The sequence below is a fragment of the Dermacentor variabilis genome, chromosome 7, assembly GCF_050947875.1.
Source record: "Dermacentor variabilis isolate Ectoservices chromosome 7, ASM5094787v1, whole genome shotgun sequence".
NCBI lineage: Eukaryota > Metazoa > Arthropoda > Arachnida > Ixodida > Ixodidae > Dermacentor > Dermacentor variabilis.
In genome coordinates, this window is record NC_134574.1 from 63,594,467 (window position 1) to 63,719,367 (window position 124,901).

The 124,901-nt window shown below is 45.1% G+C and overlaps 1 protein-coding gene across 4 annotated transcripts; it reads left to right on the forward strand.

Moving 5' to 3' along the window:
• The first annotated feature begins 11,318 nt into the window (after positions 1-11,318).
• On the forward strand, positions 11,319-94,360 carry LOC142587481 (thrombin inhibitor hemalin-like). 4 transcript variants are annotated; one of them, XM_075698527.1, is made up of 5 exons: positions 11,319-11,576; positions 13,126-13,183; positions 14,642-14,830; positions 60,090-60,152; positions 61,773-62,249. In XM_075698527.1, the coding sequence occupies exons 1-5, from the start codon at positions 11,469-11,471 to the stop codon at positions 61,982-61,984; spliced, it is 630 nt and encodes a 209-aa protein (XP_075554642.1). In that variant the 5' UTR covers positions 11,319-11,468; the 3' UTR covers positions 61,985-62,249. The 4 variants fall into 4 exon arrangements, with proteins under 4 accessions (XP_075554642.1, XP_075554645.1, XP_075554643.1 ...); XM_075698530.1 differs by lacking the exons at positions 11,319-11,576; positions 13,126-13,183; positions 14,642-14,830; positions 60,090-60,152; positions 61,773-62,249 and adding exons at positions 56,382-56,512; positions 90,198-90,386; positions 92,246-92,308; positions 93,879-94,360; XM_075698528.1 differs by lacking the exons at positions 11,319-11,576; positions 13,126-13,183; positions 14,642-14,830 and adding exons at positions 56,410-56,512; positions 57,958-58,146.
• Positions 94,361-124,901: the final 30,541 nt, after the last annotated feature.

The window sequence follows — 124,901 nt, forward strand, 5'->3', positions numbered from 1 at the left end:
CGGTTGTTGCTGCATTTAAAATGTTAGCTTAAAACAATATCCGATCGTCACATCCGAGCATTGTCTTCGAGCTTCGCATATGATTTACCAAAAATGCCATTTTGCGTCTTTCAATCAATTTTTATTACCTGAACATTGGAAGAATAAAGTGTGCAACTCGCATAGCTTTCACCTTCTGAGTTGTCCGCACTTTTTCTTTTTCGTGCTATGCCATTTTTGTCAGCTTAGTCGCCTCACCTTGCCCTGTTTCGTTATTTTTTAGCATAAAAACAAACGCAAATAAAATGTCAAATATCCAAGGATCACGACGCACTGGAAGCGCACTCTTCAAAAGAAATGCGTCCTCTGCGCATGGCACGAAGACGCGTTTTAACGCAATAGCGTTTAGGGCGCTGTATTCCAAGAAATCCGGTGTCGGCATCGGACGTCGTTTGGCGAGACATCATCCCAAACCACAACAGAGGCCCTCCACATGGCGCAGAAGGGGTTACGGAACGAACTGAATCCCTCAAAAGTAAAATGCCACAAAAATATCATGAATTACGACCTAGACGACACCCACATGTAGGATAGCGTCCGATTGTATTTTGAATACACCAGAAAACATAACTATGTTGTGCTGAAATTATGCGCTGAAACCCCTATTACAGCGTTTTTACCATCTACAGAGCGGTGCGGCGGCTCGGCTCCATCTAGATGGCACTCGCAACCGCGCATGCGCAAGAAAGCTGCGGTTGCCGCGAAGCGTGAGAAGCAGTCGGGGATCTTTGAATGCTATCGCGTTCCACTCCTAAAGATTAGGTAAAGCGTCCTTGAAATATTTTTTTAAGAAAGCCTTCATCTACGATATAGTCATACATCGTCGCATCACATCTGCTCGCTAGAACTCGTATCTTGAAACGCTGGAAGCGCTTACCATTGTCAACATTAAACGAAGACGTGGAAACTATTCTCCAAATATTTCTCGACAGGGCGCGTGATTAACGATATTGAGGGTGTGGAAACATTGAAAATTTCATTATAACGAATCAAGTCGTCTCTATGCGGAACCCTGATATTTTTACAAGAAAGGTTGTTATACCGTGGTCCACCATCAACTTCCTCTAAAGGATGTGACGTCTGTGGGAACAGGCAACATTTAGCGAAGTACTGAATCAAGACACTATCGAGTGCCGACACTGAGCACTTCGATAGTCCTGCCATAGAGAAAGACGGCGCAGCGGAGGCCTCAACGCGGTGCGGCCCGGTTACACATTTTCCGCACATGGTTTATCTTTTCCTTCTGTGACGCCTCGTCGCCTACGGAGTGTATCTTCAACGTGCATCGGCAGTGCTTACACGCCGGCTGCTGCTTGGCTTGCGACGGCTCGAATTAATAAATGTGCAGCGCTAAGCTGCGCAAAAAGGCAACGAAGTTGACGGACGAATCTCGCCATGATGCGGCGAGAGACGACGTCGTCGTGAAGCAGAACGCCTTCGCGCATACGAATCGCACACTGCGAACTCTGCCGCTCGCATTCCTCAAGCTCAACGCGTCGCAGCTCAACTGGCAGGCCAATAAACAACGCAGTGGGATCAAAGTGCTTGGACCTTCGCTGAAGGGACTCGGCAACAGGACGCCGCACGCTAAGCGGGCGAAAATCGCGGCAGCCGAGCCGCCAATTGTGCGGCTCTTAGTGCAGCAGACCGTGAGCAGCGGACTTCTCAGTTTTTATTTGATTCAGTCTCGAGACCGACTAATCCGCCACCACTAGAGATCGACTATTACAATGCGAGGGTTAGAAGAAAGTTTAAAGATTCATTTTCGTTCGTTAAGACGTAACGCGACATCTGCTATGCAGTGTTTCACAACAACCATCCATGCACGCATTACGCGAAAATGCTGCATCCGTGTCAAAATATGGAAGGACAGATAAAGGTAGCACGCTCAGCTAAAGCAACAGGCCAAGCATCAATGAAACGAACAATGATGTGACAGCGCTTCTATTAGGGTTACACGAGGCTGCCAAGTCTCGTTCAGAAATCAAGAAGTCCCAATTTATTCTAACAGCGTGAAACTAAATCTGGATATAATAAAATGAAAGAATGAAGAACGGCGAAGACTTTCAGCTGGTTTACTAAAAGAAACAATTTTCTATGATTAACTATTTAATGGTTTTTCTAATGATTTATACTTAGATTTAGGTGCACGTTAAAGAACCCCAAGTGCTCGAAATTTCCGGAGTCCTCCACTACGGCGTCCCTCATAATCAGAAAGTGGTTTTGGCACGTAAAACCTCAATTTAAATCTTTTTTAACTGCCTTTATCCAAACGGGAGGAGTGCATATCATGTTACTTCCACTCATGATGCTAATTGCGATTTACACATGAGGTTAAGTTGATAAATGCGAACTGCTTCTTGATGACGTACAAAGAAGCTTGAAACATAGCACTGCAAAAACATCTTCCTTATCGGCGCCTTCCGGTCATCCAGCTGGAGAGCGGATGTTGCATCGCCGTTCCCAACGGCCTTATCGTAGTGAATGCTACCAATGTCGTCCTCAACATGCCAGATAAAACAAATGAACAGCGGAGGTTTCAGTCAACTCTGTCATCTCAATCCGGAGTGCCTTTATGTGAAGACTATGACTTGATTGTGCGCCTTCAGCAGCGGAGTCGGCCTCATGGGAGGAATGTGGCGCCTTGTGCGCTGTGCCGCTGGCTTAAAGACGTTCTGTTCGGATTTATAACAGTACATGTTAGTGTCTCTATGGGCGTTTTCAAGGAATAAAGCCAGCATTTCAGTAACCTTATCTGACTTCTCATTGACCATTCCTTGTGCTATACGGGGAACTTTTGGTACTAGTTATGTATTTCCTTAGAATGACACTACAATACAATAATCTGTTCTATCTTATTTAGAGGCAAGACAGTACATTTAATAGACCTACGTGCAGTTAAGCACAATTTTCACAACATTTTGTCACATCTCCTGAATGAAAGTATTTACGTCCTCGGGCCTCTGTGACTCGAGGCAGCCGCTCTCAAGTACGGTGCAGTAAAACGTCCTTCCTATTCCAATAAACAATATTTCTAATATAGTAAAGGAGTGGTTGCCTTTTACACTCAGTGAAACTTCATCTAACAAATGAAATGTGTGTGCTTTTGTGAGGGAAATTTCAGTAAAGGGTAGGTAGTGTAAGCTGCACTTAAAGGTAAAAAGAATTTTCCAAGAATTCTGTTCGTCGATTCTGTTTCCTTTTACGGCGAATAATTGTTTGCCTTGTGGAGACGAGCGACCACGTAGACCGGTAAAGTCTCGGGCTCTCGCGGGAGAGCAAAAACGGACACTCGATCTCTTAGCGTAGCATTCTTTTCATAATATTTCGGAACGCTACCACGTGCCGGACCATGCCAGCCGCTCGTGCCTCGGGCAGACGCGAACGTCTACGTAACTCTCAAGCAACGCCAATGATGCTGCCACTACAGCGTCATTACAGGCACTTTGTGGGAGGCCGGTATATCCAATCGCAGCACACATCGAGCCCGTGTAAAGCAGGGAATGCATCAACCACACCGCAATCGAACATCTTCTTTCAAGCACAGAAGCTTTACCTACAGGGCAAGAACCGCATGCATAAATAATCCTGTCTTGCAAAAGCCCCATTCAGACGTCTGGCGCGGGATTCACGTGCCTGTTTTGGGCTCAATTTGCTCGTGACAGCTCGCGCTTTGACGCAGCTTGCACTGCACCCGCTTTCGCTATCAGCCCACATTCCCCAGGAGTATCGTCGTAGCATTTACGCTTTGCAGAAACGTTAGGACGCTGTACCATATTCAAAATTGGCCAAGTTTGAAAATGTGCAATCATTTCTTTGGCGGAATGGAAATTCCACCGCTATTTTAATACACACGGCATGACATAGCAATAGGTAAATAGGTAAGCACGGTTGCATATGATGTAGCGTCTGAAGAGGTAATCATCCGTATATCACTTACGCTAGTCTAGAAACTCTGTAGAACCCAACAATCGGCTCGTCATCAGCCCGCGCCGTACTGAACGGAGAAGCATTCGCGTAACGCTTTGCCTAAACCCTAACGATGATGCGTAGCCAAATATCGCGAAAGTGCTTCGCATAACGTCGACTCCCACTTTGTGTGGGATCTGCTTCTTCTTTAATGCATCAGCATTGTCGCGTTTCTTCACTCGAAAACGTTTCCGTCGGGTTGGCCGTGCGCCTATCTGGAGCGCGTGACATAATGCGCTCCCTAGGTATGCATGTGACCCTATGGAGGTACATATGTGTATGCCCTATGACTACTGAGATTTATAAATGTTTTTACATATCGCGAGCCCTGAAGAGATATTAGGAGTAATTGGGGCGACAACCGACTAGTTGCAATGCATACGATGCAAATAATACTACTAAATAAGACTCCTACGGACTCATTAAAGGCACGGAAACCTCATGGAGACTGATTAGGCTGAAATTGTTTAATCGGAATGACAATTATTTCGTGGTATTAAGAATACTGAAACCAATTGAAGTATAGCTTAGGGAAAATATTAAGCATCATCAAGAGTAATGAAGGTTGAAATAATTACCTTTTTTATCATTTTTAAGGTTACCTAAACTGTTTTATGCCTCATTTCGATTGATTTCGATCCAGTCGATTACGAGTCATGAGGATTGTTTACGGGATATATACCATGCTTAAACTTAATTACTTTAATTACTTCAGTTAATAAATATCTATCATCATTTTGCTTTAACACTCCGATTCTTTAGATTATTCGCATGCAAAAAAAGAAAGAAACCGAGAAAAGGTCGTCATAATAGGACCACACGTGTTCGGATAAGGCAAAGACGTATGTATGCAAGATAAGCAACTAGGAAGAATGCTTATGCACAATCTGACAAATCGCCCTAAGGTGTTTTTGCAGTAATTGGTTTCTAACTATTTGTCACTGTCAGTGCTTAATCGCGACTTTATATGTGGTACGCCTTAAATGCTCGAACAATTCAACGATCATAGAAGAATAAGGCATGGCATCGTCTTTTGCTTTTTATTTTTGCTCTTTACCTCGTGCCCTTTTAATCAATTATGTAGAGCCTTCTTCAACAGCAAGCATCACAACTACTCGGAAAACTCAAAGGCGGTGCATAAGTTGTCTACATTTGCTAAAAACGCGTCTTATTTTGAGAATAAAGAAAAGACGCAGTAATAATGCCCTTGCACGACATATGTTTCATAATGTAAATGATTAGTGGTCCAACATCACCTTTAAATTTCTCAATTTTAATTTTGTCGATTGTCGATACTGGTGAGTGTTCAAGTGAAAACTGGTTACACGTTAGGAGACAATTCATAAAGAAAATGAAGTTCACTCTCTCAGACCTATCCTCCTTCTCGCGACAACTGCATGCTTTTCTTCGCGCACAGATGCATACTTTACCTGCTTCGAAGTAAAAGACCAGTGACATGTTCGCCAAAATATTAAGAGCAAGGACAACACACCACATCTCCCGCACCGGGTAGACAAAGCTGACATCTGATGCTAGCCCGACCAGCTTTTGTATAATGAGGTTAACTTTTTCAAAGCTTTATTGTGCACATAAACTAGTAAAGTTTGTGTTTGTACGTTCCGGATAGCTGACAGCTCCAGCTGTAAATAAAGTCTTTCACTGGCTGTGCTTCCTGCTACAGTGCAGCTTGACTGCGCTTTGTTGTGCCAGTCACACCAAGCCATGGACCTATGTGAGACCTGTCCTGCTTATCCTTATTTACCAACTTAAATCTCAGTTGACCTTTGAGTGCATCCCCATTGTAATATCTTTCTGCCAAATGTGTGCCTACACTTTAAACCCCGCCGTCGTTTTGGAGTTAGCAGAACACGTCGCCAGAGCCGATACGGGTTACTTTCACCTGCAAGGAACACCAGCACCGCAACACTCTCACTGAGCACGCCTGGAAGCTGAGCAAGATTCCAGCAATTCTTTGCTCTGAAATGCAGACGCGCAATCCCGGACGCAAGTAACAATAAACAAAGCAATACAAAAAGCGATTACAGTCAAAGATATCCCCATAGCATAAGCAGGAATACGAAAGTTTATTTATGCATGCGCTCTGAGAAAAGTCCCACCAAGCCGAGCCGACCCAATGTTACCCAGGCCTTAAAAATAATGTTTCGCCAATGAACGCCCATGTACCCTTTTCACGGTTTGGCCGCGCCTTCGTTAGAGCTCACGTAGACATATTTTGCGTTTTCACTTTTTCCGCCACTTTGGTGACTTTGAGTTGATAGCATGCGCTTTCATTGTCATTTTCGTTTCCTCTTGTGTCCCTGCTGCCTCGTCCTAGGGTGAGGGATAAACTTCCTGCCGCGTCTGCCGCATTTCCAAGGAAGTGAAACGCAGGAACACTAGTGTGCCGTGCAATGAGTGCACGGTAAAGAACCCCAGGTTGCCCAAATAATACAAGCCACCCAACTATGGCTTACCTCACAAGCAGGTCGTCGTTTTGGCCCGTAAAACTCCAGAATTCTTTTGTCCTTGTATCTGTGCTTGCCATTTAGTAACATTCTCAATGACAATAGCTCACATATTGCACCTAGTCAGCAAGCATGCCCAGGTTGCATGGTTACCGTATGCCCTATATGTAAGTATACCCTCATTATATAGCGCTTTCTTTTCATTTTCTCAGCACTAACAACGAAGCTGCGGAAGTTTATTCCTGCGAAGAGGCTACGAAACTCTCGCTGTGTGCTGCTTCTTTACGTGTAGTTGTGACGAGTGGAGACGAGTGTGCTGAGGGAAATCTTGGACGAAGAGGAAATGTGCATGATTATTCGCGGCGTCCACGCACTGAGGAAAGTGCGCGCTGCGGTTGGGAAATGCACGTGTCCGCAGAACATGGTCCGGGCGACGAGGGCCTGCTGGGACGTGCTCAAGTGGCGATACACACGACTGCCGCTCCGCCTTGGGGCCTGGAGCACACACCCGCCCAGCACACACCCGAGCTGCTACCAGTTCATTCAGTCACCCGTCAGTTAATTTCCTTTCCCTTTATCCTCTGATAGCTTAGACACTAGCTAAACGGGGAAGGTGTTTAGCGTCCGAAGTCGGCGTCCCTCGATGATTCGAGCGCACGGTGGCGGCGCGAACGAACAGCCGTTGTACGGTAAGGAGACGCTTTATTCCAACGCCGAGGCGTCTGTCCGAGTCCAAGCCAGAAGTTCCGCTCCCTCTCACACAACGAATACATGACTTTAGACCCTCAGCTGCACAAAAGAGTCACAAACCAGCCAGCCACACAAGTGCATTCAGCCCATTGCAGCCAATAGCACCGCAACCTTCATGCCGCACGCGGAATAGGTGGAAAGAGTGTCACACTTTACAACATGCCGTGGGATTGATTGGCTCAAAGATACGCGTCATCTCCCTCCCCCTACATTAGGCTCTCAGTATCCGCCTAGATGTCCTTCCTCCCCTTTACTCCTGCAAGTGGCCGCCACACAAACTGCGAAAATGTTTCCACGAAACCATGGCTTATTCACGAAATGTCAGCGGGACAGTGGGCTGCCCAGCCAGTACTAAGGAAACTCGGTTCCCCACGCAGCTGTGGGCTGGTTCACCTGAAGTCCATAATCGGGACCCGACAGCCGTTGCACACAAACGCATCCATGGGCGTAGCCGGTTAACTGCTCCTAAAGATGCCGCCGTTTTCACAAGTCATTTTCAGAAGGCGCACTCGGACGCCAAATGCTGAAACTCATAGCGGATGGGTGGTGTATCTTCGTCCAATTTCCGATTTCTAGAAGATTACGATCGAGACGGTCGACGGGACATGTAGGAAGCGCATTGGCATTGGCGGTGGCAGTGACTTCAAACATCCGCTTCCTTTTATCTTCACGCCCGTCTCCGCGAACGCTCCCCTGCACCTCGGACTGCCTTCCCTTTTGTTCCGAACGAGGGAGCAGATCAGGCGCCTCTTCTACGGCGCAACCACTAATGCGATTTCTTTCCACGCGTGGGTGGCTCTCGCGCTCTATGGCATGGCTCTCTTACTTTTTGAGATATTAAAATTGAAAGACCCGTTTTCATTTGCGGCTGCATGAGTTCGCAACATCTAAGGCGCCTTCGTTAATCATTATTTGCTGGATAAAAAGATTATCTCTCTCCTGCAAGATAACCTCAAGGTCCAGATCAATTCTCTTTGCCGAACAAAATGGGCGCTATACATAGCGGCATTATGCCCCTAGATGACCATTCCTCCATCAGCCGTTGACGTTAAGAAAAAAAGAATGGAGCTGTGCACGCAATGTATGTTGTAGGAAACATGAACGGTGGAGAATTAGACTTACGCCATGTCTGCCAAGGGAAAGAAATTGCTGACGAGGACGGCAGAAAATTACTTGGGGTGATGAAATTTGCGAATTTGCAGACGCAAGTTGCCATCGGCAAGCGCCAGGACTAACTGGAGATCGCCGGTAGAGGTCTCCGTCCAGCAACGGACATAAATATAGGCTGATGATAACGTTGTCGATAATGTTGATGTTGATGATGACAGGTCACCATGGACGCTACTCGTTCGAAGGGAGACTCTGGTCTTTAAATTTCGCATATAGTCATTTCTGGAAGCAACATATTGCCCTATTAATTATGTAAATTTGTCCAAAACCTATGACGTTTTTTTCTTCATATATACGAATTAGGCTAATAACTACAATTGCGCAAGATTACGTAAAAATTCTGGGGTAAGGTGAACTGATCTTGCGTTCGCTTGTATTCTCGATGTGTCTAACAAAAAGTAAGGCAGCGAGCTTTGTTAACAGTATTGAAGCGATACAAAAAACGCCTTTATAGGTGCGTATAACCCGTCGGATATTTCCCTGTGCCATCATGTTACCTGTAATGGAGGTGATATATTAGAAAGCTTATATTTGCACAATCTTAACTCGGTAAAACAATGACCATAGAGAGAGAGAGAGAGATCAGTGACTCTTGGAATCATTTATTGAATCACTGGCAACAGCAATTATGAGCACCCTATCGTAAAACACGTGGCAATTGTAGAATTCCCCCACAATTCCTCAAGGAACAGTGATACAGATGTCAAATCACAAAAATATATGCTGGAAGCCCTTCCGCAAGTCTAAAAGACTCCCATGCCATCTTGAGAAGCGTGCGCTTTACAAGAAGGATACCCCTACATATGTCTTGAACACTGAAGCAATACATCTGCCATCTACAATTGGTGCATCTCATGCATTTAAAAACGCTACACATGTGACATGGGCTCAGTTGCCGCGCTCTGCGCGAAGTGGTCTTTTCTGAGTGCCATTTTTTGACAACCCGTGTCAGTGAATACGTGCCACTAAATCGCCGCATGTGCTACGTGAGCAGAATCGGACATTGTATGCAGGAGAACAGCCCCGTTTAAAACATTCGGTATTTACAGTACCCCGTGAAAACAGTGTCTGCTGCTTTGCACAATGCGGCGGTAATGTAAGGGTTACATTGCTTGGAGCGAGAACTCAAGAGTGTATGTCTTATAACTACAAAATAATATCTGTACGTCACGCTGTGCTATGCGTTAAGAAAAGCATGGTGATCGAATGAACGAGCACCATACATCCATTTTAACAGCGAACCTGTTTAGGGCTCGCAATTCTAGTTGAGCGTGGTTGTCAGTCTGTCACGCCAGGAAAAGGTTCCACCTTGGGCCGACAGATGGCACCACCACCACAATATGCGTCCGCAAAGAGGTTCGCTGCTTAAAACGAAGCTTAGCGCCCACCAGGTGGTGGAAGAGAAGAAGGGGAAAGTAAAGAGGTATACGAGAGCGTAACGTGGTATAAGAGAGAAAACCTAAGGGAACGCGTTCCCATGGGACGGCGTTTCGTGCCATGGACACCGAAATTTTACGAGCGCCTGGTGCACGCGCCCCCGTTCAACTCCAGCCCACACCCACTCCGGAAGCAACGGACGTCAGCGCGGTCACCTGTGAGCGCCAGCGCCGTCCAAGAGTGAATAATCCCTTGCTTCGCGCTAAGGGAACAGCAGCGAAACACCAGCGGAGACAAGCGAACCCCAAGAATGAGAAGCAGCGAAGGCGCAACGCCAGCGCAGAGCGGAGCTGCGGTTCTCCTGTGTTTCACTAAGAAACACGAACCGCAGATTCTAGCTCGACGCAACGATATGGATGATAAATGAAAAGATCAGAGTTACAAACACTATCAATAAATTGACAGGATAAACACACCTCCCTAATAATTACTCAATAAGAGGATACATTGTCCCAACAAAAGAGATGATCACACGAAAAGAAGAGATAATCACAAGATCAGAACAGAAAAATAACACAGATAACCCGAAGAAAAGAACAGACACACAAAAGAAAATCAGAAGTCAAACACAGGAGAACTCCATATATGCTGTTTCCTGACATTTCACAAGCGTGTACCTGGCATTAATTTTCTTTCACGCCGTATCTTTAGGTTCCCCAAAAAGGCGCTCTTCTCTGCAAGAGGGCAGGCCACACACATTAAACTAGAAGAATACGATTCCTTTCTTGAGCGTTGGTTTTGTTTCAGTTTGCAGAGTTTGATATCGTGGTAAATAAATATCACAAAGGTATGCGGTAGTGTTTTGGCAGGCAAGGGGCAGTGATAATCAGTCGCGCTGCTCGACTACCTTTTGCGCACCTCACATAAATAAGATACAGCTTTCGTATTTGTGAGAATTGAGTGGACGAAAGTAAAAGAAATGGTAAATAAATGGATGAATGTAGAACAATTCAATGTGCTTTTTCGCATAGATATCTGCTGGATAGAATGGAGGTTTAAAGACTTCAATGTTCCTCAGTGACAGAAGCACAAGATGTTGATCATCGCGCCAAACCAACTCGGAAACAAGAGCTACGCACGCTCTGTTCTCTTAACTATCATAGGGCAAACCAACAAATATGCAACAACGAGTTCCATCACAACGAATACGAAATCACTTCACGAAAATAGCGCAATCCCTTCACAGGGAACACGCGTACATCTACTTCCGTATTCTGGTGAAGATTTTATTGCCTCATTCGTGTCGGCGTTGGTTTTGCCATGCGAAACAAACTGAAGCTGCAAGAAAATCAAAAGTGCTTGTCAGGCTGCGAAACCACCAAGCTAGCCGAATCGGTTCATCATGGGCGCCCTTTAAATCGGGGTTTCATATGCACAAAGAAGCAGACGCAGCGCAAGGCACTAGCCAATCACAGGCGTCGCACTCTTCTGAGGAGCGAAAGGGTGCGATCGCGTCTTCGCTTGCCAAGCACGCACCGTACCGCGCGAGTTTAGGCCAGGCTTTCAGATGGGCAGGCCGCGTTTAGTTTGCTCCGCCGAAGAGAACGCTGTCTTGAAGGAACGGCACCAGGAGGTGGCCGAGCGTCCGCCCGAAGAATACGCAGCGTTTGATGAACCCCGCCGGGAACTCGTTCGAGAATGGTCTCGTCGTCGACGTGCCAACCTCGTCGTGAGGCGGCGCGAAGCGAAGGCGATACAACAACGAAGAGCGGCGCATACGGAGCTTCGCTTGCACCACTCTTCACAGTAATGGAAGCGCACATTTTTTTTTCCAGAACGGTATATAATGTTTAGTTCGCACCGAACAGCAAGATTGCCTCGAGACCCACTGCTCGAAAGGCTGCACAGGGAGCTGACACCTCATTAGTATATTTCTTTAACGTTGCAATTTAAACCGTAACTCCATCAGAAAATGCATTTAGCTTGACAGAACTGTTGGCCCAAAATTGAGTAGTTTCTATCCTCTCCCTATGCTGCATATCCTCCCAGTATGTAATGTTTTCAGCTTTCTTATGCTGCTTGTGAAAACAAAACTGGTTGTTAAAAGAATGCCTTCTTCCCCTAAACATATCTTGTATCGCTGCGACGAGAGGGCAAACAGCATCAGTGGTCACTGTGTTGTAAATTCTGACAAAATAGAGGTAGGAAATAACGAACTACAGCGGATACATTATGGAAAGCACAAAGCAATAGGACTGCAGAAAATTGATTACAATAAGGGTAAATAAATGCCTTATAATTTATTAGCACGCTACATTCTAAGGGCCCACAACAGACGCAGCAGAAACACAAAATGTAAACATTGTGGTCGTACCAACCACCGCTCCGTTCGCCTGCGACATATCATTGTTCATTCCATGTGGGTAACGGCGAATAGGTTGTTGGTGGTAAAACCGCTGATAACCGCGCCCTGACTGTTTTAGGCACTGTAGGATTCTATGGTCCATTGTTGCCGGTTGTTGTTCAACAATCAAGCCAATCAAAGCACTCCACACAGCGAAGTTTAGTCTTTAAGCATCGGAGGCCGCATTAGTTCCCTGCTCGAGCAGAATCGTACCGGTTCCTCTTCAAAAGACGGGAATGGTCGAAATGGCGCGGGATATTGACTGTGCACAACACGAGAGCCCCGCACATCTCTACGATTTCCTGGCGCCAACGTGTTCACGGTCCAGCTCTACGGGCGAATTATGTTACTTTTGCAGTGCACTTCTTCAGGACACCCAACCGAAAACTAAGCACAAAGCAAGATATCTGAAAACGCATAACAAGGCTACCCGTCTTCTCACTGAATTCTTGCATCATGTGCATAGGAGAGAGCATGGTACTCGCAATATTTTATTTGGCTTTAAAATTTCAGGTCTGAAATGCTGTCCTGCAGCGGATTGTTATCGTCGTTATTGATCTATTATTCTCCCTTTCCATCCCCCTTTGGTGGTAAGTGATGCAGCAGAACACGAGTCTTCAATTAGTCACATTTCACGATTGCTACTGTCTTTAGGCGGATGCAATATCGAACGGAAGCTGAACACCCCCCTCCCCCATTTGTGGGTCAAAGGGAGGCGTCAAGGTTTTAATATTTTCCTGTAGTTCTCTTTGTATCACAGATATAGCCGTAAGAGTGGGAAGGTGAGTGGATTTCGTAACGGGTTCGATGCGTATATTGCGACGAGATTGCGCTTTCTCCGAACAGCTCAATCAGCATAGATACACCTCGCCGGAAACGTTGCGTGTACACTATTGTTCTAGAGCGTTTATAAAGGCGATAAATTAACTGGGGTCGTCATTGCTGTTCTAGAAGGACCTGAACAAGATGAAGCTCTACATCTTCCTGGCTCTCGTCGGCACCGCGTTTGGTGAGTAGTAGCTGCAGAAAGTCGCAATTATTTTATTTCATTCGCTAACACCAAGGCCCTTTCTGTGCCCATGCTTGATTGCACAAGAAAATCAGTACGTCAATTCTACCAGAAAATTAAATACAAGCAAAACTGCAAGCAATTTTGAACGCCGGCCATTCATAAGGATTTTGTTTTGTTTACACAACCAGGACGCCTTACAATGGACTCTGGGACAACATTGAACGAGGGTTATAGCTGCTCCTAATTTCAAACATTGGCTAGTACTATGCGAAGTGGAACTCAAATAAACATCTTCCGTCAGAGTAACCTGCGTGGAATTCTTGTTCTTCCTGCGGAAACCTGCATATGGGATATGATTCTGTATGTCCTAGCACATCGATGCCGATTTATCGCGCTATTTGTCATCAATATCGTTCGAAAAGTGAAGCTTTAAAATTTATCATAGAGAAAGTATTGTTCAAGGTCGAGTGGTACTTGCATTACGATGCAAAGTTGCATTTAGGAGCACCCGCTTTTTTCTGATTTTTGTTTTTTTAATAAGAGTTTAGCAATAAGTTGTTATGAAGTAAAAAGTTGGCTGACCAGAATATGTATATATCTCTATAAATGTAAACTTTAGAACAAGAGATACGTGAGATCACTAAGAAATTTAGTAACTCTATGATTTCTTAAATGCACAACGAAATTTACGTGAAACATTAAACCATACACCTGGATTCTATACTTTACCGGCATTACGACCTACCACCGTGAACTTTAATAAGAATCATTCCACAGTTCTTGTTCCTACGTGTTTTGCACGTTCTTTACAAATTCTAGAGAGAAATAGAGAGAGCGATAGAGAAATATATTCACAGAAAGGCAGAGAGGTTGTGCTGAACTGTAGCTTGCTTAGGCCTGTTACTCTATAGAGTGAGTAAGGGACAGTGAGGAAAAGGGGTGATGAATGATGAAGATGCTGGTGAAAACAATGTGCGTACATAGAAGTTCCCAACATTGTAGAATTCCTAAAGCAGCTAGGCTAGCCCAGTGGCTTGTAGAAATGCTGCAGTGACACTTGTAATCAAGGCTGTATAAATTCTGTCTATACAGTATACTACTTTGAACAATACGATAAAATCAATGTAATAAAGGTCATTCCTAGTAAATTCAAAGCATCATCTTCTAGGATTCAAACAAAGAAAGGAGGCTATAAGATGTCGCAGAAATTTAGAATCTGCCTTGACCTGTCGAATGATATGCCAGAAAGAAAACCTTGCTTGAGTAACAAATTTTAGGTTGTTTCATAATTCTACAAATCGGAAATATTGACAAAGATTTTCACTATTGCATACGACACAAAATTTTCGAGGGCGAGGCACTAAGTACGAGCCAAGTTTAATGGAAATACTATAAGCGGAATATCACCTTCTCGCAATTGTCCTAAATCTCCCATAAATTCTGTCCGTCCAATAGCGGCGAGGAACTTCGACAGGGAATGCCGCCAGGCACCGGACAGCGGATTCTGCAGGGCACAGCAGCTGATGTGGTGGTTCAATGTTGAAAGCGGAAGGTGTGAGCGGTTCTACTACGGTGGCTGCGGCGGTAACGAGAACAAGTACGAGACCAAGGAGCAATGCCAGGAAAACTGTTCGGCTGAAAAACGTGAGTAGCTGAAGCACCTACGTTGCGAGTAGTGGGTATTAGAAAAGTCAAGTAAGACGAATTGCATTCGAGGTTGGATAATCCGCACACACGTATATAAATATATATGCGTGTGTGGTTGCTCGCGTATGTACCGTGTAACTAATATGAATTCACTCTACCTACATACGCAACGATGTTTAGACAACAATCATGGTACCGAATAAACTATGTGCTCCCGGTTGTAATGCTCCAGGTTATTTCAGCTTCGGTTATTTAGGATAAATTCCCGTACGGAAGGAAGCAATTGCCATCAATAGAATCTGAAACCCACAAGGTGCGCAGAATACGTGCGGTGCTGAAGTCATGGAAGACGCACGACGAAGAGGGTCAACAATTCCTCCAAGAAAACGTATGGCCTGTGCAAATAATCTTGGCTGGCGCATAGCAAGGCTATTGCAGTTTCTGAAGAGCATGTAGCTTACAGAAAGCACCATGCGCACTGCTGACACAACAGAAGGAAACTGTCCCGAAAAGCCTGTAATGGTACATCAAGGCATCATGGCTACCAGGCATCGCGCCACTGATATGCAATCTGAATAAAGCATCAAGAGGCGCAGTAGAAAATAGGAATCACGTGAAGCCAAATTTGTCGTTTATTTTGCTGACCTGCATTCGTGTCACTGTTTTTCCTGTATATATAGCTCAGCTAAATAAACGACAAACTTGGGTTCACGTGCTTCCTATTTTCAACTGCGCCTCTTGAGTCTAAAATAAAATCCAACTCTGTGCGGGGAAGTCACACGCAGGAACACACAGACACACACACAGACACAAGTGTGTGTGTGTGTGTGTGTGTGTGTGGCTTCCGCGCACAGATATGGATTTTATGCCATTTCCCTTATCAATGCGGATACTGCAGACAATGGTGAGATCGAGGCAAAAAGGGCACAGTTATACAAAGGCCAAATGACAGCAGCAAAATAATAGCATCACATAGTAGGAATATATATATATATATATATATATATATATATATATATATATACATAGCAATGCAGTAATATCACCGCGAAGAACACACTATAGCAATCTGGAAAGATTGTAAAAAGAAACATTGGTCAGATACGTTGGGGTAGGTTAAATACGGTTAATGAATTCCAGTCATTTATTGTGCTTGGAAAAAAGGAACATTTGTAGACATTGGTCCGTGCAACAGCGGTGATAATAAATATGTGCGATAGAATCGTGTTTTTCTTGCTGACGTTGGAGAAAGGTACGGTGAAGTGTAGAGTCTGATTTGATGGTTACGAAGTAATGAAAATGTAACCGAGAGTTTCGCGCTCTCACCTTAGGTTGATCAATTGCATGGACTACATAAAGGATATGCATCAGTTTCATGACGAACCACAATGTCTGTCCAGATTATTAATAAAAACTACCACTGCAACATTGCCGTAGCTTTCAGATCAAACGTAACGATTGCACATTTGAAGCCCAGGAGCAGTAACGTCATAGTAACGTGAGAGACATCCTAACACTAGCTCAACATTCCAGATATATTGATCGCAACACGAATCCACAAAGATCTTCAGGGATGCGCTGTGTTCCTTTCTTATAAGCAGAGACGCATTCACTACTTCTCAGCGTCTGACTTTTAACGAAATCATGAGCCCTCAGTTTAACAATTGGAAGTATACGTAGCTTTCTTTTTATCCACCACCCACAAGTTCCACCTTTTCTGGGACGCTGTCGGACCGCGCAATTTGTGAGAACGTAGGTTGCAACTACAGAACATCCACCATTGACATACCAGTGGTTTGTGTGAAATGCGGTGAGACTGATTTATATGCAATCTTGGTACTTCATTGTTTGTTTCAACATGACTACTCAATCACCTTCAGCTTTCTGAATGTGGCTAAAGATATAAATACAAGAGAATTAGAAAAGCGCCCTCAAGTGAATTTGGCCGGTAATTGAGATCTCCTCAAGTTTTCCAGGTATGCTTACAGACCACAATAAAAATGATCGATTGCGTTATTTTTTTCATTTTCAGCGATCCTCAGACCATACCCACAATATGCGCCCTTATCGGGAATGACGGAGGACTTCGTTTCTGGTAAGCATTGATATGTGATTTTCGAGCTGTGACGGAATACGTCTGCTGTCAAGAGCAGGTTAAGTCGGGTATCAAATTACAATCCACGAACGAATCCGCAGTCGGCAGAGCGTCTCAATTCTTACAGCGTTGTAGGTCTCACCAAGTACTATCAGTATTTATCACAGTGGGTTTCAAATCAAACGCTTTCTCGTAGCTTTCATTGATTACGGGAAAACATTTGATTCTGTCGAAACCTCAGCAGTCATCGAGGCATTACGGAATCAGGGTGTCGACAAGCCGTATGTAAAAATACTGAAACATATCTATAGCGCCTCCGCAGCCACCGTAGTCCTCCATAAAGAAAGCAACAAAATCCCAATAAGAAAGGCGTCAGGCAGGGAGATACGATCTCTACAATGCTATTCACAGCGTTTTTACCGGAGGTACTCAGAGACCTGGATTGAGAGGAATTGGGGATAAAAGTTAATGGAGAATACCTTACTAACTTGCGATTCGCTGGTGATATTGCCTTGCTTAATAATTCAGGGGACCAGTTGCAATGCATGCTCACTGACCTGGAGAGGCAAAGCAGAAGAGTGGGTCTAAAGATTAATGTGCAGAAACTAAAGTAATGTTTACCAATCTCGGAAGCGAACAGCGCTTTACAATAGGTAGCGAGGCACTGGAAGTGGTATTGACTTAGGGCAGGTAGTGCCGGCGGATCCGGATCATGTGACGAAAATAATAAGAAGGATAAGAGTGGGCTGGGCTGCGCTTGGCAGGCATTCTCAGATCGTGAACAGCAGGTTGACATTATCCCTCAAGAGAAAAGTGTACAATAGCTGTGTCTTACCAGTACTCAGCTACGGGGCAGAAGCCTGGAGGCTTACGAAAAGGGTTGTACTTAAATTGAGGACGACGCAACGAGCTATGGAAAGAAGAATGATGGGTGTAACGTTAAGGGATAAGAAAAGAGCATATTGGGTGAGGGAACAAACTCGACCTAATGACATCTCAGTGACATGAGGTGAGCACGTATTGGTCGCCTTTGTGTACCTTGGATGGGAAAGCGTGGCAGTTTTCTATGACGAATATAACTAAAGTGACAGGCTGGTGTTCGGCTATATGACTGCAACATTGCAGCTATATTACTGAGCGATTCATTTATGGAAATATACTATCGGCCCTTGGCAACAGAAGCACACGAATACATTTCTCTACTGATGCAAATCAGGTTGGCTCAATTTTCGGAAAATATATTGTACATTCTCTCCAAAGAAATGAAAGGAAACGATAAATAACACAAATACCACGCAGAGGGCATGACTGCGAACTAACCAGCTTTCCTGTGCATTTATTAAGCACATCTGTGCTACGACTTTTTAAGCTTTTCGCCACGCTAGCACCAAGTTTTTCTATTTTCTTGCGTTTCGCTAAACGCATTGCGCTAGATGTTTTAATAATAATCTCTGAAGACTATAGCTAGATCTGTCGATCATTACGCAGAGGTGCGGCATGTAATGGAGAAGGCCTTGTCGAATGATGGTAATCTGTGGCTGATTTCAACATACTTTTTCTTTCCTGCAGCGTCCGTTGCATCCGTTTGTCACTTGCCACCGCATTCGGGACCTTGCCAAGCATCCATCCCCCGTTTCTACTACGATTCCAACGCTAAAACCTGCCGCCCCTTTGTGTACGGTGGCTGCCACGGCAACGGCAACAACTTTGAGTCTCACCGAGACTGCATGTTCTTGTGCGCATCTCCAGTGCCCCTACAGCCCGAGCCACGCATGACATAAGCAAAGCGCTCGCTATGAGTCGGTGCCGCTAGAGGCGGCGCGCTGAGAAGACATTGCTGGCTGAGAGGCATTCCCGAAAAGCGGCAACCACGAAGCGACAAATAATGTATTGAGATGCCGCAAAAACAATAATTCTGGGAATCTGCAAAGTAACTTTTCTAGAAACCAAGCAACTGGTACTGGAGAAGTGATTTTTACATAACTCGCAGATGAGTCATATTTCTTGCAGTGCTCTTGGAAAAATAAAACGCTTTTTTTGTAAATCTACCCAACATATTTATTCGCAGGAAAAATAATCAGTAAGTAGTAGTTTAATCTGCTACTAGGCTTGCAAGAAGTAGAGAGTAAACAGTGAGCGAAAGGCTGACAGCTTGTGGCTGTTTTCTATTGTACTGATAAGTAACGCTAGAGGATTCCTGAGGCTGTGGAATTGTTAAGGACTGAATATCAATTTTCGGCCACTTTCAGCGACCTTCACAAAGCTATCTGGAAGGCGCCGCGTCTTCCATCATTTACTACAATGTGGCTTTCATCTTCGTTAATTATCAGACTCTCGATAAGGCGCTTACTATTACAAGCATTACATCTGGGAGTTGGTTTGGCTTTAGGTATAATCAGTAGCTGCATGTATTCACCTTCACATCTGGGGTCCCATGCATGTGGCTTAGGATTATTGTTGAGTGCATTACCCAATGCAGCCTTCTTGAACTCCCAGAGTCTCACGCCATCAAAAGTTGCGTTCTGTCGATTTCGCCGGCCCGAAATTCCTTGCAGCCTTTTCATAAGTTATGGATTTTCGATTAACCCGGCATCCTTCAGGCATCCTAATGTTTCATATATAGGTAATGTGTTCATCATTGTTGCTAAACTCTGACTTGCTACTACTATTCGCCTGGCCGCATTTTCTCCCTTAGAAGTTTCGCTGCTGTTTACAATATGACTCGACCGGGACGACACAGAACACGCCATCTGCCGGGCGTAATTGTTGTCGATCTGGAAAGTGAGGACAGTAAATGACACGGCTGACGGAGTCGGTATTTATTGCTAACCTGCTCCGTATAATTATCTCTCTAAATTTTGCACAATGTCTTCTCCAAGACGACTGTTGCAGTTTCCCTGGTTCCACCACCATGCACTTTGTTATACTTTAAGCCCGCTCTGTGCGGAATCTGTTGAGCACCTGGTTAGAGCGGAAATCTTGATCAATTGCTTGCTGCTATACGCAGTAAGATAATGCTGCTGTAAGGCTGCACTCTCGCCACTTATTTATTTATTTATTTATTTATTTATTTCTTTATTTATTTATAGATGTAGCTATAGAGCCACCTAGTGGCATTCTTGTAAAGGGGTTTACTATAAAAAAAGAAATCATCATACAAGAAATAATTAAATGCGTTATGCAGCAGACATGAACAATTGAGCGGCATACGATAGATGGTACAAAATACATTGGCAGGCCAATTTCCCTTGCCATCAAGAATCATGGTGAAAGAAGTGGCACTAAGTCGAGACGTGCTGTTTTAAAGAAGGAAACACTGTGTGCGGGACGCTAACAATCCGCACCAGGAAGATGTTCCGATATAGTCGATTTTTAGGTAAAGATGCATTTAAAAACTCATATTTTCAGCACATATACTCGCATACTTTCCAAGCATGGTCTCTTCGTGATGAGATGTGGCTAGGTGACTGTATGTAGTTGTCGTTATCGATCCCCGAGTTTTCGTTTAATATGATATAGAAGAGACATACACCGAAATATTTACACCTTGATGAAAGTAATTGCCATCCCTATGCGCCGACTATTTCGGTCGATCATTTGGTGAAGTTGTAAGTGCCTACATTCCGTAAGAACACGTAGGAGTGTCTCTTCCATCCATTAATCTGTAAGTTGAGGCTGCGTTTCTTTTTCGTTTTGTTTCGTAAACCTAACGACGCTGCACTTCGACATGCTGAGCTTCATCTTCCATTTGCTGCACCACTCTAGTATTGAGTCTAGATATTTTTCCAATGGTTCGGAATCCTTCGTGCACTTAATATTTATGCAGCAATTGCCTGCGTACAACCCCATATCGCAGCACACACATGCACCAAGATCATTGATAGGAACAAAACAAAAAAGTGGCCATAAAAGGGAGCCTTGCAGCAGGCCCGATAAGACGGACACATACGATTATTATGCGCCATCAAGGATGGCGCGTTATTTTTGGCATGAAAGATAGGCTTGTAACAACCCTATTGTCCCCGAGTGCACTCAGATGGGTTACAATGCGAGAAAAGTCACAAAAATACTTAAGGATCGCGGAACCTTTTCAATAATCTGAAGTCCTCGACCAAACGTACACCACAAAATGTAGTGTGTTACTATGGTTCATAGAAAACCACAATCAAGAATTTCCTTGTGCAGAAGAATGTTCTGACAGCTCTAAATATGCTTCGCCCTACCTACAGGAAAGAACGTTCGTGAAGTCTACAGGTAAGGCCAGCGTTTCCTGTGACATGGTTTGAACTTAAAGTAGCTAACACTGCTTCAGGCTTACATTTCCAAATTACAAAAATAATATTCAGTGGAAAACTAAGTGCAAGTCTAAAGAATTGTAAACAGAAAGTCAGTTGCCTTCCATACTAAAGTGGGGAAGGCCACAATTTACTGTATATAGTACATGAATTCAAGATAAAGTGATTGAATCAGTGAAAATAACTTTTCCGGAGCCCAAACTTCTAGGACAATATGTAAGGCACGAAAGAGAACAAGACACAGCGCCTCAGCGCTGTGTATTGTCTCTTCCCGTGACTAAGCTATTGTCCCACTAGTTCGTGCTCCTAATCGGGCGTGCTTCCACGTCAACTCGTCCATTTTAGCTTTTCACCTGTTAAAATGCTTAAATGCTTTTCACCTGTTAAAAGTCATAAATGGTGGTATGCATTTCTTTTGACAATGTAGAAACTAATTTGGCTTTGCGCTGAAGTATTTGCGTTGCAATAATATCGGTGACCGCGCGCGTCGAGCTCGCGATACGTAATCGCTGCGGCCTGCGTTAGCCAGAGCGAATAAAATGCTCTGCTTGCAGTGTGATTCAAGCATTTCACAGAAAGCATTTCGCGTTGTTAAAAAAATATAAAGGGGTCGCTGCGATACCTGAACGCAGCGCTTTAGCAATTCCTTGCAGAGATGAGTTGATATTCCGTAATATTTGTGTTACCACGAAACAGCAAGGAGGTTGCCCAAGATCGTTCTGCAGTAGCAAGGGAAATCTCAAGGGCTGATATGAAGACGCAGGATACAATTGATCTTAGGCGTAAAATATCATTACTGAGATTGTGACTCGCCGTTAAGCATCTATTCTTAGTTGTTTCTGAGGCGGCCATTAATTATGTGGATGTGCCGCTACGGAGAAATAATTTTGCCTCGGGAGTCAATTTTCGCGCTTTCGTACGTTTTGTATCTGCCGCTAAATAAAAGCGGGAAGGAAGTATTGCAAGGTGATCATGTGTAACGTTCCAGTCATTAGACGCAGACAGCTCACAGTTGCTTGCGACTAGTATAAAGCGCTCGTTAGCGTGGTGTTGTTAGCTTGACGCCGGGTAGCAGCCATCATTTTCACTAAAAAGAAAACAACGCAATATGGTTGGCTTCTAATATTATATAAATTTCTTCGCACTGTTCTCATGAATGTGAGGGTACGTGGATTGTGCACACGCACCATTCTCATGCATCGGTGCAATCATGCAAGTCATTCTTGTGACTAAATGCAGGTATTGCAGTTAGCGCGGGAAAAAAAAAAGACGCGCGTGACGCCACAGAGATATGCTGCCAGTGAGGTGTCACTATAGTGCGGTAGCTTGTTTTACTAACTACCTTGAAATTGGCAGATAACCGAAAAACAAGTGATAAGTATTTGTCTATGAGTTCCAATGATGAAGTAGAGTCACAATTACTAGCTGCTTTAACTTCACTGTACATGAATACACGTATTTAATAATCAGTGCAGTAATAGAACAAAGTTGAATTCCGCAACATTAGCCCCACTCATCAACGCTGACTCATCTAGGCAGAACGCACTTGGAGGCCGAGCTGGTTCCACAGGCCCAGCCGTTCTCGTTCCTCTTAGGGTTAGGCCAACTATCCCGATTCTCATAGTCTTCCCTGTGTTGGTTACTGCAATCTCAACAAAACTTCCAGCAATGGTGCGCGACCTAGTCAATGCGGTGGCACAGCTGGCATCGTGAAAGGCAGATGTCGGCGCGGGAATTTCTCTTTGACCCCGGCGCTGGAGGATGGCATGCGCAATGCCATCCGGATTTCGTTGGTCCAATAACGAGGATATGGAGTTCGCGATCGCGTTTATGTTCCTCTCGTCGTTGGTGGCCTCTGGCACGCATTTACAGTCTGCCTGAGTGCAGATATGGAAACACGTCGTAGGCGACTGCATTGCTGCAACAGCCGGTGCCACTCCAACGGGAGGTGTCGTGACATTTGGGGACCACGGCTGCCGGCCACCACAGAAATATGTGCTGATCGCTTCTGGCATGAGTAAAAAAAGTAGCCTGATTAATAGGCTGCCAAATTTAAAGTAATGCAGAAGTGTTCCGTGCCCGGTATAAGCGAGACCTTACAACGCGCGTTGCGTAAATATGACGTTGAACTGGTTCACATTCCTGTGCTCAAATTGAGGCACTTACTCGTTAGTGGGAAGGACAAGCTACCGAAGGAACCCTTTCCTGGCGTTCTCTAACAGATCTCCTGTGCAGATTGCGATTGCGCCTACATGGAGAAGATTTTAGCAGCCGCTGCGCCAACATCAAAACGATGTGTATAAGAAATGAGTGGCTGGAAATGCTTTGGGAGCGCTAGCAGCAACGTCTACCCACAATATTGGCTGGATGAAATCTAGTCTAATCGGCAAAGAAAGAAATTGCAAATCCCGTCTCTACCTGGAATCTCTCGAGATACAATTTACAATACACACGCTCAAAGTAAACGAAGGAACCCTCCCCACTCCCCCCCCCCCCGTCTTATGCACGGTGCTTGCGCCACATGCTAAAACGTATGTAAGTAGGCGTTTCAACCATTTACGCTCAAGTGTGGCGAAGGCCTTCTTACGGAAGCCGAAATGTCTCCTCTTTTAAATAAGTTTTACTTGGTCCGGTGTACGTCTTTCATCGTTATTTCTCATCCCAACCAGATAGTATTCCGTGGTAGACCCGTGGTGTAGCAATAGTTGCAGACAAGCCTGTAGGTTCTGAACATGTAGCCCTTCATCCGGCGCTTGGGTCAGTGTCAGTGTGGGCGATTCTTTTCAATAATTTAGTGACTGTATGTTCTATATACATACACTTAACTATCATCTAAGATAATACACTTTTATAATCACGATGATCAGCTTCCCTAACCGTACGTGGGTGATTTTAACGCTGATAACACGTTGTGGAGAAACTCGCGATGTGACACGAGAAGTCGACTTATAGAAAACCTTCTTAAGAACTTTGGTGCGTGCCTTTCAAAACGAAGGAAGCAAAGTATAACAATCTTTGTCATACCTCATATTCATCAATTTACCTGTCGATTAAGTGTGCCTCTCTATTCCCTGATTTTGTGTAGCTTGTAATTAAAAATTCATTTGGAACTAATCACTTCCCCTGTAACTATAAACACAGTAGTACAACTTGACTCCCGTCCGAATGTTCCTCGCTGGAAACTAGCCGAGGCTAAATGGCAACGTTTTATGGAAACCACCTTCTTATCACGAGATTATCACGTATTCTAATAAAGAACAGTGTGGTTGTGTGTGAAATGAACATCGGATGAGAAAATAAATCGTTATTCCAAGCCAAAGTGTACTGCACCTAGAGAACAGCAAAGACAGTAATTAAAAATCGAAGGAAATGGAAAAAAAGAGCTAGCGAAAAATTGGAGGACGCTTAAGCTTCGCCTTCAAGAGTGGAACGCAACAGCGTTCCCGTCGACCCGCCAAGGGGTGTAAGAGAATGGGCTACGGCGCAGCGACTACGCGGCCCGCATCGGACGCGGTGAGCGTCGAGCAACGCAGCGTTCTGCGCGACAACGAAATGTGCGCCTGACCAAGCGACGCACGCCTGAGCCTTAGAAACAGCTCGTTTCTAAGGCAACACCGCGTTCACTAGAGGCGCTTTTGTACCGCTTTAATAATAATAATAATATTTGGGGTTTTACGTGCCAAAACCACTTTCTGATTATGAGGCACGCCGTAGTGGAGGACTCCGGAAATTTTGACCACCTGGGGTTCTTTAACGTGCACCTAAATCTAAGCACACGGGTGTTTTCGCATTTCGCCCCCGTCGAAATGTGGCCGCCGTGGCCGGGATTCGATCCCGCGACCTCGTGCTCAGCAGCCCAACACCATAGCCACTGAGCAACCACGGCGGGTTTTGTACCGCTTTGAAGCATCGAACTCGTGGCTCAGTGATTGCCAAACATAAGCTTTCTAGATAGATGGCAAACAAAAGCGGGCTGAGAGGACACCCCTGGCGCACGGAACGCTCTATCTTAATGGGGGCCCCCAGTGTCTTGTTAATTATCAGCCGTGTTGAGCAGTTCCGGTACGCCAGAGCTACCCCATCAGCGATGAATGATCCTACATTCACGTACTCAAGAACTAATAACAAAATTTCATGTGGGACAAAATCAAAGGCTTTTTCTAAATCTATCTGCAGGATGGCAACGGCATATTGAAAATCGTCACAGCATTCCAAGACGCCTCTCGTCGTGTGTACATTTGTCGCAATAGTGCGTCCCTTTATACCACAAGTCTGGTGTGGTCCTACAAGATCCTTAATTATTGACTGTAATGGGCTTGCAAGAACTTTCATTAAAACTTTGTAATCCGTGTTGGTCAATGAAATGGGTCTGTATGCTGTGACTAGCCTCAGCATTGCTTTTTGGTTCGTCTTAGGAATAAGGACGGTATGGGCTTCAGAGAAAGACGGTGGTAATCTGTTGGTAGTAAAAACTTCGTCAAACAACGCTTTCAACAAAGGCACCAACTCGTTCTTGAACGCTTTATAAAAGGCCGCGCCTAGGCCATCCGGGCCTGGCGACTTATTAGGGCTCAGGTTATCTATAGCACTTTCTACTTCAGCATGCGTAATGGGTGCTTCTATAAGTGAGTTCGTTTCCGCTGATAGTTGAGGCATACGGGAAAGATAGTTTGCTCTGTATGCCTCGATATCGACTGGCTGGTATGCAAAGAGCCGCTCGTAATGCCGGTGAAAAGCACCTGCGATGCTCTCCCGGTCATTCAGTTCTTGGCCATTCTCTTCAATCACTTCTATTTCGTTTCGCCGCGCATGCGTCTTCTCGATACCTAGCGCCCGTTTCGTGGGCGTTTCACCCACGGCCCATGATTGTGCTCTGGCTCGAACGAGCGCCCCGCGATAGCGGTTCTCCTCGAATTGTTCCAGCTGTTGTTTTATCCTAAGTAGGTCTTCTTTAAAAAGACCTGGCGCTTTGCTTTCCAGCGCAGTTAGTTTCCGCAATGTTTCCTTCAGCCCGTTCTCTCTCATTTTTTCGCGGTATTTCAAGACGCTGCTTCTTTCGATTTCCTTTACTTTAAAACTTTGTTTCAGTAATTCCCAATCAACACCTATCTGCTTATTACCGTCCAGTTTAACCTCGTTTATTTCTTCTGACACAAAACGGATAAAGTGCTCGTCGCGTAGTAGCGTTGCGTTAAATTTCCACAGATCCCAGTTAAAACTATTACATCTTTTTTTTTACCCACATTGCATTTTACTAAGCAATGGGCCGAGAAAGAGATGGGTAGTACAGTGTAAGTGTTACATGCAGGTATGATTTGAAGGGACACGTAAATCCTGTCTAGCCGAGCATGGCTAGAGCCCTGAAAATGCGTGTACTGCACCTCGCGTTCCCCTTCTAGACATTCGGCAACGTCGGCAATATCATGCTCGTCTATCAGTTCTTTTAACAATACGGTGCTCTTGTCGTTCGGTCTCTTTTTTGTCGCTCTATCCCTCCCACTCAATACGCAATTAAAATCCCCTAGCAAAACCAGTTGTTTCGTGACATTGAGATGCTTCTTAATCTCCGAAAAGAATAAGGTTCGGTCTTTATCCGCGTTTGGTGCATAAATACAAATGACCCGCCAGTCACGCTCGCCCAACGAAAAATCGCACCACACAATCCTACCCGACACACATGAGAAATAATTTTGTATCACAAGGCTTTGCAATTTTTTAACAAAAATGATGCAGCCAGCAGATGTTCCCACGGCATGGCTAACAAACACAAAATACTTAGACGTGAAACGAAGCACCATGCCTCCGGTTTCCTCCTCCCCTTCAACTTTTGTTTCTTGTACTGCCAACACGTCAATTGTAATAAGTGTCTCGGTTTTTGGCATGGTGAATGGCAGTCAACACCGGAAATGTTCGCCAACATTAGATGGATTAAAGCACCAGCTAAATACTTGGGCGTTCCGCTCGAACATTACCGGCGGAATGAGGACTATTGGCTAGAAGAGGCCAAACGACTCAAGGAAAAAACAACAGATTGGAAAGGTGCTCATCTCTCGATGTTAGCGAGAGCTACTGTATGTAACTTGTTTTTAATAAGCAAAATATGGTACGTTATGCAAGTTTTCTGTTGCTCTCGTTTAAATGTGCAAAGGTTCCACAGAGTTTTTGCTGTGTTCATTTGGGCATCAGAATGGGAGAGGTGCAGCCGCACGAACTTGTTTAGGAGAGTCAAGGACGGGGGCTTAGGCCTGTCACATCTTTTTGCGAAGCAGCTAGTAAACCGGTTTTCTTTCTTTCGAGACGTGCATGACCCCTTTCTGCGCACAATGTGCCAGTTACGACTGAGCAAGCATCTGCCGATGTACGTGGTCTGCAATTTAAGTATGCCTGGTGCTCTTCGAGGGTACCTAAGGGAAGTCGTTGACAGTGTCCGTTTTCTGTCCGTACGTTTTTCTAATGATTATCTCTTTTCGGTGTCGCGGAAGAAATTGTACAGGGATGTAGTTGACATGATTATGCCGGTTCCGATGTACAGAGCCATAAACAGTGGAGGACAGGGAAACGACGTGTTAAAGCGTGTTACGAAAATGCAGGTGCAGCCAAGCACTAAATCCTTTTTCTTTAAGTTGCATACCGGAACTTTGCCGGTACGGGCCTTTTTACAAGAGAAGGGTTTTTATTTACCATGGGGAGCAAACTGCCTTATATGTAAACAATTAGAAACAATTGACCATGTTTTTTTGCATTGGGACGTTCTTTTGGGACGTTCTTCAAAGAACACTGCAGAAAGAATTGCCTTTAAGCCCATTAGGTATTAGATTTTTGACGGTAGAAAATGAGGATGGCATGTCATTGGACTTAATTATACTAATGGGCCTCCACTGTTTATGGAGGGCTCGAATGGCCGGTTTCTTTTGTGAGCCTGACAGCCGGCCTGCACGGCTGCTCTTCCGGGAAGCTATTTCCAAGTTCATTGATGTAATTAAAGAACAAGAATGTCCTCCGGATTGGCTGGCGAGGATTGAGCCCCTCGCCACAATAAAGGAATCTTAAACTTCACATGGCCAGCCACAATGTGACTGACCGCACAATATGCATGCGCACAAAGTTGAATGTGTGTGAGTGTATATATATGTATCGCTTACCTTATTTCAAGAAATGATGCCCTTTTTGTTAGCTTGGTAAAACTTCCGGCAATAAAGAAAAAAAAACTCGTGGCTCAGTGGTAACGTCTCCGTCTCACACTCCGGAGACCCTGGTTCGATTCCCACCCAGCCCATCTTGGAAGTTGCTTTTTATTTATGAAGTGCCTGCCGTGATTTATCGCTCACGGCCAACGCCGCGGACGCCGACACGGACGCTGGCGACACCGGCTTTTCTGCGACACGAGCTCCTTAACGCTATCGCGTTAAAATTCTGACTAAAATATTGGACCAATGACACAGCACTGGAGCGACATCTCACAATGTTAGCATACACGAACTGGCAATAGAAAGGTGGTGTAAAATCTGGGTTAGGGCATGCTGTTCACCAAGATAAAGCGGGAAGGGTATCACGTGTGGGGAATAATGAAAAGCTAACAAGGGCTTGTCAAGCCAGCATGTGGTGTAAGTGCAATCACACGGAGGTGCACCAGACTTCACGGCGTAATAAGAGGCGTCTGATAAGGCGACCTCATTTACAACGGGAAGGAAAACATGATAATGGGAGTAAAAATGCAGGCGTCTCTTTCATATCACTGTTCCGTCATATCCTTTCTTCTAGTTGTTCGGAATATTCCTCTTAAGCTATGGCACCACGATTTACCTTTTCCCATTACTGATTATGAACGCTTTTCAAAGTGTACTTATTTAGATATCTAGGAGAACTTTACTCGCCTGGTCCAAAGCAAAAAATAAACAGAAAAAACGTCACAGCATCTTCGCAATATTTGCAGGTTAATACGAACGTCCATAATTACACGGTGTGCGGTTCGTCTTGTTTTGACAAAAGTACGGGGCAGGTAGACAGAAAGAGAGCTTACCAGACCTAATAGAGGTGCTATATCCCATTTAAATATGTAATTCTGTTCACATCTCATAGTAAGGGCCCAATGTTGTAATAGAGCCTTCTGCTCAACTCTATGTTATTCTTATCACTCACTGTTAACCACCGGCTCATTACATTGAACACGCTGGCGAAGCGTCGCTCTGACCACTGGTAAAACGCAATAAAACGACCAAAACAGTAAAATCAGTGTAGGAATCTCTACAAATTCGAAGCCCAGGCAAATCGCATGGCGATGGATTTTCTGTAGTAAGCGTTTTTCGCTATCTAACGGTTGTTGCTGCATTTAAAATGCTAGCTTAAAACAATATCCGATCGTTACATTCGAACAATGTCTTCGATCTTCGCATACAAGGTTTACCAAAAATGCCATTTCACGTCTTTCAGTCTATTTTTTTAACCGAAGATGGGAAGAATAAAGTATGCAAGTCGCATAGTTTTCACTTTCTGAGTTGTCCGAACTTTTTCTTTTTAGTGGTATGCCATTTTTCTCAGCTTAGTCGCCTCACCTTGCCCTGTTTCGTTATTTTGAAACATAAAAACAAACACAAACAAAATGTCAAACATCCAAGCATCATGATGCGCTAGAAGCGCACTCTTCAAAAGAAATGCGTCCACTGCGCATGGCACGAAGACGCGTTTTAATGCAATAGCGTTGAGGGTGCTGTATTTAAAGAAATCCGGTGTCGGCATCGGACGTCGTTTGGCGAGACATCATTCCGAACCACAACAGAGGCCCTCCACATGGCGCAGAGGGGTTACGGAACAAACGGAATTCCTCAAAGTAGAATGCCACAAAAATATCATGAATTACGACCTTGACGCCAACCACAGGTAGGATAGCGTCCGATTGTATTTTGAATATACCAAAACATAACTATGTTGCGCTGAAACTATGCGCTGAAACCCCTATTCCAGCGTTTCTACCATCTACAGAGCGGTGTGTCCGCTTGGCTCCTTGAAACAACGCCATCCAGATGGCGCTCGCAACCGCGCATGCGCAAGAAAGCTGCGGTTGCCGAGAAGCGTGAGAAGCAGTCGGGGATCTTTGAATGCTATTGCGTTGCACTCCTAAAGATAAAGCTAAAGCGTCCTTCAAATTTTTTTTCTTTAAAAAGCCTTCAGCTACGATGTCCACATACATCATCGCGTGACATCTGCTTGCTAGAACTTGTGTCTTGAAATGAAGATGTGGAAATAATGTCTGGAACTTGTGTCTTAAACGAAGATGTGGAAATAATTCTCCAAATATTTCTCGACAACAAGGCGCATGATTAACGATGTTAAGGGTGTGGAAACATTGAAAATTTTATAGTAACGAATCAGTTGTCTCTATGCGGAACCCTGACATTTTAACAAGAAAGCTCATGATACCGTGGTCCACTATCAACTTCCTGTAAAGGATGTGACGTCGGTGCCAACACGCAACATGTAGCGAAGTACTGAATCAAGAGACTACCGAGTGCCGACATTGAGCGTTTCGATAGTCCAGCCATAGAAAAAGACGGCGCAGCGGAGGCCTCAACGCGGTGCGGCCTGGTTTAGGCAGTGGCAGCGTTCTGCTGAGGTGACGACACATTTTCCGAACCCGCCGTGGTTGCTCAGTGGCTATGGTGTTAGGCTGTTGAGCACAAGGTCGCGGGATCGAATCCCGGCCGCGGCAGCCGCATTTCGATGGGGGAGCAATGCGAAGACACCCGTGTACTTAGATTTAGGTGCACGTTAAAGAACCCCAGGTGGTCGAAATTTCTGGAGTCCACCACTACGGCGTACCTTGTAATCAGAAAGTGGTTTTGGCACGTAAAACCCCATAATTTAACTTTTTTCAACATATTCCACACATGGTTTGTCTTTCGCTTCTGTGACGCCTCGTCGCCTACGGAGTGCAGCTTCAACGTGCATAGGCAGTGCTTACATGCCGGCTGCTGCGTCGCTTGCGAAGCCACGAATTAAGAAATGTGCAGCGCTAAGCTGCGCAAAAAGGCAACGAAGTTGACGGGCGAATCTCGCTTTGATGCGGCGAGAGACGACGTCGTCGTGAAGCAGAACGCCTTCGCGCGTACGAATCGCACACTGCGAACTGTGGCGCTCGCATTCCTCAAGCTGAATGCGTCGCAGCTCAACTGGCCGCCAAGAAACAACGGAGCGGGACCAAAGTGCTTGGACCTTCGCTGAAGGGACTCGGCAACAGGACGCCGCGCGCTAAGCGGGCGAAAATCGCGGCAGCCGAGCCGCCAATTGTGCGGCTCTTGCTGCAGCGGACCGAGAACAGCGGACTGCTCAGTTTTTATTTGATTGAGTCTCGAGACCGACTAATCGCCCACCACTAGAGATCGACTATTACAACGCTAGGGTTAGAAGAAAGCTTTAAAATTCATTTTCGTTCGTTAAGACGTAACGCGACATCTGCTATGCAGTGTTTCACAACAACCATCCATGCACCCATTACGCGAAAATGCTGCATCTGTGTCAAAATATGAAAGGACAGATAAAGGTAGCAGGCTCAGCTAAAGCAACAGGCCAAGCACCAATGAAACGAGCAATGATGTGACCGCGCTTCTCTAAGGGTTACACGAGGCTGCCAAGTCTGGTTCAGAAATCAAGAAGTCCTAATTTATTCTAACAGCGTGAAACTAAAATCTGGATACAATAAAATGAAAAAATGCAGAACGGCGAAGACTTCCAGCTGGTTTACTAAAAGAAACATTTTTGTGCGATTAACTATTTAATGGTTTTGCTAATGGGTGTTGACGTATCTCGTTGTCGTGTCGGGCTACTTGTGGGGCCCACATATTGCAAGGGGGTCCTATAGAAATTTATACACGTGGTCTCTGTGCAGCATTTGTCCAACCGCAAATTGCTTTGTCGTTGGCTATCTGTAATTGCTATGGGAGGCAGGCTACTAGCTGGCGCTGGGTATTTCCACAAAGAATACGCACTAGCGCATTTCCGGCCACCTAATGAGTCATAATATAATTTCAGTGCTTGGAAAGCGCTATTTTTCTGTAACATAAGGCCGTCCGCACGTAGTCGATGCTTTGGAACGTACTGTACATTTAAAATTGCGCATCTGGGATCTGTGCGGCCACCCTCTTTTTATTATTTGATTGCACCTACACTGTTCGGCCCTTTTTTGTGGTGTGGGCAACTGCACAGGACTTTTCACTCTCAAAATAATCCATATGCTGGGCTTGGATGCGCCTGTACCAATCGGGATACTCAAAGGGCATCTACAGTTAGCGCGATTTAGCCCTCACATCTTTTGGCGGACAATCAATCGCGGGGCTACAGCTACAATATTCACTGTTGCATAAGACGCGTTCCCGCTGTTACCATAAATAGGTCCGAACGACTAACACATAGATGCACCATGAACATAGTGCCCTAGATTTTTAGCCTACCAAAATTGGTACTTGTACTACTGAATATAGATGCCTTTATCGACCCCCCGTGGTTGCTCAGTGGCTATGGTGTTGGGCTGCTGAGCACGAGGTCGCGGGATCGAATCTCGGCCACGGCGGCCGCATTTCTATGGGGGCGAAAACACCCGTGCGCTTAGATTTAGGTGCATGTTAAAGAACCCCAAGTGGACGAAATTTCCGGAGTCCTCCACTACGGCGTGCCTCATAATCAGAAAGTAGTTTGGGCACGTAAAACTCCATAATTTAATTTTTTTAACTGTCTTTATCCAAAAAATACATATCCAAAAATACCGGAGAATACAAAAAAAACCATGTGTTGAGAAAATTGCAGAAACAGGCTTGGAGTGCGGCCTGATCCCGGTGACCAGAACCGGTAACGCACTCTCTCACCAGAGCAGGATTGGCCACCCTGGCGCAGTACTTGGCCACAACCTCCTATATGAATACAACAATCAAACCCCGGCCCTCAGTCCCCAGCAGCCGCGAAGCAACTGACCACGGCGGCGGTCAGATCTGTGACGCTGCAGAGGGTGCTAAGAATACCTGGCTCCGGACAGGCCGCCATTGGAATCTGAACCTGGCAACGTTTAACGTTAGAACGCTATCTAGTGAATCGAGTCTAGCAGTGTTATTGGAGGAATTAGAGGGTAGTAAATGGGATATAATAGGGCTCAGTGAGGTTAGGAGGACAAAAGAAGCATATACAGTGCTAAAAAGCGGGCATGTACTGTGTTACCGGGACTTAGCGGAGAGACGAGAACTAGGAGTCGGATTCCTGATTAATAAGAAAATAGCTGGTAACATACAGGAATTCTATAGCATTAACGAGAGGGTGGCAGGTCTTGTTGTGAAACTTAATAAGAGGTACAAATTGAAGGTGGTACAAGTCTATGCCCCTACATGCAGTCATGATGACCAGGAAGTCGAAAGCTTTTATGAAGACGTGGAATCGGCGATGGGTCAAGTCAAAACAAAATACACTATACTGATGGGCGACTTAAATGCCTGGGTAGGCAAGAAGCAGGCTGGAGACAAGTCAGTGGGGGAATATGGCATAGGCTCTAGAAATAGCAGAGGAGAATTATTAGTAGAGTTTGCAGAACAGAATAATATGCGGATAATGAACACCTTTTTCCGCAAGCGGGTTAGTCGAAAGTGGACGTGGAGGAGCCCGAATGGTGAGACTAGAAATGAAATAGACTTCATACTCTGCGCGAACCCTGGCATCATACAAGATGTAGACGTGCTCGGCAAGGTACGCTGCAGTGACCATAGGATGGTAAGAACTCGAATTAGCCTAGACTTGAGGAGGGAACGGAAGAAACTGGTACACAAGAAGCCAATCATGAGTTAGCGGTAAGAGGGAAACTAGAGGAATTTCGGATCAAGCTACAGAACAGGTATTCGTCTTTAACTCAGGAAGAGGACCTTAGTGTTGAAGCAATGAACGACAGTCTCATGGGCGTCATTAAGGAGTGCGCTATAGAAGTCGGTGGTAACGCCGTTAGACAGGCAACCAGTAAGCTATCGCAGGAGACGAAAGATCTGATCAAGAAACGCCAATGTATGAAAGCCTCTTACCCTGCAGCTGGAATAGAACTGGCAGAACTTTCGAAGTTAATCAACAAGCGTAAGACAGCGGACATCAGGAACTATAATATGGATAGAATTGAACAGGCTCTCAGGAACGGAGGAAGCCTAAAAACAGTGAAGAAGAAACTAGGAATAGGCAATAGTCAGATGTGTGCGTTAAGAGACAAAGCCGGCAATATCGTTACTAATATGGATGAGATAGTTCAAGTGGCTGAGGAGTTCTATAGAGATTTATACAGTACCAGTGGCACCCACGACGATAGTGGAAGAGAGAATAGCCTCGAGGAATTCGAAATCCCACAGGTAACGCCGGAAGAAGTAGAGAAAGCCTTGGGAGCTATGCAAAGGGGGAAGGCAGCTGGGGAGGATCAGGTAACAGCAGATCTGTTGAAGGATGGTGGTCAGATTGTTCTAGTGAAACTGGCCACCCTGTATACGCAATGCCTCATAACCTCGAGCGTACCGGAGTCTTGGAAGAACGCTAACATAATCCTAATCCATAAGAAAGGGGACGCCAAAGACTTGAAAAACTATAGACCGATCAGCTTACTGTCCGTTGCCTACAAAGTATTTACTAAGGTAATCGCAAATAGGATCAGGAACGCCTTAGACTTCTGTCAACCAAAGGACCAGGCAGGATTCCGTAAAGGCTACTCAACAATAGACCATATTCAAACTATCAATCAAGTGATAGGGAAATGTGCAGAATATAACCAACCCTTATATATAGCTTTTATTGATTACGAGAAAGCGTTTGATTCAGTCGAAACCTCAGCAGTCATGGAGGCATTACGGAATCAGGGTGTAGATGAGCCATATGTAAAGATACTGGAAGATATCTATAGCGGCTCCACAGCCACCGTAGTCCTCCACAAAGAAAGCAACAAAATCCCTATAAAAAAAGGCGTCAGACAGGGAGATACGATATCTCCAATGCTATTCACAGCATGTTTACAGGAGGTATTCAGAGGCCTGGAGTGGGAAGAATTGGGGATAAAAGTTGATGGAGAATACCTTAGCAACTTGCGATTCGCTGATGATCTTGCCTTGCTTAGTAACTCAGGAGACCAATTGCAATGCATGCTCACTGACCTGGAAAGGCAAAGCGGAGGGGTGGGTCTGAAAATTAATCTGCAGAAAACTAAAGTATTGTTTAAGAGTCTCGGAAGAGAACAGCAGTTTACAATAGGTAGCGAAGCACTGGAAGTGGTAAGGGAATTCATCTACTTAGGGCAGGTAGTGACCACGGATCCGGATCATGAGACTGAAATAACCAGAAGAATAAGAATGGGCAGGGGTGCGTTTGGCAGGCATTCTCAAATCATGAACAGCAGCTTGCCACTATCCCTCAAAAGGAAAGTGTATAACAGCTGTGTGTTACCAGTACTCACATATGGGGCAGAAACCTGGAGGCTTACGAAAAGGGTTCTGCTGAAATTGAGGACGACGCAACGAGCTACGGAAAGAAGAATGATGGGTGTAACGTTAAGGGATAAGAAAAGAGTAGATTGGGTGAGGCAACAAACGCGGGTAAACGACATCTTAGTTGAAATCAAGAAAAAGAAATGGGCATGGGCCGGACATGTAATGAGGAGGGAAGATAACCGATGGTCACTAAGGGTTACGGACTGGATTCCAAGGGAAGGGATGCGTAGCAGGGGGCGGCAGAAAGTTAGATGGGCGGATGACATTAAGACGTTTGCAGGGACAACATGGCCACAATTAGTACATGACCGGGGTAGTTGGAGAAGTATGGGAGAGGCCTTTGCCCTGCAGTGGGCGTAACTAGGCTGATGATGATGATGATGATGATGATGATGATGATGATGATCCAAACGGGAGGAGTGCATATCATGTTACTTCCACTCATGATGCTAATTGCGATTTACACATGAGGTTAAGTTGATAAATGCGAACTGCTTCTTGATGACGTACAAAGAAGCTTGAAACATAGCACTGCAAAAACATCTTCCTTCTCGGCGCCTTCCGGTCATCCACCTGGAGAGCGGACGTTGCATCGCCGTTCCCAACGGCCTTATCGTAGTGAATGCTATCAATGTCGTCCCCAACATGCCAGATGAAACAAATGAGCAACGGAGGTTTCAGCCAACTTTGTGATCTCAATCCGGAGTGCCTTCATGTGAAGACTATGACTTGATTGTGCGCCTTCAGCAGCGGAGTCGGCCTCCTGGGAGGAATGTGGTGCCTTGTGCGCTGTGCTGCTGGCTTAAAGACGTTCTGTTCGGATTTATAACAGTACATGTTAGTGGCTCTATGGGCGTTTTCAAGGAATACAGACAGCATTTGTGTAACCTTATCTGACTTCTCATTGACCATTCCGTGTGCTATACGGGGAACTTTTGGTACGAGTTATGGATTTCCTTAGAATGAAACTACAATACAATATTCTGTTCTATCTTATTTGGAAGCAAGACAGTACACTTAATAGACCTGCGTGCAGTTAAGCACAATTTTCACAACATTTTGTCACATCGGCTGAATGAAAGTATTTGCGCCGTCGTGCTTCTGTGATTCGAGGCAGGCGCTCCCATGTGCGGTGCAGTAAAACGTCTTTCCCATTCCAATAAACAATATTTCTAATATAGTAAAAGAATGGTTGCCTTTTACACTCATTGAAACTTCATCTAACAAATGAAATGTGTGTGCTTTTGTGAGAGAAATTTCACTAAAGGGTAGGTAGTGTAAGCTGCACTTAAATGTAAAAGGAATATTCCAAGAATCCTGTTCGTCGATTCCGTTTCCTTTTAGGGTGAATAATTGTTTCCCTTGCGGAGACAAGCGACCACGTAGACCGGTAAAGTCTCGGGCTCTCGTGGGAGAGCAAAAACGGACACTCGATCTCTTAGCGTAGCATTCTTCTAATAATATGTCGGAACGCTAGCCCGTGCCGGACCGTGCCAGCCGCTCGTGCCTCGGGCAGACGCGAGCGTCTACGTAACCCTCATGCAACGCCGATGATGCTGCCACTACAGCCTCATTCCAGGCACTTTGTGGGAGGCCGGTATATTCAATCGCGGCACACATCGAGCACCTGTAAAGCAGGGAATGCATCAACCACACCGCAATCGAACATCTGCTTTCAAGCACAGAAGCTTTGCCTACAGGGCAATAACCGGATGCGTAAATCATCCAGTCTTGCCAAAGCCACATGGAGACGTCTGGCGCGGGATTCACGTGCCTGTTTTGGACTTAATTTGCTCGTGACAGCTCACGCTTTGACGTAGCTTGCACTGCACGCGCTTTCGCGATCCGCCCACATTCCACAGGGGTCTTGTCGTAGCATTTACACTTCGCAGAAACGTTAGGACGCTGTACCATATTCATAATTGGCCAAGTTTGAAAATGTGCAATCATTTCTTTGGCGGAATGGGAATTCCATCGCTATTTTAATATACACGGCATGACATAACAATAGGTAAGTCGGTAAGCACGGTTGCATATGATGTAGCGTCTGATGAGGTAATCATCCGTCTATCACCTACGCTCGTCTAAAACCTATGTAGAACCCAACAATCGGCACGTAGACAGCTCGTGCCGAACGGAACGGAGAAGTAATCGCGTAACGCTTTGCCTAAGCCCTAACGATGATACGTAGCCAACTATCGCGAAAGTGCTTCGCATAACATCGCCTCCTACTTTGTGTAGGATCTGCTTCTTTTTCAATGCATCAGCATTGCCGCGTTTCTTCATTCAAAAACGTTTCCGTCGGGTCGGCCGTGCGCCTATTTGGAGCGCGTGACATAATGCGCTCCCTAGGTATGCATGGGGCCCTATGGAGGTACATATGTGTATGCCCTATGACCACTGAGATTTATAAATGTTTTTATATATCGCGAGCCCTGAAGAGATATTAGGAGTAATTGGGGCGACAACCGACTAGTTGCAATACATACGATGTAAATAATACTAGTAAATAACACTCCTAGGGACACATTAAGGGCACGGAAGCCTAATGGAGACTAATTGCACTGAAATTGTTTATACGGAATGACAATTATTTCATGGTATTAAGAATACCGATACCAATTGAAGTAAAGCTTAGGGAAAATATTAAGCCTTATAATGAGTAATGAAGGTTGAAATTATTACCGTTTTTATCATTTTTAAGTTACCTAAACTGTTTTATGCCTCATTTCGATTGATTTCCATCCAGTTGATTACGAGTTATGAGGATTGTTTACGGGAAATATACCATGCTTAAACCTAATTACTTTAATTAGTTTAGTTAATAAATATCTAGCATCATTTTGCTTTAACACTCCGACTCTTTAGATTATTCGCATGCCGAAAAAGAAAGAAACCGAGAAAAGGTCGTCATAAGAGGACCAGACGTGTTCGGATAAGGCAAAGACGTATGTATGCAAGATGACCAACTAGCAAGAATGCTTAAGCGCAATCTGACAAATCGCCCTAGGGTGTTTTTGCAGTAATTGTTTTCTAACAATTTGTCACTGTCACTGCATAATCGCGACTTTGTATGTTGTACGCCTTAAACGCTCGAACAATTCAACGATCATAGAAGGATAAGGCATGGCATCGTTTTTTGCTTTTTGTTTTTGCCCTTTACCTCGTGCCCTTTTAAGCAATCATGTAGAGCCTTCTTCAACAGCAAGCATCACAACTACTCGGAAAACTCAAAGATGGTGCATAAGGTGTCGACATTGGCTAAAAACGCGTTTTATATTTAGAATATGGAAAAGGCGCAGTAATAATACTCTTGCACGACATTTGTTTCGTAATGTAAATGATTAGCGGTCCAACTTCACCTTTAAATTTCTCAATTTTAATTTTTCGCGATTGTCGATACTGGTGAGTGTTCAAGTGAAAACTGGTTACACGTTAGGAGACAATTCATAAAGAGAATGAACTTCACTCTTTGAGACCTATCCTTCTTCCCGCGACAACTGCATGCTTTTCTTAGCGCACCGATGCATACTTTACCTGCTTCGAAGTAAAAGACAAGTGACACGTTCGCCAAAATATTAAGAGCAAGGACAACACACCGCATCTTCCGCACCCAGTAGACAAAGCTGAGATCTGATGCTAGCCCGACCAGCTTTTGTATAATGAGGTTAACTTTTGCAAAGCTTTATCGTGGACATTTACTAGTAAAGTTTGTGTTTGTAGGTTCCGGATAGCTGACAGCTCCAGCTTTAAATAATGTCTTTCACTGGCTGTGATTCCTGCTACAGTGCTCCTTGACTACGCTTTGTTATCCCAGTCACACCAAGCCATGGACCTATGTGAGACCTGGCCTGATTATTGTTACTTACCTACTTAAATCTCAGTTGACCTTTGAGTGCATCCCCATTGTAATATTTTTCCGCCGAATGTGTGCCTACACTTGAAACCTCGCCGTCTTTTTGGAGTTAGCAGAACGGGTCGCCAGAGCCGATATGGGTCACTTTCACCTGCTAGGAACACCAGCACCGCAACACTCTCTCTGAGCACGCCTGGAAGCTGAGCAAGCTTCCAGCAGTTCTTTGCTCTGAAATGCAGGCGCGCTATCCCGGACGCAAGTAACAATAAACATAGCAATAGAAAAAGCGACTATGGTCAAAGATATCCCAATAGCATAAACAGGAATACGAAAGTTTATTTATGCATGCGCTCTGAGAAAAGTCCCACCAAGCCGCGCCGACAGAATATTACCCAGGCCTTAAATATAATGTTTCGCCTGTGAACGCCCATGTACCCGTTTCGCGGGTTGGCCACGCCTTCGTTAAAGCATACGTAGACATATTTTGCGTTTTCTGTTTTTGCGCCGCTTTGGTGCATTTGATTTGATAGCAGACTCAAATGCACCAAAGTCATTAGAGCATTGATAGCAATGATAGCATTGTCATTTTCGTTTCCTCTTGTGTCCCTGCTGCCTTGTCCTAGGGTGAGGGATCAAATCCCTGCCGCGTCGGCCGCATTTCCAAGGAAGTGAAAGGCAGGAACACTAGTGTGCCGTGCAATGAGTGCACGTTAAAGAACCCCAGGTTGCGCAAAAAATACAAACCGCCCAACTATGGCGTACCTCAAAAATAGGTCGTCGTTTTGGCACGTAAAACTCCAGAATTCTTTTCTCCTTGTATCTGTGCTTGCCATTTAGTAACATTCCCAATGACAACAGCTCACATATTGCACCTAGTTAGCAAGCATGTCCAGGTTGCATGGTTACCGTATGCCCTACATGTAAGGATACCCTGATTATATAACGCTTTCTTTTCATTTTCTCAGCACTATCAACGAAGCTGCGGCAGTTTCTTCCTGCGAAAAGGCTACGAAACCCTCTCTGTGTGCTACTTCTTTACGTGCAGTTGTGACGAATGGAGACGGGCGTGCTGACGGAAATCGTGGACGAAGAGGAAGTGTGCATGATTGTTCGCGGCGTCCAGGCACCGTAGAGAGTGCGCACTCCGGTTGGGAAATGCACGCGTCCGCAGAACGTGCTCCGGGCGACGAGGGCCCGCTAGGACGTGCTCCAGTGGCGATCCATACGACAATCGCTCCGCCTTGGCCTGGAGCACACTCCCACCCAGCACACTCCCGAGCTGCTACCCGTTCATACAGTCACCAGTCAGTTAATTTGCTTTCCCTTTATTCTGTGGTTGCTTAGACACTAGCTAAACGGGGAAGGTGTTTAGCGTCCGAAGTCGGCGTCCCTCGATGATTTGAGCGCACGGTGGCGGCGCGAAGGAACAGCCGTTGTACGGTAAGGAGACGCTTAATTCCAACGCCGAGGCGTCTGTCCGAGTATAAGCCAGAAGCTCCGCTCCCTCTCACACAACGAATACACGACATTAGACCCTCAGCTGCACAAAAGATTCACAAACCAGCCAGCCACACATGGGCCTTCAGCCCATTGCAGCCAATAGCACAGCAACCTTCGTGCCGCACGGGGAATAGGTGGAAAGAGTGTCACACTTTACAACACGCCATGGGATTGGTTGGCTCAAAGATACGCGTCATCTCCCTCCCCCTACATTAGGCTCTCAGTATCCGCCTAGATGTCCTTCCTCCCCTTTACTCCTGCAAGTGGCTGCCACACAAACTGCGAGAATGTTTCCACGAAACCATGGCTTATTGACGAAATGTCAGCGGGACAGTGGGCTGCCCGGCCAGTATTAAGGAAACTCGGTATGGTTCACCTGAAATCCACAATCGGGACCCGACGGCCGTTGCACTCAAACGCATCCATTGGGCGTAGCCGGTTAACTGCTCCTAAAGATGCCGCCGTTTTCACAAGCCAGTTTCAGAAGGCGCACTCTGACGCCAAATACTGAAACTCATAGCGGATGGGCGGTGTATATTCGTCCAATTTCCGATTTCTAGAAGATTACGATCGAGACACTCGACGGGAAATGTAGGAAGCGCATGGGCATTGGCTGTGGCAGTGACTTCAAACATCCCCTTCCTTTTATCTTCACGCCCGTCTCCCCGAACGCTCCCCTGCACCTCGGACCGCCTTCCCTTTTGTTCCGAACAAGGGAGCAGGGGTGCTATGCAGGATGCGCCGAGTTTGGCGAAACTCGGGATCTTCACGAGCTCTGGCGACACCCCAAGATGAAAGCACAAATGGTGCCGAGACACAGTTTATCTTTCGAGAAGCCTCCAGTTTTATTGGTTTATCTAGATTCACTCTGGGTGGCTATCGTTCCTTGGGCGTTGCCTTCTGGGCGGTCGACAAACTGGGGCTCACGTGATCATACCGTCGGTGCATGGTCGTGCCTTCTTTCACTTGTTTGTCGTTCCACCGAGTGCATTACACACACAAGCGAGTTATAAAACAAATGCATTTAATACAACATTATTAGTTAGTTTAACGTGGTTTAAAAGTATTTTAAAGCTTACAAGATGTACACTTAATGTGTATTCGACTAATTTGTAATTTAGTACGCTTCGCATTATACCACGAGGGAACGCTGTGGTGGCGTCATCACATACATTCATCGGGCGAGCATGGCGGCTAAACATCGAAGAGGCCCAGTGTAAACAAACTCGTACAACGAGCTTGCAGTGCGCGACGTAGTGATCAGGCTCGACGATGACCACTATATCTTGGATAGTTCTGTTCCTCCGTGAGCAATCTTTCCGTGCACCCCGAAAGACTGCGAATAGCTTAGGCGATTTTACAGATCGCAACGCGTACTTACTGTTCACGGCACAATCCTGAACAAACAACTTATCCGGTGCTGCTTCGGTGAGTGCGCCGAGTTCCTCCACTCTGCGTGACTGCGAGCGTCACGAATATTGCATAGTGTGTGCAAAAGGAAGACAGCCGATATGGCTACGGTGCGACAAGGAGGTGGTGCCGACGATGGATCTCGCAACCAACACAGTGACGGAGGCATCGACAAACTGCAGATAAGTATATTTCTACTGTTTCATATTTAGCATAATAATAGTGCACGGATTAAGTCACTTTCGTAGTAACGAACTGAATGTCCTGCAGTTTAAAAAAGGCATTGAGAGCCAATGAGTGTACGTGCTTTTACATGTACGTGGGCCCGCGAAAATATGGAAAAGATAAAGGTAACCTTCACTAACTTAGTGATATAACAGAAGTTCATCAGTGACATTCAGCCCGCAGAATCTATGGAAGAGTATCTTTATCCAGGTGAAATATCAATAGCAGGTACTGATATAAAGCAGGAAACTTACACAAAAATTTCATGGGTTGAACAGCACATGGGAGGCATTACCGAATCGTGATCGCTACGTTACCGATATCCTTGAAAAATGTTTAGAATCGTTGCATTCTACCGGTTATGCAATATAGGACATAAACCTGGAGGTTAACAAAGAAACTTGAGAAGTCGAGGACTGTGCAGAAAGCGAAGTAACAAAAATTGTTGGAGATAGCATTATGGCAGGAAGACAGTGGCATAGTAAACCGTGGCAACTGATATGCTAGTTGAGATTAAGAAAAAAAAATGGAATCGGTGGGCAGGCCATGCACATCTTCAATCACTTGTTGCCAATTTATAACAGGTGATTGCATAAGCGTGACAGAATGGATGTCAAGGAGAGAGAACTGCAGCCGAGGATGGTAGAAAATTGCGTAATGGGACAAAAATATGATGTTTGTAGGCATAGGATGCAATCAGCTCGCATAAGACGGGATTGTAGGGAGCGCCATTGATTTTGCAGTGAACAAAAATAGGTTTGTGGTGCTGACAGTAGAGACTCGTGAAGGTTCGAGGACACGTCAGCTGTTGGCACACTAATAAACATTACAATTGGCTCTGAAAAATACAACCCGTTATGAAACATAAAGCAATGTTGTCCCGACAAATTGTTTTATTATGCCTACACTAAAGGCTTCCACAGTCAAGGGCAGTTAGTACCAATAGTGCAATGAGCATTTTTATTTGTAAATAATGGTTTATATGCGGTTGCTTCATTCCAACAATCCACTTTTTTTGCAGCAAAACATTCTGCTGCTGGAGGTACTCAAGCGCCTGGTGGCAGTAGGCGAGCGCCAGGCACATGCTCTTGAGAGTGTGGCAAGGTCCAGAGGGCTGCTCTGCAACAGTAGGATCAGTGCCCTCACTTCTTTCCAGTCGAGCTCCCAGAACACACCTTATAAAGGAGCTTTCAGTTTATTATTTTGTTTATTATTCAAGAGCATGAATAAAATTATTGCAGTAAACATTGTGCTGTGCATATTGGAACACTTGTAACATGCACTTGATGTCTCTTCAAAATGGGCAAACACATAAGACAACCTGGACCGTGTAAATGAAAAACACACTAATGCAGCAGATACGTCATTGTGCTGTTTGTTCTATGTGCAAGAATACAGTGGGTGTTGATTAGCCACAAGATGAACGGTGTGTGTATTTCACAATGAAAAGACAGGAAACGGCATGACCTTAATAATGCTATCACCTATAGACTGTGCACATGAATGCAACACTCCCCGATTTAAACGTGCCATTACGTGCATGTTCGATACCACATATTCTTTAACAATGTCATATATTTTCATGTACTAATTTTCACACAGCTTAAACGCATGCATAGCTCACTTGTGATGTATCCATTTCATAGGCCAAATAATTGTACACTTTGTCGTTTTGTGTTGTATGAAAAGCGGCATCCTCTGGTCGGATACAACTTCAGAAGATAGGAGAGGCCCCGCCCAGATGACCAAAGTGCAGCAGCCGATTGCCTCCACGTCTAAAGAAATAGTCCCTCTCCAATGGGCGGGTATTAGTGCGTCCAGCGGCACGACGTCAGTGTAGAGTGTGTGCCCATTCGTGCAGGCTTGTGTTCACCTGCCGTTGAAGTGCAGATTCCTCGGCCTCCTAAAGTTGTATCCGACAATAGAATCACGTAATGCCTTGCACTGGTTGCATAGACTTTAGCAACTTGATAGCACACAATGATCAGGAACAGAAATCTATAAAGGCACCCAAGCAAAGCTGGCTGGCCACACTTCTATTATGAGGGGCTGTAAACAGTTCTCACCAAATATTCCCATGACATCCTTGAAAAAGAGGTGGCGTTTGGCACTCCTTTAGAATCAAAAACAGATTACAGTGAATGTTGTGTGCCACGTTAAAACAAACTGAGCTTGGTTATCTGCACAGCATGTAATGAAAGCTTGTGCTTCACATAGGAAACAAAGTGCTCTGTCCAGTACAACTGTCGAGTTTGCTGTGGCACCTATTATGTCATTAGTGTCAACATACAAATTTTCAAAGGCCATTCATTTCACCATTATTTTTGTATGATGGTTCTTTCTATCAGTGCTTGTATTACATGAGCAGGTGGATTTGAAAGCAAAGCTTTGTTTGCAAACCTTGACTTCCATAATTGTGTGGCAAGGCACTGGCATGGTGTCGAATAGCTCACACTTCCTCGGTCCTGTACCAAAGAGGCCCAATGCTCTATTTGAAGTTGGATCGCACAACAATTCGACGGCACACAAAGAAGGGTAACACACACAGCAGAGCGTTCTGCTGTGTGTATTTCTCTTCTTTGTGTCCCGTCGAATTGTGGTGCAATTCAGCTACAAGCTTCTATACCGATACGAGTCTTCAACCTCACCAATGATCTAGTTATTAAGCCACAATGGCGCACATCTTTGAAATGTCCCAACACGAATTAGCTCTCCAACAAATCACCGCAAGCATAAAAGTTTGCTGCACAGGTGTATGCACGTGCCATATTCTGTACTACTAAACTCGCAGGAATCAAAGGGGCAAGCATTAACCAGCCTTACTGCTGCCGTTACCATCATCATCATGACACCAATAGAAAGACTGCTGCGTTTCAGTAAAGGGAGTGCCGGAGGGAAAGGCGTGACAGTGAGGCTTGAGGCTTACAATAAAAATAGCATTTACAAGACATGTTCAATGCCAAAACATCCTGCATATCGCTCACCCTACTTTGGCATTGCAGCAAGCTTTTACACGTTTGAGCATGTGACAGTTTGTGTAATCATTGCTCTAAAGCTGTACAAAAGGTCTATTCACTCTGCAATCTTTATTTTTATCATGGCGGGTTAAAGACCTACTTTTCATTGGCACCTGCACCCCAGTTCTCCCGATATGTGATTTTGCCTTGGTGATTCACGACATCTTCACGCACACTTAGTTCTGCAGAGCATTGGATCTGCATTGTTCTACTGCTGAAGAATTAGAGCCCTATTATGAGACTAAAATATACGATTTGTCCATACAGAATAACGCTGCCCCCCCCCCCCTAATGAAATACACTGAACCACTGGCACATGCATCGACGGTGAACAGAGCAAACAATCTGAAGTATTTTCTTCATGCAAGCCAGCACACTAAGATTCTCAATGCATTTTCATTTTGCCATAAATGCATAGGCACAACCGGCTTGGCGCGACATCCGCATCTCGCACTGCAACAAATTGTGCAATGCCTTGCTGTTTCATAGTGTGGCCGACAGATGACGCATGACCAAAATTCAGCCTTATGCATACTAAGTCACTTGTACTAAGTAATCTCATAAAAAAACCCGTTCTTTATGAGATTAGCATTCACAGGGTACTTCACACAGTTTGTGTTATCCATTTATCTATTTATACTTCATTAACCTCATTCCCCGAAAAAGTGAGCCATTTGGAAGGCACCCTGATAGACAATTAGAACAATCGGTAAAAAGTCAGCAACCAGAGAAAAAGTCAGTATCATAGGCTGCCGCATGTGTGACGTCGGAAACACAAAATTTAAGTCGGCTACAGAGAAGTGACAAATTTGGCAATATGGTGCGTCTAGACATTGCTTCAATGCTAATCACAGTAACGCTGACATTGAAGGCACCTTAATTCCTACGTACGTTGCGTCGACACACCCGACTACGTTCGTAATGTTTCCGCGAAGTAAGAAGCGTTTATTTATAAATGCCCGCTCAGCCGCAGTCCTCGGGAAAGCCAGCCACCGCTTCCGCACTGCCGCATCAATAAGCGCATCAGACATCTCTGACACAGAGGCTCACAATAGTTTGATGACGTCCAATGTAACGCTCGGCGCCCACGCTTCCCTGAAAACTCCCAGTCCCGTAGAAACGGAGGGCGCAGGGGACTTGCTCTTCAACGTTGAGCGAATGAAGCCCGCCACGAGAGTCTTCGCTTAGCTCGTCACACAGCCAGCGCACTGATGTCTTCGACAGGCCAAAATGACGCTGAAACTCCACGGCGGTCATGTACGCGAACGGGTACAGACGGTCATACTGACGCTTGCTGCCGCTGGCTGCAATAACACAGGCTGCTGCTGCCGCCGCCATGTTCCCGAGTTGAACTCGGAGGGGGTTTCGCGATGTACGAGTTTAGCACGAGTTCGCCTGTCAATCAAAGCCAGAGGTCACGCCCCGCGCGAGGCATGCAACTCTTGCTCGCGCACCCACCACGGTTGGGCCACGCCCAACTTATCTTTAGGCAACAGCGACGCGGTGCCGAGCTGAGAGGCATCAGCAATATTCACCACCGACATAAAACACGTACAACACACTGTCGTCGGTGATGTACTGCGCACTACTATCAAAAACAAAGCGTTGACTGTCGCTGGCTTCTCGGGCTGAGACGGCCCCACAGCACGGTTTCATTTCCTGCATTGTGGCGACGTAGCGCACAGTAAATAATTATCGGCACGTCACTGTAGCTGCTTGCAAGGCGTCGATGCGCCGAGGGTGACGACGATGCTGAGGAGTGCGTATCGCAGCAGTCGTTTGAGATGCTGCTCTGTCATCGGTGATGTATCGGAGCCACAACGTCGTAAACACGATCAGCGTCCGAGAATCGCTCGCTCTTCTAGACCCAGTGCAATGGCATTTCTTCATCACAAGCACTTCGCACTCAACAGTTCCACCACCTTCCTCAGCTCGAAGTCTCATTTCATAACCGCACACAAGAGCCCTCACCTGCCAAAATGCGATTGCTGCGGTGTCGTTACGATATCCTTCTGCGATCGCTGCTGGCTCCAGCATAAGTAGTCCGCAAGCACCTTGGTGCGCACAAAACACTCAAATACTGCGTACATGCGCTCAGAGGCACTTTCACTGGGCAAGCGATGACAAGCGATGAACTGTGTCGATGGGAAGCACGCACTTTTTCGCAATGCATCGCCGAGGCTTCGCGCACAAAGATAAACTGGTACATTTTCACTAAACTGCGTCACTACGGGCACTACGGACCACCATTTTGCAGCGACAGCCGTTGCTCCCGTATTTATGACTAGTGTAACGTTTTTAGTTGGTAAAGCGGGGGCCTTAAGGCGCCTGCGATGAACAGCCGTACCACGTCGCTGCGTTTCTATTCCCCTAATAAAGAAAGAGTGGTGATCACTGACATTATTGAGAATAGCACTGTAGCGCCCCTAGGCGACTTCTCACCGTATGAACTGCCTCGTGCGTGCGATCCGCTTCAATGTATCTGCTTCTAAGCTTTCGCCTCACTGTCGCCACTCACGGCAAGAAGTGCAAAATTTAATAATTTGCTCGATCTCCGTTTGTCATCAGAAATTTCTAGCATTCAAAACGAAAAACAGACACTTAAATAAATAACAATGCTCGATGTTTTATTTGTTGTATTTTAACGTATTCGTTTGAGCGAAAGCGTAGGTGCAAGAATGCGCCGCATGTACCCTGTTCGCATTCGATCGAGGATATAAAGATAGTTGCCGAAAGAGGAGGCACACCCTTGACGCGCCCGGGAAAGGCGTGGCAAGCGGCTCACCCCAAGTCTGCAGACAGACAGCGGGACAGTTACGGTATTGCTAAGTTGCGATAATCCGTTGATAACAATACGCGGCGCTGGCGAGTTTCGTTGTGCAGCCGTCTGCACTTGAAACGTGGAAGCAGCGTGTCGCGCAGGGTGCGCTCATGTTGTCATACGCGGCTTTTTGTCTACATATTTTTTTGCCTGCAGCCTTTGCGCGTTTGACGCTATCTCCGTTCACTGACTGCCGTCGAGCAAACTCGGGTAAAACTCGGGTGAACGAGAAACTCGGCGCATCCTGCATAGCACCCCAGATCTGGCGCTTCTTCTACGGCGCAACCACTAATCCGATTTCTTTTCACGCGTGGGTGGCTCTCGCGCTCTATGGAAATGAGCTCTCTTATATTGAGATATTCAGATTCAAAGACACGTTTTCATTTGTGGCTGCCATCGTTCACAACTTGTAAGACGCCTTCGTTAATCATTATGTTCTGGATGAAAAGATTATCTCTCTCCTGCAAGATAACCTCATGGTCCAGATCAATGCTCTTTCCCGAACAAAATGGGCGCTATACATAGCGGCATTATACCCCCTGATGACCGTTCCTCTAGCAGCCGTTGACGTTAAGAAAAAAAAAGAATGGAGCTGTGCACGCAACGTAAGTTGTAGGATACATGAACGGTGGACAATTAGACTTACGCCATGTGCGCCAAGGGAAAGAAATTGCTGACGAGGACGGCAGAAAATTACTTGGGGTGACGAAATTTGCGAATTTGCAGACGCAAGTTGCCATCGGCAAGCGCCAGGAGTATCTGGCGATCGCCGGTAGAGGTCGCCGTCCAGCAACGGACATAAATATAGGCTGATGATGACGATGTCGATAATGTTGATGTTGATGATGACAGGCCACCATGGACGCCACTCGTTCGAAGGGAGACACTGGTCTTTAAGTTTCGCATATAGTAATTACTGGAAACAACATATTGCCCTAAAAATTATGTGAATTTGGCCAAAAACTATGGCGTTTTTTCTTCATCTGTATAAATTAGGGTAATAAATACAATTGAGCAAGATTACGTAAAAATTCTGGGGTAAAGTGAACTGATCTTGCGTTCGCTCGTATTCTCGATTTGTCTAACAAAAAGTAAGGCAGCGAGCTTTGTTAACAGTATTGAAGCGATACAAATCACGTCTTTATAGGTGCCTATAACCCGTCGGATATTTCCCTGTGCCATCATGTTACCTGTTATGCAGGTGATATATTAGAAAGCCTATGTTTGCACAATCTTAACTCGGTAAAACAAAGACCATAGAGAGAGTGAGCAGTGACTCTTGGCACATGTGACACATGTGACATGGGCTGAGTTGCCACGCTCTGCGCGAAGTGGTCTTTTCTGAGTGCCATTTTTTGACAATCCCTGTCAGTGAATACGTGCCACTAAATCGCCGCATGTGCTACGTGAGCAAAATCGGACATTGTATGCACTAGAACAGCACTGCTTAAAACATTCGGCATTTACAGTACCCCGTGAAAACAGTGTCTGCTGCTTTGCACAATGCGGCGGTAATGTGAGGGTTACATTGCTTGGAGCGAGAACTCAAGATTGTATGTCTTAGAACTACAAAATAATATCTTTACGTCGCATGGTGATCGAATGATAGAAATGATAGAATGATAGAAAGCATGGTGATCGAATGAACGAGCATGATACATCCATTTTAACAGCGAAGCTGTTTAGGGCTCGCAATTCTAGTTGAGCGTGGTTGTCACAGGCAGTCTGTCACGCCAGGCAGACGTTCCACCTTGGGCCGACAGATGGCACCACCACCACAATATGCGTCCGCGAAGAGGTGCGCTGCTGTAAGCGAAGCTTAGCGCCCACCAGGTGGTGGAAGAGAAGAAGGGGAAAGTAAAGAAGTATACGAGAGCGTAAAGTGGTATAAGAGAGAAAACCTAAGGGAACGCGTTCTCATGGGACGGCGTTTCGTGCCATGGACACCGAAATTTAACGAGCGCCTGGTGCACACGCCCCCGTTCAAATCCAGCCCACACCCACTCCGGAAGCAACGGACGTCAGCGCGGTCACCTGTGAGCGCCAGCGCCGTCCAAGAGTGAATAATCCCTCGCTTCGCGCTAAGGGAACAGCAGCGAAACACCAGCGGAGACAAGCGAACCCCAAGAATGAGAAGCAGCGAAGGCACAACGCCAGCGCAGAGCGGAGCTGCGGTTCTCCTGTGTTTCACTAAGAAACACGAACCGCAGATTCTAGATCGACGCAACGATATGGATGATAATTGAAAAGATCAGAGTTACAAACATTATCAATAAATTGACAGGATAATCACACCACACTAATAATTTCTCATTAGGAAGATACATTGTCCCAACAAAAGAGATGATCAAACGAAAAGAAGAGACAATCACAAGATCAGAACACAAAAATAACGCAGATAACAAGAAGAAAAGAACACACACAAAAAGAAAATCAGAAGTCAAACACAGGAGAACTCCATATATGCCGTTTCCTACATTTCACAAGCGTGTACCTGGCATCAATTTTCTTTCACAGCATATCTTTAGGTTCCCCAAAAAGGCGCTCTTTTCTGCCAGACGGCAGGCCACACACATTAAACTAGAAGATTACGATTACTTTCTTGAGCGTTGGTTTTGTTTCAGTTTGCATAGTTTGATATCGTGGTAAATAAATATCACAAAGGTATGCAACAGTGTTTTGGCAGGCAAGGGGCAACGATAATCAGTTGCGCTGCTCGACTAGCTTTTGCGCACCTTACATAAATAAGATACAGCTCTCGTATTTGTGAGAATTCAGTCGAGGAAAGTAACAGAAATGGTACATAAGTGGATGCATGTAGAACAATTCAATGTGGTTTTTCGTATATATATATGCTGGATAGATTGGAGGTTTAAAGACTTCAATGTTCCTCAGTGACATAAGCACAAGATGTTGATCATCCCGTCCAACCAACTCGGAAACAAGAGCTACGCACGCTCTGTTCTCTTAACTATCATACGGCAAACCAACAAATATGCAACAACGAGTTCCATCACAACGAATACAAAATCTCTTCACGGAAATAGCGCAATCCCTTCACAGGGAACACGCGTACATCTACTTCCGTATTCTGGCGAAGATTGTATTCCCTCATTCGTGTCGGCGTTGGTGTTGCCATGCGAAACAAACTAAAGCTGCAAGAAAATCAAAAGTGCTTGTCGGGCTGCGAAACCACCAAGCTAGCCGAATCAGCCATTGTCGGTTCATCATGGGCGCCCTTTAAATCGGGGTTTTATGTGCACAAAGAAGCAGACGCAGCGCAAGGCACTAGCCAATCACAGGCGTCGCACTCTCCTGAGGAGCGAAAGGGTGCGATCGCGTGTTCGTTTGCCAAGCACGCACCGTACCGCGCGAGTTTAGGCCAGGCTTTCAGATGGGCAGGCCGCGTTTAGTTTGCTCCGCCGAAGAGAACGCTGTCTTGAAGGAACGGCACCAGGAGGTGGCCGCGCGTCCACCCGAAGAATACGCGGCCTTTGATGAACCCCGCCGGGAACGCGTTTGAGAATGGTCTCGTCGTCGACGTGCCATCCTCGTCGTGAGGCAGCGCGAAGCGAAGGCGATACATCAACGAAGAGCGGCGCATACCGAGCTTCGCTTCTACCACTCTTCACGATAATGGAAGCGCAGATTTTTTTTTAGAGCGCAGCTCTTTGGCGTCCGTTCCTGGGTTTCGCGTCGTCGTCGGCGTTGTCGTCGGCCTCGTAACCAGCTCCGCCCCCCTTTCATCCCCCCAGCGCTAGCAGCGACCGACTGATACCGCTGGATGCCGCTGACGCCGCTAGAGAGTCAAGATAACGTGACTGCATAGAACACCGTCGCCGCCATGCAGAAAGAGGAGGAAAGGGTCCCCCCCCCCTGTTCTTGTGTGGCGGATAGGGTGCTCTTCAGTTGCCGACGTGCCGGTTATTTCACGTAGGCCCCGGCACGTCGACGAATACGTGACCACCTTCCCACGGCTAGACCTGGTTCTTAGCGCTGCGGAAGCGAGGGTATCATATTGTTTGTGTCGGCATCGGCGGCGTTGTCCCTGAAACCAACTCCGCAGCTGGGGTTGACTCACTATCGGCGTCAGCGGCATCAGTCAGTCGCTGCTATCTCTTCCCTCCTCCCTTTATCGTGTTGTCCGCTTGCTGCGCGCGCTTCTGCCCCCATCGTTTGCCGCTGGGTGTACACGCCGCCCCTCTCCCCCCTCTTCCTGCGAGTCTCCGGTTGTCAAAGCGCCGGCTCGAACTTAATTCCTTTCTTCGCTCCTCCTCCAATGCAACCCCTGTGCGGTGGCAATCAGAGAGCCAGATCGGTGGCGGCGGATCTGTATATGTGCACCGCCCGAGCCGAAATTGCCGCTGCCGTTCGCCCTGTGCGGTGGCAATCAGAGAGCCAGATCGGTGGCGGCGGATCTGTATATGTGCACCGCCCGAGCCGAAATTGCCGCTGCCGTTCGCCACTGCGAAATTATCTGCCAGTTCTTTCTGAGCCATGAGCGAGACGACCGATGGAAGTCCTCCGTCTGCTGCTGCTGCTGCTGCTGCTGCTGCTAAACGAGCTGCCAGAGCAGAGGCCCAGCGCCGTCGCCGTCAGAATCCAGAGGTGCGTGCCGCCGAAGCAGAAGCTTACCTAGTGGAGTCCTTGTTAAAGGATTACGTGTGAAAAATAAAAAAAAAATTCTGTGATAGCGCATACATGTGTTGCTCGATTTCTTTGCCTCAATCTATCGAAAAGGTGAAACAGCTTATTTGCTGCGCTCAAATTTCGCATTAGGAAGTAACGTAATCGTCGGTAATTTTTTTTTATTTCCAGAACGGTATATATATGTTTAGTTCAACAGAACAGCAAGATTGCCTCGAGACCCACTGCTCGAAATGCTGCACAGGGAGCTGACATCTAATTAGTATATTTCTTTAAGAGGAAGCTTTAGCTCGGGCCCAACTCCGACGCGGCCTATTCAAATACATGTAAAATGCGAAAACGGACGGACGGAAAAAACTTTAATGGAAAAAGGACCTGCGAGGTTGCCAGCCCGGGCTCAGGCCACCCGGGCATTGTGTGCGGTGAGGCATAGCCTTTCCACCGCTGCCCGGGCCCGCTGGATAGCCCATAATTGGTCGTGTAGTTCTGAGCTAGTCAGATCGCTTAGCCATCGCTCCTCGAGAAGGTCCGGTTCTATCTTGTCCTCTACGTATACTGAACTGATCTGTGTGCACTTCCACAAGATGTGTGCCATGTCTGCGTGTTCATGTTTGCAGAGCTTGCAGCTTGCGTCTGGATATTGGGTTGAATTTATTCTGTTTAAGTGTACTGGGTTTTGGAACATTCTGGTTTGCAATCTTCTCCAATCTGTTTCTTGAGACCTGTCGAGTTGTTTGTGGGGTTGTGGGTATGCTTCTCTTTGTTTCGTGTAGTGTGTCACTATGTCGTGGTACGTGACCAGTCTGTCCCTGTCGTCTTTTATCGCTTCTTCGTCGTCGTCGCCTCCTCCTTCTTCTCCATCGCCTCCGCCGCAATCCTTCTCCCTTCCCCGGGGGTTGCGGGGTGTTGGGCCGTCACTGTCCGTGCCGCGGTGGGTTAGTTTTCGCGCGACTCGGCGAGCCTTCTCGTTGAGGTTGGGAGGGGCATTCATGGTAACTTCTCCCATATGTGCCGGGATCCATTTGAGGTATTTGGGTGTAATTGTGCCGTTCTTAAAGTCTTCTGCTCTGTGGTTCAGGATTTTGGCCGCCTCGGTGGAGACCCAGCCCTTTGTGAAATTCCTAATAGCCGTCTTGGAGTCGCTGATTATTGTTCTGTATTGTTGCCGACCGCTGATTATAGCCAATGCGATTGCCGTTTCTTCCGCTGCCTCCGACGATCTAGTCCTGAGATAAAGCCTGGACCGATTTTGATGAAATTTGTCGCATTTGAAAGAGAAAGTTAAATTCTAGTGACTATTGGAAGCGGAATTTCGATTTAGGGCTTGAATTTTCTTACAACAATTTTCAAATATTTGACCGTTTGAAAAAAATATAAGCACGAAGTTTATAAATTCATATCTCTGCATCAAGAACCGATATCGCGGTTGTGTAAACGGCATCCATTAGATCATTCAAAACGGACGAATTCAATATGTCATTTTACATCTTACGTGAATTTGTTACGTTGGCTACAACGGTATTGCAAAAGTTGTATTTCTCTATTATTAAATTATTTTATATTCATGTGTAACATATCAATTTTGTCCGCTTTAGATGTACTATTAGATCCAATTCACAGAATTGTATTATCGTTTATAGTGGTTAAGTTACAGAGTTGTAAACTTGATAGTTTCGTTTTTTGAAAATTTTCGATTTTTGCCAATTTTTAATAAAGAATTGACAATCTAACTCAAAAATTGGAAACCAACAGTCACTAGATTTTAAGTTTGTCTTTTAAATGCAACAAACCTCGTCAAATTTGGTGCAGTGGTTGCCGAGAAAAACGAATTCTCCTTTTACATGTATTTAGATAGGAGCACTTGAGCTAAAGCTTCCTCCTAACGTTGCAATTTAAACCGTAACTCCATCAAAAAATGCATTTAGCTTGACAGAACTGTTGCCCCAAAATTGAGTAGTTTCTATCCTCTCCCTATGCTGGAAATCCTCCCAGTATGTAATTTTTTAGCTTTCTAATGCTGCTTGTGAAAACAAAACTGGTTGTTAAAACAATGCCTCCTTCCCCTAAACATATTTTGTATCGCTGCAACGAGAGGGCAAGCACCATCAGTGGTCTCTGTGTTGTAAATGCTGACAAAATAGTGGTAGGAAATAACGAACTACAACGGATAGATTATGGAAAGCACAAAGCAATAGGACTGCAGAAAATTGATTACAATAAGGGTAAATAAATGCCTTATAATTTATTAGCACGCTACATTATAAGGGCCCACAACAGACGCAGCAGAAACACAAAATGTAAACATTCTGGTCGTACCAACCTCCACTCCGTTCGCCGGCGACATATCATTGTTCATTCCATGTGGGTAACGGCGAGTAGGTTGTTGGTGGTAAAACCGCTGATAACCGCGCCCTGATTGTTTCAGGCGCCCTGATTGTTGCCGGTTATTCTTCAACAATCAAGCCAATCACAGCACTCCACACAGCGATGTTTAGTCTTTAAGCATAGGAGGCCGCACTAGTTCCCTGCTCGAGCAGAATCGTACCGGCTCCTCGTACCGGAATGCTCGGAATGGCGCGGGATATTGACTAGGCACAACACGAGAGCCCCGCACATCTCTACGATTTCCTGGCGCCAACGTGTTCACGCTCGAGCTCTGCGGGCGAATTATGTTACTTTTGCAGTGCACTTCTTCAGGACACCCAACCGAAAACTAAGCACAAAGCAAGATATCTGAAAACGCATAACAAGGCTACCCGTCTTCTCACTGAATTCTTGCATCATGTGCATAGGAGAGAGCACGGTACTCGCAATATTTCACTTGGGTTTAAAATTTTAGGTGTGAAATGCTGTCCTGCAGCGGCTTGTTATCGCCGTTATTGATTTATTATTCTCCCTTTGCATCCTCCTTTGGTGGTAATGATGCAGCAGAACACGAGTCAATTAGTCAAATTTCACGATTGCTACCGTCCTTAGGCGGGTGCAATATCGAACGAAAGCTGACCCCCCCCCCCTCCATTTGTGGTTCAAGGGGGGGCGTCATGGTTTTAATATTTTTCTGTACTTCTCTTTGTATCACAGATATAGCCGTAAAATTGGGAAGGTGAGTGGATTTCGTAACGCGTTCACTGCGTATATTGCAACGAGATTGCGCTTAATCCGAACCGCTCAATGAGCATAGATACACCTCGCCGGAAACGTTGCGTGAACGCTATTGTTCTAGAGCGTATATATAGGCGATACATTAACTGGGGTCGTCATTGCTGTTCTAGAACTACCGGAACAAGATGAAGCTCTACATCTTCCTGGCTCTCATCGGCACCGCGTTTGGTGAGTAGTAGCTGCAGAAGGTCGCAATTATCTTATTTCATTTGCTAGCACTAAGGCCCTTTCTGGGCCCCTGCATGACTGCATAAGAAAATAAGTACGTCGATACTACCAGAAAATTAAATACCAGCAAAACTGCAAGCAGTTTTGAAAGCCGGCCATTCATAACGATTTTGTTTTGTTTACACAACTAGGACGCCTTACAATGGCCTCTGGGACAACCTTGAACGAGGGTTGAAGCTACTCATAATTTAAAGCATTGGCTAGTACTATGCGAAGTGGAACTGAATTAAACATTTTCCGTCAAAATAACCCGCGTGAAATTCTTGTTCTTCCTGCGGAAACCTGCATATGGGATATGATTATGTATGTACCAGCACATCGATGCCGATCTATCGCGCTGTTTGTCATCAATCTCGTTCGAAAAGTAAAGCTTTAAAATTTATCATAGAGCAAGAGTTGTTCAAGGTCGAGTGGTACTTGCATTTAGGAACACCCGTTTATTTCTGATTTTTGTTTTTCTTCAATAAGAGTTTAGCCTAATAAATCATTATGAAGCAAAAAGTTGGCTGACCAGAATATGTATATATCTCTATGAAATATAAACTTTAAAACAAGAGATACGTGAGATCAGTAAGAAATTTAGTAACTCTATGATTTCTTATATGCACAACAAAATTTACGTGAAACTTTAAACCATACACCTGGATTCTATACTTTACCGCCATTATGACCTCCCACCATAAACTTTTAATAAGAACGATTGCACAGTTCTTCTCCCTACATGTTTTGCACGTTTTTACAAATTCTAGAGAGAAAGAGAGAGAGCGATAGAGAAATATATTCACAGAAAGGCAGAGAGGTTGTGCTGAACTGTAGCTTGCTTAGGCCTGTTACTTTATAGAATGGGAAATGGACGGGGAGGAAGAGGGGTGATGAATGATGAAGATGCTGGTGAAAACAATGTGCGTACATTGAAGTTCCCAACATTGTGGAATTCCTAAAGCAGCTAGCCTAGCCCAGTGGCTTGTAGAAGTGCTGCAGTGACACTTGTAATCAAGGCTGAATAAATTCTGTCTATACAGTATACTACTTTGAACAATACGATAAAATCAATGTAATAAAGGTCATTCCTAGTAAATCCCAAGCATCATCTTCTAGAATTCAAACAAAGAAAGGAGGCTATAAGATGTCCCAGAAATTTACAATCTGCCTTGACCTGTCGAGTGATATGCCCGAAAGAAAACCTTGCTTAAGAAAGAAATTTCAGATTGTTTCATAATTCTACAAATCAGAAATATTGGCAAAGATTTTCACTATTGCATACGACACAAAATTTTCGACGGCGAGGCTCTAAGTACGAGCCAAGTTTAATGGAAATACTATAAGCGGAATATCACCTTCTCGCAATTGTCCTAAATCTCCCATAAATCCTGTCTGTCCAACAGCGGCGAGGAACTTCGACAGGGAATGCCGCCAGGCACCGCACAGAGGATTCTGCAGGGCACAGCAGCTGATGTGGTGGTACAACGTTGGGAGCGGAAGGTGCGAGCAGTTCTACTACGGTGGCTGTGGCGGTAACGAGAACAAGTACGAGACCAAGGAGCATTGCCACGAAAACTGTTCGGCTGAAAAACGTGAGTAGCTGAAGCACCTACTTTGCGATTAGTGGGTATTAGAAAAGCCAAGTTAGACGAATTGCATTGGTGGTTGTATAATCCGCACACACGTATATAATTATATATACGTGTGTGCTTGCGCGCGTATGTACCGTGTAACTAATATGAATTTACTCTACCTACATACGCAACGATGTTTAGACAACAATCATGCTACCGAATAAACAATGTGCCCCCGTTTGTAATGCTCCAGGTTATTTCAGCTTCGGTTATTTACGATAAATTCCCGTACGGAAGAAAGCAATCGCCATCAGTAGAACCTGAAACCCACAAGGTGCGCAGAATACGTGCGGTGCTCAAGTCATGGAAGACGCACGACGAAGAAGGTCAACAATTCCTCCAAGAAAACGTATGGCCTGTGCAAATAATCTTGGCTGGCGCATAGCAAGGCTATTGCAGTTTCTGAAGAGCATGTAGCATACAGAAAGCACCATGCGCACTGCTGACACAACAGAAGGAAACTGTCCCGAAAAGCCTGCAATGGTACATCAAGGCATCATGGCTACCAGGCATCGCGCCACTGATATGCAATCTGAATAAAGCATCAAGAGGCGCAGTAGAAAATAGGAATCACGTGAAGCATAAATTTCTCGTTTATTTTACTGACCTGCATTCATGTCACTGTTGTTCCTGTATATATAGCTCAGTTAAATAAACGACAAACTTGGGTTCACGTGCTTCCTATTTTCAACTGCGCCTCTTGAGTCTAAAATAAAATCCAACTCTGTACGGGGAAGTCACAAGCAGGCACACATGCAGACACACGTTTGTGTGTGTGGCTTCCGCGCATAGATATGGATTTTATTTCATTTCCGTATTAATGCGGATACTGCAGACCATGGCTAGATCGAATCAAAAAGGGCACAGTTATACAAAGGCCAAATGACAGCACCAAGAGAATAGGATCACATAGTAGCAATATATATATATATACAGTAACATAACGGAGAAGTATACACTCTAGCAATATGGACATATCGAAAAAAGACACATAGGTCAGATACGTTGGGGTAGGTTAAATACGGTTAATGAATTGCAGTCATTTATTGTGCTTTCAAAAAAGGAACATTTGTACACATTGGTCCCTGCAAAAGCAGTGATAATAAAGATGTGCGATAGAATCGTGTTGTTCTTGCTGATGTTCGAGAAAGGTACGGTGAAGTGTAGAGTCTGAGTTTATGGTTACGAAGTAATGAAAATGTAACCGAGAGTTTCGCGCTCTCACCCTAGGTTGATCAATTGCATGGACTGCATAAAGAATATGCATCAGTTTCATGACGAACCACAATGTCTGTCCAGATTATTAACTACCACTGCAACATTGCCGTAGCTTTTAGATCAAACGTAATGATTGCACATTTGAAGCCCAGGAGCAGTGGCGTCATATTAACGTGAGAGACATCCTAACACTAGCTCAACATTCCAGATATATTTATTGCAACACGAATCCACAACAACCTTCAGGGATGCACTGTGTTCATTTCTTATCAGCAGAGACGCATTCACTACTTCTCAGCGTCTGACTTTTAACGAAATCATGAGCCCTCAGTTTAACAATTAGAAGTATTCGTAGCTTTCTTTTTATCCACCACCCACAAGTTCCACCTTTTCTGGGACGCTGTCGAACCACGCAATTTCTGAGAATGTAGGTTGCAACTACAGAACATCCACCAAATGCGGTGAGGCTGATTTATATGCAATCGTGGTGCTTTATTGTTTCTTTCAACATGACTACTCAATCACCTTCAGCTTTCTGAATGTGGCTAAAGATAAAAATACAAGAGAACTAGACAAGCGCCCTCAAGTGAGATTGGCCGGTAATAGAGATCTCCTCAAGTTTTCCAAGATATGCTTACAGACCACAATAAAAATGATCGATTGCGTTATTTTTTCATTTTCAGCGATCCTCAGGCCGTACCCACATGATGCGCCCTTATCGGGAATGACGGAGGACTTTGTTTCTGGTAAGCATTCATATGTGCTTCTCGAGCTGTGAAGGAATACCTCTGCTGTCAAGAGCAGGCTAAGTCGGGTATCAAACTACAATCCATGAATGAATCCGCAGTCGGCAGCGCGTCTCAATTCTTACGGTGTTGAAGTTCTCACCAAGTACTATCAGTATATATCGCAGTGGCTTTCAAATCAAATGCTTTCTCGTAGCTTTAATTGATTACGGGAAAACGTTTGATTCTGTCGAAACCTCAGCAGTCATGGAGGCATTACGGAATCAGGGTGTAGACGAGCCGTATGTGAAAATACTAAAAGATATCTATAGCGGCTCCGCAGCCCCCGTAGTCCTCCACAAAGAAAGCAACAAAATCTTAATAAGAAAGGCGTCAGGCAGGGAGATACTATCTCTCCAACGCTATTCACAGCGCGTTTACAGGAAGTATTCAGAGACCTGGATTGGGAAGAATTGGGGATAAAAGTTAATGGAGAATACCTTACTTACTTGCGATTCGCTGGTGATATTGCCTTCCTTAATAGCTCAGGGGACCAATTTCAATGCATGCTCACTGACCTGGAGAGGCAAAGCAGAAGTGTGGGTCTAAAAATCAATCTGCAGAAACTAAAGTAATGTTTACCAGTGTCGGAAGCGAACCGCACTTTACAATAGGTAGCGAGGCACTGGAAGTGGTAAGGGAATACATTGACTTTGGGCAGGTAGTGACGGCGGATCCGGATCATGTGACGAAAATAATCAGAAGAATTGCAATGGGCTGGGCTGCGTTTGGCAGGCATTCTCAGATCGTGAACAGCAGGTTGCAATTATCCCTCAAGAGAAAAGTGTATAATAGCTGTGTCTTCCCAGTACTCACCTACGGGGCAAAAGCCTGGAGGCTTACGAAAAGGGTTGTACTTAAATTGAGGACGACGCAACGAGCTGTGGAAAGAAGAATGATGGGTGTAAAGTTAAGTGATAAGAAAAGAGCAGTTTGGGTGAGGGAACAAACTCTACTTAATGCCATCTCAGTGACATCAAGTGAGCGCGTATTGGTCGCCTTTGTGTACCTTGGATGGGAAAGCGTGGCAGTTTTCTACGACGAATATAACTAGTGTGACACACTTGTGTTGGGCTATGTGACTCTAACGTTGCAGCTATATTACTGAGCGATTCATCTATGGAAATATACTATCGGCCCTTGGCAACAGAAGCACACGAATACATTTCTCTACAGATGCAAATCAGGTTGGCTCAATTCTCGGAGAATATATTGTACATTCTCTCCAACTTGCACTGGATACAAAACGAAAAAAGAAAAGAATAGAAAAAGAAATGAAAGGAAACAATAAATAAGACAAATGCGACGCTGAGGGCATGTCTGCAAACTAACCAGCTCTCCTGTGCATTTATTAAGCACATCTGTGTTACGACTTTCTAAACTTCTGGACACGCTACACCAAGTTTTTTTTATTTTCTTGCGTTTCGCTAAGCGCATTGCGCTAGATGTTTTAATAATAATCTCTGAAGATAATAACTAGATCTGTCGATCATTATGCAGAGGTGCCGCATGTTATGGATAAGGCCTTGTCGAGTGATGGTAATCTGTGGCTGACTTCAACATTGTTTTTTTTTCCTGCAGCGTCCTTTGCATCCGTTTGTCACATGCCACCACTCGCGGGTCCTTGCCAAGCCTCTATCCCCCGTTTCTACTACGATGCCAAAGCTAAAACCTGCCGCCCCTTTGTGTACGGTGGCTGCCCCGGCAACGGCAACAACTTTGAGTCTCACCGAGACTGCATGTTCTTCTGCGCATCTGCAGTGCCCCTACAGCCCGAGCCACGCATGACATAAGCAAAGCGCTGGCTATGAGTCAGTGCCACCAGAGGCGGCCCGCTGAGAAGACATTGCTGGCTGAGAGGCATTCCCGAAAAGCAGCACCCACGAAGCGACAAATAATGTATTGTGATGCCGAAAAAATAGTAATTCTGGGAATCTGCAAAATACCTTTTTTAGAAACCAAGCAACTGGTCCAGCAGAAGTGGTTTTACCTAACTCGCAGATGAGTCAAGTTTCTTGCAGTGTTCTTGGAAAAATAAAAGGCTTTCTTGTAAATCTACCCAACATAATTCTTCGCAGGAGAAATAATGAGCAAGTAGTAGTATTAGCAAGTAGTAGTAGCAAGTAGTAGTAGTAGTAGTAGTATAATCTACTACTAGGCTTGCAAGAAGAAGAGAGTAAACAGAGAGCGAAAGGCTGACAGCTTGCGGCTGTTTTCTATTGTACTGATAAGTAACGCTAGAGGATTCTTCAGGCTGTCGAATTGTTTAGGACCTGAATATAAATTTTTGGGCGACTTTCAGCGACCTTCACAAAGCTATCTGGAAGGTGCCGCGTCTTCCATCATTTACTCCAATGTGGCTTTTATCTTCGTTAATTATCAGACACTCGATAAGGCACTATTATATGCTTTTCACGTGTGTGTTGGTTTCTGCTGTCGATAAGTATATAGCGATAGGTATAATCAATATCTTCATCTATTCACCTTGTAATCTGGGGCCCCATGCATGTAACCTAGGATTATTGTTGAGAACATTACCCAACGCAGCCTTCTTGAACTCCCAGAGTCTCACGCCATCAAAAGTTGCGTTCTGTCGATTGCGCCGGCCTGAAATTCCTTGCAGCCTTTTCATAAGTTATGGATTTTCGATTAACCCGGCACCCTTCAGGCATCTTAATGTTTCATTCACAGGTATGTGTTCATCATTGTTGCTAAACTTTGACTTGTTACTATTATTCGCCTGGCCGCATTTCTCCCTGAGAATTTCCGCTGCTGTTTACAATGTGACTCGACCGGCACGACACAGAACACGCCATCTGCCGGGCGTAGGTGTTGTCGATCTAGAAAGTGAAGACGGTAAATGACACGGCTAACGGAGTCGGTATTTATTGCTAACCTGCTCCGTATAATTATCTCTCTAAATTTTGCACAATATCTTCTCCAAGAGGAGTGTTCCACTTTCCCTGGTTCCACCACCATACGCCTTGTTATACTTTAAGCCCGCTCTGTGCGGAATCTGTTGAGCACCTGGTTAGAGCGGAAATCTTGATCGATTGCTTGCTGCTATACGCAGTAAGATAATGCTGCTGTAAGGCTGCACTCTCGCCACTTATTTATTTATTTATTTATTTATTTATTTATTTATTTATTTATAGATGTAGCTATAGAGCCACCTAGTGGCATTCTTGTAAAAGGGTTTACTATAAAAAAAGAAATCATCATACAAGAAATAATTAAATGCGTTATGCAGCAGACATGAACAATTTAGCGGCATACGATAGATGGTACAAAATGCATTGGCAGGCCAATTTCCCTTGCCATCAAGAATCGTGGTGAAAGAAGTGGCACTAAGTCGAGACGTGCTGTTTTAAAGAAGGAAACACTGTGTGCGGGACGCTAACAATCCGCACCAGGAAGATGTTCCGATATAGTCTATTTTTAGGTAAAGATGCATTTAAAAACTCATATTTTCAGCACATATACTCGCATACTTTCCAAGCATGGTCTCTTCGTGATGAGATGTGGCTAGGTGACTGTATGTAGTTGTCTTTATCGATCCCCGAGTTGTCGTTTAATATGATATAGAAGAGACATACACCGAAATATTTACACCTTGATGAAAGAAATGCCATCCCTATGCGCCGACAATTTCGGTCGATCATTTGGTGAAGTTGTAAGTGCCTACATTCCGTAAGAACACGTAGGAGTGTCTCTTCCATCCATTAATCTGTAAGTAGAGGCAGCGTTTCTTTTTCGTTTTTTTCGTAAACCTAATGACGCTGCACTTCGACATGCTGAGCTTCATCTTCCATTTGCTGCACCACTCTAGTATTGAGTCGAGATACTTTTCGAATGGTTCGGAATCCTTCGTGCACTTAATATTCATGCAGCAATTGCCTGCGTACAACCTCATATCGCAGCACACACATGCACCAAGATCATTGATAGGAACAAAACAAAAAAGTGGCCATAAAAGGGAGCCTTGCGACAGACCCGATAAGACGGACACATACGATTATTATGCGCCATCAAGGATGGTGCATTATTTTTGGCATGAAAGATAGGCTTGTAACAACGCTATTGTCCCCGAGTGCACTCAGATGGGTTACAATGCGAGAAAAGTCACAAAAATACTTAAGGATCGCGGAACCTTTTAAATAATCTAAAGCCCTCGACCAAACGTACACCACAAAATGTAGTGTGTTACTATGGGTAATAGAAAACCACAATCAAGGATTTCCTTGTGCAGAAGATTGTTGTGACAGCTCTAAATATGCTTCGCCCTACCTACCAGAAAGAACGTTCGTGAAGTCGACAGGTAAGGCCAGCGTTTGCTGTGACATGGCTTGAATGTAAAGTAGCTAACACTGCTTCAGTCATACATTTCCAAATTACAAAGTCAGTTGCCTTCCATACTAAAGTGGGGAAGGGCGCAATTTACTGTATATGGTACATGAATTGAAGATAAAGTGATTGAACCAGTGAAAATAACTTTTACGGAGCCCGAACTCCTAGGACAATATGTAAGGCACGAAACAGAACAAGACACAGCGCCTCAGCTCTGTGTATTGTCTCTTCTGGTGACTAAGCTATTGTCCCACTAGTTCGTGCTCCTAATCAGGCGTGCTTCCACGTCAACTCGTCCATTTTAGCTTTTCGCCTGTTAAAATGCTTTAGATGTATTCGTTTCCGGTTTGAAGGAATTTCAGCAGCTTCCGCAATTGGCAGCCAGATCGAACGGAGTCACCGCCTGGCGGACACTGGCTGGAGCCCGACGGCGTGGCTGACGTGTCGCGTCGTCTGCTAGCCGCTGCTTGTTTACATGTGCATGTGCCGCCCGCATATCCTTATCTTTGTTCCATGGTAGTAGCGAAGTCATAAATGGTGGTATGCATTTTTTTTGTCAATGTAGAAACTAAGTTGGCTTTGCGCTGTAGTATTTGCGTTGCAATAATATCGGTCACCACGCGCGTCGAGCTCGCGATGCGTAATCGCTGCGGCCTGCGTTAGCCAGAGCGAATAAAATGCTGTGCTTGCAGTGTGATTCAAGCATTTCACAGAAAGGATTTCGCGTTTTTTTTTAAAAATAAAGGGGTCGCTGCGATACCTGAACGCAGCGCTTTAGCAATTCCTTGCAGAGATAAGTTGATATTCCGCAATATTTGGGACACCACGAAACAGCAAGGAGGTTGCCCATAATCATTCAGCAGTAGCAAAGGAAATCTCAAGGGCTCATGTGAAGACGCAGGATACAATTGATCTTAGGCGTAAAATATCATCGCTGAGATTGTGACTAGCCGTTACGCAAGTATTCTTGGTTGTTTCTGAGGCGCTCTGTAAATATGTCGATGTGCCGCTACGCAGAAATTATTTTGCCTCGGCAGTCAATTTTCGCGCTTTCGTACGTTTAGTATCCGCTGCTAAAGAGAAGCGGGAAGGATGTATTGAAAGGTGATCATGTGTAACGTCCCAGTCACTAGACGCAGAACGCTCACAGTAGCTTGCGACTAGTATAATGCGCTCGTTAGCGTGGTGTTGTTAGCTTGACGCCGGGTAGCAGCCCCCATTTTCACTAAAAAGAAAACAACGTAATAGGGTTGGCTCCTAATATAATATAAATTTCTTCGCACTGTTCTCATGAATGTGAGGGTACGTGAATGGTGCACACGCACCATTCTCATGCATCGGTGCAATCAAGCAAGTCATTCTTGAGACTAAATGCAGGTATTGTAGATATGCTGCCAGTGAGGTGTCACTGATAGTGCGGTAGCTTGTTTAGCTTACTACCTTGAATTTGGCAGATAATCGAAAAAGAAATGAAAAGTATTTGTCTATGGGTTCCTATGGTGAAGTAGAGTCACAATTACTAGCTGCTTTAACTTCACTGTACACGAATACACGTATTTAATAATCAGTGCAGTAATAGAACAAAGTTGAATTCCGCAACATTAGCCCCACTCATCAACGCTGACTCTTCTAGGCAGAACGCACTTGGAGGCCGAGCTGGTTCCACAGGCCCAGCCGTTCTTGTTCCTCTTAGGGTTAGGCCAACTATCCTGATTCTCATAGTATTCCCTGTGTTGGTTACTGCAATCTCAACACAACTTCCAGCAATGCTGCGCGACCTAGTCAATGCGGTGGCACAGCTAGAATCGTGAAAGGCCGATGTCGGCGCGGGAATTTCTCATTGACCCAGGCGCTGGAGGATGGCATGCGCAGTCTTTGACAGGATTTCGTTGGTCCAATAACGAGGATATGGAGTTCGCGATCGCGTTTATGTTCCTCTCGTCGTTGGTGGAATCTCGCACGCATTTACATTCTGGCTGAGTGCAGATATGGAAACACGTCGTAGGCGACTGCATTGCTGCAACAGCCGGTGAGACTCCAAGGGGAGGTGTCGAGACATTTGGGGACCACGGCTCCCGGCCACTACAGAAAAATGTGCTAATCGCTTCTGGCACGAGTAAAAAAAGTAGCCTTAATAATACGCTGCCAAATTTAAAGGAATGCAGAAGTGTTCCGTTCCCGGTATAAGCGAGACCTTACAACGCGCGTTGCGTAAGTATGACGTTGAACTGGTTCAGATTCCTGTGCTCAAATTGAGGCACTTACTCGTTAGTGGGAAGGAAAAGCTACCGAAGGAACCCTCTCCTGGCGTTCTTTAACAGATCCCCTGTGCAGATTGCGATTGCGCCTACATGGAGAAAATTTTAACAGCCGCTGCGCCAACATCAAAGCGATGTGTATAAGACATGAGTGGCTTGAAATGCTTTGGGAGCGCTAGCAGCAACGTCTACCCACAATATTGGCTGGATGAAATCTAGTCTAATCAGCAAAGAAAGAAATTGCAAATCTCGTCTCTACCTGGAGTCTCTCGAGATACAATCTACCGACAACAGCTCAAAGGAAACGAAGGAACCCTCCCCCCTCCCCCCCGTCTTACGCACGGTGCTGGCGCCACATGCTAAAACGTATGTAAGTAGGCACTTGAACCTTTTACGCTCAATTGTGGCGAAGGCTTTCTTACGCAAGCCAAATGTCTCGTCTTTTAAAAAAGTTTTACTTGGTCCGGTGTACGTCTTTCATCGTTATTTCTCATCCGAACCAGATAGTATTCCGTCGTATACCCGTGGTGTAGCAATAGTTGCAGACAAGCCTGTAGGTTTGAACATGTGGCCCTTCATCCGTCGCTTGGGTGAGTGTCAGTTCGGGCGATTCTTTTTTAAAAAGTTGGTGACTGTATGTTCAATATACATACCCCTAAACTATCATCTCGGATAATACACTGTTATAATCACGTTGATCAGCTTCCCTAACCGTACGTGGGTGATTTTAACGCTGATAATACGTTGTGGAGAAACTCGCGATGTGACGCGAGAAGTCGACTTATAGAAAACCTTCTTCAGAACTTTGGTGCGATAAAGTGTGCCCCTCTATTCCCTGATTTCGACTAGCTTGTAATTAAAAATTCATTTGGAACTAATCACTTCCCCTGTAACTGTAAACACGCTAGTACAACTTGACTCCCATCCGAATGTTCCTCGCTGGAAACTAGCCGAGGCTAAATGGCAACGTTTTATGGAAACCACCTTCATGTGACGAGATTTTCTTTTTCTTCTAGTATACCGATGCCGGATCCCCCTTCATTCATGGTTGTGTCTTGGAGCAGAACCAATTTTTAATCAGAAATCGATGTTAAGTTTTTAACAAGGTGACGATTTATTGCGCATAATAAGCCCAGGATATTCGTAGCACATCCTCTCCCGGGAGGCTGATGCTGCGATAGCAGCGACCTGCATGACACATACCTACGGGCCTTCTTGCTTATCGGCATTGGTGAGGCAGGAGTGCAACTGATGAGGACATACTTTCGTACATCATCGCTACGTTGTGCGTTGTTAATTAATAGCATATGCCATGCATCATTGTCTAGTTTTATTACGCATACGTTTACGCACTTTTCAACAAACATTTTAGGCCCCTATACAGCCGTGTTTCATCCACATCTCGACGATGATTGTTCATTTAGCCATGTCAGTCTAATATGGTAGCCTTGGCGCTCTTTGGGCACTTCTCGCCCTACCGCCAATGAACTGGAAACATCATCATCATCATCATCAGCATCATCATCATCATCATCATCATCATCAATTTGTAGCAGATGGCCTCTAACTAGCTATCTACGAACCGGAAGGAGAACAGCAGAACCCTATTATTGTATTCAAGATTTCACCAGTGCATTAGAGATTATGCTTTGGCAAACGACACGTAATTCTTTCAGAGCTAGCGTGGCAGTCCGGTGCACATTGCTTGTAATTATAACTAGATGGCGAGATGAAACTTATTGGTAAAGGTTTTTTAACATGAAATAGATTCAGCCATACAATAACGAAATGGTTGACTGCTGCTAATTGTTTTATTTATCTCCTATATGATACGGGCTGTCCGCCTATTTGGTTGATACGAGGGAGCTGGGTATGCAGTGTTCTGAAGCCATCACAACTACGTATTCTGATAAAAAACAGTGTGGTTGTGTGTGAAATGAACATCACATGAGAAAATAAATTGTTATTCCAAGCCAAAGTATACTGCACCTGGAAAGCAAAAAAAACAGTAATAGAAAATCGAAGGAACTGGAACAACAGAACTAGCGAAAATTCTGACTAAATATTGGACCAATGACACAGCACTAGAGCGAGATCTCGCAATGTTAGCATAAACGAAGTGGAGATCGAAAGCTGGTGTAAAATCTGGGGTAGGGCATGCTGTTCACCAAGATAAAGCGGGAAGGGTATCACGTGTGCGGAATAATGAAAAGCTAACAAGGGATTGTCAAGCCAGCGTATGACTGGAAGAAGGGTCAGCAACGTTACCGCCTTCGAACCACATTATGTACTGTAAGTGCAATCACACGGATGTGCACCAGACATCACGGCGTAATAAGAGGCGTCTGATAATGCGACCTCATTTCCCACGGGAAGGAAAACATGATAATGGGAGTAAAAATGCAGGCGTCTCTTTCATGTCACTGTTCCGTCATTTCCTTTCGTCTAGTTATTTGGAATATTCCTCTTCAGCTATGACACCACGATTTACCTTTTCCCATCACTGATTATGAACCCTTTTCAAAGTGTATTTATTAAGATAGCTAGGAGAACTTCATTTGTCTAGTCCAAAGCAAAAAAGAAACAGAAAAAATGTCACAGCATCTACGTAATAATTGCAGGGTAATACGAACGTCCTTAATTACAAGGTGTGCGGTTCCTCTTGTTTTGACAAAAGTAGTGGGCAGGTAGACAAAAAGAGGGCTTACCAGACCTAATAGAGCTGTAATACGCCATAGAAATATATAATTCTGTTCACATCTCATAGTAAGGGCCCAATGTTGTAATACAGCCTTCAGCTCAACTCTGTGTTATTCTTATCACTCACTGTTCACGACCGGCTCATTACATTGACTACGCTGGTAAAGCGTCGCTCTGGCCACAGGCAAAACGCAATAAAACGACCAAAACAGTAAAATCGGTATAGGAATCACTACAAATTCGAAGACCAGGGAAATCGCATGTCGATGGATTTTCTGTAGTAAGCGTTTTTCGCTATCTAACGGTTGTTGTTGCATTTAAATTGTTAGCTTAAAACAATATCGGATCGTTACATTCGAGCAATGTCTTCGAACTTCGCATATAAGATTTATCAATCTATTTTTTTTACCTGAAGATTGGAAGAATAAAGTATACAACAAGCATAGTTCTCACCTTCTGAGTTGTCCGCACTTTTTCTTTCTCGTGTTATGCCATTTTTGTCATGCCATTATGCACCTTGCCCTGTTTCTTTATTTTGAAACATAATAACAAACGCAAATAAAGTGACAAATATCCAAGGATCATGGCGCTCTGGAAGGGCACTTTTGAAAAGAAATGCGTCCACTGCGCATGGCACGAAGACGCGTTTGAACGCAATAGCGTTGAGGGCGCTGCATTCCAAGAAATCCGGTGTCGGCATCAGACGTCGTTTGGCGAGACATCATTCCGAACCATAGCAGAGGCCCTCCACATGGCGCAGAAGGGGTTACGGAACAGACTGAATTCCTCAAAGTAAAATGCCACAAAATATCATGAACTACGAACTCGACGCAACCCACAGGTATGATGGCGTCCGATTGTATTTTGAATATACAAGAAAACATAACTATGTTGCGCTGAAACTATGCGCTGAAACCATTCATTCCGGCGTCTTATACCAAGAATGTCGGCAAGATACGCTATGTGCCAGTTGAGTATACAGAAGAACAACTGGTTGACTTCCTGAAGGACTTTGGCGTGACATCTGCCCGTCGTCAGGCACGCTACAATCGCCAAGAAGATGGAGCGGCAGAATCACGCCCTCTGAGATCTGTCATTCTCCATTTTAGAGACGATAAACCAATGCCGCAACGAGTGCATCTAGGTTTCACGAGTCATCCCGTAGAAGAATATCCTGGCCCTGCTCGGAGATGCTACAACTGCCAGAGATTTGGACATCTATCCAAGAACTGCCGCAGTCCACGTCGCTGCAAGATATGCTCAGAAGACCACGACCATTCAGAGTGCAAGTCTGTGTGTCAGCCAAAGTGTGCCAACTGTTCCGGAAACCATACAGCTTCCTTCTCCGGGTGCCCTCAGAGCAGAGCTGCCTCAAGGTTGCGCAGACATGAGTCGAAATACGGAAGGCTGCCTCCTCGTAATGCGCCCCCACCCAACCTTGATGCTGTAAGATGCGCGCCTCCAACTGCCAACAAAGAGAAAGAGCAAGTGGTCAATATGAACTATTCTGCAGCTCTAAAGCACTCAGGTCGACAACATTCTGGCAGCGAGCGACACAATCCACCTCCAGAGACCACTACTCATCTTGCCCAGGCTTCGAGTGAACTTAGCCGACCTTCTAAACAACGCCCTGTACCATTGACACAGCAGCCTCACCTAACATCTGAGCGACTACCTCAACATTCGCCTCAACCACACCTGTCATCCCAGCGACCATCTCAGTCAGCTCTTCAGCGACCTGCTTCGAGCACACATGGAGCTTGAGCGTCGTTTGGTGATTACGCGTCTTTACCCGTGGCACAGATGATCCTGCCCGTGCTATTCACAGCTCTGCGTGCAATTCTCAATGCCATTCCACACGCAAACAACCTTCCAGAGGTAAAAGCACTGCTTTCTATGGAATCGTTGGTGCTTCCACAACCACCAACAGCTCCACTGCAGGCTTACAATGAATAATCGTTATAACAATGTTTTCATATTTCAGTGGACTGCTAATAGCCTTCGAAATAAGTCAGCTGATTTTCGCAAACTACTAGCTCAACATAACTTTCCTGTTTTATGCATACAGGAAGCACGCGTACGAGATGACTTTCGTCTTTCGAACTATGTTATATATAAATCATCGCGCATTGCTGGAAGTAGTAGAGCGATGTTATGCGTGAGAAAAGACCTGCCGTCCTATTTAATACAGTCGAGCGATTCAAACATACCGGAGTTCGTAGCATGCAAGATATCTTTTTAGAAATACAACCGTCACAGTGATCAGTATTTATCTACAATGTTCTAGCAAAATATCAGTAGACAGCTTGGTGAATGTGTTTGGTATCGCAAACTCACATGTGCTGGTTTGTGGGGACTTCAACGCACATAACGTCATCTGGGGCAGTCAATATAATGATTCCTGTGGAAGCATTATAGAGTCTGATTATAGATCTGATTGTGTTAAATGACAGCTCTCCAACGTTCTTGCGGGGGTTTCGTTACTCAAGCTGTATAGATGTTACGCTCTGCTCCCAAGACCTTCTTGATGGTGTTGAATGGTCAATGGACATAGAAACGCACGGTAGTGATCATTTTGCGATCCTGGTCAAACATCGCCTCATACGGAGTGAAGGGACCCGCCGCTACTCAAAGTATACTAATTGGCAAAGTTTTCGGCACCATTTAAGTAATTCATTGGGTGAAAACCCGAACTTTTAAAGTTTTGCAAATACATTGTGTGAGTCCTACAAGAACTGCACAAAGCAAGTCATTGTTCCAAATTAATACGCTGCAGTCGACGGCGAATATGAATGCCTAAGAGCAGTTAGAAGGCGCGCAGAACGGGCTTACCGCCGCAGTGGAAAGCTGGACGACTACAGAAATGGCACAGAAAGTTCAGTCAACTTCGCGCAGACGCTTACAAAAATTAGGTATAAGAAAATGGCGAGAATACTGCGCGTCGTTGTCTCCGTTTACTACAGTTCCCAGAATATGGTCCGTTGTCCGATCTTTTAGTGGTCCAGTTACCCAGAGCCATCCCTTTCGAGCCCTTGCCATAGCTCGAAGCACTCCGGAAACATCTGTTGCTGACGAATTTTGTCAACTTATATCCAGACCAGGAATTCCGTTTACTTGCCTACAATTTGCAAGTTCGACAACACTAGCAAAACAGAAGCTTCGTGCGTGCTTTATGTCACAACATCCACAACTTGATTGTGAGTTTAGTTTAAATGAATTGAAAAGTGCTCTTTCGTCATGCCGTACAAAGACAACCGCAGGCCCAGATGGTGTTACGTATGTGATGTTAAAGAACCTAGGTCCAGTAGGAAGAATGTCTCTTTTGGAGACATTTAATGATATCTGGATAAGAGAGACTCTACCGGATTCATGGAAATTAGCTCGGGTAATTCCAGTGCTAAAACCAGGAAAGACTCCACTTTGTCCTGACTCCTACCGACCCGTCAGTCTCACAAGCTGTTTTTCCAAACTAATGGAGAAGATGATAGACAATCGACTGCAATGGTGGTGTGAACACACACATGTGTTTTCCGACCACATGACCGGTTTTCGACAAAATCGTTGTACAATGGATGCAGTATTAGATATTGCCACATACGTCGAACATGAACGAAGCTGCGGAAATGTGACAGTAGCAGTATTCTTAGACATTCAAAGAGCATTCGACACTGTAAGTCACATACACGTCCTTGCTGGTATGTTAGAGCTTGGCCTACACGGTCGAACGCTGCGATGGGTGTCAAACTTCTTGAAAGATAGAAAAATATTTATGGAAACAATAGAAGGAGAAAGTAATTATCACAGCATCAGGCAGGGCGTTCCGCAGGGCAGTGTTCTCAGTCCATTTTTATTCAATTGTGTCATGGCAGCCTTGCCACAAAAGCTCCCGTCTGGTCTACGGTATTCTCTGTACGCAGATGACATCTGCATATGGGCCTCAGGTTCTAATATACAAGACATTCAAACAACGCTGCAAGAGGGCCTTGATAGTATCGACACCTTTTTAAAAGAAAGAGGCATGAGTCTTTCATACACAAAGACAGCCGTACTTCGTTTCACTAGACGACAGTTGATTAATTTCCAACTTAGGCTTAACGGGCAAGCTTTGATGTTTGTGAGAGAGCATAAATTTCTTGGAGTTATTCTTGACCGCCAACTTACATGGGCTTCACACATCCGCGCAATTGAAAAACAGACCGATGCAGTAATAAACGTACTTCGGCGACTCGCAGGCACAATGTGGGGGGGATCAGTCTCTTCGCTACTACAAATTCATAACGCAGTCATAACACAAAAAAATTGCCTACTCGGCACCTATTCTCCATGGTTTATCGCAAACTTCTGAGGAACGTCTTCAACGTTTACTAGCAAGGGGGCTGCGAGTGTGTCTTGGGGTTCCGCAGGCTACCTCGAGTTCTTTAGTAATTGCTGAAGCTCGTCACCCCCCATTTCCAGTCATACGAACGGTTGAAACATGCCGACATATTTATCGCATCTTAACCCAACACGAGAAGCATCCATTAAACCTCGCGCTCACCGAAAGAAACAAAAGCAAAATTCACGATGTTGTTCGAGAACATAAAGCATTATTACCAAGATTTGAATTATGCAAAGTGGATGTTAGTTACCCTCCCTGGATGTTAACATACCCTGAAATAGAGTTATCGGTTGACGGGATTATATCTAAGAGAGACATGTTCATAGTAGCCGCACAGCAACTGGCACTCTACCAAATTTACTCATTATATTCCCAGTACATCCACGTCTATACAGATGGTTCGTGTCATAAAAATTCCTCGACTTCCGCATTCGTCATTCCACATTTAGCGCTAGAGCAAACATTTAAATTATCCAGGGAGACATCTTCCACCATGGCAGAACTATTTGCAATCCTGTGTGCTTTGCGTTTCATAACTTTAGAAAAACATTCGCAAAAATGGGTTATCTTTAGCGATTCGCAAGCCGCTCTCACATTACTACAGAGCAATAAGAAAAATTCTTTGAACACTTCGATATTGTATGAGACGCTCAAAGAACTTACAAAAGCAAGCGCAATGAACCACGTAATTGCATATCAGTGGATTCCTGGGCACTGCAATATTCCTGGTAATACTGCAGCGGACGCAGCTGCGAATCGAGCGCACAATAACGCAGAGACAACCAATCTTCCCCTATTGCGTACTGAAGTCCGTCTGATCCTGAGACAGATTTCTTGTCGTCTCAGCAAAACTACCTGGTTTGACCAGCAAACTAAGAACTCGGAGTTATACTCAATAGACCCAAGTATAAACTTATCAATGCCGGAAATTCTAAGAGACAACAGAAAATTTGAAACTTTGGTACACCGGCTGCGTCTTGGTACTGCATTTACGAGACACTTCTTGTACAGAATAAAACGTGTCTCTAGTCCGCAGTGTTCTTGTGGCCATCCAGACGAAGATGTGCATCATCTTCTCGAGTGCTCGAAATACGATACAGAAAGAACGGTACTGCAAGCTAATTTGTTTATATTAGACAGAAGATCATTGACTCTAAAAAAGATACTTGGCCCATGGCCAACTGCGGGCCTTCAAAAAAGAGCGCTTCTTGCTCTGAAAAAGTTTTTAGAGGAGACCAACATTTCGGCGAAATATTAAGTATTGGATGATCCGAATACGCTAAATGAGTTACATAAACGTTGTTCGTGGTGCGTAGTTGGTTTATGTGGGGATCGAAACTTTTACGCAATACCTATAATTCTGTCCTGTACTTGGAGTGTATTACAAGTGTTGTTGTGTGTTTTGGCTGTTCAAAACATCGGACTTCATATATGCGTACGTGGACTGAACTCATGCACAGAACTTTGCGACTCATGTACTGTTGGACTGTATATTTTTTATTGATCCGGTGTTCTACTGAGTGTTATATTTAGTGTCGCTATTCTCCCTTTTTGCGCAAATTTGTTTCGTCAGCCAAGTGGCAAGGAGTAGCCGGTGCCACCACATAAAGGCGCCTACCTCTCCTAACATTCACTTCAATAAAAAAAAAGCCTTCAGCTACGATATAGTCATACATCATCGCATCACATCTCCTCGCTAGAACTCGTATCTTGAAACGATGGAAGCGCTTACCATTGACAACATTAAACAAAGATGTGGAAATAATTATCCAAATATTTCTGGACAACAAGGCGCATGATTAACGATGTTAAGGGTGTGGAAACAGTGAAATATTTATAATAACGAATCAAGTCGTCTCTATGAGGAACCCTGATATTTTAACAAGAACGCTTATTATTCCGTGGTCCACCATCAACTTACTGTAAAGGATGTGACGTCGGAGCGAACACGTAACATTTAGCGAAGTACTGAATCAAGAGACTATCGAGTGCCGACATTGCGCGCTTCGATAGTCCAGCCATAGAGAAAGACGGCGTAGCGGAGGCCTCAACGCGGTGCGGCCCGGTTTAGGCCGTGGAAGCGTTCTGGTGAGGGGACAACACATTTTCCGCACAGGGTGTGTCTTTCGCTTCTGTGACGCCTCGTCGCCTACGGAGTGCAGCTTCAACGTGCATCGGCAGTGCTTACACGCCGGCTGCTGCGTCGATTGCGAGGGCACGAATTAAGAAATGTGCAGCGCTAAGCTGCTCAAAAAGGCAACGAAGTTGACGGGCGAATCTCGCTTTGATGCGGCGAGAGACGACGTCGTCGTGAAGCAGAACGCCTTCGCGCATACGAATCGCACACAGCGAACTCTACCGCTCGCATCCCTCAAGCTGAAAGCGTCGCAGCTCAACTGGCAGCCAACGAAACAACGGAGCGGGACCAAATTGCTTGGACCTTCGCTGAAGGGACTCGGCATCAGGACGCCGCGCGCTAAGCGGGCAAAAATCGCGGCAGCCGAGCCGCCAATTGTGCGGCTCTTGCTGCAGCGGACCGTGAGCAACGGACTTCTCAGTTTTTATTTGATCCATTCTCAAGACCGACTAATCGCCCACTACTAGAGATCGACTACTACAACGCAAGGGTTAGAATAAAGTGTAAATATTCATTTTCGTTCGTTAAGACGTAATGCGACATCTGCAATGGAGTGTTTCACAACAACCGTCCATGCACCCATTACGCGAAAATGCTGTGTCCGTGTCAAAATATGAAAGGACAGATAAAGGTAGCACGCTCAGCTAAAGCAACAGGCCAAGCACCAATGAAACGAACAATGATGTGACCGCGCTTCTCTTAAGGTTACACGAAGCTGTCAAGACTGGTTCAGAAATCAAGAAGTCCTAATTTATTGTAACAGCTTGAAACTAAAACCTGGATACAATAAAATGAAAGAATAAAGAACGGCGAAGACTTCCAGCTGGTTTACTAAAAGAAACAATTTTGTACGATTAACTATTTGATGGTTTTTCTAATGGGTGTTGACGTATCTCGTTGTCGTGTCGGGCTACTTGTGGGGGTCCACATATTGCAAGGGGGTCCTATAGAAATTTATACACGAGGTCTCTGTGCACCTTTTGTCCAACCGCAAATGGCTTGGTCGTTGGCTATCTGTCATGGCTATGGGAGGCAGGCTACTGCTGGGCTACTGCTGGCGTTACTGCAGGCTACTGCTGGCGCTGGGTATTTCTACATAAAATAGGTACTAGCGCATTTCCGGCCACCTGTTGAGTCATAATTCAATCTCAATGCTTGGAAAGAGCTATTTCTCTGTAACATAAGGCCGTCCGCACCTAGTCGTTGCTATGGAACCAACCGTACATGGAAAATTGCGGCTCTGGGGTCTGTGCGGCCACCCTCTTTTTATTATTTGATTGCACCTACACTGTTCGGCCCTTTTTTGTGGTGTGGGCAACTGCACAGGACGTTTCACTCGCAAAAGAATCCATATGCTGGGCTTGCATACGACTGTACCCATTGGCAAACTCGATGGGCATCTGCAGGCAGCGCGATTTAGGTCCTCACATCTTTAGGCGGACAATCAATCGCGGGGCTACAGCTACAATATTCACTGTTGCATAAGACGCGTTCGCGCTGTTAGCATAAATAGGTCCGAACGACTAACACATAGATGCACCCTGAACATAGTGCCCTAGATTTTAGCCCACCAAAATTGGTACTTGTACTGCTGAATATAGATGCCTTTATCGACCCGCCGTGGTTGCTCAGTGGCTATGGTGTTGGGATGCTGAGCACGAGGTCGCGGGATAGAATCACGGCCACGGCGGCCGCATTTCAATGGGGGCGAAATGCGAAAACACCCGTGTTCTTAGACTTAGGTGCACGTTAAAGAACACCAAGTGGTCGAAATTTCCGGAGTCCTCCACTACGGCGTGCCTCAGAAAGTGGTTTTGGCACGTAAAACCCCATAATTTATTTTTTTAACTGCCTTTATCCAAACGAGAGGAGTGCATATCATCTTACTTCCACTCATGATGATAATTCCGATTTACACATGAGGTTAAGTTGATCAATGCGAACTGCTTCTTGATCACGTTCAAAGAAGCTTGAAACATAGCACTGCAAAAACATTTTCCTTATCGGCGCCTTCCGGTCATCCAGCTGGAGAGCGGATGTTGCATCGCCGTTCCCAACGGCCTTATCGTAGTGAATGCTATCAATGTCGTCCCCAACATGCCAGATCAAACAAATGAACAGCGGAGGTTTCAGCCAACTTTGTGATCTCAATCCGGAGTGCCTTCATGTGAAGACTATGACTTGATTGTGCGCAGTCAGCAGCGGAGTCGGCCTCCTGGGAGGAATGTGGTGCCTTGAGCGCTGTACCGCTGGCTTAAAGACGTTCTGTTCGGATTTATAACAGTACATGTTAGTGACTCTACGGGCGCTTTCAAGGAATAAAGACAGCATTTGAGTAACCTTATCTGACTTCTCATTATCCATTCCGTGCGCTATACGGGGAACTTCTGGTACGAGTTATGTATTTCCTTAGAATGACACTACAATACAATAATCTGTTCTATCTTATTTGGAGGCAAGACAGTACACCTAATAGACCTGCGTGCTGTTAAGCACAATTTTCGCAACATTTGGTCACATCGGCTGAATGAAAGTATTTGCGCCGTCGGGCCTCCGTGACTCGAGGCAGCCGCTCTCATGTGCGGTGCAGTAATACGCCTTTCCCATTCCAATGAACAATATTTCTAATATAGTAAAAGAATGGTTGCCTTTTACACTCATTGAAACTTCATCTAACAAATGAAATGTGTGTGCTTTTGTGAGAGAAATTTCACTGAAGTGTAGGTAGTGTAAGCTGCACTTAAATGTAAAAGGAATTTTCCAAGAATCCTGTTCGTCGTTTCCGTTTCCTTTTAGGGCGAATAATTGTTTGCCTTGTGGCGACGAGCGACCACGTAGACCGTTAAAGTCTCGGGCTCTCGCGAGAGAGCAAAAACGGACACTCGATCTCTTAGCGTAGCATTCTTTTAATAATATTTCGGAACGCTAGCCCGTGCCGGACTGTGCCAGCCGCTCGTGCCTCGGGCAGACACGAGCGTCTACATAACTCTCAAGCAACGCCGATGATGCTGCCACTACAGCCTCATTCCAGACACTTTGTGGGAGGCCGGCATATTCAATCACGCGACACATCGAACACCTGTAAAGCAGGCAATGCATTAACCACACCGCAACCGAAAATCTACTTGCAAGCAGAGAAGCTATACCTACAGGGCAATAACCGCATGCATAAATCATCCTGTCTTGCCAAAGCCACATGGAGACGTCTGGCGCGGGATTCACGTGCCTGTTTTGGACTTAATTTGCTCGTGACAGCTCGCGCTTTGACGCAGGTTGCACTGCACCCGCTTTCGCTATCAGCCCACATTCCCCAGGGGTTTCGTCGTAGCATTTACGCTTCGCAGAAACGTTAGGACGCTGTACCATATTCATAATTAGCCAAGTTTGAAAATGTGCAATCATTTCTATGGCGGAATATAAATTCCATCGCTATTTTAATATACACGGCATGACATAGCAATAGGTAAGCAAAGTTGTATATGATGTAGCGTCGGATGTAGTAATCATCCGTCTTTCACTTACGCTCGTCTAGAACCTCTGTAGAACTCAACATTCGGCACGTTGTCAGCCCGCGCCGAGCTGAACGGAGAAATAATCGCCTAACGCTTTGCCTAAGCCCTAACGATGATGCGTAGCCAACTATCGCGAAAGTGCTTCGCATAACATCGACTCCCACTTTGTATGGGATCTGCTTCTTTTTTATTGCATCAGCATTGTCAGGTTTCTTCACTCGAAAACGTTTCCGCCGGGTCGGCCGTGCGCCTGTTTGGAGAGCGTGACATAATGCGCTCCCTTGGTATGCATGGGTCCCTATGGAGGTACATATGTGTATGCCCTATGACTACTGAGATTTATAAATGTTTTTATATATCGCGAGCCCTGAAGAGATATTAGGAGTAATTGGGGCGACAACAAACTAGTTGCAATTCATACGATGTAAATAATACTAGTAAATAAGACTCCTAGGGACTCATTAAGGGCACGGAAGCCTAATGGAGACTAATTACACTGAAATTGTTTAAGCGGAATGACAATTATTTCATGGTATTAGGAATACCGAAACCTATTGAAGTATAGCTTAGGAAAAATATTAAGCCTCATAAAGAGTAATGAAGGTTGAAATTATTACCTTTTTTATCATTTTTAAGGTTACCTAAACTGTTTTATACCTGATTTCGATTGATTTCCACCTAGTTGATTACGAGTTATGAGGATTGCTTACGGGTAATATACCATGCTTAAACTTAATTACTTTAATTACTTTAGTTGATAAATATCTATCATCATGTTGCTTTAACACTCCGATTCTTTAGATTATTCGCATGCAGAAAAAGAAAGAAACCGAGAAAAGGTCGTCATAATAGGACCAGACGTGTTCGGATAAGGCAAAGACGTATGTATGCAAGATGAGCAACTAGGAAGAATGCTTAAGCACAATCTGACAAATCGCCCTGGGGCGTTTCTGCAGTAATTGTTTTCTAACTTTTGGTCACTGTCAGTGCATAATCGCGACTTTATATGTTGTACGCCTTAAATGCTTGAACAATTCAACGATCATAGAAGGAAAAGGCATGGCATCGTTTTTTGCTTTTTGTTTTTGGTCTTTACCTCGTGCCCTTTTAAGTAATTATGTAGAGCCTTCTTCAACAGCAACCATCATAACTACTCGGAAAACTCAAAGGTGGTGCATAAGTTGTCGACATTGGCTAAAAACGCGTTTTATTTTTAGAATATGGAAAAGGTGCAGTAATAATGCTCTCGCACGAAATTTGTTTCGTAATGTAAATGATTAGTGGTCTAACTTCACCTTTAAATTTCTCAATATTAAATTTTGTTGATTGTCGATAATGGTGAGTGTTCAAGTGAAAACTGGTTGAACGTTAGGAGACAATTCATAAAGAAAATGAACTTCACTCTTTGAGACCTATCCTTCTTCCCGCGACAACTGCATGCTTTTCTTCACAGATGCATTTTTTCGCACAGATGCATACTTTACCTGCTTCGAAGTAAAAGACCAGGGACACGTTCGCCAAAATATTTATAGCAAGGACAACACACCACATCTTTCGCGCCGGGTAGACAAAGCTGACATCTGATGCTAGCCCGACCAGCTTTTGGATAATGAGGTTAACTTTTTGAAAGCTTTATCGTGGACATTTACTAGTAAAGTTTGTGTTTGTACGTTCCGGATAGCTGACAGCTCCAGCTGTAAATAAAGTCTTTCACTGGCTGTGATTCCTGCTACAGTGCACCTTGACTGCACTTTGTTGTGCCAGTCACACCAAGCCATGGACCTATGTGAGACCTGTCCTGCTTATGCTTACTTACCTACTTAAACCTCAGTTGACCTTTGAGTGCGTCCCCATTGTAATATCTTTGCACCAAATGTGTGCCTACACTTGAAACCCCGTCGTCTTTTCGGAGGTAGCAGAACGGGTCGCCAGAGCCGATATTGGTCACTTTCACCTCCTAGGAACACCAGCACCGCACCACTCTCACTGAGCACGCCTGGAAGCTGAGCAAGGTTCCAGCAGTTCTTTGCTCTGAAATGCAGGCGCGAAATCCCGGGCGCAAGTAACAATAAACATAGCAATACAAAAATCAACTATAGTCAAAGATATCCCAATAGCATAAACAGGAATACGAAAATTTATTTATGCATGCTCTCAGAAAAGTCCCACCAAGCCGCGCCGACCGAATATTACCGATGCCTTAAAAATCATGTTTCGCCATTGAACACCCGTGTACCCGTTTCACGGGTTGGCCACGCCTTCAGAGCATACATAGACATATTTTGCGTTTTCTGTTTTTGCGCCACTTTTGTGCATTTGAGTTGATAGCAGGCGTTTTCATTGTAATTTTCGTTCCCTCTTGTGTCCCTGCTGCCTTGTCCTAGGGTGAGGGATCAAATCCCTGCCGCGTCTGCCGCATTTCCAAGGAAGTGAAACGCAGGAACACTAGTGTGCCGTGCAATGAGTGCATGTTAAAGAACCTCAGGTTGCCCAAATAATACAAACCGCCCAAGTATGGCGTACCTCACAAACAGGTCGCCGTTTTGGCACGTAAAATTCCATAATTCTTTTCTTCTTGTATCTGTGCTTGCCATTTAGTAACATTCTCAATGACAAGAGCTAACATATTGCACCTAGTTAGCAAGCATTCCCAGGTTGCATGGTTACCGTATGCTCTATAGGTAAGGATACCCTGATTATATAGCGGTTTCTTTTTATTTTCTCAGCAGTATCAACGAAGCTGCGGCAGTTTATTTCTGCGAATAGGCTACGAAACTCTCGCTGTGATCTACTTCTTTACGTGTAGTTGTGACGAGTGGAGACGAGTGTGCTGGGGAAAATCGTGGACGAAGAGGAAGTGTGCATGATTGTTCGCGGCGTGCAGGCACTGAGGAAAGTGCGCTCTGCGGTTGGGAAATGCACGTGTCCGCAGAACGTGGTCCGGGCGACGAGGGCCTGCTGGGACGTGCTCCAGTGGCGATACACACGACTGCCGCTCCGCCTTGGCGCCTGGAGCACACACCCGCCCAGCACACACCCGAGCTGCTACCAGATCATTTAGTCACCCGTCACTTAATTTCCTTTCCCTTTATCCTCTGGTAATTTAGACACTAGCTAAACGGGGAAGGTGTTTAGCGTCCGAAGACAGCGTCCCTCGATGATTCGACCGCACGGTGGCGGCGCGAAGGAAGCGCCGTTGTACGTTAAGGAGACGCTTTATTCCAGCGCCGAGGCGTCTGTCCGAGTCCAAGCCAGAAGCTCCGCTCCCTCTCACACAACGAATACATGACTTTAGACCCTCAGCTGCACAAAAGAGTCACAAACCAGCCAGCCACACATGTGCCTTCAGCCCATTGGAGCCAATAGCACAGCAACCTTCGTGCCGCACGCGCAATAGGTGGAAACAGTGTCACACTTTACAACACGCCATGGGATTGGTTGGCTCAAAGATAAGCGTCATCTCCCTCTCCCTACATTAGGCTCTTAGTATCCGCCTAGATGTCCTTCCTCCCCTTTACTCCTGCAAGTGGCCGCCACACAAACTGCGAAAATGTTTCCACGAAACCACGGCTTATAGACGAAATGTCAGCGGGACAGTGGGCTGCCCAGCTCGGTCCCCCACGCAGCTGTGGGCTGGGTCACCTGAAATCCACAATCGGGACCCGACGGCCGTTGCACTCAAACGAATTCATTGGGCGTAGCCGGTTAACTGCTCCTTAAGATGCCGCCGTTTTCACAAGCCAGTTTCAGAAGGCGCACTCTGACGCCAAATACTGAAACTCATAGCGGATGGGCGGTGTATATTCGTCCAATTTCCGATTTCTAGAAGCTTCCGATCGAGACGGTCGACGGGACATGTAGGAAGCGCATGGGCATTGGCTGTGGCAGTGACTTCAAACATCCCCTTCCTTTTATCTTCACGCCCGTCTCCCCGAACGCTCTCCTGCACCTCGGACCGGCTTCGCTTTTGTTCCGAACAAGGAAGCAGATCTGGCTCTTCTTCTACGGCGCAACGACTAATCCGATTTCTTTCCACGTGTGGGTGGCTCTCGCGCTCTATGGCATGAGGTCTCTTATATTGAGATACTCAATTCAGACACGTTTTCATTTGCGGCTGCAATCGTTCAGAACTTGTAAGGCGCCTTCGTTAATCATAATGTTCTGGATGAAAAGATTATCTCTCTCCTGCAAGATAAGCTCAAGGTCCAGATCAATGCTCTTTCCCGAAAAAAATGGGCGCTATACATAGCGGCATTATACCCCTAGATGACCATTCTTCTAGCAGCCGTTGACGTTACGAAAAAAAGAATGGAGCTGTGCACGCAATGTAAGTTGTAGGATACATGAACGGTGGACAATTAGACTTACGCCATGTGTGCTAAGGGAAAGAAATTGCTGACGAGGACGGCAGAAAATTACTTGGGGTGATGAAATATGCGAATTTGCAGACGCAAGTTGCCATCGGCAAGCGCCAGGAGTATCTGGCGATCGCCGGTAGAGGTCGCCGTCCAGCAACGGACATAAATATAGGCTGATGATGACGATATCGATAATGTTGATGTTGATGATGACAGGCCACCATGGACGCCACTCGTTCGAAGGGAGACACTGGTCTTTAAGTTTCGCATATAGTAATTACTGGAAACAACATATTGCCCTAACAATTACGTGAATTTGGCCAAAAGCTATGGCGTTTTTTCTTCATCTGTATAAATTAGGGTAATAAATACAATTGAGCAAGATTACGTAAAAATTCTGGGGTAAAGTGAACTAATCTTGCGTTCGCTTGTATTCTCGATGTGTCTAACAAAAAGTAAGGCAGCCAGCTTTGTTAACAGTATTGAAGCGATACAAAAAACGCCTTTATAGGTGCGTATAAGCCGTCGGATATTTCCCTGTGCCATCATGTTACCTGTTATGCAGGTGATATATTAGAAAGCTTCTATTTGCACAATATTAACTCGGTAAAACAAAGACCATAGAGAGACAGAGAGATCAGTGACTCTTGAAATCATTTCATGAATTACTGGCAAATACAATCATGAGCACCCTATCGTACAACACGTGACAATTGTAGAGTTCCCCCGCAATTCGTCAAGGAACAGTGATACAGATGTCAAATCACAAAAATATATCCTGGAAGCCCTTCCGCAAGTCTAAAAGACTCCCATGCCATCTTGAGAAGCGTGCGCTTTACAAGAAGGATACCCCTACATAGGTGTTCAACACTGAAGCAATAAATCTGACATACACTATTGGTGCATCTCATGCATTTAAAAACGCTACACATCTAACTTGGGCTGAGTTGCCGTGCTCTGCGCGAAGTGGTCTTGAGTGAGTGCCATTCTTTGACAATCCCTGTCAGTGAATACGTGCCACTAAATCGCCGCATGTGCTACGTGAGCAAAATCGGACATTGTATGCACGAGAACAGCACTGCTTAAAACATTCGGCATTCACAGTACCCCGTCAAAACAGTGTCTGCTGCTTTGCGCAATGCGGCGGTAATGTAAGGGTTACATTGCTTGGAGCAAGAACTCAAGATTGTATTTCTAAGAGCTACAAAATAAGATCTTTACGTCACGCTGTGCTATGCGTTACGAAAAGCATGGTGATCGAATGAACGAGCACCATACATCCATTTTAACAGCGAAGCTGTTTAGGGCTCGCAATTCTAGTTGAGCGTGGTTGTCAAAGCCAGTCTGTTACGCCAGGTAAAGGTTCCACCTTGGGCCGACAGATGGCACCACCACCACAATATGCGTCCGCGAAGAGGTGCGTTGCTTTAAGCGAAGCCTAGCGCCCACCAGGTGGTGGAAGAGAAGAAGGGGAAAGTAAAGAGGTATACGAGAGCGTAAAGTGGTATAAGAGAGAAAACCTAAGGGAACGCGTTCCCATGGGACGGCGTTTCGTGCCATGGACACCGAAATTTTACGAGCGCCTGGTGCACGCGCCCCCGTTCAACTCCAGCCCACACCCACTCCGGAAGCAACGGACGTCAGCGCGGTCACCTGTGAGCGCCAGCGCCGTCCAAGAGTGAATAATCCCTTGCTTCGCGCTAAGGGAACAGCAGCGAAACACCAGCGGAGACAAACGAACCCCAAGAATGAGAAGCAGCGAAGGCGCAACGCCAGCGCAGAGCGGAGCTGCCGTTCTCCTGTGTTTCACTAAGAAACACGAACCGCAGATTCTAGCTCGACGCAACGATATGGATGATAAATGAAAAGATCAGAGTCATCAATAAATTGACAGGATAATCACACCACACTAATAATTACTCAATAAGAGGATACATTGTCCCAACAAAAAAGATAATCACACGAAAAGAAGAGACAATCACAAGATCAGAACAGTAAAATAACACAGATAACCAGAAGAAAAGAACAGACACACAAAAGAAAATCAGAAGCCGAACACAGGAGAACTCCATATATGCTGTTTCCGGACATTTCACAAGCGTGTACCTGGCATTGTTTTCTTTCACGCCGTATCTTTAGGTCTCCAAAAAGGCGCTCTTCTCTGCAAGAGGGCAGGCCACACACACTAAACTAGAAGATTACGATTACTTTCTTGAGCGTTGGTTTTGTTTCAGTTGGCATAGTTTGATATCGTGGTAAATAAATATCACAAAGGTATGCTGTAGTGTTTTGGCAGGCAAGGGGCAACGATAATCAGTCGCGCTGCTCGACTAGCTTTTCCGCACCTTACATAAATAAGATACAGCTTTCGAATTCGTGAGAATTGAGTGGAGGAGAGTAAAAGAAATGGTACATAAATGGATGAATGTAGAACAATTCAATGCGCTTTTTCGTATAGATATCTGCTGGGTAGACTGGAGGTTTAAAGACTTCAATGTTCCTCAGTGACATAAGCACAAGCTGTTGTTCATCCCGTCCCACCAACTGGGAAACAAGAGCTACGCACGCTCTGTTCTCTTAACTATCATAGGGCAAACCAACAAATTTGTAACAACGACTTCCATCACAACGAATACGAAATCTCTTAACGAAAATAGAGCAATCCCTTCACAGGGAACACGCCTACATCTTCTTCCGTATTCTGGCGAAGATTGTATTGCATCATTCGTGTCGGCGTTGGTGTTGCCATGCGAAACAAACTGAAGCTGCAAGAAAATAAAAAGTGCTTGTCGGGCTGCGAAACCACCAAGCTATCCGAATCATCCATTATCGGTTCATCATGGGCGCCCTTTAAATCGGGGTTTTATGTGCACAAAGAAGCAGACGCAGCGCAAGGCACTAGCCAATCACAGGCGTCGCAATCTCCTGAGGAACGCAAGGGTGCGATCGCGTGTTCGCTTGCCAAGCACGCACCGTACCGCGCGAGTTTAGGCCAGGCTTTCAGATGGGGAGGCCGCGCTTAGTTTGCCCCGCCGAAGAGAAGGCTTTGTTGAAGGAACGGCACCAGGAGGTGGCCGCGCGTCCGCCCGAAGAATACGCGGCGTTTGATGAACACCGCCGCGAACTCGTTCGAGAATGGTCTCGTCGTCGACGTGCCAACCTCGTCGTGAGGCTGCGCGAAGCGAAGGCGATACAACAACGAAGAGCGGCGCAAACGGAGCTTCGCTTGCACCACTCTTCACAGTAATGGAAGCGCAGATATTTTTTTATTTCCAAAACGGTATATAAATGTTTAGCTCCAACAGAACAGCAAGATTGCCTCGGGACCCACTGCTCGAAAGGCTGCACAGGAAGCTGACACCTCATTAGTATATTTCTTTAACGTTGAAATTTAAACCGTAACTCCATCAGAAAATGCATTTAGCTTCACAGAACTGTTGGCCCAAAATTGAGTAGTCTCTATCCTCTCCGTATGCTGCAAATCCTCCCAGTATGTAATGTTTTTAGCTTTCTTATGCTGCTTGTGAAAACAAAACTGGTTGTTAAAACAATGCCTTCTTCCGCTAAACATATTTTGTATCGCTGCAACGAGAGGGCAAGCACCATCAGTGGTCACTGTGTTGTTAATTCTGACAAAATAGTGGTAGGAAATAACGAACTACAGCGGATAGATTATGGAAAGCAGAAAGCAATAGGACTGCAGAAAATTGATTACAATAAGGGTAAGTAAATGCCTTATAATTTATTAGCACGCTACATTATAACGGCCCACAACAGACGCAACAGGAACACAAAATGTAAACATTGTGGTCGTAACAACCACCACTCCGTTCGCCGGCAACATATCATTGTTCATTCCATGTGGGTAACGGCGAGTAGGTTGTTCGTGGTAAAACCCCTGATAACCACGCCCTGACTGATTAAGGCACTGTAGGCTGCCTCTGGTCCATTGTTTCCGGTTGTTCTTCAACAATCAAGCCAATCAAAGCACTCCACACAGCGAAGTTTAGTCTTTAAGCATCGGAGGCCGCATTAGTTCCCTGCTCGAGCAGAATCGTACCGGTTCCTCTTCAAAAGACGGGAATGGTCGAAATGGCGCGGGATATTGACTGTGCACAACACGAGAGCCCCGCACATCTCTACGATGTCCTGGCGCCAACGTGTTCACGGTCCAGCTCTACGGGCGAATTATGTTACTTTTGCAGTGCACTTCTTCAGGACACCCAACCGAAAACTAAGCACAAAGCAAGATATCTGAAAACGCATAACAAGGCTACCCGTCTTCTCACTGAATTCTTGCATCATGTGCATAGGAGAGAGCATGGTACTCGCAATATTTTATTTGGGTTTAAAATTTTAGGTCTGAAATGCTGTCCTGCAGCGGATTGTTATCGTCGTTATTGATCTATTATTCTCCCTTTCCATCCCCCTTTGGTGGTAAGTGATGCAGCAGAACACGAGTCTTCAATTAGTCACATTTCACGATTGATACTGTCTTTAGGCGGATGCAATATCGAACGGAAGCTGAACACCCCCCCCCCCCCCATTTGTGGGTCAAAGGGAGGCGTCAAGGTTTTAATATTTTTCTGTAGTTCTCTTTGTATCACAGATATAGCCGTAAGAGTGGGAAGGTGAGTGGATTTCGTAACGGGTTCACTGCGTATATTGCAACGAGATTGCGTTTTCTCCTAACAGCTCAATCAGCATAGATACACCTCGCCGGAAACGTTGCGTGCACACTATTGTTCTAGAGCGTATATATAGGCGATAAATTAACTGGGGTCGTCATTGCTGTTCTAGAAGGACCTGAACAAGATGAAGCTCTACATCTTCCTGGCTCTCGTCGGCACCGCGTTTGGTGAGTAGTAGCTGCAGAAGGTCGCAATTATTTTATTTCATTCGCTAACACCAAGGCCCTTTCTGTGCCCATGCTTGATTGCACAAGAAAATCAGTACGTCAATTCTACCAGAAAATTAAATACAAGCAAAACTGCAAGCAATTTTGAACGCCGGCCATTCATAACGATTTTGTTTTGTTTACACAACTAGGACGCCTTACAATGGACTCTGGGACAACATTGAACGAGGGTTGTAGCTACTCCTAATTTAAAACATTGGCTAGTACTATGCGAAGTGGCACTCAAATAAACATCTTCCGTCAGAGTAACCTGCGTGGAATTCTTGTTCTTCCTGCGGAAACCTGCATATGGGATATGATTATGTATGTCCTAGCACATCGATGCCGATTTATCGCGCTATTTGTCATCAATATCGTTCGAAAAGTGAAGCTTTAAAATTTATCATAGAGAAAGTATTGTTCAAGGTCGAGTGGTACTTGCATTACGATGCAAAGTTGCATTTAGGAGCACCCGTTTTTTTCTGATTTTTGTTTTTTTAATAAGAGTTTAGCAATAAGTTGTTATGAAGCAAAAAGTTGGCTGACCAGAATATGTATATATCTCTATAAATGTAAACTTTAGAACAAGAGATACGTGAGATCACTAAGAAATTTAGTAACTCTATGATTTCTTAAATGCACAATGAAATTTACGTGATACATTAAACCATACACCTGGATTCTATACTTTACCGCCATTAAGACCTACCACCGGGAACTTTAATAAGAATCATTCCACAGTTCTTGTTCCTACGTGTTTTGCACGTTCCTTACAAATTCTAGAGAGAAATAGAGAGAGCGATAGAGAAATATATTCGCAGAAAGGCAGAGAGGTTGTGCTGAACTGTAGCTTGCTTAGGCCTGTTACTCTATAGAGTGAGTAAGGGACGGTGAGGAAAAGGGGTGACCAATGATGAAGAAGCTGGTGAAAACAATGTGCGTACATAGAAGTTCCCAACATTGTAGAATTCCTAAAGCAGCTAGGCTAGCCCAGTGGCTTGTAGAAATGCTGCAGTGACACTTGTAATCAAGGCTGAATAAATTCTGTCTATACAGTATACTACTTTGAACAATACGATAAAATCAATGTATTAAAGGTCATTCCTAGTAAATTCCAAGCATCATCTTCTAGGATTCAAACAAAGAAAGGAGGCTATAAGATGTCGCAGAAATTTAGAATCTGCCTTGACCTGTCGATTGATATGCCAGAAAGAAAACCTTGCTTGAGAAACAAATTTTAGGTTGTTTCATAATTCTACAAATCGGAAATATTGACAAAGATTTTCACTATTGCATACGACACAAAACTTTCGAGGGCGAGGCACTAAGTACGAGCCAAGTTTAATGGAAATACTATAAGCGGAATATCACCTTCTCGCAATTGTCCTAAATCTCCCATAAATCCTGTCCGTCCAATAGCGGCGAGGAACTTCGACAGGGAATGCCGCCAGGCACCGGACAGCGGATTCTGCAGGGCACAGCAGCTGATGTGGTGGTTCAACGTTGAAAGCGGAAGGTGTGAGCGGTTCTACTACGGTGGCTGCGGCGGTAACGAGAACAAGTACGAGACCAAGGAGCAATGCCAGGAAAACTGTTCGGCTGAAAAACGTGAGTAGCTGAAGCACCTACGTTGCGAGTAGTGGGTATTAGAAAAGTCAAGTAAGACGAATTGCATTCGAGGTTGGATAAGCCGCACACACGTATATAAATATATGTGCGTGTGTGCTTGCGCGCGTATGTACCGTGTAACTAATATGAATTCACTCTACCTACATACGCAACGATGTTTAGACAACAATCATGGTACCGAATAAACTATGTGCTCCCGGTTGTAATGCTCCAGGTTATTTCAGCTTCGGTTATTTAGGATAAATTCCCGTACGGAAGAAAGCAATTGCCATCAATAGAATCTGAAACCCACAAGGTGCGCAGAATACGTGCGGTGCTGAAGTCATGGAAGACGCACGACGAAGACGGTCAACAATTCCTCCAAGAAAACGTATGGCCTGTGCAAATAATCTTGGCTGGCGCATAGCAAGGCTATTGCAGTTTCTGAAGAGCATGTAGCATACAGAAAGCACCATGCGCACTGCTGACACAACAGAAGGAAACTGTCCCGAAAAGCCTGCAATGGTACATCAAGGCATCATGGCTACCAGGCATCGCGCCACTGATATGCAATCTGAATAAAGCATCAAGAGGCGCAGTAGAAAATAGGAATCACGTGAAGCCAAATTTGTCGTTTATTTTGCTGGCCTGCATTCGTCTCACTGTTTTTCCTGCATATATAGCTCAGCTAAATAAACGACAAACTTGGCTTCACGTGCTTCCTATTTTCAACTGCGCCTCTTGAGTCTAAAATAAAATCCAACTATGACAGCAGCAAAATAATAGCATCACATAGTAGCAATATATATATATATATATATATATATATATATATATATATATATATATATATATATATATATATATAGCAATGCAGTAATATCACCGCGAAGAACACACTATAGCAATCTGGAAAGATTGTAAAAAGAAACATAGGGGGTAGGTTAAATACGGTTAATGAATTCCAGTCATTTATTGTGCTTGGAAAAAAGGAACATTTGTAGACATTGGTCCGTGCAAAAGCGGTGATAATGAATATGTGCGATAGAATCGTGTTTTTCTTGCTGACGTTGGAGAAAGGTACGGTGAAGTGTAGAGTCTGATTTGATGGTTACGAAGTAATGAAAATGTAACCGAGAGTTTCGCGCTCTCACCTTAGGTTGATCAATTGCATGGACTACATAAAGAATATGCATCAGTTTCATGACGAACCACAATGTCTGTCCAGATTATTAATAAAAACTACCACTGCAACATTGCCGTAGCTTTCAGATCAAACGTAACGATTGCACATTTGAAGCCCAGGAGCAGTAACGTCATATTAACGTGAGAGACATCCTAACACTAGCTCAACATTCCAGATATATTGATCGCAACGCGAATCCACAAAGATCTTCAGGGATGCACTGTGTTCCTTTCTTATAAGCTGAGACGCATTCACTACTTCTCAGCGTCTGACTTTTAACGAAATCATGAGCCCTCAGTTTAACAATTGGAAGTATACGTAGCTTTCTTTTTATCCACCACCCACAAGTTCCACCTTTTCTGGGACGCTGTCGAACCGCGCAATTTGTGAGAACGTAGGTTGCAACTACAGAAGATCCACCATTGACATACCAGTGGTTTGTGTGAAATGCGGTGAGACTGATTTATATGCAATCTTGGTACTTCATTGTTTGTTTCAACATGACTACTCAATCACCTTCAGCTTTCTGAATGTGGCTAAAGATATAAATACAAGAGAATTAGAAAAGCGCCCTCAAGTGAATTTGGCCGGTAATTGAGATCTCCTCAAGTTTTCCAAGTATGCTTACAGACCACAATAAAAATGATCGATTGCGTTATTTTTTCATTTTCAGCGATCCTCAGACCATACCCACAAGATGCGCCCTTATCGGGAATGACGGAGGACTTTGTTTCTGGTAAGCCTTGATATGTGCTTTTCGAGCTGTGACGGAATACGTCTGCTGTCAAGAGCAGGTTAAGTCGGGTATCAAATTACAATCCACGAACGAATCCGCAGTCGGCAGAGCGTCTCAATTCTTACAGCGTTGTAGGTCTCACCAACTATCAGTATTTATCACAGTGGGTTTCAAATCAAACGCTTTCTCGTAGCTTTCATTGATTATGAGAAAGCGTTTGATTCTGTCGAAACCTCAGCAGTCATGGAGGCATTACGGAATCAGGGTGTCGACAAGCCGTATGTAAAAATACTGAAACATATCTATAGCGGCTCCGCAGCCACCGTAGTCCTCCATAAAGAAAGCAACAAAATCCCAATAAGAAAGGCGTCAGGCAGGGAGATACGATCTCTACAATGCTATTCACAGCGTTTTTACAGGAGGTACTCAGAGACCTGGATTGAGAGGAATTGGGGATAAAAGTTAATGGAGAATACCTTACTAACTTGCGATTCGCTGGTGATATTGCCTTGCTTAATAATTCAGGGGACCAGTTGCAATGCATGCTCACTGACCTGGAGAGGCAAAGCAGAAGAGTGGGTCTAAAGATTAATGTGCAGAAACTAAAGTAATGTTTACCAATCTCGGAAGCGAACAGCGCTTTACAATAGGTAGCGAGGCACTGGAAGTGGTATTGACTTAGGGCAGGTAGTGCCGGCGGATCCGGATCATGTGACGAAAATAATCAGAAGAATAAGAGTGGGCTGGGCTGCGCTTGGCAGGCACTCTCAGATCGTGAACAGCAGGTTGCCATTATCCCTCAAGAGAAAAGTGTATAATAGCTGTGTCTTACCAGTACTCAGCTACGGGGCATAAGCCTGGAGGCTTACGAAAAGGGTTGTACTTAAATTGAGGACGACGCAAGGAGCTATGGAAAGAAGAATGACGGGTGTAACGTTAAAGGATAAGAAAAGAGCAGATTGGGTGAGGGAACAAACTCGACCTAATGACATCTCAGTGACATGAGGTGAGCACGTATTGGTCGCCTTTGTTTACCTCGAATAGCAAAGCGTGGCAGTTTTCTACGGCGAATATAACTAAAGTGACAAGCTGGTGCTCGGCTATATGACTGCAACATTGCAGCTATATTACTGAGTGATTCTTCTATGGAAATATACTATCGGCCCTTGGCAACAGAAGCACACGAATACATTTGTCTACTGATGCAAATCAGGTTGGCTCAATTTTCGGAAAATATATTGTACATTCTCTCCAAAGAAATGAAAGGAAACGATAAATAACACAAATACCGCGCAGAGGGCATGACTGCGAACTAACCAGCTTTCCTGTGCATTTATTAAGCACATCTGTGCTACGACTTTTTAAGCTTTTCGCCACGCTAGCACCAAGTTTTTCTATTTTCTTGCGTTTCGCTAAACGCATTGCGCTAGATGTTTTAATATTAATTTCTGAAGATAATAGCTAGATCTGACGATCATTACGCAGAGGTGCGGCATGTAATGGAGAAGGCCTTGTCGAATGATGGTAATCTGTGGCTGATTTCAACATTCTTTTCTTTTTTTTCCTGCAGCGTCCGTTGCATCCGTTTGTTACTTGCAACCACATGCGGGACCTTGCCAAGCATCCATCCCCCGTTTCTACTACGATTCCAACGCTAAAACCTGCCGCCCCTTTGTGTACGGTGGCTGCCACGGCAACGGCAACAACTTTGAGTCTCACCGAGACTGCATGTTCTTCTGCGCATCTCCAGTGCCCCTACAGCCCGAGCCACGCATGGCATAAGCAAAGCGCTCGCTATGAGTCAGTGCCGACAGAGGCGGCGCGCTGAGAAGACATTGCTGGCTGAGAGGCATTCCCGAAAAGCAGCAACCACCACGAAGCGACAAATAATGTATTGAGATGCCGCAAAAACAATTATTCTGGGAATCTGTAAAGTAACTTTTCTAGAAACCAAGCAACTGGTACTGGAGAAGTGATTTTTAAATAACTCGCAGATGAGTCATGTTTCTTGCAGTGCTCTTGGAGAAATAAAACGCTTTTTTTGTAAATCTACCCAACATATTTCTTCGCAGGAAAAATAATCAGTAAGTAGTAGTTTAATCTGCTACTTGGCTTGCAAGAAGTAGAGAGTAAACAGAGAGCGAAAGGCTGACAGCTTGCGGCTGTTTTCTCTTGTACTGATAAGTAACGCTAGAGGATTCCTCAGGCTGTAGAATTGTTAAGGACCTGAATATCAATTTTTGGGTGCCTTTCAGCGACCTTCACAAAGCTATCAGGAAGGCGCCGCGTCTTCGGTCATTTACTCCAATGTGGCTTTCATCTTCGTTAATTATCAGACTCTCGATAAGGCGCTTACTATTATAAGCATTACACCTGGGTGTTGGTTTGGCTTTAGGTATAATCAGTAGCTGCATGTATTCACCTCGACATATGGGATCCCATGCATGTGGCCTAGGATTATTGTTGAGTGCATTACCGAACGCAGCCTTCTTGAACTCCCAGAGTCTCACGCCATCAAAAGTTGCGTTCTGTCGATTTCGCCGGCCCGAAATTCTTTGCAGCCTTTTCATAAGTTATGGATTTTCGATTAACCCGGCATCCTTCAGGCATCCTAATGTTTCATATATAGGTATGTGTTCATCATTGTTGCTAAACTCTGACTTGCTACTACTGATCGCCTGGCCGCATTTTCTCCGTGAGAATTTTCGCTGCTGTTTACAATATGACTCGACCGGGACGACGCAAAACACGGCATCCGCCGGGCGTAAGTGTTGTCGATCTAGAAAGTGAAGACGGTAAATGACACGGCTAACGGAGTCGGTATTTATTGCTAACCTGCTCCGTATAATTATCTCTCTAAATTTTGCACAATGTCTTCTCCAAGAGGAGTGTTGCAGCTTCCCTGGTTCCACCACCATGCACCTTGTTATACTTTAAGCCCGCTCTGTGCGTAATCTGTTGAGCACCTGGTTAGAGCGGAAATCTTGATCGATTGCTTGCTGCTATACGAAGGAAGATGATGCAGCTGTAAGGCTGCACTCTCGCCACTTATTTATTTATTTATTTATAGAAGTAGCTATAGCGCCATCTAGTGGCATTCTTGTAAAGGGGTTTACTATAAAAAAAGAAATCATCATACAAGAAATAATAAAATGCGTTATGCAGCAGACGTGAAAATTTTAAGGGCATACGATAGATGGTACAAAATACACTGGCATTGACATACACCGAAATATTTACACCTTGATGAAAGTAATTGCCATCCCTATGCGCCGACAATTTCGGTCGTTCATTTGGTGAAGTTGTAAGTGCCTATATTCCATAAGAACACGTAGGAGTGTCTGTTCCATCCATTAATCTGTAAGTAGAGGCTGCGTTTCTTTTTGTTTTCTTTTGTAAACCTAACGACGCTGAACTTCGACATGCTGAGCTTCATCTTCCATTTGCTGCACCACTCTATTATTGAGTCGAGATATTTTTCGAATGGTTCGGAATCCTTCGTGCACTTAATATTTACGCAGCAGTAGTCTGCGTACAACCTCATATCGCAGCACACACATGCAGCAAGACCACTGATAGGAACAAAACAAAAAAAGTGGACATAAAAGGGAGCCTTGTGGCAGGCCCGATAAGACTTGTAACAGGGCTATTGTCACCGAGTGCACTGAGATGGGTTACAATGCGAGAACAGTCACAAAAATCCTTAAGGATCGCGGAACCTTTTAAATAATGTGAAGCCCTCGACCAAACGTACACCACAAAATGTAGTGTGTCACTATGGGGCATAGAAAACCACAATCAAGGATTTCCTTGTGCAGAAGAATGTTCTGACAGCTCTAAATATGCTTCGCCCTACCTACAGGAAAGAACGTTCGTGAAGTCCACAGGTAAGGCCAGCGTTTCCTGTGACATGGTTCGAACGTAAAGTAGTTAACACTGCTTCAGGCTTACATTTCCAAATTACAAAAGTAATATTCAGTGGAAAACTAAGTGCAAGTCTAAAGAATTGTAAACACAAAGTCAGTTGCCTTCTATACTAAAGTGGGGAAGGCCACAATTTACTGTATATAGTACACGAATTGAAGATAAAGGGATTGAATCAGTGAAGATCACTTTTACGGAGCCCAAACTCCTAGGACAATATGTAAGGCACGAAAAAGAACAAGACACAGCACCTCAGCGCTGTGTATTGTCTCTTCACGTGACTAAGCTACTGTCCCACTAGTTCGTGCTCCTAATCAGGCATGCTTCCACGTCAACTCGTCCATTTTTAGCGTTTCACCTGTTAAAATGCTTTAGATGTATTCGTTTCCGGTTTGAAGGAATTTCAGCAGCTGCCGCAATTGGCAGCCAGATCGAACGGAGTCACCGCCTGGCGGACACTGGCTGGAGCCCGACGGCGTGGAAGACGCGTGGCGTCGTCTGCTAGCCGCTGCTTGTTTACATGTGCACGTGCCGCCCGCATATCCTTATCTTTGTTCCATGGTAGTAGCGAAGTCATAAATGGTGGTATGCATTTTTTTCGACAATGTAGAAACTAATTTGGCTTTGCGCTGTAGTATTTGCGTTGCAATAATATCGGTTACCGTGCGCGTCGAGCTCGCGATGCGTAATCGCTGCGTAAGCCAGAGCGAATAAAATGCTGTGCTTGCAGTGTGATTCAAGCATTTCACAAAAAGCATTTCGCGTTGTTAAAAAAAAAATAAAGGAGTCGCTGCGATACCTAAACGCAGCGCTTTAGCAATTCCTTGCAGAGATGAGTTGATATTCCGCAATATTTGTGATACCACGAAACAGCAAGGAAGTTGCCCAAGATCGTTCTGCAGCAGCAAGGGAAATCTCAAGGGCTGATATGAAGACGCAGGATACAATTGATCTTAGGCGTAAAATATCACTGAGATCGTGGCTAGCCGCTACGCAACTATCCTTAGTTGTTTCTGAGGCGCTCTTTAAATATGTGGATGTGCCGCTACGGAGAAATAATTTTGCCTCGGCAGTCAATTTTCGTGCTTTCGTACGTTTAGTCTCTGTTGCTAAAGAGAAGCGGGAAGCAAGCATTGCAAGTTGATCATGTGTAACGTTCCAGTGAGCTCACAGTTGCTGGCGGCTAGTATAATGCGCTCGTTGGCGTGGTGTTGTTAGCTTGACGCGGGGTGGCAGCCATCATTTTCACTAAAAACAAAACAACGTAATATGGTTGGTTTCTAATTTAATACAAACTTATTCGCACTGTTCTCATGAATGTGAGGGTACGTGAATGGTGCACACGCACCATTCTCATGCATCGGTGCAATCATGCAAGTCATTCTTGAGACTAAATGCAGGTATTGCAGGTGAAGCGGAAAAAAAAAATGAAGCGCGTGACGCCACAGAGATATGCTGCCAGTGAGGTGTCACTGATAGTGCGGTAGCTTGTTTAACTAACTACCTTGAATTTGGCAGATAATTGAAAAAGCATTGACAAGTATTTATCTATGGGTTCAAATGGCGAAGTAGAGTCACAATTACTGGCTGCTTTAACTTCACTGTACATGAATACACGTATTTAAGGATCAGTGCAGGAATGGAACAAAGTTGTATTTCGCAACATTAGCGCCACCCATCAACGCTGACTCCTCTACGCAGAACACACTTGGAGGCCGAGCTGGTTCCACAAGCCCAGCCGTTCTCGTTCCTCTTAGGGTTAGGCCAACTATCCTGATTCTCATAGTGTTCCCTGTGTTGGTTACTGCAATCTCAACACAACTTCCAGCAATGGTGCGCGACCTATTCAATGCGGTGGCACACCTGGCATCGTGGAAGGCCGATGTCGGCGCGGGAATTTCTCATTGTCCGAGGCGCTGGAGGACGGCATGCGCAATCTTTGACAGGATTTAGTTGGTCCAATAACGAGGATATGGAGTTCGCGATCGCGTTTATGTTCCTCTCGTCGTTGGTGGCCTCTTGCACGCATTTTCAGTCTGCCTGAGTGCAGATATGGAAACACGTCATAGGCGACTGCATTGTTGGAACAGCCGGTGCCACTCCAAGGGGACTTGTCGAGACATTTGGGGACCACGGCTGCCGACCACTACAGAAAAATGTGCTAATCGCTTCTGGCACGAGTAAAAAAAGTAGCCTGATTAATATGCTGCCAAATTTAAAGGAATGCAGAAGTGTTCCGTGCCTGGTATAAGCGAGACCTTACAACGCGCGTTGCGTTGTAAGCTTATATAGAGATGACCCGGAGGTACCTTGATGGGCCGTAGATGGTCTGCGCTTAACAATGCGTTCTGCACGCACAGTCCTGGAAAGTGTGTGAAATAATTCACCACGAGGAACCGAGTAGCTGAATAATAGAACTTTTGTTTTTCCTACAGCGGCGACCGACTTTGAGAAGCAATGCGGGCAGAAGCCTGTGTTCGGAATTCTCAAAGCTGGGACGCCGTGGTGGTGGTTCAACAAGGAGACTGGAAAATGCGAAAAGTTCTATTACGGAGGCTGCGCCGGTAATGAAAACCAATACCTGACGCAAGACAAGTGCGAAGAGACATGCTTACCGGGCCAACGTGAGCCGCCATTTTATCTTTGTAAATGAGTTGACTGATTATATCTCTGGTAATCAAATCGACCTTAATGAATGTTGTGCGCTTTTAAGGCGCACTCGTCAAACTTATGCTTTCGAATAGGCAAGGTACATTAGCGTGATTGCTTCAGAGGAGATATGATGTGCCATAGTTGTCAAATTTCTTCATAGGCCTCGCGATAATTGCTGTATTTAGGTGTATATTCACCACTGCCACCACAAGGTAGTAAATTTTGGCATGCATTCTAAGAGAAGTTTGTTTCCATTTAATTTCGGTCCCTAGCCACCCAAAAGTTCCTCGTTGCTGATGACGCTCGCATTTGTAACAAGGATAAACTCATGGTTGGCAAACTCAGGCAGCTTTTGTTCTCTTTTTCCCCCACGGCTTTCGTTCTCCGAAGCACTCAATTATTCACGCGATGAAATATCTGAATGTAGCGAAGTGAGGCAGACAGCATTGTAGGAACACAATACTTGACTTGCAAACAAAAGGCTTGCTTTCCTAATTTCTCTCTGAGCCTACAGCTACTTCGCTATTGTATTATCAGGGCTAGCACTGATGGGGTATTGGATGTGTGCCGAACGATACTACTTTCAGTAAAATTACATCGCTGCAGGTTTGAATTTTCATTTTTTTAACGACACAGGCTAACCATATATTGCACCCTGTCGTTGCGTATACTTACTGTAATTCCTGAAGCGCAGGACTTCGCCTAGTGGAAACACGTTTTGCACTGCGATGATCTGAACTATTTTAGTCTACTGTATTCTTATTACTGTAGTGTGCTGCTATGTTCGGGAAATATTTTTGACAATATGGTTATTTTTACAGCCGTGTGCCGAAAACCATCGCATCCCGGTCCTTGCCTGGGCTCCTTCCCACGGTTCTACTACGACCAGGAGACCAATTCTTGCCGTCCCTTCGTTTATGGAGGATGCAACAGCAACGGCAACAATTTCGAGTCGCCCGTGGACTGCATGCGATTCTGCGGGTCCACAAAGCCTGCAGAGCCCATGCCGCGAGTCGCATAGTGTGTTAGAAATCAGTTGCCTAATAATATTTATACATTAAGGGTCAGTGCATAGAACCACACCAGAAAAAAATAGTAGAGACATTATCAAAGAAAATCAGCATGCAGGCGACATTGATCAAGGCGTTGTCCGGTGTTTACTATGCATCATATTCGATTATTTACTTCTGCTCTACGTGTTCCCGCAATCAATAAATGTGTTTCCAACCTTATTGAATAATGTTTCGCTCATTATTTGTTCGAAGAACTAAATACCAATCGTTTCAAGTACAACCAAAGTCAGGGGGGTGAGAAGAAATGCGCAAAATGCGGTTGTGATATCCAAACAAATTTGCACATTCGTCATCTATAGGATCACAAGAATAATTTGCATGGTGAAGAAATAAGAAGGTATGGAATCCATGTTCCTGTCAAATTACTGAATTATCGCCATACAATTTCGATATTGCCAAGCGCTTTGTGTGAATGTTTCGTAAATAATATTAGGTATAGTGAGCTGCCGTAATCTGGATCATTCATTATGACCTTAATGTCTAACGTATGACATTCTTGCATGCTTTTGTGTTGGATCTATTTGCGTAAGCAAGGAGAACGCTAATATCAGAGCAACAAGTTCATTTAAAATGACGGTTATATGCAGTCCGCTTCCGCTGAACACAGCTTCTGCAGTGCTTTGTTTAAGGTGAGCTCCGCCAGGAGCGATAAGTATATGGAGATTCGCTCGTATATATACATTGAAAACGCTGCTGCCCATCAGCGCGACTTTTGTATTGATATATATTTCTTTTTGTGTTTAATTCGGCTTATTTCTGGTTTTCACGTTCGTAAGCTAAACGTGCTATCCTGGCTATATACAAGTAAAAAGAGGTTCCTTCTTTTGCACACTCCCTTAATAAGAACCAATGCACCCTTTGCGGCAACAAGTATATGAAATCCTGAAGTAAAAGCGTTAATTATTACCAAAACTAGTCGCAGACAATTCGAGACAGAAAATATGTAGTAATACACACTGGAACAAAATATAGTGCAACAATATAATTTATGTTATAAGAATATTTAACTATAGTATGTTTTATAATCCCGTATTGCACCTTTCCTTAGAATACAGCGTCATAAAACCTAGGACAGCGCTGGGGGACGTAGTACGACAAAGGCACAACATCAATTCCGCAATGCGCAAAGAAAGAATCTAGCACTGTTCAATGAACTGAAGTGGTATTTCGTGAGCATACCCTCTCTCACGTCTTCCGTCACTGCTCTACTAAATGTTTTCTTATTGTTTATCTAATTGTTTGTTCTCGTTGCCTCGTCAACTCCGCGTTTACTTGGGCATGGTACTGGGGAGGACGCGAAGCTCGCCTGGTCGCTGGTCGAGCTGCTAGCAGTTCGCCGGTCTCCTGGGCACGTCTATCCCGAATCTGTTGCCAAGTACGTTCGGCCTGGACTTGCCGTTTAACGATGACTTCGGCATTGGTAGATTCGCCGCGGTCTAGATGACGCTTACGTTGCATGTTGGTCCTTCTAACTCACCAGTGAGCTTAAGTATAAAGAGAGAGGCACGTTCTGCCCATAGTACTTCACAGCGGTAAAGCGCCGACTGGTCCAAGGTATATGTAACCAGGTAGCCAAGTTTCCTTAGGAGCCCACATGTCGAAAAAATTGCGGCTCGTTGCAATCATCGCCATCTATTTATCGCTGGAAGGACTAACTTAGGAGAAAAAATGAAAAAAAAAACTGTCGTCACAATCGCAAATGGTAGCGACGTCAAACTATTTTGTTGCTTCCCGTGAATGTTTAAATTTCTTTCATCATTATCATTAGCCTATATTATGTCCACTGCAGGAAGAAGGCATCTCCCTGCGATCTAAAATTACCCGTGTCCTGTGCCAACCGATTCCAACTACCGCCTGCGAATTTCTTAATTTCATTACCCCACCAAATCTTCCGCCGCCGTCAACTGCCTCTCCCTTCTGCTGGCGCCCATTCTGTAATCCTAATGGTTCAGCGTTTATCTAAGCTACGCATTACATGACCTGCCGAGCTCCATTTCTTTCTCCTAATGTCAATTAGAATATCCGCTATACCCGTTTGCTCTCTGATCTACACCGCTCTCTTCCTTTCTCTTAATTATACGATTAACGTTCTTCGTTCCATCCCTTTTTTGCGTGGTCCTTAACATGTCCTCAAGCTTCTTTGTCTTCTAGTTTCTACCCCATATGTAAGTACCGGTAAAATGAACTGATTGTACACCTTCTTTTTCAACGATAATGGTAAGCTTCCATTCAGGATCTGACAATGTCTGCCGCATACTCTCCAATCCATGCTAACTCTTCCGTAAATTTTCTTCTCATGGTCACGGTCGCCTGTGAGTTATTGATCTAGGTAAGCGTACTTCTTCAAAGACTCTGGAGGCTGATTGGTGATCCTGAACGCTTGTTCTCTTACCCTGCTATTGATCATTATCCTTGTATCCTGCGTGGGAATCTTCAACCCCACTCTTACACTTTCTCTGTTAAGGTCTTCAATCATTTGATATAACTGGTCTATAGTATTGCTGAAGAGGCCAATGTCACCCGCAAATGAAAAGTTGCCGAGATATTCGCTCTCCTCTCACAACTAAGCCTGCCTAGTTTAATAGCTTGAATACTTCTTCCAAGCATGCAGTGAATAGCATTGGAGATTTTGTGCCTTGTTGTCTGACCCCTTTATTAAAAGTGTCTTCCTATTTTTCTTGTGAATAAGTAAGGTAGCAGCGGAATCTGTCTAGATATATTCAAAGATATTTACGTAAGCATACTATACACTTTGATTACTTAATGCCTCGCTGATTGTTGGTATCTGTAGAGAATCAAAGACCTTTTTGTAATTTATGAAAGCGATATAGGGACGCTGATTGTACCCTGCGGGTTGCTCGATTACCTGATTGATGACATCATTGTGATAAGCCCTCAAAAGGTAAACTAACATTGACAGCGCAAACGCCTATTTGCGTTCTCGCATTGCAGTTAACTTGCCATTAGCAAACACATATGTCTCCAGTGTTGCCTACAAAGTATTTACGAAGGTAATTGCAGATAGAATCAGGAACACCTTAGACTTCAGTCAACCAAAGAACCAGGCAGGTACCACAAAGGCTACCCAACAATAGACCATATTCACACTATCAATAAGGCGATAGAGAAATGTGCGGAATATAACCAACCCTTATATATAGCTTTCATTGATTACGAGAAAGCTGTTTGATTCAGTCGAAACCTCAGCAGTCATGGAGGCATTGCGGAATCAGGGTATAGACGAGTCGTATGTAAACATACTGAACGATATCTATAGCGGCGGCACAGCCACCGTAGTCCTCCATAAAGAAAGCAACAAAATCGCAACAAAGAAAGGCGTCAGGCAGGGAGATACGATCTCTCCAATGCTATTCACAGCGTGTTTACAGGAGGTATTCAGAGACCTGGATTGGGAAGAATTCGGGATAAGAGTTAATGGAGAATACTGTTGTAGCTTCGACGGGGCGGCCGGACGAAAGGTTTACGGCATGAGGCATAAACTGCCGGGGCGCGCAGCGCCGCAAGAAAGAGCCGGACTGCTTCCGTCGGGGACCGGACAAAAAATGCATGTTTATTTCTGAGGAGGCAACTTACAGGAGGCAACTTACAGCGTTTGGCGCTGAGTGGCGCCCTGATGTAAAGACCAAAAACCGAAACCAGAAGTTACGGATACATCACCTCTCCCTTGAAAGGAAAATATGCTCTACTCACTCTCCTCGCAACAAAAGTAAGTCACGAGTCAAAGAACACATGTTAGCACTGTAACACACATGATTAGTGATGACATCTGTACACAATAGAAAATGATATCTCTGGCTTCCCCATTTAAAAAAAAACGCACATGAACACTGAATATGTGTTATTGCACTCCAGTTCTGCAGTTCCAGTACCCGTCTTGGGAGGATGATGAGATGCAGCCTTGCACACAGATAACACAGAAAATTCACAAAGTACAGAAGTATACAGTGACAAACATCTGTGTGCCCCCTGGGACAGCACATATGGGTGGCTCATTCGCCCTGAGCCTGACTCGAGACAGTCTTTGTGGCTGTCGTGGATTGGGCATTGTGCGTAAAAGCACTTTACACTCCATAGTCCCCCCGTAAGAATGCTAAGGACTTTTAATGTTAAAAACTTTTTTGGCATGAAAGACAAATTCGTATGGCGGTTAGCACCGTAGTAATGATGTGCGTACTGCACGACTGCGCCACAAGAAACGTAATGTATTACCTATACCAGTAGTAACTGGAAGAAAAGGTGGGAGACAATCATCAAGGGAAGGGTAGTCACTGGAGTGACTCTTTCCAGTGAATTTTCCAAGAAAATCCTGTAGTGCAGGGCATTTCACAAGTTTGGACGCATTCCATCCTTTGCCATTTTCAAGCGTGAAAGTATTGCGACCTACCCTACGGTAAATCTTAATCGGTCCCGAGTATTTAGGATCGGACTTTCTCGAGTTACGTACTCGGACGAGATCTCCTGGACCAAATTGAGGGCAATTTGATGCACGACGACGGTCCACGTACGTCTTAACTGTTTTGGCGTAAGAGCCACATTCGCATGCAATCAAATCCTTTATAGTCTGGAAGCTATACTCGGTATCCTGATCCCAGACACACGGTTGTCCTTGCTTTAGCAGTTTCTTAAGCGGCTTTACCAATTCAGCGTACCGGGGAATCAGTTTAGCGTATTATCGCGTGACACCAAGAAATGAATGCAGCGACTTCTTGTCAGTTGGCTGCGCTGCCGCAACAACTGACTGGACTGTTTTCCAGGGGCGAAACACCGTTTGCATCGCAGACTTGCTCAGGGAGAAACCGAGGTTGAGGACGCAGTTTCGACGAGACTGGTTGCATTGAAGCTCGAAGATAAACGTCGTGGATGAAGTCCTTTACAAGTCCCGATTGTCCTCAGTACGGCTGGCGAACTCCGAGGGAGCGTTGTGCGGGAGAGACGGAAACTGAACGCTTGCATCAGCTGGAACTCCTGACACCTGTTGGCATGTAGCGAAATCAAGCTGCGTACGAGCAGGGGACTGTCGATGCTTTCGGTTCCTCGAATGGCAAACCGAAGCGAAATGTCCTACTTTTCCGCACGCATGGCAGGAAACGTGCTTGGCTGGACAGCCTGGATCAGATGCGATGTGGTCAGGTGAACCACATCGGTAGCAATGGCCTGCAATGTCTCGACTGGCTTTGCAGAGTTTGGGCCGCGCGCCAGGTTGGCCGTCCTCCCCAGGTCGCGCCTTTCCGCCATGCCGCCGAGCGCCATCTTGAAGCCGCCGGGTCGACAGAGAAGGGTGGCGGGAACGACCATCTTGCGCGCCGGGGCGAGGAAGGCGATGGCTGTCGACGCCATCTTGGCGTTGCGTCGAGACGCGATGAACAGACGAGCTGTTGAAGACTTCAAGTTCTTTGTGAACTTGTTGTACTGTTCGTCCGATTTCCTGGGCCTTCTTGAGCGTGAGGGACGCTCCTTCGTATAGTAACCTTTCTCTAATTCTTGCTGATGCGACGCCTTGAAGGATTTGGTCGCGAAGAGACTCGTCGTGCCAAGCGCCGAACGCACAAGCAGGCGCTAGCCTTTGTAGCGCGGTGACGAAGTCCTGAAAGGTTTCTCCAGGTTGTTGCTTCCTGTCCCGGAAGGTAATGCGGTGCACCAGGGGATTGGTGCATTCTTCGTAGTGCTGGTCGAAGATGCGGAGAACGTCTTCGAACGTAGTAGCTGTCTGGTCCGTTTGCGACGCGAGGTCGTAGTAGAGACGCTGGCCGTCGAAGCCTAAGTTGCTCAGTAAAATGGCTTTCTTCCTCTCGTCTTGTAGTGCCTTGCCTCCGGTTGCCTCGAGAAGCGTGCAAAAGTACCGTTTCCACGTGAGCCACGGTACCGCAGGAGTACCGGGTAGCGGCAGGAAAGGCGGCATGGGGGGTACGAACGCCATGCCGGGCACCGAGAACAAAGGCGGAGGAGACGTAGTTGCGGCGTCTTGCATGTCGAAAGCAGGAGGAGGAGCAGAAGTACGGAAAGCAAGGGGACGTAAAAAGTAAGGTGAGCGGTTAACCTCGTCGCCAGTTTGTTGTAGCTTTGACGGGGCGGCCGGACGAAAGGTTTACGGCATGAGGCCTAAACGGCCGGGGCGCGCAGCGCCGCATGATAGAGCCGGACTGCTACAGTCGGGGACCAGACAAAGAATGCATGTTTATTTCTCAGGAGGCAACTTACAGGAGGCCACTTACAGCGTTTGGCGCTGAGTGGCGCCCTGATGTAAAGACCCAAAACCGAAACCAGAAGTAACGGATACCTCAAATACCTTAGTAACTTGCGATTCGCTGATGCTATTGCCTTGCTTAGCAACTCAGCGGACCAACTGCAATGCATGCTAAGTGACCTGCAGAGGCAAAGCCGAAGGGTGGGTCTAAAAATTAATCTGCAGAAAACTAAAGTAATGCTTAACAGTCTCGGAAGAGAACAGCAGTTTACGATAGGTAGTGAGGCACTGGAAGTGGTAAATGAATACATCTACTTAGGACAGGTAGTGACTGCGGATCCGGATCATAAGACTGAAATAATCAGAAGAATAAGAATGGGCTGGGGTGCGTTTGGCAGGCATTCTCAGATCATGCACAGCAGGTTGTCATTATCCCTCAGAAGAAAAGTATATAACAGCTGTGTCTTACCAGTACTCACGTATGGAGCAGAAACCTGGAGGCTTACGAAAAGGGTTCTACTTAAATTGAGGACGACGCAACGAGCTATGGAAAGAAGAATGATAGGTGTAACGTTAAGGGATAAGAAAAGAGCAGATTGGGTGAGGGAACAAACACGAGTTTCTGATATCTTAGTTGAAATCAAGAAAAAGAAATGGGGGGAGGGCATGGGCTGGACATGTAATGAGGAGGGAAGATAACCGATGGTCATTAAGGGTTACGGACTGGATTCCAAGGGAAGGGAAGCGTAGCAGAGGGTGGCAGAAAGTTAGGTGGGCGGATGATATTAACAAGTTTGCAGGGACAACATGGCCACAATTAGTACATGACCGAGGTAGTTGGAGAAGTATGGGAGAGACCTTTGCCCTCAGGATGATGATGATGATAATGATGATGATGATGAATCCACTGCCAGTTCTTTTGTCAATAATTACCTTCATGCGTTGCTTAATTTTCCGTGGCATGGTCTAGCCGTTTTCTTGCTAGCCGAATTGCTTGGGCATCTCAAGTTCCTGATGTGTCCATGGCATTTCAGTGTAAAGGGTGCTTTGCGACTTTCTAATTTACTGTATTAGGTGCCTCTTCTCTGCTTGAGTGCTTACCGGCTTTGAAGGCATACACATGGCTGGTGCTTCTGTAAGGACAGGCCATATGACGACAACATACTAGCGTCTATGAGAGGATAGTGTGAAGTTATTACGTTGGTATCGCAACGAGAGCGTAATTACGGTGGCATGAGGTTAATGTGAAGACTACTCATATATCACAATATGGCGTTGCATACGTCGTCTGTATGACGCCGACTATATGACAACGATGAGGTGAGGTGGCATGAGGACTGGGGCGCTATAACGTAAAACTATTCCAAAATTTTCTATTCCAATTCTGCGATCAGCCCTCCACGAATGGTCAAAACTTTTTAAGACCACCCCCACTTAACCTGTCTGTCACGCGTCGTCACGAAAACCGTGATAGCTCTCCATCTGATATGACGTGGACACACTGATTATGCATGGTTTGGTCAAACAAAAGAAAAGTAGTTATTTATGATTCGACTCCTCGCCATTAGCCCTCGTCTATTGGGCAAAAGTTTTCGCGCTGCACCCACTTCGCCTGCCTGTCACGCGATGTCACAAACCAGCAAAACCTTACGCGTCAAAGTGACGTGTACGCGATAAGGATGCACTAATATGCTGAACGAAACCGAATTTTTTTCTTAATAGCCGCAGGTTGCCCCGTTCCGAAAGGAATATAAAATGACTGCCCCTGATCGCTCAGGCACTGCCGACTCGAACCTGCAGGAGAGCATGGGTTTAATTGCGTATAATACAACTTCTCGCGTGGCCGTGAAACGTTTTCGAGCCCTTTCTGCGCGTTTACGACCTCGTTCTGCCAAATTTTCTTTGCTGAGGATCTGTTTCAGCGTCATTCTTAAGCTTCCGTTGCATGCCACCGCGATTTTCGATGAGCCACCGCAAGCTAAGTAAGGCAAAGCGGAACAACCGCAGACGCCAGCACCACCTTCCTCATCCAGTTATCGATTATTAGTGCACTGGCTCGGCCCCATCGAATCCCTCTCCACTCAAGCGTGCTCCTCGACTCTTGTCAGCCAATTAGGTAAGACAAGCCGCTCAGTGTAGGCAATGTTAGTCGTTTTTAAAAGCAAACAAAAGTGAACTTCTATAAACGAGGAGAGCGCTTGATTGGTCTGTTCAGGTAACCCTGCGGGTGACCGCCCGATCCTTGCGTCAGCGGTTACCCAAATTTGACGTCCGGAGATTGGAATAAAAACATATTGGAATAGTTTTACGTTATAGGGCCCCTGCTGTATGACAATACTAGAAATGGTGGCAGCGTAACAACGGCATGAGCACAATAGGGTGAAAGCGAGTGCGATGACCTTGGCGTGACGATGACGGCATCAAGAGAAAGGGATGACGAAGCAGGAATAGTAACGATGAAAGGACCACGACAGCATTTCAACCTCACGGAAACCAATACCGACAACATGTGGACGACGATGGCATAACATCTGCGCCATATTCTCTATTGACTGATGGCAGCATGATGACGATCAAACCACGAAGCAGTAATGCGGTCGAGGGAGGAACCACGGGCGGAAACGGTAGGTATCGCCACCCGTGATGCGTGGAGCGGAACACCATCTGGTGGTGTTTCAGTAAACAAGGAAAGCAAGCGAAAACCTCGGTTACCGTGACGAACTTAACATTTCATTGGTAGAAGCGGGCACGTCAGCTGATGCGTTTCAATCAATGGAAGTACCTTCTGGCTCGCTGCGAAGCTCTACACCTGCGAACGAGGCCAACAGAGTCAACCACGAGAACCTGAGCAAGGGGGTGGCGCATGCGATTCGGTCCCACTTGTCTGCAGACCACTCTTACTGCAGACGGTGCCCATGGCGCGAAACGGAGCAACGAGCTAAGCAAAGCTTGTGCCCTGGAGTGCTTCAACAAGCATTCCTTCGAGCTACAAGCAAATATACGTATTTACAGGCACAAAGAACAAAAGTTGGCTTCGGTCGGTGGCTGATGGACGCGTACGGCTTAATTTTCGACCAACATGGTGCTTGTAGTCAGGCCATCAAGAGTATTAATTGAATGTACAGTGATCAGCGATTGAAACGCAGCTCTCGGATAATGTGGCGGCCTTTGATCCTTGCGCTACTGATCAGTGCGGGGTGATTATTCACTTGGTCCAACTGCATCACGATGCATCGAAACGACTCTCTTTTTCATGTACGCAATTGTGCATCAGTGTATTCAGCGTCCAACGGTGGCGTAAAAGAACTGCCGGCCACCATGCTGTCTGAGTATCCCGTTTCAATCGCGGAGCACAGTGCATAATACGTATGCGCCAATAATTTCTCTGTGTGCGTGCTTTGGTATGCATGATAATTTTTGTGTATACACATCCCATAGAGTCACAACAGAATTGTACAAATTGGCTCTGCCACATCACCATTTTACATAACCATTCTGCACACCGTTTATACTCAACATCATTTTTATAATGTTACACTAAGCTATTCTGTAACGGTGGTTTCCGTGTGTCTATGAGCGTATATGCTAGGGACCGTGAACGCGCGCACTTCTTTAAGCACGTGCCGTGTATAAAATGCGTCGTACTTTGTACATGTTATCGTACTGGTTAAATTGTGCCGTCATGGTGACTTAGTGCTCGTGTCGTCTTTTGTTGAAATGAACTTTTTCTAAACACGCGTCATGGGCCACACAACGCTATCGCGTTAATATAGACTTTTGATTGGGCGTCCCCAACAGCTATGCGCACGCAGGGAAGCCGCGGAGTACACAGCGCGCATGCGCAAAACGCAGGAGCACGCAAGGTATATTGAGCGCGCCCGCTGCTTTTCAAAAGCTGTGTAGCATCCACTGCGGCCTCTGCGGGCTTTGTGGGATGCTTCCGTGTGTTCTCGTGTGTCCGCGAGAGCACAATGTTCCACAATCTGGCATATGGTGGCGCTGAGTAGCACGCTACCGGCTCCTGCGCGTCCAAGTCGGCAGTCTCCTTCTAAACTTTTGCGTTTGTCTCACTATAGCTGTTTTGTGCGCAGGGGCTTCGATGCCTTCGCGTAAGTTGGTGGTTCTCGACGCCGAACTTAACCTGTGAAATATTTGTGCTATCGTGTGATCACCAGAGACCGTATTATAGGCAACTGCCTATTTCGTCCCGCTGGTAAGGGCCTCATACTTCTCATGTAGTACCAGAAATTAGGGGTAATAAGGGATTTAGCACTTCCTTTAGAGCGTCTACAAACAGCCTATTTTTGACCTTTGTGCTTATAAACACATATTTTCCCTTGTAGCTCCAGGAAATTCCTGTTGAAGCGCTTGAAAACGCTGACTTTTTTTCAGCTCCTTTCTTAGTTTTGCGCCATCGCACCTTCCGCAGTGACAGTGGTGAGGGAGAGAGGTGGGAGAGAAGAGCACGCGAGGCCACGTTGCTCAGTTCTCGTCGTGCCGTCGTTGTAACGCTATGGTCATCACGTACTCGCTGTATCCCATTGTTCTCATGCCCTCGTTACGCTGTGGCCGTTGTAGCACCGTCATACAGCAGTCCTCGTGCCATCTCAAATCATTTTCATATTATCCACGTCATACAAACGTCGTCATGTAATCTTTATCACACATTCGTAGTAATCCCAATGACCTTATGCCTCCGTCATCACGCCCTCGTTGTTATACCATCGTAATAATTTCACAGTGGTCCTCTCATTGACACCGCGATGTTGTCATCATGCGGCCTTCGTATACAGAGGCATGTGTACGCTATAAAGCCGGTCAACAGACACGCACCGGAGAGGAACGTAATAGGTTAGCTGAGAAAATTATGAGACGTCCTTTAGAGTGCGATACCGTGGACGAATCGGGAAGCTAAAACCCCCAGTCATTCGGGGAGATAAAGATCAGGAGGAAAGCACCTAGCCCGCACCAGTGAGCATTAAGCAGTGGATTAAGTTATTTATTTACACAAGAGTTGGCAGTGTAGCCACATGTTGTTGCTAATTGCAACGCAACTCCAATGTGCCTCCTCAAATAGGCGTTTGCGTTGCCCATCTTTGTTTAGCTTTTGATGACCTATCACAATTTGCCGTACACAGGTTAGCAACATCATTAAAAAAACCCGTAAGTCTCCTTCTATTGTCGTTGGCACGTAACACATTTCTGCATTGACCATGTTGACTTCGGAGAGAAAGAAAGGCCCGCCATTTCGAAAAAGAAGATATCGCGGGGTGAGAATGTGACCGTCTTTGAGCAGGGGCTCTGACCACGGACTAGCGTCAAAGACACAGTGACTTTGCTATGTAGTTTCGCTCGGCGCGCTTTGACGACACAATGCGCGAAACCATACGCTCGCAATGCATCAGTGATGCTTAGTGTTGTCCTCTGCGTAGTGCTTAGAGACCATGTTTGGTCGCCTAAATTCTCGCCGCTATTCGATCGCGTCGGCATGCTTGATTTTTCTGTATTGGCGATTTGCGAAGGGGCCATCGTTTCCCACAAGTCCATGGTTTCATTGGATGTTGAAAAAACGTCTAAGGAAGCGATGTCAGTCTTCTCGTGGAAAACAATGAGACAAAAATCGACTGTTCCACTTGGGAGACCAGGCCAGGCCAGTCCAGGCAAGTCATGCTGGCCGCCGCCGACTGGTATAGCATTGATCTGCATGTTGTTTCTTTTAGCAGTGTAGGGTGTTGTTTTCAAGTCTTATCTACTTCAGTAAACATAATTTGACAAATGCTGCTCTTTATCTTCGGCATACCTGTCGATCTTCGCTTGCCTTTGCAGGAGCTGATCCCCCTTCATCGTCGTCTCCCTTGTGAGTTCATGCATCTAAATGCAAACTGTTGCGTCACTTCTCTACAAAGCGGTGCAACGTCCTCGTTAGCAATGACCCCACTCTAACATAATGAGCCGTGGTAAAAAAACACGGGAACCTCCTTCTGACAGCTCCACTATAAGCGAACCCTCTGCAGTTATCGTTACCATCACTCAAGCTATGCATTTTGGCGAACCGCGAGTCTTTAGAGGCATGCCAGTAAAAGCAATGTCCGAGTGGCTGCTTTGCTACAAATGTGTAGGCTCACTTAACAACTGCAATCAAGCGACAAAGGATAAATGTTTGTATCTGGCATTGGACGGGCATGCAGAAAAGCGTTACACCACTTAAATATTAACGGATGCGCCAAAATCGTGGGAAAATTGCACAACAATAATAAAAACGACTTTAAAAGTCGGCATTGACTCGAAATAGCCCTTATGCGGCTACCTAAGTCGACCCAGCGGCCATCAGATTCTCCGGATCAATATTTGCAACGTAGTACATTTGTGCACCAGTGTTTATCCGTTTATGACTGAAGATGATCGGTTGTGACACCTCATGCATGACCTGCGTCCCGAAGTGCAAGAGAAAATTGTCGCAAATATGGACAGTTTTGCATCCCTTCAAGTTCACCAGCGTAGTAATCAGGCTACATTGAGAACCCGAGTGCCGTAGCCATAAGCGATTGTTACTTGTTTCTCTGGTTGCCCGCAGTCGTGGTTCCCAACCGTCACAACACCTCCCCTTCTAATGACACCGCTGTAGCAGTAATGCAGCCGCCTCCCACATGTTTCGCTTCCTGCATTGACCCACACTGTAATTGGGCGCTAGAGGCCACCGAACACAAGAGGAATCTAAACGCGACCGCGAACTCCATACCCTCGTGATCGCTCCAACTAACGGCTGCCAAAGATGGCGTACGCTCTCCGGTACCTTGGTGACTGAGAAAATAGCGTCGATAATGGACTTTCTCGATGCCAGCTGTACCGTCGCATGGGCTACGTCGCGCACCAGTGCTGGAAGTGGTTTCGAGATAACGTAAGCCGAAAGATTGAGAAACACAATAATGGTTGGCCTACCCCAACCGCAAACGAGAACGGTTGGGCATAGTGGACCAGCCTGGCCTCCCCGTGTGTGCTATGTTGGGTAGTAAGCGTCTAGCAGAAGCTATGCGAGAGAATGATACCGATACAAAACTCGTGTTTTTACCTACACCACAGTAAATATCCTCTTGTCACCGATCGCTGAAAAAAACACACCCTCGCACCCAACGATGTACATAGTGCACGGTGACACGAGTACATTCGCATTCAACCTCGCATTTAATTTGCTATCCAAGTTACAATCTCAATGGACGGAATGAATCTGAGCGGGCTGAACAGCCCGCTCGGAAATGAACTTCAAGTTGTCAATACCGTGATCAAGGTCATGTATGGGGCCGGTGCGATTCAGAGCGCTAATTCCACCGTGTCGCCCGTAAATTTGTCAAATGAAACAAAGCTTGAATTGGGTACTTCTGTCGACGACGCACAACTGCATGTCATGGCAACCGATGGCATGCAAGTGTCCCAGAATTTTGAGGTAGGCACTGAGAATTGACAAATTCCGTCTTCTATTGACTGGCAACAACAACCATATTCAGCAAACCCATATCACAGACACGTTATCGACGCAGGCGATTCTCGACCAATCGATAAGTGGCCCTACCGTCACTCACTTTTTGACTGGTTGAGGAGCAAGGATAGATTATGCTGTCGGATGGGATGATCCGTCTACTGTCGTCATGAGATGAGTGCTCCCGTAATTTTTTGTCAAGCGGATGGATTGATAGGTGGAAGTATGGTATGAGCGTCCCATTTGGAACGGGACGGTGGGCTGCGCCACCACGCTCATGCTATCATACTGACCAATATTCTACCTAGGTTAAAGAAGAAAAAAAAAGAAAAAGAAAAAAACCCTATGACCTTCCACAACCAAATTTTCTGATCCTCTATTGCGAACTTTGCTTTTGTACGTCTCCGCTTTTTGTCCTTTCCCTACTTTTCTCCCACCAATCTTCCAATCGCCTCTTACTAATCAGTATTGCGGACACATTTACTTTTTCACTACTCTCGCTGCACCCAAGGCCTTCAAGGAGGCAAGTAGTCCCTTTATAGAACACTGGGAAGACGTCTTCACATTCTAATAAAACATGCTCCATCGTTTCCCTAGCTTTACCGCTGCAAGGACATGCTTCTTCTTCCTTCTTATATCTCACATTATAGGTGCGTGTTCTAAGGCATCCCGATCTCTCTTCTATAAGTAATGAACCTCCCTTTGAGTTATCATAAAGTGTTTCTTTCCTGATTTCGTTTTTTCTTGTTAAGTAGTTACTCATGGCATGTTTCTTTTCCATTGCCACCATCCATGAGACTATTTCAGCCTCTCTGACATTCCGCTTGACGTTCTTTGTTGCTGCGTTACCCACCCAACATGCTGCATACTGGCTGGTAAGTTTTCTAGTTCTTTTCCTCCACTCTGAATCAATGTTTTTCCTGTAAAGATACCTCAACCCTCTCCCAGCCCATTTACTTTCTTCCATATTCCTCAGTCGTTATTCATAATCAATTTTACTACGAGCTGCCCTTACTTCAAGATTAGTCCAGCCCATATCACCCTGCGAAGCTTCATTTGTAGTCTTCCCGGGAGCGCCCAATGCGAGGCATCCCACTGACCTTTTGTTCCCATCGAGTCCGGATTGTACCTCTGATTTAAAGGAAACAACCGCAGTTCGAATAGTAAGTCTTGGAACTATTACACCTTTCCACATACGCCGGAGCAGGTCGTACCTATTGTATCCCCATAGGGCTCTGTGCTGCATTTGGCTGCATTTCTCTTCCCCTTCACTTTTCCCTTCACGGTTATTGTTTTTATTGTTTTTACTGAGTTTAACAATATTCAAAACATGCACCCCCTGGTAAGACAATCTTTGCTGATATGTGGAGAGGTTACGCGAGTATGCCTTGCCTGCACGTTTGTTTTAATACAAGATAGCAAAGGACGACAAAATACAAAGAAAAGAAAAAAGAAGACGCATCTACTGGCAGAAAAGTTCGGAAATAATTAGTAGTGAACGCCGTTAAATTAACACAGTGAAATACAGTTTTATGGCACCTTCAAGAAAAAAAATGTTACCTATTTTTGAGCTGCACCACCAAGAAATAATTTCTTTCCACTGATCCAACAGTCCGGTGGCAAATTCTCCAAGTATCGCTCAAGACAGCATAAGACTGGCGTCCGGTGCTTCGTCGTAAGCTGAATAATTAGGCTTGAACTGACATCAGATTTTCTGGCTGCACGTGTTCCTTTTCTCGTGCGTCGTTATTGCCCAGGGTATTTATTAGCCTATGTATTATCACCAAGAAGACCATTGACAGCACTTGATCGCAGTTACGTAGATGGTAATATTTTGAACATTTGTGTAGCGCAGACGGGTTTCTCATTTTCCTAATACGGTACCATTTCCACCGTAGAATCACATTCGGTCGGCAACCATGCAATAAGGAACGATCGGCGACGCTGAGGCTTTTGCTCTTTTTCACTAAGTATCTCAATCTAAAATACGGAGCAGCATACATATGTTGCGAAGCTTTGTATATTCATATAACAATGCACAGAACAAAAATGGACGAGATTATCTACATTCCCAGTATCCTGTCGGTGTGCCTCAGCGATACTTCCTCAAGTAGTCCAGTCTTCATAAGCGGCTATTGTGTGCTATTCCCCTGATAAAGCCACGTTACGTTTCCGCTCTGAATCAGGTGTATTTTCCCCGTTCTGTGGCATTGCTGATATTCGCAACCAGTTTCCGAGGCTGGCTGAAGAGGATTTATACCGCGCGAAGTCTGGTATCTTTCTGAGTCGTGCACCTGCAATCGTGCACTTGGAGTTTTTTGACCACTGCGCACGGACGGTGACCGACAGCGCTACTTTATTTTCTGCCTTGCAACGTGTTGTCTTCTTTTGTGTGCTCGCAGTGTACCTTATTTTTTCTGTGTGAACATTCTAAACGCACTTCGAAGGTTCCATTTGGTCAAAGCGCACTCTACGAAATGCACGGATGCGCATCGCCGAGCCATTTAGATACGATGATTTTGACGTTGCTTTCCCCAACACCGGCATCGAGCTTGTTCTTGAGCACAGGGCACGAGTTGCGCAAATAAATAGCTGCTCCATCTATTCGTGCGTCGTCAATTCTCCCTGTGACAACAGTACAATGTATGCTGAGTACCAACGCCGTGGTGTAACACCGCTTGAAGAAAAAAAAAAGAGGTTACGACATCATTGCAGCCTACTAAGCCTGCATGGCACTTCTTTGTGAAAATCTAAGTACAAGCTCTATTCGTGCTGTTTTTCAGAAAACATACGCAGTTTGGTTTTTTTTGTGATAATCGGAGGAACGGAAGGGTACTGACAGCTCTACTAAATCAATTTTGCACGGTACTTCTCCTTACAAAAAAACATGAAACGTGTCAAAGCGACATTTTAAGTTTTTCTTCCAATTGTCAAGGTAAATGCAGAAATTCTGCCTCCTTGCCTCAATAAAGACATGGAAGAAAATCGCTAATGTACCCGTACTCTGTGTGAAACGCGCCAAGAAATACTTCTTAATGTTAGATTAACGACACGTATTTGCTCACCCTATCTCCGCGATGAGCTACAAACCAGCAAAAATTAATGCAAAACCAACGTGCTTGCAGTAACTTAGGCAAGGCGAAGCTTAAGTAATGCGGTGAAAATTATATTTTACAATTACTCTGATGCGTGTAATTCTGTGAGCTGTTATCCTATGCAGCCCCCAATCTCCTGAAATAATTATGTGTATCTACCACTGTGGTCACAACTTTAATGTCATGTAATTTTTTGCTCATGGACAACTTCGTGATTAAGCTATGCCTCAACACTAACTCTGATCCAGGCGGATGCACAGTTTGAGAAGTCTAAGCAGCGGTGCCACAAGGACGACCGCGATGTGTGATGCTTGTCGAGGCGAGAATACTGATGACAGGTGTGGGCAAGGAAAAGTACAACACTTATCAAGGAATATCCAGTGTTGCTGTACTTCTTGTGTCTCAGTGGGTCACACGCACTTTGACAGATTTGTCAAGCGCGGGCACACCGACAGCGGCAGATACCTAATGGCTAAATAAAGATATCGAAGAATCCGTGAAACATGCGCCCCCATTGCATTAACAAATCTTTGTACATCTCCGAATCGATATTGAATGTTCAGGTTTAGTAGGAGCTCCAGCGTTATGAAGCTCATTAGGGAGTATTGTTTAAGAATGTGCACATACGTAATGTCACATACTGAGTGGCAAAATTAAAGAAAATAACGCAAATACATTAATCCGTACACGTAATTACACATGCACGTCAGAGATCGCCGAGTGAAGAGACGCTTGTACAAGGTTTGTATAAGGCACTTGCCTAGTAGTTCCTGTAACTTTCACAAATAGACGCACAAATATATCCCCCGATATAGCAATTGACTGGACAGCGCCCTGCAGCCAGAGTATATAGGCAAATACAAGTTTTGCTTTAAGAAACATCGCCATGAGGTTCGCGTCCTGAATCATATTTTTGTAGGCTGTACGTGCTCCTATATAATACACAAGAAAGATTGCACAAGCGAAGCGAGTGGCAATATCTTATTGTTTTATATATTTACCAGCAATATTCATGGCGACAAGCACTTTACTGAGGGGGTTCATGAATAATTTGCACTCAAAATTCGCATTACAGAGTGTCGTATTCGTTGGTGAATTTTTTCCCATCACTACCATGCTGATAGCTCGCATGGAGGATTTTTTTTGTTCCTATCAAAATCTTCATCTAACGAAATGCGCACAGATGAGCGCCGTTATTTCTCAAACTGAATTCGCTTTTCGTACGGAGTAGACAAATGGCTGCTTCCCGCTGCTTGAACAAACATGTAATCAGCACTTTTTCCGCTCTTTTGTTTTGGAAGAGCTGTACTGCATCAATAGACAACTAGAGCAAATACTGCAGAAAAAAAATGATACGCTTATTTAACGCAATTTTACCCACCGACGCAGAGTGGTAATGTATCTATACGGAGACAGAAAAAAAGAAAACAGGAAAGACAGGAGGCCACACCAAGTGGCACCCGGTTGCTACCCTACACTGGGGAGAGGGAAGTGGGTTTCAGAGTGGAGAAAACTTGATTTCACGAGCTCCATTTGAAAGTTCACATATATGACAGTATAGTAAGCACTGAACTCGACGTACGACTCAGGATTCTAAATTCTTAGTTGATAACATAGTGCGCAATTAGGCCATAGGCGCTAGTAGATAAGAACAAGGGAACATATCTGATCGTTAATCCACACATCCATTAACCCACTCTTCAAGGGTGGAGTAATAGGGGGGGGGGAGTGCGGCGCGGATTGATGTCCTGGTGAGCAAGCACGGTAGGAAAGAATAAGTGGAGAAGGAAGACAGGGAAGTTAACCAGTTTAGCTTAACCGGTTGGCTAACCTACACATGGGAGCGGGATGGGGGGATGAAAGATGGGGAGAAGAAATAGACAGCACATAATACGGCACACACATCGTTAGTTATAGTCTGTCACTCTTGCGGAGAGCGCACAGTGATTGGTGCAATGGAAATCACCTATTCGGCACGTATATACCATCTGTGGCTCGCACTATTGGAATAACGCCTCCCCTACCATGTACAGCAGATATTCAGCGAATGGCTAGCACAGGAAGTAAATCAACGCAGGACTGAGGAAAGGATTTTGGCTGAGTTGACCTTCCGCTCCTGTATGTTTTGGACGGAGTCAACGTAACTGCGCATCTCCGTCGAATGTGTATCTATTTCAGAGGCATCTCATTCCCGTTCAGTTAATGGTTGTCGGATGAATAATTCATATACATGCGATCTGATGACTGTCTGCATTTCTCGACAGCTAAGTATATTTTGATACCCACACTGCTTGCATTACGATCAAATCTTCAGTTCAAAGTTGTCTAAGCTGCCGTACATTGAGCGGATACTATATACATGTAGGCCTGGTACGTCTTGAGGCCCCTTACGGTGGTTCTACTGCCATGTAGTTATGCTGACCGGGACCCAATTAGCAAAGAACCGAAATTTGCAAAGGGTGGAAGGTGTGACGTGCGACTGTGGTTCCTTTGTCCACATGGTTAATGTTTGCGTCTCCAACGTTGTGACTTATAGACATATTGTGTGCACTATGGCGCATGAAATACGTGAAGCCTTGATGTCAGCACTCTCTTTTTTTATAGACAGGTGCAAGTAACCGAGCGTGGTGTTTACGGTCATGAACCTATGCATTGGTCTAAACAGATCTATGCAGCGAAGGATTCCAGATATATTTTGACAAACTTGGTGTTGTTACGTATGCACGGTGCGCAGGCGTTCTTGTATTGCGCTACCATCAGAATTCGGCCACCACGTTCGGTGTTAAATCCGCGACCTCGTTATCTGCAATTCAACGCCATTGCTTATAAGCCACGTGACGGGCCCGCATGCAGGAACCGTAGTAGATGGCAAGATAGGGACATGACTTTAATTGGGAATGGTGCTAGAGAAGCTGTGTTAGTAGATTCGTGCATAAATTGTGAGGATCCCCGTACACAGCCGTCATTGCTAATCTGTCTTTGAGGAGTAACGCACTCGCCCAGGCGTGAAGACATATCCTTAGTTTTGTGACCTTGCGAATTTAGGCGCTCAACGTATGAGCCTCTTTCTACTGGCTTTGTGACATCTTATGGAAAAAAGACAGCTCTAAAGCCTATTACCTCCAGAGTAAAAGGAATACATATACCGAAATATGTCAGCGTTACTGCGAAGTCCTGGCGTGTATATTCTCTTAAGATTGACAGAAGTTAGACGCAACATAGCGCGAGAACGTCACAAGCACATGTAACAGTATCTATCGATGAGCTTCCGCTCACTTCTTCTGCCGTTTGTTGGACAAGTAAATTCATGCACAAGAGCGATTCGGGAGGCTAAAGGTTTTGCCGTAGGATGAAATCTAATTTAGGTGTTTCCTTGATAAGCGTTCAAGAAAGTTGCTGGCAACAATGTTCAAATCACTATTTTTCTATGAACCATCAATGGTTTAGCCTACTAGTCGCAACACATGTGACGCCACGAAGAAAACGATCTAATTGCAAAATGAGTCACTTTAACCGAGCACCATTGTTCTCGCTGAATATCTCTATTTATCCCTGCCGTTTGCAAAGGCAGGAAGGAGGTGGATTTCTCATCACGTCCACCTCGAAATGGCAAATAAATTTATTTCGAACATCCCTCCCATGCCATTGTTCGGCGTTGGAGAAAAGCCAGATACAGACCTCAAATTATCATCACAACGAACACGGCATCGCTCAAAATGAAGCTATACGTTTTCGTAGCGCTCCTTTGCGCAGCACGTCGTAAGTTTACGACAAGCCCCGTATATCTCTTGGGCATTTACTGTTTAAGTATGATGCAATATATACAGGTGTGTGACCTTTTCTATATGTCATGAGTTACGTTAAGAAGACAACAGACGTAATAAAAGCTTCCATTTTGTGTTTGCTTTGAGGACGACAATGATAGTCATGTGCCCAGCGGTACAGAGCGATGAAATGCGGAATTATGTGGGATCAAAGTACTATATAATAATGTAATAATACTTACCCAATACTCTGTTTCACAAGAGCTGGAAACGAGCATATTACGCTTAGATTACCATACTAATATAAAATCCTCAATAAAATCAAGCGGGGCATCTATTTGACTACAGTTCTTACTTAGTTTCCTGAAAGGGCGCGTATACGAAGTGAGCCTTCGTACTGTGTGTACAACATATTGCGAGCCCATGTTGCATAATATAATGATTAAACAGAACAGTGCACGTCAAACATTTTATTACAGTAGTAGAGGTAGTGCAAATTTGCTTCACATATCATTAAAATGATATAGAGTGGACCCGGAGGTACCTTGATGGGCCGTAGATGGTCTGCAGTTAACGATGCGTTCTGCACGCGCACTCCTGGAAAGTGTGTGAAACAAAGCACCACGGCGCACCGAGTAGCTGAATAATACAACTTTTGTTTTTTTCTGCAGCGTCGACAAACTTTGAGAAGCAATACGGACAGAAGGCCGAGGTCGGGATTTGCAAAGCTGGGCTGCCGAGATGGTGGTTCAACAAGCACCCTGGAAAATGCGAACAAATTGGCGGCAATGAGAACCGATACCTGACAGAAGAGAAGTGCGAGGAGACATGCTTAGCGGACGAACGTGAGCAACCGTTTTATTTTTTGTAATTGAGTTGACTGATTAAATATGTGGTATTAAAATCGGCACTAATAAATGCGGTGCAGTTTTTAGGCGCAATCGTCAATGTTGCTTCAGCAAGACAGGCCTGTTATGATGTGCTTCAGGCCAGATATCATGTGCCATAGATGTCAAATTTCTTCGTTGGTCTCGCGATATTTAGGTGTATATTCACCTCTGCGACCACAAAGTGGCAAATATTGGCATGCATTCTAAGAGAAGTTTCCTTGCATTTAATTTCGCCCCTAGCCACCCACAAGTTCGACGAAGCTGATGCGGCTTACATTGGTATCACGGATGAATTCATGGCTGGTAAGTTAATCTGTTTCGTTTTTTGATCAGGCAGCTTTCGTTCTCTTTCTTCCCTAGCGCTTTTTTTTTCTTCGAAGTACTCAATTATTAACGCGATGAGATATATAAATATAGCGAAGTGAGGCATACAGCATTGTAGAAACACACTACTTGACTTGAGGCAAAATGCTTGCTTCCCTAATTTTTATCTGGGCGTACAGCTGTTTCCCTATTCTAATATTATGGCTTCCACTGATTTGTTATTGGGTGTGTGCAGATTGATACTAGTATCAGTAAAATTGAATTGCTGCAGGTTATCTTACAATTTTAAGCGACACTGGCTTCGCACGTCTTGCACTTGCTTGTCTAGTATACCTTCTGTAATCTCTGAAGCTTAGAATTTCGCTTATCTAAACGTGCTTCGCACGGCGATTATCTTAAGTACCTTAGTCTCCTCTATTATTATTGTTGCACTATACGGTTATTCTATATTATTATTCTTGAGAATATGATTGTTTTTACAGCTGCCGCTGCTTCCGCGTGCAGAGAACCACCGAATCCTCGTCCTTGCATGGGTTCCTTGCCGCGCTTCTACTACGACCAGAAGACCAACTCTTGCCGTCTATTCCTCTATGGAGGACGCGACAGCAACGGCAAAAATTTCGAGTCGCCCATATACTGCATGCGATTGTGCAGATCCACGAAGCCTGGAGAGCCCATGCCGCGAGTCGCATAGTATAACAGAAATCAGTTCTTTAATAATATCTCCCCGTAAGGGGTCAGTGCATGGAACCAAATCAGAAGAAAGAAGAATGGTAGAGAAATTATCAAAGAAAATTTTCAGGGGATATTGAACAAGGCATTGTCTGGAGAATATTATGCATCATATTTGATTATTCACTTGTGACCTATGTGGTGCTACGAACAATAAATGTGTTTTGAAGCTCATTCATTATTGGTTCACTCATTATTTGATGGCAGAACCAAAAGCCAATCATTTCAATTACAACCACTAACAGAGGGGTGAGAAGGAATGCGCAGAATATGGTTAAGGTATTCACACGAATTTCCACCTCGGTCACCTATAAGACCACCAGCATAACTTGCAGGGTGAAGAAATAAGAAGGCAGGGAATGGGTATTCCCTTCAAATTGTTAAATTTATCGCCACGCTATTTGGAGATTGCTAAATGGAGATTCCCGTCATGCAGCGGGCTAAGCTGGTGCCGGGCCTGCGTGCTCATGCGTACAGTCGGAAGTGAGGGAGTTGTGAGGGAGGGCAAGGGGAGAAGAGGTTATAGAAGTGGCGAAAGGGCATGGCCTCCTAGATCAGCTCGCGCACGCGCGCGCCGATGCACCCGTGTGCATGAATCGTCATCTATCGTTGGCAGCATGCGTGGTGCGAACGGTGGATAAATCAGCGAGGACCGACCAATCGACTTCGACCAACAGGACCCACGTGATGCCGATCTAGGCTATATAGACACTTGGCACGATGGCGTCGTGGGATTTGGAGCCGGCACTCTTGCCGACATGGCGCAAATTCCGCTGTTGCTGGTGCAGGTACTTTGGGTCCTTGTCTCGGCGGTTCGTCTCGAAGCAGCGGAACACGGGGCATGGCCTTTTTCGTCGGAGCCCTGGATAACATCTGCAATATCTCGGCTATCGTCCACCCGTGTGCATGAATCGTCATCTATCGCTGGCAGCATGCGTGGTGCGAACGGTGGATGGATCAGCGAGGACCGACCAATCGACTTCGATCAACAGGACCCACGTGATGCCGATCAATGCTATATACACACTCGGCACGATGGCTTCGTGGGATTTGGAGCCGGCACACTTGCGGACATGACGCTAATGCCCCTGTTGCTGGTGCAGCTTAGTCATGACTATCCATCTGCATCGCAGAAGCTAGTGGGTGCGTTGCCGGCTCCTCCCACGATGCCAAGTGTTTGAAACAAAAATCGCGGATGCAGCATGCACAGATTGCGTCTGAATGGATTCCGTTTATTTTCCAACAGAGTGCTAATGATAATGGTAAGGTAATTATGGAAGACGAAGGTAAAGCTGCCGACCTAAACAACTTTTTTCCTTCGGTATTCTTACCCAACCACACCTGTCGTATTTATCCACCTACAACTAATATTTCACTTATGCTTCCTGTTGAGCTTAGTGTTAATGGAATTGAAAAACTATTGAAAGATATTGATGAGAGTAAATCTAGTGGTCCGGATGTAATTTATCCACGTGTACTCAAACGTTGCGCGGGGCCAATTTCTATGTACCTTTATTTAATTTTTGAAAAATCTTTATCGACAGGTATTTTACCCCATGACTGGAAAATTGCACACGTTGTTCCGATACATAAAGGTGGGTCGAAAAAAGACGTTGGTAACTACAGGCCAATATCACTTACATCTATCCCGTGTAAAATACTTGAACATATCTTATATAAACAAATACTAAATCATCTAAGTAAGTATAAGGTACTAATTAACGAGCAGCATGGATTTCGTTGGGGACTATCCTGCACAACACAACTAGTTCAGTTTTATCATGACATAATATCCAGCGTCGATGCAAGAGGACAGGTGGACGGTGTGTTCCTGGATTTTCGGAAAGCCTTCGACACGGTATCACATTCACTCTTATTATTAAAGCTTAATAATCTACACATTGATGCAACTGTTTTCAAATGGATTGAATGTTACCTTTCCCAAAGAATTCAATGTGTAATACTGAATGTAAAATGCTCCGAATATGCAAATGTTACGTCAGGAGTCCCACAGGGCTCCGTTCTGGGTCTGCTATTATTTTTGGTGTACATTAATGATATCTCTGCCGGAATTTGATCTTCTATACGGCTGTTTGCGGACGACTGTGTTGTGTACAAAAACATTGCCCATCACAATGATACAATTGTACTTCAGAACGACTGATCAATTATTCATGATTGGTGTACTAAATGGAAAATGACTTTGAACATAACAAAGTGTGTACATCTCTCATTTACTAAAAAGAAGAAACCAATTCAATCACGGTATCATCTGAACAATGTACTATTGAAGCATGGCAGTACGTATAAGTATTTAGGTGTGCTACTGTCGTCTGAATGTTCGTGGAAACCACAGGTAGACAGTATCATAGACAAAGCTGGTAAAGCTTTGAATTTCATTCAGAGAAACCTGCGATGTTCACATGCGAATTTAAAACGTATGGCACATACAACTTGTGT

Excerpts from the sequence above, each read along its gene's own strand:
- LOC142587481 (XM_075698527.1), top strand. The coding sequence starts at position 11,469 with ATGGTCTCGTCGTCGACGTGCCAACCTCGTCGTGAGGCGGCGCGAAGC. Across the intron at positions 13,184-14,641 it reads TCTCGTCGGCACCGCGTTTG|CGGCGAGGAACTTCGACAGG; the intron begins GTGAGTAGTAGC and ends TCCGTCCAATAG. Across the intron at positions 60,153-61,772 it reads GACGGAGGACTTTGTTTCTG|CGTCCTTTGCATCCGTTTGT; the intron begins GTAAGCATTCAT and ends TTTTTCCTGCAG.